The 144,179-nt window shown below is 43.4% G+C and overlaps 7 protein-coding genes, 2 non-coding genes and 1 pseudogene across 15 annotated transcripts; 6 read left to right on the top strand and 4 right to left on the bottom strand.

Moving 5' to 3' along the window:
* The first annotated feature begins 208 nt into the window (after nt 1-208).
* On the top strand, nt 209-282 carry trnae-cuc (transfer RNA glutamic acid (anticodon CUC)). Its single transcript has one exon. It is a non-coding gene; the product is annotated as a tRNA-Glu (tRNA).
* A 4,690-nt stretch (nt 283-4,972) lies between these two features.
* Nucleotides 4,973-53,751, top strand: LOC133398374 (gastrula zinc finger protein XlCGF52.1-like). 2 transcript variants are annotated; one of them, XR_009767799.1, is made up of 3 exons: nt 4,973-5,124; nt 5,920-7,684; nt 53,674-53,751. XR_009767799.1 is itself a non-coding variant. In XM_061669960.1 (2 exons), exons 1-2 carry the CDS (start codon nt 4,998-5,000, stop codon nt 7,119-7,121), a joined length of 1,329 nt encoding a protein of 442 aa, XP_061525944.1. In that variant the 5' UTR covers nt 4,973-4,997; the 3' UTR covers nt 7,122-9,159. The 2 variants fall into 2 exon arrangements, 1 of the variants encoding a protein (XP_061525944.1); XM_061669960.1 differs by lacking the exon at nt 53,674-53,751 and having other exon boundaries at nt 5,920-9,159.
* On the top strand, nt 25,256-51,513 carry LOC133398373 (gastrula zinc finger protein XlCGF57.1-like). Of its 3 annotated transcripts, none has more exons than XM_061669959.1 (6): nt 25,256-25,544; nt 25,929-26,073; nt 28,067-28,152; nt 39,310-39,463; nt 49,264-49,539; nt 50,839-51,513. In XM_061669959.1, exons 2-6 carry the CDS (start codon nt 25,950-25,952, stop codon nt 51,129-51,131), a joined length of 933 nt encoding a protein of 310 aa, XP_061525943.1. In that variant the 5' UTR covers nt 25,256-25,544; nt 25,929-25,949; the 3' UTR covers nt 51,132-51,513. The 3 variants fall into 3 exon arrangements, with proteins under 3 accessions (XP_061525943.1, XP_061525942.1, XP_061525941.1); XM_061669958.1 differs by having other exon boundaries at nt 49,264-49,635; XM_061669957.1 differs by having other exon boundaries at nt 49,264-50,932.
* Nucleotides 32,279-32,350, top strand: trnae-cuc (transfer RNA glutamic acid (anticodon CUC)). The gene has a single exon. It is a non-coding gene; the product is annotated as a tRNA-Glu (tRNA).
* A 17,173-nt stretch (nt 53,752-70,924) lies between the features above and the next one.
* Nucleotides 70,925-72,410, top strand: LOC133398367 (oocyte zinc finger protein XlCOF19-like). Its single transcript, XM_061669948.1, has 3 exons — nt 70,925-70,982; nt 71,024-71,587; nt 72,400-72,410. Exons 1-3 carry the CDS (start codon nt 70,925-70,927, stop codon nt 72,408-72,410), a joined length of 633 nt encoding a protein of 210 aa, XP_061525932.1.
* A 6,075-nt stretch (nt 72,411-78,485) lies between these two features.
* On the bottom strand, nt 78,486-100,229 carry LOC133398372 (uncharacterized). 3 transcript variants are annotated; one of them, XM_061669955.1, is made up of 4 exons: nt 99,656-100,229; nt 88,227-88,580; nt 80,403-80,432; nt 78,486-79,757 (listed from the first exon to the last, which is right to left on the bottom strand). In XM_061669955.1, the coding sequence occupies exons 1-4, from the start codon at nt 99,777-99,779 to the stop codon at nt 79,657-79,659; spliced, it is 609 nt and encodes a 202-aa protein (XP_061525939.1). In that variant the 5' UTR covers nt 99,780-100,229; the 3' UTR covers nt 78,486-79,656. The 3 variants fall into 3 exon arrangements, with proteins under 3 accessions (XP_061525939.1, XP_061525940.1, XP_061525938.1); XM_061669956.1 differs by lacking the exon at nt 80,403-80,432; XM_061669954.1 differs by lacking the exons at nt 78,486-79,757; nt 80,403-80,432 and having other exon boundaries at nt 87,392-88,580.
* Nucleotides 100,230-101,986: 1,757 nt separating this feature from the next.
* Nucleotides 101,987-109,152, bottom strand: LOC133398368 (gastrula zinc finger protein XlCGF57.1-like). Its single transcript, XM_061669949.1, has 2 exons — nt 108,279-109,152; nt 101,987-104,669 (listed from the first exon to the last, which is right to left on the bottom strand). Exons 1-2 carry the CDS (start codon nt 108,403-108,405, stop codon nt 103,168-103,170), a joined length of 1,629 nt encoding a protein of 542 aa, XP_061525933.1. The 5' UTR covers nt 108,406-109,152; the 3' UTR covers nt 101,987-103,167.
* A 5,508-nt stretch (nt 109,153-114,660) lies between these two features.
* On the bottom strand, nt 114,661-123,082 carry LOC133398370 (oocyte zinc finger protein XlCOF8.4-like). The gene is made up of 3 exons (XM_061669952.1): nt 122,797-123,082; nt 122,221-122,368; nt 114,661-118,448 (listed from the first exon to the last, which is right to left on the bottom strand). The coding sequence occupies exons 2-3, from the start codon at nt 122,345-122,347 to the stop codon at nt 117,361-117,363; spliced, it is 1,215 nt and encodes a 404-aa protein (XP_061525936.1). The 5' UTR covers nt 122,348-122,368; nt 122,797-123,082; the 3' UTR covers nt 114,661-117,360.
* A 1,918-nt stretch (nt 123,083-125,000) lies between these two features.
* LOC133398369 (gastrula zinc finger protein XlCGF57.1-like) lies at nt 125,001-141,220 on the bottom strand. 2 transcript variants are annotated; one of them, XM_061669950.1, is made up of 3 exons: nt 140,967-141,220; nt 140,379-140,535; nt 125,001-129,276 (listed from the first exon to the last, which is right to left on the bottom strand). In XM_061669950.1, the coding sequence occupies exons 2-3, from the start codon at nt 140,503-140,505 to the stop codon at nt 127,787-127,789; spliced, it is 1,617 nt and encodes a 538-aa protein (XP_061525934.1). In that variant the 5' UTR covers nt 140,506-140,535; nt 140,967-141,220; the 3' UTR covers nt 125,001-127,786. The 2 variants fall into 2 exon arrangements, with proteins under 2 accessions (XP_061525934.1, XP_061525935.1); XM_061669951.1 differs by having other exon boundaries at nt 140,379-141,220.
* A 1,901-nt stretch (nt 141,221-143,121) lies between these two features.
* The window catches only part of LOC133398371 (zinc-binding protein A33-like), a 2,701-nt pseudogene continuing 1,643 nt past the window's right edge, over nt 143,122-144,179 (top strand).

Genomic DNA, 144,179 nt, shown 5'->3' with positions numbered 1-144,179 from the left:
CATTTGTTCACATGTCAAATAATATGGAAGTATCCTTTAACTGCTTAAAGTGTAATTCACAAAGTCAGGGCACAGAGACAACAAGAATCAACGATGCTTGCAATCCATCCATCCATCCATCCAAAGAAAAGATCTGTCAATCTTTGCACATTTTGGTTCACGTCCGGTGTGGGGGTGTGTCTAGATTAAAAATGGACTATACCAGAAGGCCCTGGTGGTCTAGTGGTTAGGATTCGGCGCTCTCGCCGCCGTTGCACGGGTTCGATTCCCGGTCAGGGAACATTAATCCTGAAACCTATTTGGTCAAGTGTTGCTCAACATTGACTGTTATTTGCATTGACCTGGGTTTGATCCTCTTTCATGCAAGCCAGTGCAAACTGAAGGCTGGTACCAAGACAAGGAACATAGGGTGACCTCGAAGAGCAGAGGTAGAAAGGCATTCAAGAGAATGAAAAATGGAAATGCAGTTGGTCCTGATGACATTCCTGTGGAGGTATGGAAGCATCTAGGAGAGGTGGCTGTGGAGTTTGTGACCAGCTTGTTTCACAGAATTATAGCGGGTGAGAAGATACCTGAGGAATGGGGGAAGAGTGTGCTGGTGCCCAGTTTTAAGAACAAGGGTGATGTGCGGAGCTGTGGGAACTATAGAGGAATAAAATTGATGAGCCACACAATAAAGTTACGGGAAACAGTTGTGGAGGCTAGACTCAGGACAGAAGTGAGCATTTGTGAGCAACACAACATCCATCAACCTTCTCTTTGGTCTTCCTCGAGCTCTCTTGCCTGGCAGCTCCATCCTCATCATCCTTGTACATATATGCTCACTCTCTCTCCACTGGACGTGTCCAAACCATCGACTTCTGCTCTCTCTAACTTTGTCTCCAAAACATCAAATCTTGGCTGTCCCTCTGATGAGCTCTTTTCTAATTTTATCCAACCTGGTCACAATAGCAAACCTCACCATCTTCATTTCCACCATCTCCAGCTCAGCTTCCTGTTGTCGCTTCAGTGCCACTGTCTCTAATCCGTACATCATGGCTGGCCTCACCGCGGTTTTATAAACTTTGCCTTTCATCCTAGCAGAGACTCTTCTGTCACACCTACAGCACACCTCACCGCTGTTCTGCTGCCCTCAAAACCACAGTTCCTCTCTGGTTACTCTGTCATAGGCTTTCTTTAGATCCACAGACACAATGTAGCTCCTTCTGACCTTCTCTGTACTTTTCCATCAACATCCTCAAGGCAAATAATGCATCTGTGGTACTCTTTCTGGGCATGCAACCACACACACACACACACACACACACACCACTGGGACTCTTTCACTGGGTGTGGGGCCACTCACTTATTGCGACAAATAACTCAGGAATATGCAAATCGCTTTTGTATCCCCTCACCTATACTCTCGTCCTGCACTCTTTTATAGTTTACATAATTAATGCAACCACACTTCAGTTGTACAGCCGGGTTCACGACCCTTGTCCTGCATGCTTCTTCTCCTGTCCTTGTCCTGTCCTATCTTGTCCTGTCCTTCCCTCACAGGGAGTAGCGCTACAGCCCCATGCAACTCCGATATTTAATGTTTCATTTCCTCCATTCTGCTTGACCTAACAGCCGAACAGGACAAAAAAAGGAGGATTACATGGAAAAGGATGACTTGCTGTGGCGACCCCTAACGGGACCAGCCCAAAAGAAAAGAAGATTATCTCATTAAAACACAAAAACAAGACAATATAAATACAAATATTCATTTTAAGAATGAGTCATATCAACCATATTTGCCATTCTATTGTTGTAGGATTCTGTAGCAAATATGCAGAAACATTTTCCAAAGGGTTCTTACCCCCCCCCCAGTGGAACTCATTAGCCTTTATTCTAGACTATTGTAATTAGAAGTCTTTATTCTATCTCGGTTTCATTGCAACTCATAGCCTTTATGTTAGGCCTAAAGTGATTGCACATTGCCCATTTAGCTCTGTCAATATATTTTAAAATTTGCTTTCCCAAAATGTATTGAAGCCACACATTATAACTCAACTGATTTGGAGTAAACTGAGAAACAAAACTTATGTATTTATTGAAATATTTAACCTTTAAACATCTTTAAAATTCCAGTTTGAAACTGAGAAACGGCGCAAATAAGCACAATTGTCTGCTACATCACAGGTTACATTGACAGTAATAAAATAAATCTGAAAGAGGTCAGTAGAAAGTCATACAAATTAAATATTAAAAATAAATGATACAATTAAACAAACCGTAGAATCATACAAAAATAAATAATTCCAAAATTAAACTACATCAAACATACTGTCTTAATTTCTACTTAACTCACAAACGGCAACTTCATGTAAAAAATTCAAGAAACATTTAACATTTTTCTGTTGGCAGCACATTTACGACTCCGAGAACAGGAGCGGACTGTTCTTCGGTCCAAGTGCTCTGTTGAGGAGTTTACGCCCATCCATGTCCATAATAATCTTTTGCACGACCTCAAATGTGTCACGGGGGTCACTGGGGTATCTGAGATTTGACACATAAATGAGTCCAAAAATCATAGCAACAGCAAGTGCTACACGGCAGTATGTAAGTTTTGCAAAACCTTGATGACTTCAAGGACAACTCCAGCATGCAGTCATCACTTGAGGCATGTTCTCTTGATGTTCTTCTTTCTTCTTCCTTCTTCATAAATGCCCATTTTTGTGTCTTCAATGGCAAAAAGGAACAAGGTCAAGAAAACCCAACCAAAGCCGAATGAATTCCGCTGACTTTTTTGACGTTCTTCTACATTCATCATTTTCATTCGATTCACACCATTCTAATTTTGACACATTCCAAAAATTCACGCCAAATATGCTTGCATTTTTCTCACTCCAAAAACTTTGTGGAATTTTTGGAAAATTCAGTTTTTCAGCTGGCAGCCCGGATGAATATACGGACACTGTCACATCCTTTATCAGTTTCTGTGAAGAGGTGTACGTACCAACAAAGTCATTTTGCACATTCAACAACAACAAGCCGTGGTACACTGCCAAACTTAAGCAGCTTCGCTAAGCCAAGGAGGACGCATATCAGAGCGGGAACAGGGCCCTGTATAATCGAGCTAGAAACCAGCTGACTAAAGAAATGAACATTACAAAGAGGAACTATGCAGCAAAGTTGGAAAAACAGTTTAGCCCGAACGACTAATTCAGGCTGGCATGCATTCCAATCGCTGACCAATTACAAGCGACGATCCCCCCCAAGCTGAGAACAAAAGCACACTCGCCGACGACTTGAATACCTTCTACTGCAGATTTGAAAAAGAACCTCATCCACACGCAGCATCAGCACTGGGGCTCCCCAAGGTTGGGTCCTCTCTCCGCTGCTCTTCTCTCTCGACACGAACGACTGCACCTCAACGCACCCGACTGTCAAACTACTAAAGTTTGCAGATGACACCATTGACATCGGCCTCATCAAGGACGGTGACGAGTCTGCGTATCGACAGGAAGAGGAGCGGCTGGAGCTGCGGTGCGGTCGACACAACCTTGTGTGTTTTTGACACGACTGTAGAGATGATCGTGGACTTCAGGAGGTATCCTTCGCCACAGCTGCCCCTCACGTTGTCCGGCTGCTTTGTGTCAACCGTCGAGACCTTCAAGTTCCTGGGAATTACAATCTCTCAGGACCTGAAGTGGGCGACCGACATCAACTCCGTCCTCAAAAAGGCCCAGCAGAGGATGTACTTCCTGCGGCTTCTGAGAAAGCGGCTAGAGCGGCTCCAACTACCGGAGACAAATTCCTTGTGTGTTTTGGACATACTTGGCAAATAAAGATGATTCTGATTCTGATAGATCTTTGAGCATGTTCGTGTCCATTCCAAAAACATCCTTTGCCTTAGATGGTTTGAGTGAATGAATTAAATTGATAACTTTGGTCTCAGTAATATTTGTAGTAGTAAAGAACTGCGTTGCAGACAATGCAGGGTATTCCTTCCTTTGTTTTATTGCAAACTTAGCAGAGATTTCTGACCGATTCAATGAAGTAGTTGTTAAAAGCATCAGCCATCACTTGAGGTTCCGTCAGGATGTTTCCATTTCATTGAATTTGCATTCGTTTTGTTTTGTTCTTTTGTGTCTCACCCAATAGTTTTTTAATATAATTCCAGGTTATTTTTGAATTTCCCTTCGCACTATTCAAAGCAGTAATGAAAAAGTCAGCTTTAGATTTTCTTATTTCTTTCACTACCCTATTTCTCAGTGAAATAAAGTGCTGTCAATTGTATCCTGATTTGACCGACAACTTCAAGGAATGATCGCGTTCTTTCATCGGTTTCAGAATAAATGTGTTTAACCAAGGAAGGCCATTCTTTCTTGCTTTTCTTTTTTTTTCTAATTATCCGTGTAAATTGTATAATAATTTCTTGTATTTTGTTGGCAAATTTAGAACAATCCTCATCTAAATTTTTGCCAGCGAGTAATACATCCCAGTTTACTTCTTGGATAGAATCTTGGAAATGTTGTTGTTCATGTTTTGGTATCCTATAGGATTCAGTGGTGGCCAAGGGTTTGAAGCGCTTTTTATTTAATTTTCTTGTGAGCATTATAAGATTGTGATCAGACAATCCTGAGAGCGTATTGTATGGCTTCAAGATCCTTTCTGGCCTATTCGTAAAAGCTAGATCAATCTGAGTTCGGGTGGGGTTTGAAATTCTCGTAGGGCCATTAATTACCTGAGTCATATCCATGTGAATCCATTTGGAGAATCTCGACAGTGTTCAAACACCAATTTTCTCTCCCGATGTCTATTTTCTTTGTCTCATATTTCTTCCAATACATCATTCCGTTCTCCTGTTTCCTCTTGTTGACTTTGGTGCTTTGCCATTTTAACTAACGTAGTGTTTAACCCGCAGTGTCCAAATCGTCATCTCGATGTCATTGTTTCACATCTGATTTGCACTTGCTTTTCTCATCCCTCCAACGTAGAGCGGAAAGTGTTGCGATCGTCGTGTCAAAATGTGTGCAAGGAGGACAGCAGAGTACGAGGAGGAACTTTGTGGCCCAAAAGAGGAGAAGGAGCCACAACGTCAACTACTGGACGCTGTGTTCAATCGGCAACCTCGAATTGTGCTACACAGAGCAGGTGGGTTCACTTCTCTCTCACTGGTTTTATGAATTACATTCTAATTTTCATATTATTCCTGGGTTTTTCTGATGAGCACTGTCTGACGTTACATATCTTTTTTTTATAATATCCAATAAGGTGTAGTCTGATGGCATCCCCTCATGATGATGTGGCTTGAGGGTTGTAGGCCAAATTTCAGAAGATCTGAAAGGCTCGTGGCCATTGTTGCGGGATCAAAGTGTAACAGTGTTACACAACCTACACGACGTGTTTGGAAAATTGCCAGCAAGATTTTTGCCCTTTTTGTGTCTTGTTGGCAAGTTGAGTAAACATTTGTTCATGCCAAGTCAAATCTGTCTTCAATGGTGGGAAGTAACCAAGTACAGTAAACCCTCTGCTATATCGCGGTTCATCTATCGCACTTTTACTACTGTAAACATTATTTTTTTACTGTACCTAAGTACATTTTTAGGTGTCTATACTTTTTTTTCTTCACTGTTAACATTTTACTTTCACTCTTTAAATTTGAAACCTGTAATTTCTCTTCCTTACTTTGTCACAAATAGCATTACTTTTTTCTACTTCTATGGGCGATGACGTGTAAAAAAACAAAAAAACGGTGCATCCGCATTGAAGGGTCGCCCAACTTTGCTGCGTTCCGCTGTTCTACTATTTTGCGTCACCCCATTAGTCCCATTAGGCTCTCTGGTTGAAGGCGCTAACGTGGAAACAGGATCGAGGACCAAGGAGCTTATCAATATTGGAAACAAATTAGATTTGACCCATTTGTGTTTGTCTTCTTTCGTCTTGCAGACGTCAGTAAATATCTTCTTCCTGAGCGGCAGCAGTCAGTGTCCCCTCACATGAAAGAGGAAGCGGAGGATGAAGAGGTTCAACACATCAAAGAGGAGGAGGAAGAGTTCCTTCACATGAAAGAGGAAGAGCAGGAGGACATCATCAAGGTTCCATCGACTGGTGTCCCTTTGAAGAGTGAAGATGAAGGTCGAAGTGAGGAGAGACGAGGGGCGGAGCCACCAAACGGCAACAGCTCAAGTGATGGAGACCACTGTGGAGGATCACAAACAGACGGTGATGATGATGATGATGATGTTGATGAACAGTTGGAAGGTGATATGACATATCACATTTCCAGCAAATGCTGGAAATGTTCTAAATGTAGGAAAACCTTTGCTTCTAAGAGGAATTTCAAACGACACATGAAAATACACACTGGTGAGAAGCCATTTGCCTGCTCAGTTTGTGGTCAAAGATTCTCCCAAAATGAAAGCTTAAAAATACACACAAGAACACACACTGGTGAGAAACCTTTTGCCTGCACAGTTTGTGATCAAAGATTCTCTCAAAGGGGACATTTGACAAGCCACACAAGAATACACACAGGAGAGAAGCCTTTTGCCTGCTCAGTTTGTGGTCAAAGGTTCTCTCGAAAGATACATTTGACAAGTCACACTAGAACACACACAGGAGAGAAGCCTTTTGCATGCTCAGTTTGTGGTCAAAGGTTCTCTCAGAAGGGAACCTTAAAAATGCACAAAAGAACCCACTCTGGTAAGAAGCCTTTTGCATGCTCAGTTTGTGGGCAAAGGTTCTCTCCAAAGGAAAGCTTAAAAATACACGCAAGAACACACACTGGAGAGAAGCCTTTTGCATGCTCAGTTTGTGGTCAAAGATTCTCTCGAAAGGAAAGCTTAAAAGTACACACAAGAACACACACTTGTGAGAAACCTTTTGGATGCTCAGTTTGTGGTCAAAGATTCTCCCAAATGGGAAGCTTAAAAATACACACAAGAACCCACACTGGTGAGAAACCTTTTGCATGCTCAGTTTGTGATAGACGATTCTCTGAAAAGGGACATTTGACACGTCACGCAAGAACACACACTGGAGAGAAACCTTTTTCCTGCTCATGTTGTGGTCAAAGATTCTCTCGTAAGGATCGGGTTAAGACACACAAGTGTCCTGGTGAGACAAGCAGTGATCAAGAAAGCCTTTAATGCAAATGTAAATGTTTAATATAAAAGTAATGACTATGTGACTGACAGAAATCTACATGCTTGTATTCTGTGTACCAGTTTTTATTGCATGTATCTTCTTCTTGTCCATATAGTTTCTCAAAGCCCCGTGAGTGTTGAGAATGAACACTGTTGCCAAAATACTTAAAAGGGACTAGTTAAAGGTGGTGGGAAAGAGGGCGGGTGTGGATCAGTAGAGCGGGTCGTCCAGTGACCGAAGGGTCGCCGGTTCGAACCCCGGCTCCGACGTGTCCTTGGGCAAGACACCGAACCCTAATTTGCTCCCAGTGAGCCTGGTAGCGCCTTGCACGGCAGCAACCGCCCAGTGGTCTCTGAATATGTGTGTGAACGGGTGAATGTGAGGCTTAATAGAGCGCTTTGGGCACCGTGATCGTGAAGATGAAGCGTTACATAAGTGCAGTCCATTTGCCATTTGGCAAAGGTGAGAACATGGACACTTATTCCATGGTGCTGGACTTATAAATGTCTACAGGAAAAAAAGCCCTCCAAAATACACTCGGTCGTAATTTGCTAAAATCATTGAGGTTCATTTTTTCTCCTCCTTAATGTACACACAGCACCCCATATTGGCAGAAAAAAGCGGAATTGTTGAAATGTTTGCAGATTTATTACAAAAGAAGAACTGAAATATCACACAGCCACAAGTATTCCGACTCTTTGCTCAGTATTTAGTAGAAGCGCCCTTTTGAGCTAATACAGCCATGAGTCTTTTTGGGAAGGATGCAACAAGTTTTTCACACCTGGATTTCCTCATCAAGTCCGATCAGCATAATCAAACACAGCTGGACTCCGATGAAGGTGAAGAACCATTTGAAGGATGATCAGAAGAAATGGACAGCACCCGAGTTAAATATAGGAGTGTCACAGCAAAGGGTCGGAATACTTATGGCTGTGTGATATTTCACTTTTTCTTTTTTCATAAATCTGCAAAAATGTCAACAATGATTTTTTTTTTCTGTCAATATGGGGTGCTGTGTGTACAAAAAAAAATTAAGTGATTTTTGCAAATGGCTGCAATATAACACATCATGAAAATTTTCAGGGGGTCCGAATACTTTCCGTACCCACTGTATGTATGTATGTATCGATCCAATATATGTATAGATCACAAATGAGTTTCTGCAGATGGCATTGTGTGACAGATGTGGACTGTCATGATGTCCGACGACCCGTAACGAAGGTCTCCTGTCCCGAAACTGCGGCTGATCTCATTTGATATTATCGGATCCATAAAAGCTCAAATATTGGGCTGATCATTATAATATTATTATTTATAAAAGTTTGAAGCTGTCATGAGTAGAAATGTCTGCATATATTTTGGCGATGATTGTTGACAGTTGTGGGACATGAAGCCACGTTTCTTGGGTTCATGCATGAGGCTTGCAAGGATGTGGTGCTCGCCCGGCGTGTTTGCGTCATTTTAATGATGGCGTTCTCATCCATCCCAAATTTTTAAATTTGTCAAGCACATTAAAGTCGTGATTGAACATCATTTCGGGGTACGAGCTGTTGTTCATGTGATGCAATGATATATGACAGCAATGGAAGATATACAACGTAATACCAGCTTGAACAAGGCGGTGTTTGGAAACTCAAGCAATTTCCTGAAAAGTTGTCATTTTGAAGGTGAGGGGATTCCACCTGACAGCTGCGATATACAAATATGACCAATGACTGCCACTTCATAGTATGGTACATTCCTTTTCCCACACCAGCGATGCCAGTGCTTTTCAATTTTCAATTTTGTTGATGAAAAAGGGGCGTTCGAAAGGGAATTAGTTATTTACCAATTGCTCCAAAATGTATTGATATTATTGGAAATGAGTGCCAGTTTCATTTTCTTGAGCATGCATGCATTTTGTCCAATGTTTTCTTGATGTCAATATCAAATAAATGAATGATTGATTGAAATAGACTGTAAAAAAAAAAACTGACTTTTGGTGCGAAACTGTAACGTGTATTTGTGATCCTGAATAAAGTACACTGCTTAAAACTGTGAGGGTGACTCCATTTACTTTTACACAAAATCCATTTTCCCCATTAAAAAGAATTGAAATGTTTTTATCTTTTGGAAACCCTCCAAAAACAAAATGCTCGCAACTTAAAGCAAAAACTGGCCCAGGCGACAAGGCCCAAGTGCAAAAACTGCTCCGGTGGGGCACTGGTACGTCAAGGTAGCGCTGTACTTGGCTGACTTTGGCTCTTGGGCGGCCTCCGCCCGCTCCTCCCCTGGGACGACGGTGTTCATTTCTTTACTTCAGGACAAGTTTGGGGTCTATACTTCACTGGAATATTTATTTTTCAGCATACTTTTTTACCTCGACCCCTTAGATTTTCAGGCAAATATGTGTACTTTCTGCTCCTAACACAAAAAGCTGCGTTCTTTTCCATTTTGGATTGTGTTGTTTCCGGCTTGTCATTGTTCAAAATTGCATGCAACATAAAAACAATCCGGATAAATTGTGCCAGGATAAAGTGCCTTTGATTGTGGTTGGATGAGAGCTGTCGAATGTTTATGAATCATCTGTATTTTGTGATGGAAATCACCCATTTTCACTCATATTTACTCATTATTATACTGAATAATAATACAGTGTTTATTTGAAAATATTCTTAAATTCCTGAGCATGATAAAGTCCTTACAATCCTTCTTGAGGATTAGGATCTAACAAGCCTTCATCTCAAAACCTTTACTGTAATTGACTCGAACATGAATCAACATTTAATCTTGTTTACCATTTCAACCACTTTTATACTCACCTTTTGGTGATGAAAAGCATCACTCGTGTCACTCTCGTCTTTGTCATCATGTTTTATGTGATAAAGCTTGAAACTAATTTATTCAAGATTATGATTATAGAGTCATCATTATGTTGTCCAAGTTAACAATATGCAGAATTATTTTTATCCTGTACTGCAATAATTGTCCTGCGGTCATGCTATTGACAAAGTTTTAAAAATATGTAAATGCTGACAAATTGGGACAAATTGTTCTGCAAGGGACTTTCTATAGGTTGGCAGCTCTCGATACCATTCCGACACCTTTATTGGTTTGTACGCGATCCATCGCACCTGCGCAGGTAACAAATCAAACAAATCGAAGACAAATGGTCACACGAGGACATCGAGAGCAGATGTGCAGCCGAGGCCTGAAAATGTCCGTGGCAGAGAACTCACACCAAAAGCCCCAACCGAGTCCCAGCAGCAAGGAGGTTGATAGCCAGCCAACACTTGTACATCCGTGGCCGGACCTGGAAGATTGTTTCCAAATGGCTGTATTGCAAAAAGAACTCTTTGAATGCACTGTGCTTCATTTATTTTTTCCCCCCCACACATTACTTGTATTCTTCAAGTCATTTTGAAACTTGTACTTTTACATGTTTACTTGACTAAAAAGCTTGAATTGATACTAGAAATTCTTCTTTAAACCCTAAACTCTACTTCTACTTGAGTAATGAACGTGAATATGTTTGACGCCTCTGGTTGTCAGTTTGTGTCCACTTGTCTCGCTTAATTGCTGCAATCCAAAGTTTACGACACGCTTCGGGTTTTTGGGAGAAAATGCGTTCAAAGCGCAAGGGATCCTTCTTTTCCAAGTCGATAGTACAGCCGATAATGCAACAACAGCCAACGCGTTTGCTTTCGAGACTTTATATCTGGTAAGACACACAACTTGAAATTATTGCTTCATATAAATGCAAGATACAAAAGAGCAGAGGGAGACCCAGAAGAAGAGAGCCGATGCAGCTTCAGCACTTCTTGACATGTCAAACTGTGGGAATGTTTCCTCAGTACCAGGTAAATATTGAATTCATGTTTGACATTTGAAAAGTCTACACTCTTTTTAGGACCCATTTTGAGACTGTGAGTGAATCTTTACAGATGAAAACCAATGACGACATTCACTCTCATGATCTTTGCATGAAAGAATAGCAGAACTGAGTGTTGAAAACCAACAAGTTTAAGAAGAACTTGGTAGACTTCACAAAAAAACGATACATCTCGCATCCCTGCCGAAAGGAGTTTGCAGTTTAGAAGATCACCTCAAGTGACCGCGAGCTGCAATTTTATACTGGGTTACCATCTAGAGCTTTCGACGTGTGGTTGTTCTTCATTCTGTTGTTGTGTGTTGCCAACATGGAAAGTAATGACACCAAAGAGCATCTATCTGTGTCACAAAGATCTAGCATAACGCATCAAAAACAACTATTTCAGACATTCTAAACCAGGGACTTTCAAAATTAGCAGAGAAACTAGCTTTCTTAATTCAGTGGCCAGAAAAGGATTGCTTTCGAAGCAATATGCCAACTGTATTCAAACAATCCTACCCCGAGTGCACCAGCATAATTGACTGTTTTGAAGTATTTACAGTATTCAAAGTCCTGGTCCATAAACAGGATATGAAGAGACGTGGTCTGACTGTAAGCATCACAATACATACACCAACCGGTGATGCTTCATTTGTATCAAAAGCTTTTGGTGGGAGGACATCTGGCAAGGTGGTGACACAACGGAGTGGTTATCTTGAAAAATTCCAGTGGCAATTTTGGGACCTGGGCCTTCAGTGACCTCATCCACCTCTTAATAACACCGTCACGTCCCAAAAATAATGTGCAAAAATACAACACATGTAGAACTATGTGTGGCATAAAAGAAGAGACAGAGGCTTTCCCCATATTTGAGGATGAATGCCATTATTACCGAAGCAAGAAACACAGTTACCTTTGCATTCCAATCCGTCACCTCCAAACCGCCAAGAGGTTGTCGTGTATACAACGCAATATAACAGTTCACAACCAATATTTAGCTAATAACATGACAAAAACATAAAATGTTGTTTTTGTTTTTATTTTTATATTCAGGGCAGGAAGCCGGTTAACGCCAGTTTGCCAAGCCAGTGATTTTTTTTTTTTTTTTTGACTGCGAGAAGCCATTTTCCGCCACTGGGATTACAAAAAAAAGCTAGTGATCTTCCATGTGTTGTGCCAAAGCCACAAGTTGGAAGGAGGCGAGACAGCTTTGCAGTTCTTTACGGAATAGATGATCTTTTTTCCATCTTTTCTCGCTACATTTGCTGCTTGTTCCACCAATAGTAACCAATTGTTATTTTGTCCTGAAACTCCTGTGACTACAAGGAACCAATCATCAGTAGTTCTGTTGTTAACCATAAAAATGTGTCCGCCTTTCTTTGAAGTTTTTAATGGCATTTCTGGTTTAACACGGTTCCCATAACACAATGCTACTCGGAAGTGGGGATCTTTTCCGCCAGAATATGCCCACAACCTCACCATCAAACACATTGGGTGACTCGATTTGTATGTCAATATTAAATTATGGGTCGTTTTGCTTAGGTTAAACTTCTTTCTATGTTCTTTTGCTGTTTTTAGTGACCAACTGGACAAATCATAACCATCCAAAGCCTATAGTTGCATACCAGTCATATCCAAATCCCCAATTCTGCCCATTCTCTTGAGCATCATTGGTGAGAGCCGCATATGGAATTATGATTAAAGCAGTTTGATTTTGGGGGGCACAAAATATTAAACCATGCCCACAGTTCTGTTCATCAGCTGTACTCCTTTTGATACGAGTTAATGATTCACATTTTTTTATTATTGGGTTGGTCATATTGGTCCAGTTGGTAGGTGATTTTCTATCTAAAAAAACGGGTTGTATCATTTAGGGTGGGACGTCCCATGTACCACAAAACAAAATCAACACCATAGTAACCAAAGTTGCTACGTAACAACTTATCGAATCTCGTAACCAACGCGGGTGTGCCATTCTGCTGAGTTCTCACTAAACGGGTCGGTGTCTTTTTTCTTCACTGAGCAGCAAGCGTTTTCAGAATCTCCACATCTGCTCCCGCTCCGTTATCAGACTTTTGCTCACCTTCCCTATTTGAGTACTCAGCTGAAATGACTCTTTTACAGTGTGTTTAATGAACCCACGTGTTTCTTTCTGCTATTTTTAGGGCTGTTGGAGTTGTCAATAACACTTGATACGGTCCTTCCCACTTCGGTGAATGCCAGTGCTTCTTTTTGATGCTTCGAATTAGGACCCAGTCTCCCGGTCCAACCGACTTGGTTTCCTGCTGGGAAACATGTTTACTTTCAGCAGATACTTTGAAATCATTTTGTTTCTCTAACAACTTTCTCATGTAATCAGCTAAGTTTGTTTCGTCATCAAGTTCCCATTTTTGTTTCAACAACGGAAGTCTATAAGGTCTTCCAAACAATGTTTCGTAAGGTGTTAAACCTGTGGTACTTGTAATGTTGATGTACATTTTAACGAGGTCCAGACACTGTGTCCATGACCTTCCTGTCTCTTCCATGAATTGTTTCAGTCTATTTTTTATCGTCCCATTCATTCTTTCCACTCGACCTGCACTCTTACCTGTCTGTCACTTAATGGTTGATCTTTCAAATCACCTCTACATTTTCGCAGTTTGTTCAGCCAGTTCCTGACAATCATGCTGCGTGCCTTCATCAGGCAAGGGTATTAGCGTGGCTGGATTTAAGGTTGTGCATCGCTCAACAGTCAAATGTGGTTGTGACAGCAAGATGGCCATGCAAGATAAATATCATATATTGAGTATCAGATCGAGTGATGAGGCTGAAATTTGTAATTGAGGGTGTTATGTGTAATGTGATTAGTGGCTATGCCCCACAGGTAGGATGTGACCTAGAGGTGAAAGAGAAATTCTGGAAGGAGCTAGATGATGTAGTTCTTAGCATCCCAGTCAGAGAGAGAGTCGTAATTGGTGCAGATTGTAATGGACATGTTGGTGAAGGTAATAGGGGTGATGAAGAAGTGATGGGTAAATACGGCATCCAGGAAAGGAACTTGGAGGGACAGATGGTGGTAGACTTTGCAACAAGGATGCAAATGGCTGTAGTGAACACTTTTTTCCAGAAGAGGCACGAACATAGGGTGACCTATAAGAGCGGAGGTAGAAGCACACAGGTGGATTACATCTTGTGCAGACGATGTAATCTGAAAGAGGTTACCAACTGTAAGGTAGTGGTAGGGGAGAGTGTGGCTAGACAGCATAGGATGGTGGTGTGTAAGATGACTCTGGTGGTGGGGAGGAAAATTAGGAAGACAAAGGCAGAGAAGAGAACCATGTGGTGGAAGCTGAGACAGGACGAGTGTTGTGCAGCTTTTCGGGAAGAGGTGATACAGGCTCTCGGTGGACGGCAGGAGCTTCCAGAAGACTGGACCACTGCAGCCAAGGTGATCAGAGAAGCAGGCAGGAGAGTACTTGGTGTATCTTCTGGCAGGAAAGGAGAGAAGGAGACTTGGTGGTGGAACCTCACAGTACAGGAAATCATACAAGGAAAGAGGTTAGCTAAGAAGAAGTGGGACACTGAGAGGACCGAGGAGAGGCGAAAGGAATACATTGAGATGCGACACAGGGCAAAGGTAGAGGTGGCAAAGGCAAAACAAGAGGCATATGATGACATGTATGGCAGGTTGGACACTAAAGAAGGAGAAAAGGATCTATACAGGCTGGCCAGACAGAGGGATAGAGATGGGAAGGAGGTGCAGCAGGTTAGGGTGATTAAGGATAGAGATGGAAATATGTTGACTGGTGCCAGCAGTGTGCTTGCTAGATGGAAAGAATACTTCGAGGAGTTGATGAATGAGGAAAATGATAGAGAAGGGAGAGTAGAAGAGGTAAGTGTGGTGGACCAGGAAGTGGCAATGATTAGTAAGGGGGAAGTTAGAAAGGCATTAAAGAGGATGAAAAATGGAAAGGCAGTTGGTCCTGATGACATTCCTGTGGAGGTATGGAAGCATCTAGGAGAGGTGGCTGTGAAGTTTTTGACCAGCTTGTTCAATAGAATTCTAGTGCGTGAGAAGATGCCTGAGGAATGGAGGAAAAGTGTACTGGTGCCCATTTTTAAGAACAAAGGTGATGTGCAGAGCTGTGGCAACTATAGAGGAATAAAGTTGATGAGCCACACAATGAAGTTATGGGAAAGAGTAGTGGAGGATAGACTCAGGACAGAAGTGAGTATTTGCGAGCAACAGTATGGTTTCATGCCTAGAAAGAGTACCACAGATGCATTATTTGCCTTGAGGATGTTGATGGAAAAGTACAGAGAAGGTCAGAAGGAGCTACATTGTGTCTTTGTAGATCTAGAGAAAGCCTATGACAGAGTACCCAGAGAAGAACTGTGGTACTGCATGCGGAAGTCTGGAGTGGCAGAGAAGTATGTTAGAATAATACAGGACATGTACGAGGGCAGCAGAACAGCGGTGAGGTGTGCTGTAGGTGTGACAGAAGAATTTAAGGTGGACGTGGGACTGCATCAGGGATCAGCCCTGAGCCCCTTCCTTTTTGCAGTGGTGATGGATAGGCTGACAGATGAGGTTAGACTGGAATCCCCGTGGACCATGATGTTTGCAGATGACATTGTGATCTGCAGTGAAAGCAGGGAGCAGCTGGAGGAACAGTTAGAGAGATGGAGGCATGCACTGGAAAGAAGAGGAATGAAGATTAGCCGAAGTAAAACAGAATATATGTGCATGAATGAGAGGGCTGGTGGGGGAAGAATGAGGCTACAGGGAGAAGCGATAGCAAGGAATATAATATAGGTGATAAAAACGCCATATTAGTTTGCAATAGGAGAGCAGACACGGTATGTGGGACTTTAAGAGTTAATGGATGAAATAACACAATCGTGGAACTGCTCTCTACTGCCATCGAAGCTGCCACAACTGCTCTGACACAATGCAGTAATGCATTGTCCAATTTAGTCGAAAAATAAGCTATTGGTCTTAGCTTATCACCATATTGTTGTGTCAGTACGGAGGTCATGTACTAGTTGTTACAATCTACCATTTGAATGAATGGTTTATCATAATTTGGAAGGGCCAGCGCAGTACTGGACACCAAATGTTGTTTAATGTCACAGAAGGCCTTTTCTGCCTCTGTATTCCACCGAACAGGTGATGTCATTTTAAGGTTGGCTTCATACATTAATTTTGACAATGGTGCAACAATTTCTGCATAGTTTGGAATCCATGCTCTACAATAATTTGCCAGACCTAAAAATGACATCGTATGTTTCTTCGTCTGTGGTTTAGGGGCTTTTAAGACGATAGCTTTTCTGTCTTCTAATATAGTCCTTCCTCCTACACTTAAATTATGGCCTAGATATTTGACTTGCTTTTTACACCATTGCAATTTATTTTTGTTAACTTTATGTCCCTCTTCTGCTAGATGATGCAGTCAGGCCAATGAATCTTTGATGCATGTCTCTCCATCTGGAGATGCCAGGAGCACATCATCTACATATAGTAAAATTTGGCTCCCTCCTGGGGGAGTGAATTTAGACATGCTTGTTCTCATTACTTGTGAATAATAAATGGTTGGACTTTCACAGTAACCTTGTGGTAATCTAGTAAATGTATATTTTTTTTCCCTCAAATGTGAATGCAAACCAAAATTGACTGTTCTTTTCTACTGGTACAGAAAAGAAAGCATTACTTATGTCCACCACTGTAACCACAGTAGCGTCTGGTTTCAATGAATTTAACAATGTGTGTGCCCCTTTAAAAAGGCCTACATCAAATGGTCCTGTGGACCATAATTTCATTTTTTATTTATTTATTTATTTTCTTGGGCAGTCACGTGCAATGTGGCCTTTGTCTCCACAGCACCAACAGACGGTATTATCATAATAATTTTGACCTCCACCATATCTTACTCTCCCACGGCCTCTGCCGCGTCCTCTAAAATTCTCTCTCTCTCTGCCTTGATAGTATATTTTATTTTTACTTCCTTCGTTGAGGAAGACATCTATCATCTTTTTTTTTTTGTCCTAACACTCTTTCTGCGTGGAGGGCATGATTAACATATTCCTCCAGAGGGCCAGTTGCTAGGTTTATCCAATGTTTATCTTCCCATCTGTTAATGTGTTCTTTCGAATTTGCATGTAAAGCATTTTTTAACTGTTGTTGATAAGGGCCTTGAGGATTGGCATCCTCATTCAAGCCGCTGTTTGCTTTAAAACAAGCGGTCATTCTAACCCTATATTCTTCAAAAAGTTCGTCATCCTTTTGTTTCACCCGACTAATTTCCGTGTAATTTGCCCTTTTCCGGAACCTGGCTGTGGTTCTTTCTATCAAAGCCCTAACTCGATGTTGTAATTCTCTGTCATTATGTGGCATTACAACACCATGGTGTTTTGGGTCCCAATCTCCTCGGCAAAGATGCCAATCAGGCCCCATTGCAGTCATCCGAATTTGTTGAGTTTCTGCTCCATTTAAATGATAGGATTGTCTAAGAGTTTCCATTTCCTCAACAAACGGGACAATGTCTACTTTGTAGGGTGTGATGCCGGCTACGGCCTTTTTCACATCCTCATTAGTCCAGGTCCTATAGACCAAAATAGTTTCTTTGTGGTCCTCTTGTACATTTGGATTTGCCACCTCAATCATAGGATATAAATCCATGTCTCCCTCGTCGGAGGTTATATTCGTTATTTTGGGAATGGGAGAAAATGTTTCTCCCATAGTTTTTAGACCAATTCATTTGTACCCCTCCTGATCGTAGTTGGAGGAAGTTCATGAGGTGGCAAAACCGGGTACAAGGGTGCTGATGCTTTTGTTCCCTCATTTTTTTCACACCTTTCTTCTACCATCTTTTTCTCGCTAATTCTTACCATTGGTCCTGTCTCGTCATCTTCCTGTCTTTGAAACAACATATTTTTATCCCTACCTGCCTGCTCTTTTTGTTCGTTTGTTAAGTCCTTCTTTTTCTCCCTTCCTTTTTCTCTTTTAGACGCCATGTTTAGCCAGAAGAGTAAGTCGTCAAATCCATCTTTTTCTATTTGTGATATATAATTTTTGTGTCGACACTTTATTTCGTTTCGAAGTTGAACTAATTTTTGCGAATTTAGCTGGCCAGCGAAACCGTATTTGGTTATCCACGTGTTTAAATGTTTTATTTTGGAAGGGTTTTGGAGTTGAACATATTTCCAATCTTTACACGTTAGGCCTTCTTTTGGATCCGTTTTACTGTTATCTTTTCCCATTTTTGTGAATTTGGAAGTCAGTTTATTTGCACCTAGAGTGAATATATACTGTGTGTGGATATATACTAAATACTGACTTTATTAAAAAATGACAGGGTGACAATGAATGTCTGAGTTTTGGTAACCCTCAAGCTTCTACCCACACGGGGCGGAGGATTCTTGCCTCTGCTTCCAAACACAGTTGTCGCTTACAATCCAGTCTTATACATTCATACTTTTTCATATTCACACGATATTAGTAACGTTTTTACAAACACACGGAAACACGGAATTTAAGTACGTACAGGACTCCGCCGTCCCCGTGTAATTTGTCGGACTCCGCCATCCCTCTTTTACTTTATTAAACACGGAATTTAGGTCCGTACAGGACTCCACCGTCCTCGCTTACTTGCCAGTGACTATTATTACACAAGGTTTATTCTGCCGCAGACTTCTTCGTCGAGCAATTCACTCACTCTTTAATCCTTTTTCCTAAAATTATTTTTAAAATTTAACTCACCAAAGTCGTCTTCAATCCTGTGGATTGTCGTCAACCTTCAGATCCCAGTTGAGAAGAAAAAAGACCAGTCCTGCAAAGGGTCTCAATTGCCGTGGCCACGGTCTCTTAACTGGATGTCGACTCCACAACTGGAATCCTCGGGTGTATTCACATCCGGCTCGAAGGACCAATTTTAATGTTGGATTTATCTCACCCAACACCAATAGAAATGAATGAAGATGCTGGTTTCTCTTTCTCATGAGGAGGGCGTATGGGAGATTGTTCAGTTTACAGCCTCTCAACACGCTCTAAACAATCTCTCCCGTCGCTCCTGCATTTATTGGAAAATAGGAGGGTTTTACAAGACATCACGTTCTAAGCAACAAGACACAACACAAAACATTTGAAAATAGGAGGGTTTTACAAGACATAACATTCTAAGCAGCAAGACACAACACAAAACATGGGACCAACACCTGTCACATCCCCGACCACATCCGATCACGTCCTTGGTCAAGGCGCCCTTCCATCGGATGATGCTGAGTCATCTTCTTGAAGGCGAGACATCTTCCTTTCTAAAAAATCGTCCATAATACTAATGCAAGCTAAGCAAATAAATGATAACTTCTAAAATATATTTAACAATTGTTATACCTCTAATAATAATCTGCGATTGGCTGGTGACCAATTAAGGGCGTACACCACCTCTCGCCCGAAGATGACTTACCAGTGCCCCAGTTTAGCGGTTTTTCCACTGCGGCCTTGTCGCTTGTGCCATCTTTTTTCTTTGTGTTGCCAGCATTTGTTTTGGGAGGGTTTTGAATGGATGAAAGGCATTTCAATTATTTTCAAAGGGGGAAATGGCTTTGACATCCAAGACAATTGAATGAGACTCACTGTTTGAAGAATTGTTTTTTATTAAGGATCCCATTTACACTTTTCAACCGTTTTACCAAAAGTCAAACATCGAATCACAATCTAGTTCGATCAATCATTTGCTCATTTTAAAACATGAGACAAAAGTATTTTGGCACCAGTGATAATTCTCAACATTTGTCCACAGGAGGCTTTTAGAAGATACAAAGAAAATGAAAAGATTGAAAAAATAAAAGATGGTAGACCGAATACTAGATTGTAGATTTTTGTTAATCAGTATGATCGTAATTTCCTTTGATATTAAAAATTTAGTTTTTCATTTCAAGCTTCTTCATCACTGCTGTTCTCACTGCACACTTGTGTGTTTTAGCCCGATACTGACGAGAGAATCTTTGACCGCAAACTGAGCAGGTAAAAGGTTTCTCACCAGTGTGGGTTCTTGTGTGTCTTTTTAAGCTTCCCTTGACAGAGAATCTATGACCACAAACTGAGCAAGCCAAAGCTTTCCCTCCTGTGTGTATTTTCATGTGTCGTTTCAAATTGCTCTGAAAAGCAAATATTTTCCCACACGGAGAACATTTCTGTCGTTTGTTTTCAGTGTGACATGTCAGATCACCTTCACTCTGTCCATCATCATCATCATCAGTGTGAGGAGTTTGTGACGTCATGTCGTCACTATCTGATAGTGGAGCTAAGAGTCCATTTGCTTGTGATCCTCCACAGTGGTCTCCATCAGCTTCTGTTGTCATGTGTTGACTTGAGCTGTTGCTTGGAGGCTCCGTCCCTCTGCTCTCGTCGCTTTGACCTTCATCTTCACTCTTCAAAGGGACACTCTTCGATGGAAACTTGGTGATGTCCTCCTCCACTTCATGTTTGATGTGAGTGTGCTTTTCCTCATCCTCTTTTTTAATGGGAGTGGGCTCCAATTTCTCTTCATCTTTGATGCGGTGGACCTCTTCATCCTCCCCTTCCTCTTTAATGTGAGGGGGCTCAAGCTCCTGGCCTTCAGGATGAACATCTTCACTGATGTCTGCAAGACACAAGAAGACAAACACACATGGTTTGGTCTAATCAATTGTCATGTTTGACTTAAATGTTGTGTCATATGGTTCATATTCATATTTAAGTTTCTTAGGACAGTCAGTTGAGTGAAGGTTTATTGGATATAATAAAAACAGGCAGGTCAACATTAACAATAAAATGTGAACAAGTGTAAAATAATAACATGCATGAAACAACAAGTATCAATAAGGGTAATACAGTAGACCCCTGCATTCTCGCAGTTTGGCATTTCTTTATGGAGGTGCCAATCCTTGGTTACTCATGGAAAGAAGTACCTATTGTAAAGTATGCGACTGTCAAGAGTAAGTTGCAAAAATGCATCCATCCATCCATTTTCTGAGCTGCTTCTCCTCACTAGGGTCGCAGGCGTGCTGGAGCCTATCCCAGCTATCATTGGACAGGAGGCGGGGTACACCCTGAACTGTTTGCCAGCCAATCGCAGGGCACATACAAACAAACAACCAGTCGCACTCAGATTCACACCTATGGGCAATTTAGAGTCTCCAATTAATGCATGTTTTTGGGATGTGGGAGGATACCGGAGCGCCCGGAGAAAACCCACGCAGGCACGGGGAGAACATGCAAACTCCACACAGGCGGGGCCGGGGATTGAACCCCGGGTCCTGAGAACTGTGAGGCTGACGCTCTAACCCAGGCATGCCCAAAGTCCGGCCCACGGGCCAAATCCGGCCCATGTCCAAATTTCCTCTGGCCCGAAGCATCATGTCATAAAATCAATATGTGGTCCACCAGCACAGTTTAGCACAGGAAACAATACAGACATACAAAAAAAATAAAAATATTTTACATTTCACCAGAGGGTGGCAGTAGACCTGTGGCTGCACTCTCGTCGTGTGACCCCTTTGTGAACTTTTACCCCTGTGGTGTGTTTTTAGCCCATTTCTAAAATGGCAACTGAAACTAAAAAGAGGAAAGTTGACAACGAGGGCCGCAGTGTCCAGGACAAGTGGATTTCTTTACTGACATACGAAACAACTGTGTCTGCCTAATTTGCCAAGAGACTGTGGCTGTTTTCAAAGAATTTAATATTAAGAGGCATTACCAGACGAAACATGCTAACTTCGACAAGCTACCGGTGAACAAACGCGCTGAAAAACTGAAGCCACTGGAAGCTGTTTTGAGAGCACAGCAGCGCTTTTTCACAAGAGCCCGTGATTCAAATGAACATTTTACAATGGCGAGCTATGAGTCTCAATGAATTGATTTTTTGTGATGATCAAACCACAGTTTTGTCAAATTTCTGTCATCTGATTTGACTACTATAGTCAAATCAGATGACTATATTATACATAATAATAACAGTATAATCACTATACCAGCTGCATAGTCACAATACTATTCTTTGTCAAAATGCACTGGGATGTGATTTGTTAAAACAAAATCAATAAATACATGTTTCTAAAAAATTTCAGTCAACTTTCATAAAATAGTTCATTTGTATTTAATTTATTATTATTTTAACCTATAACTATCCTGGTAATGCAATTGAAAACAGATTCTCATTTGCAATATCGACCTAGCTGCAGACAGCAAAGTGATATAGTTTCATATTTACATGTGAATTTACAATGGTAATGGTTCGAGGAATGTCAGGCCGAATGGTCGGCCCCCATACATTTTCATCTGACCAAATCTGGCCCTCTTTGCAAAAAGTTTGGACACCCATGCTCTAACCAGTCCTCCACCGTGCTGCTGCACAAATATTTTTATGTCAAAATACTGTCTACTGTGCATATTTATTGTATTGAAGCATCTCTTAAATTGAGACTGGTTATCCACTCAACTTCCATTACAGGAGTCAGAAGGCTGTTTTGTGTGTGTGTGTGTGTGTGTGTGTGTGTGCGCGCGCACGTGCGGATGTATCTGTGTGTATTAGTAAATAAAGTAATAAATAATCAAAGCACAATCTCATCGTATACTGTGCATGACAGCTGCCCCTCTTTTTAGCCTGCTTAGAGCTTTTTATTCACAATATACTATGATCGAATGTCATCCATCCATCCACTTTCCGTCCCGCTTATCCTCACCATGGTCGCGGGCGAGCTGGAGCCTCTCTCAGATGACTCGAAGCGCGAGGCCTGGTCGCCAGCCAATCGCAGGGCACACAAAGACAAACAACCATTCGCACCTACGGGCAATTGAGAATTTTCAATGAACCTCGCATGCATGTTTTTGCAATGTTGGATGAAAGCGAAGTACCCAGAGCATCCAAATGGTGGGAAGCCGTAGTTCCGACCCAGCGGACGAACAACTTTGGCGTATCCGAGGACACTTTTGAAGATCTCAGAGCCAGAAGAACAGCTGAGCATGCATTTGGAAGACTGAAGGGCAGGTGGAGATGCCTGTTGGAACGCAATGACGGCCCCCTGAGCAAAGTCTATGGTCTGAACATGTTGTGTGTGTTGCGTCATCTGTGTAAACCGAATGGGGATAATGTCCCCTTGTGAAAGTGAAAAGAGCTCAATGCACATTCGGTCAAGAGCTGCTGTCGACTACTACTCACGCCAGGCACTCCACACACAGGCTGCCTGACTTGAGCCCACGTTCAAGCTTAAATGTCCCTTTGCTCGGTCATCTTTGCTGACGTCACAACAGCCAATCACCAGGCACGAGCAACTCATGGTCCAGTCTAACATCAGAGGACGTCCATCATCTCAACGCTGCGATAATAAAAGTCAAATGATTATACAATAAATAAGCACCACACATCTTGCTGTATTTATCTACATTGTATTCTTTAGTTTTTTAGTTTCCATCGTCTTCATTTCCCTCGCTGGCCCCGTTGGTGGCGCACCAATGACGAAAAGGAAATGACGACACAGAAATGAGGCATTTGGTGAGCAATGGGTGGTGCGGGGAGCGGTTGCGACAATATTTACTTTATAAATGAATAAAAACAAGACTGTAAAACAAAACTTCTTGAATTGCAAGCAAAAATCAGACATTGGGAGATAATCTAACTCAAACTAAAAAAAATGTTTACAAATAAACTATTGCTTCATCCATCCATCCATTTTCTGAGCCGCTTCTCCTCACGAGGCAAGCAGATGAGCTCATTGGGATGTGTCAGCCTCTCACCCAGCTGGATCATTTGAGTCTGGGGCAATGGACTTCAGAAGTAGGACTGGCACAAACTGAAGTTTGGATCAACTAGGACGACATCAGAATTTGTCAAGTAAACCTAACATTTGTTTGTCCATATATACAAAGATCGTTACAAAAAGAACTCTTCCAACACAAAAATTGAAGTTGAATGAAAGCATCGGCCAATCACCATAACCAGAAGAGATGTTCCCACTTCCTTCCAAGATAATTTCATTGAACAACTGAAGTTTAAACGATGATGTACAACACTGATTGAAAAATATTGCAAATACGATTGATGAGGCGAATTGAACGCAGTCAATTTCATTGCTGCTGATAGCTGATTGACACTTATTAGCTTCTGCCGACTTGCATTCAATGTCTCAATAACGATGACCTTTAGCCCAGTTCAGGTGTTTCCCACATCGTAACGATGTTCATTGCGCTTTTATTGAGATAATGAGAGATACCAATTCTCCAAACATCAATATCTGAATCCTCGGGTTCGGGTTCGGGTTCGAGCGGACCTGGGCAATTCTTTTCACGTGAAAACTCTGAAAATTCAAATCCGGCCTCGCCTGCGTGGAGTTTGCATGTTCTCCCTGTGCCTGTTTGTGTACGGAAGATGAATATTCTATCATCTCAATCAATTAGAATAAATGTATGCTAATTTATACAGTGGTACCTGTATGAAATCAAACACTCTGCCTCAAAGACTCTGCAGCCAGGTTGGCTTTGCAAATGAGGATCAGTTCTCAGTTGCCTCACCTGGATAAATAAAGGGTTAGGTTTTAAAGGTATCAAAAACATTTGAAACTTAGACGAAGATATAAAATAAGCCTAACTTGAAAGCTTGAAATCACAGCATTTTTGTATTGATCCAGTTTGTGTCAGTGATGATCAACATCAGCCTCATTTGCTTCAGCTCCCCTGAACTCATAAGTGCGATGGAAACACAAACCACATGGGCCACAGGAACCTTTTGCTACCGGGAACTCAAAGTTCCTGGGCTGGTTGGTGGAAAAGCCCCCGAGGTCATTTGGGGAGCCGGAGGAGTTAAGATTCATTGCAAATAATCATAATAATAATAAATAAAAAACAGCCAGGTCAACAACAACAATAAAATGTGAAGTGAAAACGTGTACATTAATAAAGTGCAAGTTTCAATGATGGAATTTGCAAAATAACTTATTTATGTTTTTTGGGGGAGGGGGGGTGCGATGGTGCGATGTATGCAGATTACAAATAAACTTGAATTTTTAATGTATCTCAAGATTAGAATGAACCTTGCTGGTTGTAGTCCTGGCATAGTGTACTTTCTCTCATATATATATATATATATATATATATATATATATATATATATTTATAATTATTTTAAATCCGAAGCATTGACGTCCCTGTCGGTCGATTTTATTTTGAAGGTGCCGCTCGTTGGCGGCTTATTACCGTAATGCCGAGTACGAACAAAATTAGGGGCGTCTGGTTTGACTTCATTTGGCTCAAACCGGTGGCCTGCCGTAAAGGATCATGGGTAATACATCTCCTTTCCCTTCTCGCCATGCGGGAGGAGCGACGATCGTGCTTCAGCAAATCTTCCTGAATTTGGACCGAATGTTGCGAATCGTCGACGCTTGACGCCCCTGATCGCGACTTTAGTGGACTAAAACATCATTCGTGCCATCTTCGTGTCCGGTTGGAGTCGCCTCGTGCACGTCGAAGCTTCTCGGCCTAGCTTAGCTTAGCTTAGCTTAGCTTGCTAGCAAAGAGACGCGTTTGGGATCAACACTTCGCTCAGCAGAGATCAAGCGGGAGGTAAAGTGTTCTTCTTTACACCACCTACTAGTGTCTAAAGCTTAAATGGAGTGAAAATAACACACACACACCAACTACAACATTAAATAATATCCTCGAACAATTATTTTCGAAATAGTTATTTGTTGTTATTATCTCCATCTGGATCCTTTTGTGGAATAATGTCTGTCATGTTTCATCACAAATTGTTTCTCCTGAAGTCAAAAATTAGCCGTCTTCTTCATCTGTTACAATACATAATTACGTTTTAATGTTTCATTTTGTTGACTTTGGTGCTTTGCCGTTTGGACTCATCTGCTGTTTGACTCCCAATGTCCAAATCGGAATCTTGAGTTCAATGTTTCACATGTTCGATGATCACTTGCTTTTCTCATCCCTCCAAAGTGTTGCGATCGTCGTGTGAAAATGTGTGCAAGGACAGCAGAGTACGAGGAGGAACTTTGGGGCCCAAAAGAGGAGAAGGAGCCACAACGTCAACTGCTGGACGCTGCGTTCAATCTGCAGCCTCGAATTGTGCTCCGCAGAGCAGGTGGGTTCACTTGTTGCATGCATTCGAATTGTATTGCTGTTCCTGTTCCTGTGTTTCTTTCCAGCCTCCGTTTGATGACTCATTCACTGCCAGACATTTTCACTCCGTTTTCACGCCCCACAGAATATTGTGTACTATGACGATGTCAACACCAAAACCACCGAAAGAAAGATCCGACTCTCTTTCTTTCATCAGAAAAAAAGTTCGTCTCTCCCTTATACCGTTCTTTAGTAATCAGCAGTCAAATATAGGCGACTTTCGGCCAAATCTGTTCGTGGAGGAAAAACAGCCTTTTTGTGAAAGCAGACGCATCAAGCAGAACAATGACTTTGACACCAACATTTTTTTCCTTTCGTGAAAACCTCAAACATCTGAACATAAAACAATACAGAGAAAGTACAGAAAAATAATATATTTAGAATATATTATATATATTACATATATATTACATATATATTACATTATATATATTCCAACAGGCAGTATTGCAGTTACGACCCAGTGCCGTAAAGTGTCGTTGTGTTTTGGTGTGCAATGACTCCTCCGAACCCAACTTTGATGACAAAATTCTTGTTAGCACACAGTTGTTGTCCGCGCATTATTGGACATGATAATCTGCCAACAAAGCCGCCATTCAGGCAGTGATTAGTGACTCAGTGTCACGATGATCAGCGACAGTAACTTCATCACGCAGGCAGCTCCCCTCTGGCATTTCCGCAGCTGCGGATGTCTCATTTACTCCAAGGACGTTCCGTTCTGCCGGTCTTGTGCCAGTGACGAAGCTGGCATGGAGGTGAAGAATAGTAACTTTGTCATGTGATGATTTGTGAGGCTAGCTAGCTGGCTGCGCGACACAGTCTTTTGCCGCACTGCCATTTTGCATGTGTTATTGGATGGAATAATCTGGCCACTAGTGATGTTAGCTAGCTAGCTAGCCTGGCTAATCATAGTGCAGAGCCATGAGGAAGACAGGTGAGCTTTTTCTGTGTCTGTACAGTTAGAAAGTGCATGTTTTTTTTGGGAGGGGGGGATTGTAGTTTCATCTTCTTGGGCGGCCTGCCCAAGTAATGTTCCATCTTCTTGTCAACGTGTTGTGACATCAGCAAAGATGAACGGAAAAAAGGAACATTTCAGCTGGAACGTTGGCTCAAGTTAGTCAATTTGAGTACGGAGTGACTGAGCGTGAGTTAAGTTAGCTAACCCTCCACGTACTTTGCTGTCGTACACAAAACGTTATCCTCACACTTGATCTTTGCTTAAAAATGTTTTGCTGACAAACGTCTCTCTTTGTGTGCGGCTAGCAAGCTAAGCTAGGCTAAACTAGCTTGGGAAGATTCAAAATGCATCGAGACAAGTTTACCCGGACCGAGATTTAATGAATTATGTTTTAGTGTGGTCAAGTAGTGATGGATGTCCTCTGTCAAGACAACAATTCAGTATTAATTTGGAAAGAAGTAGATCTGCAGTAGATGTAATATGGGAACTCGACTTTGACAAACTTTGTTTAACCTCCGTAGACAAACACATTCTGCGTTAACCTGCATTCATAATATCGCCCACCCCCTACAATCTTACTTTTTACTCCAAACGTTTTAAATTGTATCCACGTGGATCGAATGAACCATTTTAATGCACTGTACAATTTGTTTTGCGCATGTCAGGTTAACAATCCTCTGTCATTGGCCAGAATGAGATAACCCCCAGGCACCCCTATAATTGTTTATTTTTGTATTTTTTAAAAAATTTTGCCACCTTTTTCATGCCTTTGGTGTTTGCATGTCAGTTGTGTTAGCCATTGCTCTTGTTCTCTCTCAGTATATTATGTTTTTAGCCTTGTCTGAAAATGCAGCCTTGATCGTACTTTATGCGCCCCTGCTAATTTCTGTGCGTCTGAGATACGTGACACACATGAAAGAGATGCCTGATCCCTGCAAAATACACATTACTCACAACATGAGAACAAGATTTGTGTTTGTCTTCTTGTGTTTTACAGACATCACTAAAGATCTTCGTCCTGACCAGCAGGAGCCAGAGCCCCTTCACATTAAAGAGGAAGTGGAGGACGAAGAACGCACACTGGTGAGAAACCTTTTTCCTGCTTAGTTTGTGGCCAAATGTTCTGTTATACGTATCAGGCTAAGACTCACAAGTGTGCGGGTGAGAAGAGCAGTGATCAAGAAGCTTTTTAATGAAAATGTAAATGTTTCATCTGACAAGTAATTACCTGATTTACAAAAATCTACAGTCTTGTATTCTGTGTACCAGATTTTATTGTATTCTTCTTCTTGTCCATATATTTTCTCAAAGACCCTCAAGTGTAAAGAATTAACATTGGTGCCAAAATACTTTAAAGGGACTAGTTGAAGGTGAGAACACAGGCACGTATGCCATCGTGCTGGACTCAAAAATGTCTACCGAAAAAAGCCCCCCAAAACGCACTCAGTAGTCATTTTAGTCATTTACTGATGAAATATTTAATTTTCAGCGAGATTTTGGCCTGCCCACATTTTGGACATGTCAACCTGTTACAGCCTGACGCAAAATGAGCAGGAGCCGATTACATTTCCTCATTGAACTTGAATTTGTCCCCATATTGAAAGTCTGGGACAATAATGATAATAAGAATGCAATAATAAGACAATAATGAGCAAAAATAGTGATTGTTTAAAAAATAATAATTTTGAATTTTATTTTTTTAATAACTTTTTTTATTTTTAAATTCTTCTTTGAACGTACGTCAGCTCAATTTTGAATTGATTGCACCACAAATGTATTGTATATGTGTGAATGTATGTATAGATCAAATGTATGTATGGATCACAGAGGCGTTTTTGTCGGTGGCATTGTGTGACAGACGTGGACTTTGGCTGTCTGTCATAACGTCGGCTGACCCATGACGGGGGTCTCCCGGCCGAACGCGTTTCGTCGTTTAATATCCTGAAACTGCAGGTGATCTGATTTTATTTCATCTGATCCATATAATCTAAAATATTGGGCTGATTGTGGAAATATTTGTCAGAGGTTGAAGCTGCGATGAGAAGAGATGTCCGCATAAATTTTGGTGATGATTGTTGACAGTTTTTGGGTGTTATTGGGTTAGGTTAGAGACCCTTCGTTATCGATGTTTCTTGGGTTCATGTATGAGGCCTGCAAGGATGTGGCAATCACCCGCCGTGTTTGTATGATTTTACTGATGCAATTTTTGAGCACATCAAATGAGTGATTGAACATAATTCTGGGGTACTGGTTGTCGTTCATGTGATGCAGTGGTGTATGACTGCAATGTAAGATATAATACCAGCTTGAACAAAGTGGTGTTTGGAAACTCAAGCAAGCTGTATATTTTTTTTTTCCTGAAAAAAGTGAGGGGATTCCACGTGACAGCTACGATGTATAAAATATGACCCATTACTGCCACTTAATAGTATAGGACATTCCTTTTCCCACACCAGCGATGGCAAGTGATTTTCCATTTTCGATTTTGCCGATGAAAAGGGGGCGTTCGAAAGGGAATTAGTTATTTACCAATTGCTCCAAAACGTTTTGATGTTATTGGAAATGACTGCAGTTTAATTTTCTTGAGCAAATATACATAAAACAAACTTGTTCGTGAAATGTGGACCATGAAGACATATACTTCCTTTGAGCAATGCATGCATTTTCTCCAACGTTTTAGTGATGTCAATATCAAATAAGTGAATGATTGATTGAAATAAGACTGGAAAGAAACCTTTACTTTTAGTGGTAAAGTGTATTTGTGATCCTTAATAAAATAAACAGTGAGAGCTACTCAATTTGCTTGTACATCAAATCCATTGAAATGTCTTTTAACCACTGGAACCCCTCCAAAAACAAAATGCTCTCAACATAAAGGAAAAAAATGGCCCAAGCGACAAGGCCGAAGTGGAAAAACTGCAACGCTGGGGCACTGCGGAGGATCACAAGCAGACGGCCTCTTAGCTCCACTCTCAGATAGTGACGACATGACGTCACACTCCTCACTCTGATGAAGATGATGATGAAAAGTCCGAAGGTGATACGACATCACGCTGACAACAAACGATGGAAGTGTTCTCAGTGTGGGAAAACGTTTGCTTGTAAGAGCGAACGACGCATGACAAGACACACTGGTGAGAAACCTTTTGCCTCCTCAGTTTGCGGTCAAAGATTCTCTCGTCAGTATCGGGCTAAAACACACAAGTGTGCAGTGAGAACAGCAGTGATGAAGAAGCTTTAAATGAAAAAGTAAATGTTTCATATCAAAGGAAATTACGATCATACTGATTTACAAACATCTACATTCTTGTCTTCTGTCTACCATCTTTTATTTTTTCAATCTTTTCATTTTCTTTGTATCTTCGAAAAGCCTGTGGACAAATGTTGAGAATTATCACTGGTGCCAAAATACTTTTGTCTCATGTTTTAAAATGAGCAATTGATTGATCGAACTAGATTGTGATTCGATGTTTGACTTTTGGTGAAAAGGTTGAAAAGTGTGAATGGGATCCGTCATAAAATACAATTCTTCAAACAGTGAGAGTCACTCCATTGTCTTGTATGTCAAATCCATTTTCCCTGTTGAAAAGAACTGAAATGCCTTTAATCCTTTCAAAACCCTCCAAAACCAAAATGATGGCAACGTAAAACAAAAAAGGCGGGGCCGGGATTTGAACCCCAGTCCTCAGAACTGTGAGGCGGATGTGCTAACCAGTAGAAGGCTGGAGAACTGAGGGATGCTGATCCAGGACGACAGTGAATTCATGTGAAGGGGCATGATAGGCATTAAACTGTCGATCAAGTTAATCTCAACATTTTACTGTATTGATAAGAATATTAATCAACATTTAATACAGATTACCATTTCAACCGCTTTGATGCTCACATCTTGTGTGGTGATGAAATGCGACACTCGTCACGCTCCACTTTATCATATTTTTTTCATTTTATAAAATAATCATTGAAGCCATAATTGATTAACAATTAGACAGAATCATGATGATGTTTTCAATTTAACATTATGCAGAATAATTTTTATCCCATAACATAATAGACTTCAATAACTGTCCCTCATAATGTTCTTGACAACATTTTTAAAATGTAGAAATTCAAACAAATTGGGACAAATTGTTCTGGTAGTGAAGTTTTATAAGTTGGCAGCTTCCGACACCCGATTGGTTTGTATGCGATCCATTCAGGGACTACGAATTTAGATGGCGAGGCCCCCGGTTTGGGGGCCTCGCACACATTTGGTTCCTCCTGCCTTGAAACAAAGCCACGAATACGAACCAATGAGCGGTGACCGTGATTTCATCATTTTTGCTGTTTTCACTGCATGCATCATACAATTGCCTCCCCAGTACGGCAGCCTTACACACGGCATCTCTACCGGTCGGGTTATTGCTGCTTCCTGTTCCATTCTCTTCCTTCTCCCCAATAAGAGCACCACATCCTCCTCCTCCTCCTCCTTGTTCTCCAAGACCAGCACCACCTCTTCACTGCCACCATGGGGTCACCCAGTCCCTCAATAACCCCTCTGCTCGTGACCTCAACCCCTGATGCTGCTGCTAATCACAACAAAACAATAATAATCACAGCAAGAGTTATGTTCTGAATACACAAAGACATTCCATGTAAGAAAATGCCATAAGTTACACACCTACACGGACACACTTTGAGGGTTTACGCTTTCTTATATCAAAGTAAACCCGCTCATTTGTTCACATATCAAATAATATGCAAGTATGCCTCCATCCATCCATCCATCCATTTTCAACACTGCTTATCCTGGTTCGGGTCGCGGGACGCTGGAGCATATCCCAGCTGACTTCGGGCAAAAGGAGGACTACACCCTGAACTGGTCACCAGTCAGTCGCAGGGCACATATCGACACACAACCATGCGCACTCACATTCACACTGTCACTTAGTGGGAACTGAACCCACACTGCCTGCACCAAAGTCAGGCGAGTGTACCACTACACCATCAGAGACTTCAAGTATCCCTTAATTGCTTAAAGTGTAATTCACAAAGTCAGGTCACAGAGACAACAAGAATCAACGATGCTTGCAATCCATCCATCCATGCAGCCAAAGAAAAGCTCTGTCAATCTTTGCACATTTTTGTTCACGTCCGGTGTGGGCGCAGGGGGGCGGAGACGACACTCTTAGTGATTGTCTAGATTAACAATTGTTGACAATAGCAGAAGTCCCTGATGGTCGAGTGGTTAGGATGTGGTGCTCTCACCGCCGTGGCCCAGGTTTGATTCCCGGTCAGGGAACATTCATCCTTAAACCTATTTGGTCATGTGTTGCTCAACATTGACTGTTATTTGCATTGACCTGGGTTTGATCCTCTCATTATGCAGCCCGATGGGGGGCACAAGCCAGTGCAAACTGTTGTGTCACGAAGGGCATCTGGCTTACAACTTTGCCAAACAAATGTGAGTGTTCATCCAAAGAATTCCGTATTGGATCAATTGTGGCTAGGGTAAGGAACGTCCAAAATTCAGCTACTGTGGGTCGAAGATGGGCTTAAATTGGGAACTATAGAGGAATAACTATGGGCTGTGGGAACTATAGAGGAATAAAATTGATGAACCACACAATAAAGTTATGGGAAAAAGTTGTGGAGGCTAGACTCATGACAGAAGTGAGTATTTGTGAGCAACACAACATCCATCCATCCAGTCACGACATCCATCAACCTTCTCTTTGGTCTTCCTCTCGCTCTCTTGCCTGGCAGCTCCATCCTCATCATCCTTCGACAAATATACTCACTCTCTCCCCACTGGATGTGTCCAAACCATCGAAGTCTGCTCTCTCTAACTTTGTCTCCAAAACATCGAATCTTGGCTGTCCCTCTGATGGGCTCTTTTCTGATTTTATCCAACCTGGTCACAATAGCAAACCTCACCATCTTCATTTCCACCATCTCCAGCTCTGCTTCCTGTTGTCTCTTCAGTGGCACTGTCTCTAATCCGTACATCATGGCTGGCCTGACCACGGTTTTATAAACTTTTCCTTTCATCCTAGCAGAGACTCTTCTGTCACACCGACACCACACCTCACCACTGTTCTGTGGTTTTGCTTGTGTGCAAGCAGGGAGTAGCGCTACAGCCCCATGCAACGCCGATATTTAATGTTTCATTTCCTCCATTCTGCTTGACCTAACAGCCGAACAGGACAAAAAGAGGAGGATTACATGGAAAAGGATGACTTGCTGTGGCGACCCCTAACGGGACCAGCCCAAAAGAAAAGAAGATGATTATCGCATTAAAACACAAAAACAAGACAATATAAATACAAATATTCATTTTGAGAATGAGTCATATCAACCATATTTGCCATTCTATTGTTGTAGGATTCTGTAGCAAATATGCAGAAACATTTTCCAAAGGGTTCTACCCCCAGTGGAACTCATTAGCCTTTATTCTAGACTATTGTAATTAGAAGTCTTTTTTCTATCTCGGTTTCATTGCAACTCATAGCCTTTATGTTAGGCCTAAAGTGATTGCACATTGCCCATTTAGCTCTGTCAATATATTTAAAAATTTGCTTTCCCAAAATGTATTGAAGCCACACATTATAACTCAACTGATTTGGAGTAAACTGAGAAACAAAACTTATGTATTTATTGAAATATTTAACCTTTAAACATCTTTAAAATTCCAGTTTGAAACTGAGATAATAATATGTATATATGTATAATCGAGCTAGAAACCAGCTGACGAAAGAAATTAACATTACAAAGAGGAACTATGCAGCAAAGTTGGAAAAACAGTTTAGCGCTAATGACTAATTCAGGCTGGCATGCATTCCAATCGCTGACCAATTACAAGCGACGATCCCCCCAAGCTGAGAACAATAGCACACTAGCCAACGACTTGAATACCTTCTACTGCAGATTTGAAAACCACACTTCACACCCCACACCCACCCAGCCGCACCACTGACCACAATTACACCACCGACTTCTACGGTAACCATCCACGAACAGGATGTGAGACGCATCTTCAAACAACAAAAGATTAATAAAGCGGCAGGCCCAGACCATGTGTCCCCATCCTGCCTCAAAGTCTGCATGGACCAGCTCGCTCCAGTCTTGACACAGAAATTCAATAGATCTCTGGAACTGTGCGAAGTACCATCCTGTTTCAAACGCTCCACCATCATTCCAGTCACCAAGAAACCTACAATCCCGGGTCTAAATGACTACAGGCCTGTCGCCTTGACATCTGTGGTCATGAAGTCCTTTGAACGTTTCATGCTGGACCACCTCAAGAGCGTCACAGGCCCCCTGCAGTTTGCCTACCGAGCAAACAGGTCTGCGGATGATGCAGTCAACATGGGACTGCACTTCATCCTAGAACACCTCGACAGTGCAGGGACCTACGTGAGAATCCTGTTAGTGGACCTCAGCTCAGCGTTGAAGACCATCATCCCTGAACTCCTTTCCTCCAAGCTTCTCCAGCTCAGCGTCTCACCTGCCATCGGCCAGCTCCCTGACGGGCAGGACACAGCAGGTGAGGCTGGGGGAGGCCACCTCGTCCACACGCAACTTCAGCACTGGGGTGCCCCAAGGTTGTGTCCTCTCTCTGCTGCTCTTCTCTCTCTACACGAACGACTGCACCTCAGCTCACCTGGCTGTCAAACTTGGTCATCGACCTCATCAAGGACGGTGACGAGTCTGCATATTGGCAGGAAGCGGAGCGGCTGGAGCTGCGGTGCGGCCGACACAACCTGGAGCTGAACACGCTCAAGACTGTAGAGATGATCGTGGACTTGAGGAAGCATCCTTCACCACAGCTGCCCCTCACGTTGTCCAGCTGCCTTGTGTCAACCGTCGAGACCTTCAATTTCCTCGGAATTATAGTCCCTCAGGACCTGAAATGGGCGATCAACATCAACTCCGTCCTCAAAAAGGCCCAGCAGAGGATGTACTTCCTGCGGCTTCTGAGAAAGGCACGGCCTGCCACCGGAGCTGCTGAGACAGTTCTACACAGCGGTCATCGAATCGGTCCTGTGTTCTTCCATCACAGTCTGGTTTGGTGCTTCTACAAAAAAGGACAAACTCCGACCGCAACGGACAATAAAAACTGCTGAAAGGATTGTTGGTACCCCCCTACCCACCCTTGCGGACTTGCACGCTGCCAGAACTAAGACAAGGGCGTGCAAAATCCTCTCGGACCCTCCGCACCCCGGTCACCAGCTCTTCCGGCTCCTTCCCTCAGGTCGACGCTACCGATCAATGCAAACTAGAACTAGCAGACATTCCAACAGCTTCTTCCCTCTTGCGATCAACTTCTTCAACACCGAATCTACAATTCCATTGCAACATGCTGCCAATGTTTTCTCTTGAGTTTGTTGTCACATTTCTGTGGGGCCAATTATACATTCCTCGTGCACTCACTGTAGTAGTCTCGCCACGCTGCACTATTTGCATATCTGCTGTTGACCAATACTGGCCACTCATGCCAGGGTAGCATCTGCTCCATTTGCACACTGACTGAGGAGTATCTGAAACATTTGCACAATCAACATTGTCCCAGATTATCGCACCACTCGCTTGAAGTCTCGGCGCCCTTTGCACAACGGTCATTGCACCGGACTATTGCAATATTAGTCTTTCGAACTGCTCTAAGTGCTAGAGGACTCTGCATCTTTTTGCACAATTGTCAAAAAAAAAAAAATAGTTGTACCGGCATTACCAGATAACTAGCAACCTTTTATTGCTCAGTGACTGTTTTTCTTAATGTCTTTATGTCTCAGAAGTGTTCTCTGTCAATTGACTGTCTGTTGTCATGAGCGGCTCCAACTACTAAATATCCTTGTGTGTTTTTTGGACATAATTGGCAAAATAAAGATGATTCTGATTCTGGGATTTGGGTGAGACCTCGTTGGCAGTGTCCCCCAGAACTGGACTAGTGTTGCGATACCATTGGGATTGTCTTGGAGCGGCTGTGGTTTAGTAGATAGAGCAGGTCATCCAGTGACCAAAGTGTAGCCCGTTCAAATCCTGGCTACGACTGTGTGCATCTTGAAGGATTCTTGGGCAAGACACGGACCCTAATTTGCTCCCAGTGGCTCTGGCAGTACCTTGTATAGCAGCAGTTGCCCGTTAGGTGTATGAATGTGTGTTTGTGAGTCAGTAAAGTGCTTTGGGCACTGTGATGGTATTGATAAAGCGCTATACAAGTGCAGTCCATTTACCATTTATGTTTTATAATTTTTTCAAAAAAAGGTACACTTGCAGTCATGTATGCAGATATCAAATAAACATTTTTTCATGCATCTCAAGATTGGAATTAACCTTACTGGTTGCATTCCTGGTTGCGTTGTAACAGAGCGCTTATCTATGTACGTAATTATTTTAAATCTGAAGCATTGACGTCCCTATTATTGGCAAGCTTTTATTTTGAAGGTGGCTTTCGCCGCTCGTTGGCGGTTTATTACCGTAATGCCTCGTATGAACAAAATGAGGGGCGGCTGGTTTGACTTCTTCACGAGTGGAGGCTGGCCTCCCAGTCAACTGGAATTGGTCGAGTTTCGTCTTTATTCCACCTGCATGTTCTTTATCTCGGTTTTATCCAGCATATTTGACCATCAACTTAGTTTGAAATGATCGCAACAAACTATCAAATCCAACCTCCTGCGTTTGTGCATGCGCATGCGCTTCCCTCGTTGCCAGCAACTTCCGCTCCAGATCGACTTTCGTGCACTTTTGTTCGAGCAAATGAATTTGCTCCACGAATTAATTCTTTCCGAATTAGTTGCGAACGGATTGAAACCTCGACACAGTGCGTCCTTCACTACTTTCAAGAAGTAAAACATCATTTCAATCTTCGTGTGCGGATAAACTCGTCTTGGTGGTGCACGTCGAAGCTTCTCGGCCTAGTTAGCGTAGCTCGCAAGCCGCTAACAAAGAGACGCGTTTGACAGCAACGCATCGCAAATTAGAGATCGCCTGTGATGATCGTGTGCAAAATCTGTGCGAGAACGACAGCAAAGTATGAGAAGGAACTTTCTGGAACGAAAGAAGAGGACGAGCCACGACGTCAACTTGTGGACGCTGTTCGCATGCAGCCTCGTGTTGTGTTACACAGAGCAGGTTTGGACTCTTCCTACTCTCACTTGTTGAGTTCCGAACTACTTTCTGTATCCAATCGTTTCAGCTTGAGCTCACAAAATGTTTTTTGGTAGACAGCAGAATTATTGGTTCCATTTATCACAGCAAGTCTTTCGGGTCCTGAAGGAGCAAAACAGCCCCAGACCATCACACTACCACCACCATGTTTCCCTTGATGTATGAGGTCCTTTTTCTGAAATGCGGTATTAATTTCACGCCAGATGTCATGGGACGCACACCCTCCAAAAAGTTCAACTATTGTCTCGTCAGACCACAGAGTATTTTCCCAAAAGTCTTGGAGACAATCAAGATGGCTTCTGGCAAAATTGAGACGAGTCTTCATTTTCTTTTTGCTCAGCAGTGCTTTTCGTCTGCCATGCAGGCCATGGGTTTTCATTCACTATTTAGGCTTTTGTCCGAGTCCTCTGGTTTCCTCCCACATTCCAAAAATATGCGTGATTGGTTGACTGAAGACTCTAAATTGTCCGTAGGCGTGAATGTGAGTGCCAATGGTTGTTTGTCTATATGTGCCCTGCGATTGGCCGGCGACCAGTTCAGGGTGTACCCGCCTGCGAGGATAAGCGGTTTAGAAAATGGATGGATGGACCTTCCGACCATAAACCTTTTCCAGATTGTTTCTTTTGTTAGATCGATTGAATTCGGTGAGGGCTAAATTAAGTTACATTGCACATTGTGAATACATCGAAAGAACACCTCAAGATTTGGCTACCGGCTCCATCGAATGAATATTGCAGGACTGTAATTTATTGTAATAAATCCTAGAATCATATTCGCAACTACCAGTGAGGTCTGTGGGTGAGGAAAAAAAGAGTACCAAGCAACATCTGGTGCGCCATTGAGGACCAGACCAAAATTTGTAGGTGCACGCCTGTATATACAGAAGCTGCCTGTCAATGGCAGGAAAGAGGTCAATTGGGAAACTCAACGGAGCAAATTGACGACCGCAACGTGGTTACGTCATCAGTACGAGGGAAGAAGGCAGAAGTGGAGGGTACACATTCGATTTCAGGAGCGCAAAATAAATGCAGACGGCGCGGTGGTTTGCAAGCCGCCGTTAAAAAAAAGAAGAAGAAGAAGATGGCAAGGACTTCGGAGAAGACAAATGCGAAAAAAGAAGGCAAAATGCTGCAAGTTTGGGAGCATTTCAGACGGATAAGGAAGGTGACGCGACACGTCTCTCAAGCAAGACGCACAGAATGCGGTGGAAGAGCCGAAATGAACGTCGCGCAAATCAGTGAGTTTAACGTGAATGCAATTTGCTAACGTAACGAAGGGCTAAGGTTTCTATGAATTATGACTGCCGTCAAATTTGTGGCCAGTTTATTATGAGGTGACAAGTAGAGTGTGTGCGACGACAACATGACTTCATTCTGGGTGCTTGTCATATTCGTCAAGGGACAGTTTTGCTCAGTGATTTAAGCAATGTGAGACAAATGGTCAGTGTACGAGCATCGTATCTGCAAGTGGCGACATTTTGAGTCAAGTGCTGATTGCGAGTTGAATCGAGTCAAGTGCTGATTGCGAGTTGAATCCTCGTCACGGTAAGTCCATCAATACCTCACAGGACTAAAACATCATTCGTGCAATCTTCGTGTCCGGTTGGAGTCGTCTCGTGCACGTTGAAGCCATTCGGCCTCGCTTTGTTTAGCTTAGCTTAGCATGCTAACAAAGAGACACGTTTGGGATCAACATTTCGCTAAGCAGAGAAAAAGCCTGAGCGTAAATTGTTCTTCTTTCCGTCACCTACGAGTTAGGACGTGGACCAGAATATTCATACTAACAATTAAATGAGATGAAAAACAACAAATAGATGATCAGCTGTGTTTGTCTGATGTACTGAAATCACATCCTGTAACACCTATTTTGTGAATCCATTTGTAGAATCTCGACAATGTTTTCTCTCCCTGTCACAAATGAGCGGTTTTCTTTCTGTCTCATATTTCTTGCAATGCATCATTCCGTTCTCCTGTTTCCTCTTGTTGACTTTGGTGCTTTGCCATTTTAACTAACGTAGTGTTTAACCCACAGTGTTCAAATCGTAATCTTGATGTCATCTGATTTGCACTTGCTTTTCTCATCCCTCCAACGTAGAGCGGAAAGTGTTTCGATCGTCATGTGAAAATGTGTGCAAGGACAGCAGAGTACGAGGAGGAACTTTGGGGCCCAAAAGAGGAGAAGGAGCCACAACGTCAACTGCTGGACGCTGTGTTCAATCTGCAGCCTCGAATTGTGCTACACAGAGCAGGTGGGTTCACTTCTCTCTCACTGGTTTTATGAATTACATTTGAAGGAACCTGTGTTTAAAATTACCGATGACTTTCGAGGTTCCATGCGTGTTCGTTTTCGTGGAAGAACTACAATAACAACGCGTTACAAGTCAACCAATTTATTCCTGACAGAGGAGTCTATTCATTTTGCAGATCTCGGGGTTCGTAACTATCCCTATCTTATCCTTAGCAGATAGAGTAGTCGAACAAAACTATCTGATTCTACTCCAGACTTATACAATGTTTCAAAAAGTGAAAGTATGGAATCGCTGTCGTCTGATTGGTCCATGGTCTGATCTGACGTCATCGTTGCTCTGCAGAATGATGACCATTTGCCACTGGCTCCAGATACCGTCTCCAGACGCCGTCCCACATTCCTGAATCTAATGTTTATAGTGGCTCCCCGCAGTCCTTTTCTTCCTTGACCTTTGTTCTTTATTGTCTCCAGATACACCCTGATGGGGGGGGGAGGCTTTCCTGCAATAAACTCCTACCCCCTTATCTGATTATACTGCAATACACATCCTTGCTTACCTTCCAAACCAGTTAAACCCTGAAACTCTATATTATATTATATTACATATAGAATTACATATTAGAATATAAAGTATTCTATATTACCTTCAATCCCCCAAGTTGATCTTCTGATAATCAGAAGATCAACAACCCCTATACCTGCAGCCGACTTCACTACAATACTCAATAAAACCTAATCTAAACACAGCAAATTCAAAAAACTTAAGAAGGGGATACAAAGGCGTCGATCAAGGCAGCGAGCGCACTCATTGTCTCCACGTCCTCTTTCAGCGGCAGCTGCAGATCTTGGCAGTGGGGGTTCTTCCCTTCAAAGGCCTTGAGCGCAAACCTGAGGACAAGACTCCTGAGAAAATGAATAAAACACCCCCCACACCAGTCACTCTCCCAGGTGCAATCCGCCATATGGTTGCTCTCCTGCTGAGAGAGAGGCTTGATCACAGTGGGGGTTATCATAGAAAGCAATGCACAAGTGCCTGTCCATCCACTCCGTAGCAAATGACTGTTTACCGCCCCCTTGACCAAGTCCTTATTCAGGTCATATCCCGTCACTTTAGAGGTTCGAAAAACCACTGATCCTCATTTTTTGATGCTGGTACTTTAGCCACTTTTCTCATTATCGGACAAGATGAAGTTTTTGTCGGTCGTATCCAATTAATAATAATCTGTCCTTGGGGATCGGCCCCTGAGACATCTATACCCAAGGTCAACAGTACGGGATGTCTGTCCCCCGGGGCATACTACCTCTTTCCAATTTGATCCTGTCCTTCCACCGCCAATTTCTCTTCATCGTCAGCTCCCAGTATCCCGGTTTCGAGTGGATAATCACCTGCTTCCAGCTGTAACACAAATCCACCTGCTCGTTCGCTTTGAACCTATGGTTCACCGGATACCGGCTAGCTCCCCCATGTCCTGTACTCAAAGCGCACAAGTAAATATCGTGTCCCGCCGGATTGCCCCAGCGTACACAATTTACCACCTTACACAAATCAAATTGGTATACCATCCTTTCCCCCAATGTGTAGTTTAATTCTAGGGCCCCTGTTGGCTTCACGGCCCTCTTGGTCACTCTTTCTCCTTGTATTGAAGGCATTCCAAAATAGATTCCTGTAACTATAATCAGGGAGATCACCAGAGTCATGATTATAACCTTCTTTGACCAGACATACAGGATGTACATATTTCCCCCTTTGTTAAATGACCAATTTAACACTAAAACACAGTATCCACACACAACACCATACACAAACAAGCAGGTCGTCTCCCCCGTCGGGAGGCCCCTGACAAGACCTGCAAACAAACCCTTATATAAATTAATCACAACTCTGCAAAAGATACACGTGCCAAAGGGATGGACTACATAATTCCTGTATACATACTCCAGAGAAGGGACAAGTCGGCAGTTGTCACCCAACATTGATATTATTCCCCAACCAATTGTTAATTTGTCTCACAAAAGTGTGAATGTCAATAAACCAAGAATCACATAAAATCAGCGTTAAGTCAGCACACCAACATCCTGCAATACAACAATAACACTATCAAGCTCCATCCTCCTGGGCGTCCTGTAAAATAATGTTATTTCAACAAATCAGTCATTCAACAGTCTGTAGACCGTATTCTCTAGTCAGTCACACGGTCCTTGGTAACTAAAGGTCTATAGTCTCTTTCACGTGATCACATCCTTCACTACTCCTGTCAGCCAGCTCAGTAGTGCTCCATTTCTGCTTTTAATTAAGACGACACAAACATTAAACACAAAACATAAACAATTAACATGACATGACAAGCGAGGGCGGCACGGTGGCCGACTGGTTAGAGCGTCAGCCTCACAGTTCTGAGGAGCGGGGTTCAATCCCCGGCCTCGCCTGTGTGGAGTTTGCATGTTCTCCTCGTGCCTGCGTGGGTTTTCTCCGGGCACTCCGGTTTCCTCCCACATCCCAAAAACATGCATGAATTGAAGACTCTAAATTGCCCGTAGGTGTGAATGTGAGTGCGAATGGTTGTTTGTTTGTATGTGCCCTGCGATTGGCTGGCAACCAGTTCAGGGTGTACCCCGCCTCCTGCCCGATGACAGCTGGGATAGGCTCCAGCACGGCCGCGACCCTGGTGAGGAGAAGCGGCTCAGAAAATGGATGGATGGATGACAAGCGAGACTTCACAGACAATAACATTAACCTGGAGCCAGGAGTGAATGTCCGCTCACATATACCACACAGACAAAAGTGAACACAGCACACTTATTGGTTGAACCATAACACCCAACTCCTGCAACTACGCAGCTTGCATTTGAAGGTTGTTAGGTTTGAAATAAAGATCACCATCATTACACTAGGTCTTCCTCCTCAGTAAAGCGATATGATAGTAAAAGCGAGTGACGATTTAAAATAGCTCAGGCTAATAAAAATTACCGTAACCAACTGTTAGCCTAAGTCTCCTAATTCCTAATATTACATCTGCCAAATTATCGAATCAAGTCACCCTCTACCACTACAGACCAGGCTTCTATCCATTGCATTAATTAAACGATCCTGTTGTAAATCTCCCTGGCCTTTGCAATATCATAAACTCTCAAAACTCACACATGCCCCATCGTAAAGCTGCCCCCCCCCCCCCCCAGCTGTGACGCCTGTATCCTGTCATAAACCATTTGGTGCCCATTCCCTGCGAATTTTACAGCTCTGGGTCTCAGAAGGACATCCCAGATTATTCTGTTTGCTATTTCCTCAATAAGCCTTAACTTGTATTTATTAATCTATATATGGTGCTTCACTATTACCCTTTTGCTCAAAAAGTAGTTCCCCGCTTGTCCACAAATTTTTGTAATCAACCTGATTTTGGAGACAGAATGCAAATAAATAAACCTCCTCAAAATTGACTTGCCAGACGGATGGAAAAATCGTCTTTGTCCTCCCTGCTCTCGTGCTGAATCTGGGGAGACAATCAAACAGATTTATCCTCATACCATATTAGCCATTCTCAAAAACATGTACTCCACACATTTCCCTTGTACATGATGCAAATTAGGCACAGTCTCATGACGTATGTAGCGTAAGTAGCAACTCAACTTGACACCTCTGGCATATCCTTCACTTCTGTGAATGAAAAGAGTTGCATTCGCTATGCTCTATTAATAGTCACTATACTGTATCAACTAAATATTGTAAGGATGTCTTTAGTTGACTTGTGTGCCACTCCGTAAAAAAAAACACAAAAAATGACTCCCTCTGACACACAAGTTAACACATCTTTCATTACTTTGCAACCTATGTCAAAGCTCCTCTTCGAGGCACCAACAAGACTAAAGCCATCGTATGCGTTAACGTGCTTCTCACAATCCTCTATCACTTCAAGTGCTCTCGAAGTATCCATCCATTTTCTGAGCCGCTTCTCCTCACTCGGGTCGCAGGCGTGCTGGAGCATATCCCAGCTATCATCGGGCAGGAGGCGTGGTACACCCTGAACTGGTTGCCAGCCAATCACAGGGCACATAGGAACAAACAACCATTCGCACTCACAGTCATGCCTACGGGCAATTTAGAGTCTCCAATTCATCTCCCATGCATGTTTTTGGGATGTGGGAGGAAACCCACGCAGGCACGGGGAGAACATGCAAACTCCACACAGGCGGGGCCGGGGATTGAACCCCGGTCCTCAGAACTGTGAGGCTGACGCCCAAACCAGTCGGCCACCGTGCCGCCACTCTCTAAGCAATATATATCAAATCCCATTCACCAGCTCAGATAGCAACTTGCACGTCATTTATTCAACGCCGAAGCGTTTTCTGACACCAAAAACCTCCCGTACTGTTTTCAGGCTTTTATCCCAGGCACGCAGAGCCGTTCTGGTCTGCTCTGCTGACCCGGAAATAGAAATTCACGATGCCACTCTGGCTTGATCACATCCGCCGGGCACGCCTTAATTTATCTATGATTTAATTTATCTTCCAGAATATCATATGCATGCCTATTTATACATACAATATGTATGCCTTATTTATTAAGTTAATAAATATAATGGGTACCCTTTGAAGTGCTTTATAACTTTTTACATATCTAGTCAGACAATTTTATTCATCAAAGTTCTAAGGTTTACTTTATATTGTGTACACAATTTATAAAACGTATCACACAGAATATTTATCCCATTCACACTTAGTCCACGTTTTTTTTTTTTTTTTTTTTTTTCACAATAGAGGCCTGCGGAGGACATGTTTGGGACAAGTAGAATCACTTTTCCGATCTGATTACTCGTGGAAACTGGGATATAATGGTTAACCAGCGCTTTGTCGACAGACGGCACGTTTTCTTTTGCACAAGGATAGCCTTTGGGCCATCCGGAAAAAGTGTCGACAATCATTAATAAGTACCTTATGCTTTGGACTGGGACCACCGTTGTCGGTTCGGTCCATTACCACCACATCATTCGGGCATCGGCCCATCTCGGCGTGTTGCAATTCCCTCTTCGTTGTAGGGGCAACACTGAAATTCTGAAATATATCACAAGAAACACAAAAATCTTTTACCTTACGCAGAAGATCAAGGTGCCACCAAAAGCGCAGCGTGTACAGCATTGACACATAACTCTTATGTGCCGGGGTATTTGCTTCCTCAACCACTAACCACACGAACTTTCCTGTAGTTAAGACCAGTCTCCTAAAGCCTCTCGTCGGGCCAAATCACAGCTTCTCCTTGTCATCATACTCAGCACCTGTCTTTCGGCACTTACGCTTGTCTTCCTCTGGCGCTCCCTGTTGGAGGTCGCGCACCACATCAACTGTTACTGCAGGTAGAAAGTCAATTAACTGATCCTGTTTAACAACATATTTTCCTTCAGCATCCATTTATGAGCCTGCTACTTTTTCAGCACCATTAATAAATAGTAACACTCTGACTTTCAGATACCTCCAGTGCCCTGCAAATGGCCAGCAGTTCTGCAGCTTGAGCAGAGGGTTTCATAACATCATTTATGGACCAAAGCGTTTAGATTTCAGAATTTGGGTTTCCGCGATATCTTCTACGGCCTCTTGTTTACAAGGATACTACGGCACGTTAACAAAAGCAGTCGGGTCTACCTCGAATGTCACCGGAGTCACGGATGCACACAGACCCCCATCTGCAGGCCCCTCGGACCACAGCGAGTTCAACAGCTGTGCGGCGTCCTCATGGTCCGAGAGCTCTCTGCCATGGAATCGTGCTAAAGTCTAAAGTGCTCCAACATTCCCCGTCTACCATGGCACCCTGAATACAAAAACATTCAGTACTAGGACAGTACAACACATTGTATTTGACCTTGTTGCCAATCATTTGCCAAATGGCATTTTCTTACCATCGGTCCCAGTTCTCAGGCTTCATGACCTAGTGCAAGTGCAAGTGAAAAAGTGTGGAAAAGATGTCAAACTCATCATAAACCACTCACTCTGCTCTGGCGTCAAGGTGGAGGCAGCTGCCACACCTTGCTTCCCTATGTAAATACCTATTGAGCATCCAGTTTTCCTCCTGTATTGACTCAAAAAGCTTCCCTATAAACCAAATCGTCATTTTTATCATAAAACAATGTGAGATGGAGGGGATCGATCGGAGGGCTGTAGGAGGCAAGAGAGTCTATTCAGAGCTTCCACCGCAGGAAGGCCGCGTCGACGCCTCCTCCCTCCTTGGTTGTTTCCGGAAGTTCCTGTTGTACCATGTTCCATGCAGTGGACAATTTTCCACTCTCAGTTCATCACAGTCCCATCGGCCAACCGTATCGTCAGTCCGTCCGGGCTACAAAGGATGGTAACCCTGGTTTTGATAAGCAGATCTCTGCCCATCAGATTCACTGGAGCCCCTCCTTTAATTAGGACAAACTGATGTTCATGTGTCTGTCCAGCAATTTCAGTCTTTAATGGTGTCGTAATTGGCAGACTCATGGGCACCCCTGCACAGCTCATTCAGGTGGTCGTCTTCCCTTAGCGGGGTTAAGAGGCTCTGCCTTTCCTCCGTCCCCTGGCGCCGGGTTCATTGGGCATTCGGACCAGTCCTCATCGCAGTAGTACTTGCTAGATGGCTGTTGTTGCTGTGGAGCCCGCTGCGGATGCTGTTGCCATGGTGCCGGGCTGCGTCCACCTCTGCCGCGTGGAGCTCTGTAGCCTCTTCTTTGAGGTGGGGCCTCGCTGGGTCCCACTGGAGGTCTCTGTTGCATCAGTGGGGGAGCATTATATTGACAATACCAGTGTCCATACTGACCACAATTGAAGCACGCTTGGTCCGTTGGAGGTCGGCGAGCGCTTCCCCTGCCTCCGTTGGTGTATCCCCTGTCACGACTCCCGCCTCGTCTCCTTGTTGACCCCTGCGCCATCCACATCTGCTTTTCTGCTTCCATTTTTATTTTTTATTTATTTATTTTTTAATGGCCACTTTACGGGCCTGGGCCAATTGTAGCTTCAAAAGTTGTTCCTGCATGTCCTTTACCTCATCTGATGATTTGTGTTGTCTGTCGACGAAAAGTTTCAAATGGTGTGACACATGACAATTAAAGTAGCTATCTCCCCCTTTCATGAGGTCAGACGCTTTAAAAGTTCAGTCCTAACTTCAGCTGGCAATGTGTCAAGCAAAGCAATTCTATAAATAACATTTGCCACCCTTAAATGGGAGGGATGTGACCTTGTGTCATCTGTCCAAATACTTATGCAATTTTCTAAGTGAGAACTGGGATCCATGATAGCTTTGTAGTCCGGGTGCCTCGTCCCCGTCGGCTCGGAGAGCGGGAACATGTCACTGATGACCGCAAACATACGTCAGCACATGCCAGGCTCATGCTGTCCGTCAACTTTTTCAGCCGCTGGATCCAAATTACACCAACAACAGCCAGGGCAGCCGTTTCTGTAAAAACTCAAAATCTATTAAAGACAATTTTTGGAATATTAACCCACCTTTTTGAATGCGGGCTCGTGCGGAATTGATAGGAGTTTTATTTCCCCTCTACAATTGGTCTGTCATTTGAGCAGCTCCCTTGACCGGAGATAGGGACGTCACTGGGACCGTTTTCGAGAAGGTCCGCAAATTGTGTTCAGCGGGGGAGTTTGTCGCTCTTTTTTTTTCTTTTCCGCTGAACAGCTGCCATGGCAGTGCACACCAGACAAATCTCATAAATTTTTCATTCTCTTCTATTTTCTGATTCAAATCTCTTTTCTCTCTCCACCCTGCAGCATCCCACTTATCCTTCATCTTTTTTTCCTTTCCGAATAACCTCTCTTTCTTCCTTCTGAAACTCATCTTTTACGTGAAACAACTTACATTCCTTTTTCTTTTCCACTTTGCCCACACACTTCTAAATCCTGCTGGTTTCTTTTTCTGACTTCCTATTTCAATCCACAAATCCTCCAATGACTTCTGGTAATCACTCCGACACATATCACATTCATTACCTCGACACTCGACTGTCCAATTCACAACCCCGAGTTTTGGTGGCACACTCATCTTATTCTAAATCGGTTTTTGGGGGTCCCAAAATCCCCAACGTCTACCGAAACGTTACAATTTGAAACCGTGTCCGATTTCAAGTCAGTCTACGACGGGACAAGTAGGTACATTGTTACCCTACTCTCTCCCAGGATTTTCTATTATCCTGGTTTGTCAGTAACCTTGTTACCCTGACGTCAGGTCCTCTGTTACCCTGACTTCTGATGATGCAATTTTAACAACACAACGTCTTATTAACTATTGACAACAAAACAACTGTACCACAAGTCTCCTAAATTTCGCAATTTCCAATGTGCAGAATTTGTGATGTAATCAAACAGGCTTCTGCTCACCTTTTTTATTTCGGTGCAGCGGGGAGACTTGCAGTCCAACTGAATTCCTGTCCGCTCCTCTGTCTTTTTAGCTAATGCCCTTCCAGGATCACGTCGGGGTCACCATTAGAAGAAACCTGGGTTTAAAATCACCTATTACTTTTGAGGTTCCATGCGTGTTCCTTTTCGTGGAAGAACTTCAATAATAATGCGTTACAAGTCAACCAATTTATTCCTGACAGAGGAGTCTATACATTTTGCAGAGCTCTGGGTTCGTAACTATCCCTATCTTATCCTTAGCAGATAGAGTAGTCGAACAAAAACTATCTGATTCTACCCCAGACTTATACAATGTTTCAAAAAGTGAAAGTATGGAATCGCTGTCGTCTGATTGGTCCATGGTCTGATCTGACGTCATCGTTGCTCTGCAGAATGATGACCATTTGCCGCTGGCTCCAGATGCCGTCTCCAGACGCCGTCCCACATTCCTGAATCTAATGTTTATAGTTTATGTGTTTATCTCCCCGCAGTCCTTTTCTTCCTTGACATGTGTTCTTTATTGTCTACAGATACACCCTGATGGGGGGACTTTCCTGCAATAAACTCCTACCCCCTTATCTGATTATACTGCAATACACATCCTTGCTTACCTTCCAAACCAGTTGCACCATGAAACTCTATATTATATTACATATAGAATGACATATTAGAATATAAAGTATTCTATATTACCTTCACATTCTAATTTTAATATTATTCCCAGGTTTTTCTGATGAGCACTGTCTGACGATACATATCATTTTTTGATAATATCCAATAGCGTGTAGTGTGATGGCATCCCCTCATGATGATGTGGATTGAGGGTTGTAGGCCAAATTTCAGAAGATCTGAAAGGCTTGTGGCCATTGTTGCATGATCAAAGTGTAACAGTGTTACACAACCTACGTCGTGTAGGTCGTGTTTGGAAAATTGCCAGCAAGATGTTTGCCCTTTTTGTGTCTTGAAGGCTAGTTGAGTAAACATTTGTTCATGCCACGTCAAATCACTCTTCAATCGTAGGAAGTAGCCAAGTACAGTAAACCCTCCGCTATCGCGGTTCATCTATCGCAGTTTTATTACTGTACACATTATTCTTTACTGTACTTAAGTACATTTTTAGGTGTCTATACTTTTTTACTTTCACTCTTTAAATTTGAAACCTGTGATTTCTCTTCCTTACTTTGTCACAAATAGCATTACTTTTTTCAACTTCTATGGATGATGACGTGTAAAAAAAACGGTGCATCCACATTGAAGGGTCGCCCAACTTTGCTGCGTTCCGCTGTTCGACTATTTTGCGTCACCCCATTAGTCCCATTAGGCTCTCTGGTTGAAGGCGCTAACGCGTAAACAGGATCGAGGACCAAGGTGGTTGTCAATATTGTAAACAAATTAGATTTGACCCATTTGTGTTTGTCTTCTTTTGTCTTGCAGACGTCAGTGAAAATCTTCATCCAGAGCGGCAGCAGTCAGTGTCCCCTCACATCAAAGAGGAAGAGGAGGATGAAGAGGTTCAACACATCAAAGAGGAGGAGGAAGAGTTCCTTCACATTAAAGAGGAAGAGCCGGAGGACATCATCAAGGGTCCATCAACTGGTGTCCCTTTGAAGAGTGAAGATGAAGGTCGAAGTGAGGAGAGACGAGGGGCGGAGCCACCAAACAGCAACAGCTCAAGTGATGGAGACCACTGTGGAGGATCACAAACAGACGGTGATGATGATGATGATGATGATGATGATGTTGATGAACAGTTGGAAGGTGATATGACATGTCACACTGCCAATAAATGCTGGAAATGTTCTAAATGTAAGAAAACCTTTGCTTCTAACCGCAATTTCATACAACACATGAAAATACACACTGGAGAGAAGCATTTTGGCTGCTCAGTTTGTGGTCAAAGGTTCTCTGTGAAGAGTTACTTACAAATACACACAAGAACACACACTGGTGAGAAGCCTTTTGCATGCTCAGTTTGTGGTCAAAGATTCTCTCACAAGGAAAGCTTAAATAGACACACAAGAACCCACACTGGTGAGAAACCTTTTGCATGCTCAGTTTGTGGTCAAAGTTTCTCCCGAAAGGAGAGCTTAAAAATACACACAAGAACACACACCAGAGAGAAACCTTTTGCATGCCCAGTTTGTGGTCAAAGATTCTCTCACAAGGGATATTTGACAGGCCACGCAAGAACACACACTGGTGAGAAACCTTTTGCATGCTCAGTTTGTGGTCAAAGATTCTCCCTAAAGAAAAGCTTAAAAATCCACACAAGAACACACACTGGTGAGAAACCTTTTGCTTGCTCAGTTTGTGGTCAAAGGTTCTCCCGAAAGGAAAGCTTAAAAATACACACAAGAACACACACCAGAGAGAAACCTTTTGCATGCTTAGTCTGTGGTCAAAGATTCTCTCACAAGGGATATTTGACAGGTCACGCAAGAACACACACTGGAGAGAAGCCTTTTGCATGCCCAGTTTGTGGTCAAAGATTCTCCCTAAAGAAAAGCTTAAAAATACACACAAGAACACACACTGGTGAGAAACCTTTTGCATGCCCAGTTTGTGATCAAAGATTCTCTGTGAAGAGATACTTAACAATACACACAAGAACACACACTGGTGAGAAACCTTTTGCATGCTCAGTTTGTGGTCAAAGATTCTCCCAAAGGGGACATTTGACAAGTCACACAAGAACCCACACTGGTGAGAAGCCTTTTGCCTGCTCAGTTTGTGGTCAAAGATTCTCCCTAAAGGAAAGCTTAAAAATACACGCAAGAACACACACTGGAGAGAAGCCTTTTTCCTGCTCAGGTTGTGGGCAAAGATTCTCTCGTAAGGATCGGGTTAAGACACACAAGTGTCCTGGTGAGACAAGCAGTGATCAAGAAGCTTTTAATGCAAATGTAAATGTTTAATATAAAAGTAATGACTATGTGACTGACAGAAATCTACATGCTTGTATTCAGTGTACCAGCTTTTATTTTATGTATCCTCTTCTTGTCCATATAGTTTCTAAAAGCCCTGTGAGTGTTGAGAATGAACGCCCAGACTTCCCTTTCCCCAGCCACTTCATCCATCTCTTCCAGGGGGATCCCGAGGCGTTCCCAGGCCAGCCGAAGGATGTAATCTCTCCAGCGTGTCCTGGGTCGTCCCCGGGATCTCCTCCCGGTGGGGCGTGCCCAGAACACCTCACCAGGGAGGCGTCCGGGAGGCATCCGAATCAGATGCCCCAGCCACCTCATCTGGCTCCTCTCGATGTGAAGGAGCAACGGCTCTACTTTGAGATCCTCCCGGATGAGTGAGCTTCTCACCCTATCTCTAAGGGGGAGCCTGGACACCCTTCGGAGGAAACTCATTTCGGCCGCTTGTATCCTGGATCTTGTTCTTTCGGTCACGACCCACAGCTCGTGACCATAGTGTAGATCGACCGGTAAATCGAGAGCTTCGCCTTTCGCCTTCTTTACCACAACGGATCGATACAAAGTCTGCAACACTGCAGACGGTGCACCGATCCGCCTGTCGATCTCCCGTTCCGTTCTTCCCTCACTCGTGAACAAGACCCCAAGATACTTGAACTCCTCCACTTGGGGCAGGATCTCATCCCCGACCTGGAGAGGGCACGCCACCCTTTTTCGGCTGAGAACTCCTCCAGTGAGAGTTGGAGGTCACGGCTTGATGAAGCCAACAGAACCACATCATCTGCAAAAAGCAGAGATGCAATACTGAGGCCACCAAACCGGACCCCCTCTACGCTTCGGCTGCGCCTAAAAATTCTGTCCATAAAAGTTATGAACAGAATCAGTGACAAAGGGCAGCCTTGGCGGAGTCCAACCCTCACCGGAAACGAGTCCGACTTACTGCCGGATATGCGGACCAAACTTTGACTCCGGTCGTACAGGGACCGAACAGCCCGTATCAGTATCAGTACCATACTCCCGAAGCACCCCCCACAGGACCACCCGAGGGACACGGTCGAACGCCTTCTCCAAGTCCACAAAACAAATGTAGACTGGTTGGGCGAACTCCCATGCACCCTCGAGGACCCTGCAGAGGGTGTAGAGCTGGTCCACTGTTCCACGGACAGGACGAAAAACACACTCCTCCTCCTGAATCTGGGATTCAACTTCCCGACGGACCCTCCTCTCCAGCACCCCTAAATAGACCTTACCAGGGAGGCTGAGGAGTGTGATCCCCCTGTAGTTGGAACACACCCTCCAGTCCCCCTTCTTAAAAAGGGGGACCACCACCCCAGTCTGCCAATCCAGAGACACTGTCCCCGATGTCCATGCGATGTTGCAGAGGCGTGTCAACCAGGACAGCCCAAGAACATCCAGAGCCTTGAGGAACTCCGGGCGAATCTCATCCACCCCCGGTGCCCTGCCACCGAGGAGCTTTTTAACCACCTCGGTGACCTCAACCCCAGAGATAGGAGAGCCCACCTCAGAGAACCCAGACTCTGCTCCCTCATGGGAATGCGTGTCGGTGGAATTGAGGAGGTCTTCGAAGTATTCTCTCCACCGGCTCACAACGTCCCGAGTCGAGGTCAGCAGCGCCCCATCCCCACTATACACAGTGTTGATGGTGCACTGCTTTCCCCTCCTGAGACGTCGGATGGTGGACCAGAATTTCCTCGAAGCCGTCCGGAAGTCTTTTTCCATGGCCTCACCGAACTCCTCCCATGCCCGAGTTTTTGCTTCAGCGACCACCAAAGCTGCATTCCGCTTGGCCAGCCATCTGCTGCCTCAGGAGTCCCACAGGCCAAAAAGGCCCGACAGGACTCCTTCTTAAGCTTGACGGCATTCCTCACCATTGGTGTCCACCAACGGGTTCGGGGATTGCCGCCACGACAGCCACCGACCACCTTACGGCCCCAGCTCCGGTCGGCCACCTCAGCAATGGAGGCGCGGAACATGGTCCACTCGGACTCGATGTCCCCAGCCTCCCCTGGAACATGAGCAAAGTTCTGTCGGTGGTGGGAGTTGAAACTACTTTTGACAGGGGATTCCGCTAGACGTTCCCAGCAGACCCTCACAATATGTTTGGGCCTGCCACATCGGACTGGCATCTTCCCCCACCATCAGAGCCAACTCACCACCAGGTGGTGATCAGTTGACAGCTCCGCCCCTCTTTTTACCCGAGTGTCCAAGACATGGAGCCGCAAGTCCGATGACACGACCACAAAGTCGATCATCGAACTGCGACCCACAAAGTCGATCATCGAACTACGACCTAGGGTGTCCTGGTGCCAAGTGCACGTGTGGACACCCTTATGCTTGAACATGGTGTTCGTTATGGACAATCCGTGACGAGCACACAAGTCCAATAACAGAACACCGCTCGGGTTCTGATCGGGAGGGCCGTTCCTCCCAATTACGTCCTTCCAGGTCTCACTGTCATTGCCCACTTGAGCATTGAAGTCCCCCAGCAGAACGATGGAGTCCCCAGCGGTAGCGCTCTCCAGCACCCCCTCCAAGGACTCCAAAAAGGGTGGGTACTCTGAACTGGTGTTTGGTTCATAGGCACAAACAACAGTCAGGACCCGTCCCCCCACCCGAAGGCCTTCGAGCCCCACCTCCAGGCCTTGCTCCAGAAGGGGGCCCCGGTGACCCGCGTCCGGGCAAGGGAAATCTGTGTCCATAATTTGTCTTCTTCATAAGGGGTCTTTGAGCCGTACTTCGTCTGGTCCCTCAGCGAGGACCTGTTTGCCATGGGTGACCCTGCCAGGGGCGTGAAGCCCCAGACGACTTAGCTCCTAGGATCATTGGGACACACAAACCCCTCCACCACGATAAGGTGACGGCTCAAGGAGGGGAAACTCGGTCGTAATTTGCTAAAATCATTGAGGTTCATTGTTTTCTCCTCCTTAATGGACACACAGCACCCCATATTGGCAGAAAAAAGCGGAATTGTTGAAATGTTTGCAGATTTATTTCAAAAGAAGAACTGAAATATCACACAGCCACAAGTATTCCAACCCTTTGCTCAGTATTGAGTAGAAGCGCCCTTTTGAGCTTTTTGGGAATGATGCAACAAGTTTTTCACACCTGGAATTCCTAATCAAGTCCGATCAGCATAATCAAACACAGCTGGACTCCAATGAAGGTGAAGAACCATTTGAAGGATGATCAGAAGAAATGGACACCACCCGAGTTAAATATAGGAGTGTCACAGCAAAGGGTCGGAATACTTATGGCTGTGTGATATTTCAGTTCTTCTTTTTTCATAAATCTGCAAATATTTCAACCATTATTTTTTTTTCTGTCAATATGGGGTGCTGTGTGTACATTCATGAGGTGAAAAATTATGTGATTTTAGCAAATGGTTGCAATATAACACATATAAAGTTTAAGGGGGGTCCGAATACTTTCCGTACCCACTGTATGTATGTATGTATCGATCCAATATATGTATAGATCACAAATGAGTTTCTGCAGATGGCATTGTGTGACAGATGTGGACTGTCATAATGTCCGACGACCCGTAACGAAGGTCTCCTGTCCCGAAACTGCGGCTGATCTCATTTGATATTATCTGATCCATAAAAGCTCAAATATTGGGCTGATCATTATAATATTATTATTTATGATAGTTTGAAGCTGTCATGAATAGAAATGTCTGCATATATTTTGGCGATGATTGTTGACAGTTGTGGGACATGAAGCCACGTTTCTTGGGTTCATGCATGAGGCTTGCAAGGATGTGGTGCTCGCCCGGCGTGTTTGCGTCATTTTAATGATGTCGTTCTCATCCATCCCAAATTTTTAAATTTGTCAAGCACATTAAAGTCGTGATTGAACATCATTTCGGGGTACGAGCTGTTGTTCATGTGATGCAATGATATATGACAGCAATGGAAGATATACAACGTAATACCAGCTTGAACAAGGCGGTGTTTGGAAACTCAAGCAATTTCCTGAAAAGTTGTCATTTTGAAGGTGAGGGGATTCCACCTGACAGCTGCGATATACAAATATGACCAATGACTGCCACTTCATAGTATGGTACATTCCTTTTCCCACACCAGCGATGCCAGTGCTTTTCAATTTTGTTGATGAAAAAGGGGCGTTCAAAAGGGAATTAGTTATTTACCAATTGCTCCAAAATGTATTGATATTATTGGAAATGAGTGCCAGTTTCATTTTCTTGAGCATGCATGCATTTTGTCCAAACTGACTTTTGGTGCGAAACTGTAACGTGTATTTGTGATCCTGAATAAAGTACACTGCTTAAAACAGTGAGGGTGACTCCATTTACTTGTCCATCAAATCCATTTTCCCCATTAAAAAGTATTGAAATGTTTTTATCTTTTGGAAAGCCTCCAAAAACAAAATGCTCGCAACTTCAAGCAAAAACTGGCCCAAGAGATGAGGCGGAAGTGAAAAAACTGCAAAGCGGGCATTGCGGAAGATCACAAGCAGACGGCCTCTTAGCTCCACGATCAGATCGTGGCGACATGACGTCACACTCTCCTCACACTGATGATGATGATGATAAACAGTCGGAAGGCGATCTGACATGTCACACTGACAACAAACGATGGAAATGTTCTCAGTGTGGGAAAACGTTTGTTTGTAAGAGCAAACGACGCATTGCAAGACACAATTGGAGAGAAAACTTTTGCCTGCTCAGTTTGTGGCCAGAGATTGTGCTGGTGAGAATCGCAGGGGTCAAGAAGCTTTCATTTGAAAATGTCAATGTTTAATTGCAAAAGTCAGAATGCAGCTTAATTTGTTCGGGAGGTTTTGGCAACTGGGTCAAAGTCATTACAATGCTAAACAAAAAACAGTCTGCAGTGTGCAAGATACAAAAGACAAGAGCAGAGACAAGAGTCCCACAAGGAGTGTTGATTGAGGGTCCGTAGACCATCGATGGCTCTGGTCCAGCTGCCATCTGAAGCAGTATTGGTTGTTCTCCAAACATACCGCAAACACCTCCCTCTCTTGCGAGGAGCGTGTCGACGGCTATGCGGTTTTGGAACGTCCTTGAGCTGCTCGTGCACAGCTTCCAACCCGCTCGGAGTCCAATTTCCTAATCTCCTTACATTGAAGTGGATATAGTTTATCCCATCAACATTTTTATTCATCGTACACCACCAGCATATGAAAGACTCAAATCCTCCTGCAACTTGGTCAGCCAATTTGTATTGATTAGGAACCCCACGAGGAACACCGATGGCATCGATGTATGTTTTATGTTGGATAATTTTGCCTCTGCCAGGATAAATCTCTTTTTTGTCTATGTTCTAGATTGGACAAAAACATTGGTGCCCTTTCCATTAAATCTTGAACAGGCATCGGGTATACTGACACAGGCAATATCAAAGTGATAATAGCGCACAATCCAGATTTATCTTTAGGTCATCTATCAAACAGTCTATCATTTCCGCACCACCACCAGATATCAATCCGTGATACTGGCATAAAATTTGGTCCGACTTTCAAGGTTAGTTTACACTGTGTCGTTCTGTGGTCCTAATTTTGTATTTTATTTTTTTCCTTTACTAATCATGTTTATACAAGTAAAATTATTCGGTGCTACTAAAACAGAAAACATTGGTTTGTGTTTATCTGCTTCTGTATATAGGATCCCATGATTTACACCTCTCAGTTGGTACACTAGCGTTCATGAATGGAATTATACAATCTTGTGATAATTGTGCCGGAACTATGCGCAACAAAGGCCTGGGACCCATGCAAACCACACAATCTTTTTTCGCTACATTTGCTGCTTGTTCCACCAATAGTAACCAATTGTTATTTTGTCCTGAAACTCCTGTGACAACAAGGAACCAACCATCAGTGGTTCTGTTGTTAACCATTAAAATTTGTCCACAGTGTGATTTGAAGGAAGGAAACAAGGAAATATATCCAATACAGCACTCTTAATTGGGTTTAACACCATATGCAAAGCTGTATATGAGCAAGCCAGGAGTTGAACCTAGAATCTTCTGATCCGTAGTCATATGCGTTATCCATTGCGCCACTAGCCCCACAAAGGTATTGGGCCCCCTGCAAGTTCCTGTGGAGGAGTTTCACTGTCCCAACAGCACTTGGCGCAAAAAGCAACTGCAGTTCACTCTTGCCGTGACCCGGATTTGAACCGGTCTTGTTGCGGCCACAATGTACTAACCACTCTACGATCACGGCTTGGGTTGGTGGAACCTATCTCTCAAAGTATTTTCTGTCAATTTGATTAGTAATGGGGACCAATGCGCTAAACCAGGTGAATAATCCAACACAGCTACAAATTGAAAATGTACTCTAATGTGAGGATCATTTGAGTGTTTGCACCTCCTTCAGCTGTTAAATGTGGAACTACAGAATTTGTGCAGACGACCTCCAGTTTCTTCCTTCCTCCTGCTTTGTTGGGGCTGCCACGTGGGAGATAGAACAAGTGGCCAAAAGGGCTCAGAGAACCCAACCGTATCCCAAGACTGGACCTCCAGACCGGATTTTCGTGCCCAGTTTCACACGCTCTGAAGTACTTCAGTGGGCCCACAACTCCAACGACATTTGAAGGACGTCAGGGCTGCCCTGGCTCGGTCAGTCGAAAGAAACAAGCGGTTGGCGGATCTTCATCGCTCCCCTACGCCTGTATACAAGGTGGGTCAGATGGTTTGGCTTTCCTCCCGTGACCTTTCTCTCCAGACCGAATCACGGAAGCTCACGCCACGCTTCCTTCGTCCTTTTCCGATCACTAAAGTCTTAAATCCCACCTCTGTTCAGTTGAAGCTCCCTCATTCTCTCAAAATCCACCCGACATTTCATGCGTCTCTGCTCAAGCTTGTCTCCACCAGTACCCTTAGCCCTTAACCATGCATGGTAGGTTAATTGAAAAAAACTCTAAATTGCCCGTAGGTGTGAATGTGAGTGCGAATGTTGTTTGTTTGTATGTGCCCTGCGATTGGCTGGCAACCAGTTCAGGGTGTACCCCGCCTCCTGCCCGATGATACCTGGGATAGGCTCCGGCACGCCCGCGACCCTTGTGAGGATATGCGGCTCAGAAAATGGATGGATGGATGGAGTTCCGGGCCTGACGGTGGAGGTTGAGGTCCCTAGGATGGTAAATGATTATTGTTAATTTGTTCCTTTTGTCCTTCTGTTTTTTTTGTGTGTGTTTTAGGTTATTGATCATGGTTTACGGTCCAAAACGTCAAATGCAATTTTTTTCCGATTGGCTGGCAGCTCTACTTAGTGCATGGTGGACCAGTCATGGATAACAAGACCCAGCAGTTTCCATCGTGTAGTGGTTATCATGTTTGCCTCACATGTGAAAGGTCCCTGGTTTGAAACTGGGTGGAAACAATACTTGTTATTTTTTCATCTGCCATGATTAACTATGGGTAGAGATTTGTCTCAAAATGATTTCCACAGATATATCCATGATTTACACGTTTCTTAAATGTTGTGTGTGCATTTATCATGAGCTGATGTGATGATGATGATGAATGTTGACATGATTTTTCAATGTTCATTTCTGCTTGTCGAATGTTGAAGGTGCGTTTGTGGATCAGCGGGCACGCGCGTTTATTTTTTAAACAAACGTAACGCAGTTTTCATGATATTCACACACACACACACACACCTGCACACACAGACACACACACACAAACATACACACACACGATAAAATAGATGATTGATGAATAGACTTGCCACATTTAAACACTGTAATAATAAGATGGATTTTGTATCTTGCTGACAGATGAGGAAGGCGATTTCTTTTAATTTTTCTTACTAATGACGGGGCTGCCGGTTTTCCACCTGGTTCAGCCACGGTCGGCTTACCGGGGATTTCCGCAGGGTCGGACCACCGACTGTTGACTCGCAGTCAAGTCATCATCCTGATAGGAAACTGCAGCACTGTGGCATCAGAGGATGTCAATATTGATTGGATCAAATGCTTTTGACAAGTCCAAAACAGGTGGGCTGCCATAGGTTTCCAGGTGGTGGGTCACTTCGTGGAGGGTCTCTCCTCTTTGTCTCATTTGCATGTTTAGGTTGCTGTATATTTTACCCTGTGTCCCTTTTCATTTTGTAGTGTGTGTGACCTGTCCTCCCGCGCACCTCGCACCCTCGGACCTTTTCCTTATTCTCTCAGTCGGTAAGCTTCCCTGAATGAATCTGTGAAAGTGGGTATTGTCTGGCTGGAGCTGTCGGCCTTGTCAAAACAAATATTGTAAATCATTGGCAATAACAATTACGTTTTACTTTTCAAATAAACAGCTTGACGCAAGCACGCTTTGACTCTTATTTGGAAAACTATGCAAGCTCGTTAGGAAAGGTGGTAACGAGCGTCAAAAAGTGTGTGAGGAATTGTCTAGATCAACATTTGTTGGCTACACCGGAAGTCCCTGGTGGTCTAGTGGTTAGGATTCGGTGCTCTCACTTCTGTGGCCTGGGTTTGATTCCTGGAAAGTGAAAATTCATTATGAACCCTGTTTGGCCAAGTGTTGTTCAACATTGACGATGATTTGCATTGACCTGGGTTTGATTATCTCTTAATGGAGCCCAATGGGGGGCACATGCCAGTGCAAACTGTAGGCTGGTCCCAAGGCCAGATAAATGCAGTGGACATGGAGTTATTGACAGAACGGCCAACCGAGCAATTTAATATTTTCAAATGATAAGTCATGACAAATGCACACACAACACAATTAAAAGGGAAAAAAACAAGTAAATCGCAGATACATTTGTGGATCTGACAAATGTAAATCGCAGATATATTTGCGTAAATAATTTTGAGACAAATATCTCCCCTTAGTTTTTTATGTCAGATTAAAAAAAAAAAAAATCAGCTTTGTTTGTATCCATGGACTTTTTCATATGAAGGGAACATGATAGCCACGCCACTACAAAACTGCTACTTATGCCGCATTCACACAGGATGCGACAACGACTTGTCGCTTTGCGTCACTCGTGGGCGTTTGATCGCGGGTGGTCATCGCGCATGTAGCCTACCAGAGAAGAGGGGGAGGAGCCTTACCTGTTGGAGGCGTAAACAACTGAAGAACAACCACACATGCTCATTATGCAATCGTGATGGGCACGTATATACATTTATAATTAATTTACATTTATTTTAAATATGTGTGCTTGTTTTCATGTGCACTCATCGTACGAGTACATCGCTCCTTAGCGGATCACAAATGAAGTTTCAACGAGTGAATCGCGAATGAATCACTCGTGTCTTACGGATCGCGAACGAATATCAACGGACGAATCACTCATCAGTTCTTCAGTCCAGCAGTCTATTCAGTTGACTTAAGTCCCTCCCCCGCCTGCACGCCGCTGCCTGACGCTGGCCCGGCCGTCCAACATTTTTGGTGCATCCATCTGTAGCCGTGTTGCTTGCCAGACGTTTGCAACTGATGGTCGATGAAGCCTGCCACTTGAGCGTCATCCATCTTGTTTCATCTCCTCCACAACTGATTCTTCTGTAGCTTTCTTTCCCAGGTCCGGGGGCTGACTTGGATACCATGAGAGTCCTCCAGAAAAACTGTTTCTCTCATATTTCACAGTTTGTGAATCCACGCCTGAAGTAGTCTTCAATAATGACATCTATTCCGTAAAGAACTGCAAAGCTGTCTCGCCTCCTTCCAACTTGTGGCTTTGGCACAACACATGGAAGATCACTAGCTTTTTTTTGTAATCCCAGTGGCGGAAAATGGCTTCTCGCAGTCAAAAAATAAATAAAATAAATCACTGGCGAGGCTAACTGGCAGAAACCGGCTTCCTGCCCTGATTATAAAACTAAAAACAAAAACAACATTTAACGTTTTTGTCATGTTATGAGATAAATATTGATTGTGAGCCGTTATATTGCGTTGTATACACGACAACCTCTATGGCGGTTTGGAGGTGACGGATTGGAATGTAAAGGTAACTGTGTTTCTTGCTTCGGTAATAATGGCATTCATCCTCCAATATGGGGAAAGCCTCTGTCTCTTCTTTTATGCCACACATAGTTCTAAATGTGTTGCGTTTTTGTTCATTATTTTTGCGACATGACGGTGTTATTAAGAGGTGGATTAGGCCCAGGTCCCAAACTCACAACCCGCCACTGGAATTTTGTGATACCGTAAAGATGGCGCCTACCAGTGTGGTCGCCTCGGTAACACGCTCTCTAGCATTGTCTTTGTTTTTGTGTTTTTCGTCCGTCTTTGAAGACCTTACACGACTCACTTACACAAGGGGAGACCTGCTAACCATCAAGGAGGCTACTCCGGACTTTCTGTCACCAACTTTCGAAAATCCGCTCAGTTTTTTCCCCGAGTTACTCACCGGAGCGGCGTCCGCGGTTTTCGGCGCATGGATGCGGAAGCGGCGCCACAGAGGAAAACGAGCCGGCATTCAGGTGAAACTCCGCAAGAGAGGACACAGATTGGCGTTCCCGTCGATCCACCTCGCGAATGTACGCTCCCTACCCAACAAAATGGACGAGCTTCATCTTCTGTTAAAGACCAGTAAAGACTTCGGACGTTCCGCGGCCATGTGCTTCACGGAGACCTGGCTTTGCGACGCCGTACCCGATGGCGCCGTCACGCTTCCCGGCTTCAACATTCATCGAGCGGACCGCGACATGGAATCATCGGGAAAAACGAAGGGCGGCGGGATATGCCTCCATATAAACGAAAAATGGTGTACGGACGTCACGGTGCTCAGCACACACTGCAGCCCGCATTTGGAGTCGCTGTTTCTGAACTGTAAACCATTTTACTCGCCACGTAAGTTTGCATCGTTTATACTGGCTGGAGTCTATATTACACCGCAAGCTAACACGAACGCCGCATTGCTAACGCTCGCCGAACAAGTCAACGAAATAGAAAAAAAACACCCGGACTCACCCCTCATTATTCTCGGGGACTTTAACAAAGCTAAATTCAACCACGAACTCCCTAAATACAAGCAGCACATCGACTGTCCTACCAGGGAAAATAATACTTTAGACCACTGCTACACTACGGTAAAAAACGCATACCGTGCTATACCTCGTGCAGCCCTGGGCTCGTCCGATCACTGCTTAATTCACTTAATACCGACGTACAACCAAGAACTTAAATGTGCGAAGCCTACAGTGAAAACAGTCGAAAAGTGGACCAATGAAGCCAAGATGGAACTTCAAAGCTGTTTAGACTGCACAGACTGGAGTGTCTTTGAAAATTCAGCTGGCAGCCTGGATGAATATACGGACACTGTCACATCCTATATCAGTTTCTGTGAAGAGGTTTGTGTACCAACAAAATCATTTCGGACATTCAGCAACAACAAGCCGTGGTTCACTGCTAAACTTAAGCAGTTTCGCCAAGCTAAGGAAGATGCATATCAGAGCGGGGACAGGGCCCTGTATAATCGAGCTAGAAACCAGCTTACTAAAGAAATTAACATTGCAAAGAGGATCTATGCAGCAAAGTTGGAAAAACAGTTTATCGCGAACGACTCTAAATCAGTCTGGCGTGCATTCCAATCGCTGACTAATTACAAGCGACGATCCCCCCAAGCTGAGAACAATAGCACACTAGCCAACAACTTGAATACCTTCTACTGCAGATTTGAAAAGGACAGTTTCACTCCACACACCCACCCGGCCGCACCCGCGACCTCAACCACACCTCTGACTTCTGCGTTAACCATCCATGAACAGGATGTGAGACGCATCTTCAGACAACAGAAGATTAACAAAGCGGCAGGCCCGGACCATGTGTCCCCATCCTGCCTCAAAGTCTGCGCGGACCAGCTCGCTCCAGTCTTCACTCAGATCTTCAACAGATCTTTGGAAATGTGCGACGTTCCATCCTGTTTCAAACGCTCCACCATCATTCCAGTCCCCAAGAAACCTGCAATCTCTGGTCTGAATGACTACAGGCCTGTCGCTTTGACATCTGTGGTCATGAAGTCCTTTGAACGTCTCGTGCTGGACCACCTCAAGAGTGTCACAGGTCCCCTGCTGGACCCCCTGCAGTTTGCCTACCAAGCGAACAGGTCTGCGGATGATGCAGTGAACATGGGACTGCTCTTCATCCAAGAACACCTCGACAGTCCAGGGACCTACGCGAGGATCCTGTTCGTGGACTTCAGCTCAGCGTTCAACACCATCATCCCTGAACTCCTTTCAACCAAGCTTCTCCAGCTCAGCGTCTCACCTGCCATCTGCCAGTGGATTTACAGCTTTCTGACGGGCAGGACACAGCAGGTCAGGCTGGGGGAGGCCACCTCATCCACACGCAGCATCAGCACTGGGGCGCCCCAAGGTTGTGTCCTCTCTCCGCTGCTCTTCTCTCTCTACACGAACGACTGCACCTCAGCGAACCCGACTGTCAAGCTCCTGAATTTTCCAGATGACACCACTGTCATCGGCCTCATCAAGGACGGTGACGAGTCTGCATATCGACAGGAAGCGGAGCGGCCGGAGCTGTGGTGCGGCCGACACAACCTGGAGCTGAACACGCTCAAGACTGTAGAGATGATGGTGGACTTCAGGAGGCATCCTTCGCCACAGCTGCCCCTCACGTTGTCCAGCTGCCCTGTGTCAACCATCGAGACCTTCAAGTTCCTGGGAATTACAATCTCTCAGGAGCTGAAGTGAGCGACCAACATCAACTCCGTCCTCAAAAAGGCCCAGCAGAGGATGTACTTCCTGCGGCTTCTGAGAAAGCACGGCCTGCCACCCGAGCTGCTGAGACAGTTCTACACAGCGGTCATCGAATCGGTCCTGTGTTCTTCCATCACAGTCTGGTTTGGTGCTGCTACAAAAAAGGACAAACTCCGACCGCAACGGACAATAAAACCTGCTGAAAGGATTGTTGGTACCCCCCTACCCACCCTTGCGGACTTGCACGCTGCCAGAACTCAGACAAAATCCTCTCGGACCCTCCGCACCCCGGCTCTTCCAGCTCCTTCCCTCAGGTAGGCGCTACCGATCAATGCAAACTAGAACTAGTAGACATTCCAACAGCTTCTTCCCTCTTGCGATCAACTTCTTAAACACCTAACCTATAATTCCATTCCAACAAGCTGGCAATTTTTTGACTTGAGTTCGTTGTCACATTTCTGTGGGGCCAATTATGTATTACTCGTGCACTCACTGTAGTTGTCTCGCCATGCTGCACTATTTGCATATACTGGCCACTCATGGCAGAGTAGCATCTGCTCCATTTGCACACTGACTGAGGAGTATCTGCAACATTTGCACAACCAACATTGTCCCACATTATCGCACTACTCGTCACTTTAAACCGCATACAATCCATGAGGTCTCAGCGTCCTTTGCACAATGGTCATTGCACCGGACTATTGCAATATGAGTCATTCGAACTGCTCTAAGTGCTAGAGGACTCTGCATCTTTTTGCACAATTATTTGTCAATGTCTTTATGTCTCCAAATTGTTCTGTAAATTGACTGTCTGTTGTACTAGAGCGGCTCCAACTAGCGGAGACAAATTCCTTGTGTGTTTTGGACATACTTGGCAAATAAAGATGATTCTGATTCTGAACTTAGTATGAGCAAGACCTGGTTAATATTTTTAAATTTTTTAAAAATTAATCTGCCTTGGAAAACAGCTTCGACAAGAACCTTCTCCCCGTCAGGAATCAAATCTTGAGCTCCTGCTCGGACATCGTGAATAGTTCTGCCAGTGAAGTGGGAATCAGGATCATCCTTTTTTGGGCAAAAACTGTGATTTTATTCACAATAATGTATAATAATGTACAATAAACCTGTGATTTCTCTTCCTTACTTTGTCACAAATAGCATTACTTTTATCAACTTCTATGAATGATGACGTGTCAAAAAAAAAAAAAACGGTGCATCCGCATTGAAGGGTCACCCAACTTTGCTGCGTTCCGCTGTTCTACTATTTTGCGTCACCCCATTAGTCCCATTAGGCTCTCTGGTTGAAGGCGCTAACGTGTAAACAGGATCGAGGACCAAGGTGGTTGTCAATATTGTCAACAAATTAGATTTGAACCATTTGTGTTTGTCTTCTTTTGTCTTGCAGACGTCAGTGAAAATCTTCATCCTGAGCGGCAGCAGTCAGTGTCCCCTCACATCAAAGAGGAAGAGGAGGATGAAGAGGTTCAACACATCAAAGAGGAGGAGGAAGAGTTCCTTCACATTAAAGAGGAAGAGCCGGAGGAAATCATCAAGGTTCCATCGACTGGTGTCCCTTTGAAGAGTGATGATGAAGGTCGAAGTGAGGAGAGACGAGGGGCGGAGCCACCAAACACCAACAGCTCAAGTGATGGAGACCACTGTGGAGGATCACCAACAGACGGTGATGATGATGATGATGATGATGAACAGTTGGAAGGTGATATGACATATCACACTTCCAGTAAATGCTGGAAATGTTCTAAATGTAGGAAAACCTTTGCTTCTAAGAGCAATTTCAAACAACGCATGAAAATACACACTGGAGAAAAGCCATTTGCCTGCTCAGTTTGTGGTCAAAGATTCTCCCTAAAGCAAAGCTTGAAAATACACACAAGAACACACACTGGTGAGAAACCTTTTGCATGCTCAGTTTGTTGTAAACGATTCTCTGAAAAGGGACATTCGACAAGTCATACAAGAACACACACCGGTGAAAAACCTTTTGCATGCTCAGGTTGTGGTCAAAGGTTCTCTCGTAAGGCTCCGGTTAAGACACACAAGTGTCCTGGTGAGACAAGCAGTGATCAAGAGGCTTTTAATGCAAATGTAAATGTTTAATATAAAAGTAATGACTATGTTATTGACATAAATCTCCATGCTTGTATTCTGTGTACCAGCTTTTATTGTATGTATCTTCTTCTTGTCCATATAGGGTAACTCCGAATAAAAATGTTGATTTCATAAATTACCACCATTACCAAATTCAAAGATTGGTGAATTTCACCTCCCAACTAGCGGAGGGCATCCATGAGCAACTATCAGCTACATCTCTCATGGCATTCCAAAATAGGTTGGTCCTTGATAGTATGTTAGCGGAAGAAGGGGGTGCCTGCTCTCGAATTAAAGGACATTGTTGTACAATTATCCCCAATAACACGGCGCCGAACAGAAAGATCACCAGAGCCATGAAAGGTTTGCAAGCCATTTTCTGTTAAACTTAAATCAATGTCTGGAGTGGAGGACAACCCATTCTATAGCCTGCTTAATAGGATGTTTGGTAAATGGAGAGGTCTCATACTGACTTTGGCAACTACCATCATAATTGTCATGGCTGTGCTTGCTATTTGTGGATGTTGTATTATCCCTTGTCTCAGGAACCTGGTTCTCAGAATTGTCCTCAAGGCCTTTGTGGGTAAGGACCCCTACGGCCAATATCAGCTGCTGTCCCTGGACGAGGACAGGGTGGCCATGGAATCGCTCGCTCCATTGAACGATACCGGTATATCCTCTCTTTAAATGGTTTAGTTTTGATGTGCTTAGAATAGAATAATGAGTATTGTAGTGAAATGGTTAGTAGGTATAGGGGTTGTTGATCTTCAGATTATCAGAAGATCAATTTGGGGGATTGAAGGGAATATAGTATACTTTATATTCTAATATGTAATTCTAACTAGTTTGGAAGAGAATGTGTATTGGAGTATAGGAGTATATTGCAGGAAGGCCCCCATCGGGGGGTATGTGGCCCCCATCAGGGGGTATTTGGAGACAGACGGCAAAGAAGAAAGGAACTGCGGGGAGCCACTATAAACATTGAATGCAGGAGACATCGGCAGGCGACGTCTGGACCCAGATCAGATAGTCATCATTTGGCCGAACAACGATGACGTCAGATTACGGACCAATCGGACGACAGCGATTCCACACCGGCCTGTTTGAAACATTGTATAAGTCTGGGGTAGAGTTAGATAGTTTTTGTTCTACTACTTTATCTGCTAAGGATAAGTTAGGGTAGTTACGAACCCAGAGCTCTGCAAAATGTATAGACTCCTCTGTCAGGAATAAATTGGTTGCTTTTTATACATTGTTGTGAACGAAGTTCTTTCACGAAAACGAACACGCTTGGAACCACGGAAATTAGGGGATTTTAAAAAACAGGTTCCTTCAATGGCTAGATCTATCTGCGGTGGTTGTAGTACAGGAACTCGACTCAGACAAACTTTCTTTGGTCTATGTCGACAAACGTATTCTGTGTCGACCTGCATTAATTTGGCCTCACATCATATCAAATACTTAGGGGTATTTTTTGGTATATAGTTTTTGACATTTGAGTCATTTTGCTAATATTTTTGGAACAACAGATATTTATCTTTGTACAAGATAAACAGATGCCACTATAAGGAAAATAAAAAGTTTATCTTTCTACAAGATAAACAAATTCAGTTGCAAGTATTCTAGTGTACGTTTTCCTATTTCTTTTCTCTTTTACCAGATGCCACTATCAGGAAAATAAAAAGCCCCATATCGCCCAGCCCTACAATCTTACGTCTTACCCTAAAATATTTTGAGTTTTATCCACTTACAAACCCAATTCCAATGAAGTTGGGACGTTGTGTTAAACATAAATGAAAACCGAATACAATGATTTGCAAATCATGGTCAACCTATATTGAATTGAATACACTACAAAGACAAGATATTTAATGTTCAAACTGCTAAAGTTGATTATTTTTAGCAAATAATCATTAACTTAGAATTTTATGGCTGCAACATGTTGCAAAAAAGCTGGGACAGGTGGCAAAAAAGATTGAGAAAGTTGAGGAATGCTCCTCAAACACCTTTTGTTTGGAACATCCCACAGGTGAACAGGCTAATTGGGAACATGTGGGTGCCATGATTGGGTAGAAAAGGAGCTTCCCTGAATTGGTCAGTCAATCACAAAGGAAGATGGGGCGAGGTTCACCTCTTTGTGAACAAGTGCGTGAAAAAAATAGTGGAGCAGTTTAAGGACAAATGTTCCTCAACATAAAATTGCAAGGAATTTAGGGATTTCATCATCTACGGTCCATAATGTCATCAAACGGTTCAGAGAATCTGGAGAAATCACTGCATGTAAGCGGCAAGGCCGAAAACCAACATTGAATGCTCGTGACCTTCGATCCCTCAGGCGGCACTGCGTCAAAAACCAACATCAATGTGTAAAGGATATCACCGCATGGGCTGAGGAATACTTCAGAAAACCAATGTCAGTAAATACAGTTCGCGCTACATCCGTAAGTGCAACTTAAAACTCTACTATGGCAAGCAAAAGCCATTTATCAACAACACCCAGAAACGCCACCGGCTTCTCTGGGCCTGAGCTCATCTAAGATGGACTACTGGAAAGTGGAAAAGTGTTCTGTGGTCCGACGAGTCCACATTTAAAATTGTTTTAGGAAATTGTGGACGTCGTGTCCTTCAGGCCAAAGAGGAAAAGAACCTCCGGATTGTTATGGACGCAAAGTTCAAAAGCCAGCATCTGTGATGGTATGGGGCTGTGTTAGTGCCAATGGCATGGGTAACCTACACATCTGTGAAGGCACCATTAATGCTGAAAGGTACATACAGGTTTTGGTGAAACATATGCTGTCATCCAAGCAACGTCTTTTTCATGGACGCAGCTGCTTATTTCAGTAAGACAATGCCAAACCATATTCTGCACGTGTTACAACAGCGTGGCTTCGTAGTAAAAGAGTGTGGGTACTAGACTGGCCTGCCTGCAGTCCAGACCTGCCTCCCATTGAAAATGGGTGGCACATTATGAAGCGTAAAATATGACAACGGAGACCCCGGACTGTTGCACAGTTCTTCTACAGCTGAAGGTGTACATCAAGCAAGAATGGGAATGAATATCCACCTATAAAGCTTTAACAATTAGTGTCCTCAGTTCCCAAACATTTATTGAATGTTGTTAAAAGAAAAGGTGATGTAACACAGTGGTAAACATGACCCCGTCCCAGCTTTTTTGGGAACGTGTTGCAGCCATAAAATTCTAAGTTAATGATTATTTGCTAAAAAACAATAAGGTTTATAAGTTTGAACATGAAATATCTTGTCTTAGTAGTGTATTCAATTAAATATAGTTTGAACATGATTTGCAAATAATTGTATTCTGTTTTGACACAATTCTGTGTCAATTCTGTGTCCCAACTTCGGAGGCACGGTGGCCGACTGGTTAGAGCGTCAGCCTCACAGTTCTGAGGACCCGGGTTCAATCCCCGGCCCCGCCTGTGTGGAGTTTGTATGTTCTCCCCATGCCTGTGTGGGTTTTCTCCGGGCACTCCGGTTTCCTCCCACATCCCAAAAACATGCATTAATTGGAGACTCTAAATTGCCCAGATGGATGGACAATGTCCCAACTTCATTGGAATTGGGTTTGTAGATCAGGGGTGGGCAAACCTTTTTGGCTCAGGGGCCACATTGACTTTTAAAATTTGACAGGCGGGCCAAGCCAGGACCAGATGCTTACATATTATTAAAAAAAAGGCATTGTGGTGTTAATACTTTGATTTAATTTTAATGGGAACAGTGTTGTTTTGTAGATCATCTTTTTTGTTGCCAGTGCATCAGTCTGGTTTTAGATTTGTTGTGGCAATTCTCAGAACACATCTGAAGTGTTCATCAGTCAGCTGGGATCTGTAGGATGTTTTGTTGGACACACACTAAAAGTCTGTTCACACACGTATATCGGCACCAGCATCCTCTGTGCCATCTTCTGGATTTGGGGAAATTTGTGTGTGCTTAAGGAAGCATACAACTCATCCAGTTTGAGAGTTGAAGTTCTCTTTTAAGACAGTGTCACATTGGAGATCAATCAGTTCCATCTGCAGCTCCCGTGGTGCTGTTTCGGGGTCTTGTATGACTGAATCTTGGATGGCAGTTTGATAAAGGTGTTTTGCTGAGCCTGCAAGCTTGATTTTAACCACCGAGCCGGAGCCATCAGTTCCTGCATTGATTGTCTGTCAGCGTGCTTGGTAGAAAAGTGAAAATAAATGCAAATACAACCAAAGTACACTGTACAATGTGATATAGTTACATTGTTATGATATTCCATCATAGCACGTTGAATACAGGGTTCGACAACAAGTTCAAGAAGCTATCATAACATAACAAGCTATAAACAAATCCAGTGATCATGTACAGTATCCCTCACAAACATTTTAAACGATGTTGGGATGAATGCAGTGAGGCTTTGTAAAATTATTTTTCACTGTATATGTTACTTCTTGTGATTCAATAAACTTTATTACTTTAGACTTTCACTGTGTTTTTGTGGACCTGCCCAATTTTATTATTTCCAACATATCAAACTTTCATATTAACCGTAATTAGAACTATAAACCATTTTACACTTGAGACTATGTGAGTCCCAGGATGCACATATCATGGAAACAATGACTCCTTGGAAGTCATCACGGAATACAGATACAGTAATCCTAGGCTATATCACTGTTCTTGCTTCGTGGTCCCACTATATTGCAGAGTTTTATAACGGGTATTACCCTATTTTTTATACTGTTTGTCCAATATTTTGTGTTATCCATTGCTCTTGTTTTCTCTCACTATATTAAATGTGTTTAGGCCTGTCTGAAGGCACAGATCATACTTTATTTGCCACTGCGAATTTTTGTGTGTCTCAGACGCGGTACGCACATCAAACGAGATCCCTCCATAATACACAACATTAGTCCCAACATGAGAAAAGATTTACCAAACCATGTATGTTTGTCTTCTTGTCTCTTGCAGACATTGCTGAAGATCTTCGTCCTGAGCGGCAGGAGCCAGAGCCCCCTCACATTAAAGAGGAAGTGGAGGACGAAGAGGTCCACCACATCAAAGAGGATAAGGAGCCCATTTCAATGAAAAAAGAGGAGGGAGAAGCGTGCCCCCACATCGAACAGGAAGAGGAGGATATGACCAAGTTTCTATCGTCTGTTGTCCCTTTGAAGAGGGTAGACGAAGGTCAAATTGAGGAGAGCAGAGGCGCAGAGCCTCCAAGCAGCTGCTCAAGTCAACACATGACAACAGAAGGTGATAGAGACCACTGTGGAGGATCACAGGCAGACGGTCTCTTGGCTCCATTGTCAGATAGTGACGACATGATGACACACTCTCCTCACACTGATGATGATGATGATGTTGATGAAAAGTCTGAAGGTGATATGCTATGTCACGCTGACAACAAACGATGGAAATGTTCTCAGTGTGGGAAAACGTTTTCTTATCAGAGGAGTTTGAAACGACACGTGAGAACACACACTGGAAAAAAAAACGTTTTCCTGCACAGTTTGTGGTAAAAGGTTCACTCAGAAGACCGATTTTAAAAAACACACAAGAACCCACACTAGTGAGAAACCATTTCCCTGCTCAGATTGTGGTCAAAGATACACTCGGAAGGGACACTTAAAAAAACACACAAGAACACACACTGGTGAGAAACCTTTTTCCTGCACAGTTTGTGGTCAAAGATTCTCTGTGAATGGAAGCTTAAAATTCCACACAAGAATACACACTGGTGAGAAACCTTTTTTCTGCTCAGATTGTGGCCAAAGATTCTCTATGAAGCGACACTTAACTAGACACACAAGAACCCACACTGGTGAGAAACCTTTTTCCTGCTCTTATTGTGACCAAAGATTCTCTCACCAGGGACACTTGACAAGCCACACAAGAACACACAGTGGTGAGAAACCTTTTTCCTGCTCAGTTTGTGGTCAAAGATTCACTCGGAAGGGACACTTAAAAATCCACACAAGAACACACACTGGTGAGAAACCTTTTTCCTGCTCAATTTGTGGCCAAAGATTTTCTGAAAAGGGAAGTTTAATAAAACACACGAGAACCCACAGTGGTGAGAAACCTTTTTCCTGCTCAGTTTGTGGCCAAAGATTCTCTTATAAGGCTCGGGTTATGACACACAAGTGTGGTGGTAAGAATAGCAGTGATCAAGAAGCTTTTAATCCAAATGTAAATGTTTAAAAAAAAAAGTTATAACTATGTTACTGACTTACAAAAATCTACATTCTTGTATTCTGTGCACCAGCTTTTATTGTATCTTCTTGTCCATATATTTTCTACAAGCCTCCTGCAGGCAAATGTTGAGAATTAGCACTGGTGCCACAATACTTTAAAGGGACTAGTTAAAGGTAGTGATGGGATGATGATACCTCAAGGAGTGTTCTGTCACACTACACAAACTGTGACGGCACTGTATTGACACTGTGTTGGTCACTCAATAGTGACTCCTGCAGTAGTTCTAAAATCATTGCAGGTAAACAAAATGAAACCAAGATAGAAAAGCTTACATGTTGCAATCCCAACATCAGCCTGTGAAATTTGTAATCGCTGGTCCTTTCCTTAAAATATGATCTCATCATTGTATAATTTCATTTGCTCAATTTGTTACCTGAGTTATTTATGAAAATAATTTAAAATTTGCTTATAACCTTGTTATGCTAAAATGAGTTGGTATGTAAATGATAGCAAATTTGTAATAAAATTCTGTTAAAATGTTTAACTTACGTATGGAATTTTGTTAAGTGTGCAATCATACGAAATAAAAGCCTAAAAATGGATTCATTGATGCATTTTTGAGTTTGCTCAAAGGCGATTTCTCCTCTTAGACACCTGTTCCCCTGCCTTTGAAAAAAAACTCTTTCACAGGGTACAGATGAAGATTGTGAGCATAAAAATTTAAGTGCAAGTTAATAAGCTTCAGGAGCTCCCTGAAGCCATCCTTTTCAACAATGGTGAGTGGCTGACAGTCTTTGATGAACATGTTGACCGCAGCTTCATCCACTGCTTGCTTGTGCGGAACTGGAAGCCAAAAGGAAATATTTGGTTAAAAGCTTATTAAATGACCTTTTACAAACAATATTACAGAGTCAAACAGCCTTTTGTGTGTAATAAACTATTTTTGAAAATACAATTTTTTTGTGTGTGAATTTCAACATACCCGGTACTCACACGAGTATCTGCCAATTCTTCATTGGCATGCCGAGCTCTATAATGCCTCAGCATTGATGAAGTGCTCTTATTGATGTAAGATAGCTCTGTGGACCAGAGTTGACGCTTCACCGACAATAAAATAAAAAGTTAATTTATCTCAAAGCAATTAAAACATCTTACCAGAAAAGAGTACAACATTTAATGAAACAACTAACAGTAAACAATGCCCAAAGGAGAAAAATATTTATCTTATTTGGCGTCAAAAGATCAAAATTATTCCAGAATGGGGACAATTTCTTGGAACAATCCATGAAGTCAGTGGAATAAGGTGAAGGCAAGCAAAAATCCATCCAACAAATCTGCAACGTTGACACAGTTTGTTTCTTACAAACACAATTTGCCGCGGTACATCCAAACGACACACTTCCTGTATCGGTCACATTTTTTTTTTCTTTAAACGATACACACACCAATACAGGGTTTCATACTTGTGTGCTCGGCACAGTGCTGATGCACTAGTGTTGTTCGTCCCATCACTAGTACAGTGATATCCTGGGCGAAAACCTTCTCCAGAGTGCTCAGGACCTCAGACTGGGCCGAAGGTTCACCTTCCAACAAGACAATGGCCCGAAGCACACAGCTAAAATAACGAAGGAGTGGCTTCAGAACAACTCCGTGACTGTTCTCGAATGGCCCAGCCAGAGCCCTGACTTAAACCCAATTGAGCATCGCTGCAGAGTCCCGAAAATGGCTGCCCACCAACGTTCACCATCCAACCTGACAGAACTGGAGAGGATCTGCAAGGAGGAACGGCGGATGATCCCCAAATCCAGGTGTGAAAAACTTGTTTCATCATTCCCAAAGACTCATGGCTGTTAGCTCAAAAGGGTGCTTCTACTAAATACTGAACAAAGGGTCTGAATACTTATGGCTGTGTGATATTTCAGTCTTTCTTTTTGAATAAATCTGCAAAAAAGTCAACAATTCATTTTTTTTCTGTCAATATGGGGTGCTGTGTGTACATTGGGGGGTGAACTTAAATGATTTTAGCAAATGGCTGCAATATAACAAAGAGTGAAAAATTGAAGGGGGTCTCAATACTTTCCATACCCACGGTAAATAGAAATTTGCTCATAAATTTTGGTGAAGATTGCGTAACGCATGTTATGTGGCACGAAGTGGCTTTATCTTCTTGCCTCAAGGGAAGCATTTCAACGGTCGATTATTTATTTTTTTCAAACAACAACTCTAACCCTATTTTCACTCAGTATTGTAGAAAAATGCCCATCCAGACTTTCAATCTAGGCAACAATTACACCACAGAATACGTCGACGTTCAACAGGGAAATGTTCTTGCCTTACGCCATCTACTGTCAGGCTGTGACAGGATGACATGTCCAAAATGTGGGCGGGCCATTTAAGGTCCTTTAAGGAGTAAGAAGTCTAGATCATAAGTTGTAATGATCTCATTAATCAAAACATTGATTAACGGGAGACAATGATTTATTTGAGTGGACATTTTATACTCAATAAGCTTGTAACTCTGTTTTCTTTATGCCTCATTTCTTTAACCACCTAGTGTCGAGCACGCGTCAATTCACTTGAACGCATGGGCAATGCCAGCTAGGACGGTGGTTTGCTGGTCCTGCTTATGGATAGCACGAGAGCAACATTTTCAGTCGTGTAGTGGTTATGTTTGCCAAAAACGAGTAAGGTCCCTGCTTGGAAACGAGGCTGATGGGCTTTTTTGTTTTCCCACAAAGAAGCAGCAGGTTAGGGTGATTCAGGATAGAGATGGCAATATGTTGACTGGTGCCAGCAGTGTGCTAGATAGATGGAAAGAATACATCGAGGAGTTGATGAATGAGGAAAATGAGAGAGAAGGGAGAGTAGAAGAGGCAAGTGTGGTGGACCAGGAAGTGGCAATGATTAGTAAGGGGGAAGTTAGAAAGGCATTAAAGAGGATGAAAAATGGAAAGGCAGTTGGTCCTGATGACATTCCTGTGGAGGTATGGAAGCATTTAGGAGAGGTGGCAGTGGAGTTTTTGACCAGCTTGTTCAATAGAATTCTAGCGCGTGAGAAGATGCCTGAGGAATGGAGGAAAAGTGTACTGGTGCCCATTTTTAAGAACAAGGGTGATGTGCAGAGCTGTGGGAACTATAGAGGAATAAAGTTGATGAGCCACCCAATGAAGTTATGGGAAAGAGTAGTGGAGGCTAGACTCAGGACAGAAGTGAGTATTTGCGAGCTTCATGCCTAGAAAGAGTACCAGATGCATTATTTGCCTTGAGGATGTTGATGGAAAAGTACAGAGAAGGTCAGAAGGAGCTACGTTGTGTATTTGTGAATCAAGAGAAAGCCTATGACAGAGTACCCGGAGAGGAACTGTGGTACTGCATGCGGAAGTCTGGAGTGGCAGAGAAGTATGTTAGAATAATACAGGACATGTACGAGGGCAGCAGAACAGCGGTGAGGTGTGCTGTAAGTGTGACAGAGGAATTTAAGGTGGAGGTGGGACTGCATCAGGGATCAGCCCTGAGTCCGTTCCTGGTTGCAGTGGTGATGGATAGACTGACAGATGAGGTTAGACTGGAATCCCCGTGGACCATGATGTTTGCAGATGATATGCAGTGAAAGCAGGGAGCAGGTGTAGGAACAGTTAGAAAGATGGAGGCATGCACTAGAAAGCAGAGGAATGAAGATTAGCCTAAATAAGACAGAGGGTATGGTGGGGGAAGAGTGAGGCTACAGGGTGAAGAGATGGCAAGGGTTGTCGACTTATAATTTAATAAATATTTGGAGTCAACAGTCCAGAGCAATGTTGAGTGTGGTAAGGAAGTGAAGAAACGGGTCCAAGCAGGTTGGAACAGCTAGCGGAAGGTGTCAGGTGTGTTATGTGACTGAAGAGTCTCTGCTAGGACGAAGGGCAAAGTTTATAAGACAGGGGTGAGGCCAGCCATGATGTATGGACGAGAGACAGTGGCACTGAAGAGACAACAGGAAGCAGAGCTGGAGGTGGCGGAAATTAAGATGTTGAGGTTCTCTCTAGGAGTGAGCAGGTTGGATAGGATTAGAAATGAGCTCATCAGAGGGATGGTCAAGGTTGGCTGTTTTGGAGACAAAGTTAGAGAGAGCAGACTTTGATGGTTTGGACATGTTCAGAGAAGAGAGAGTGAGTATATTGGTAGAAGGATGATGAGGATGGAGCTGCCAGGCAAAAGAGCGAGAGGAAGATCAAAGAGAAGGTTGATGATGTCATGAGGGAAGACATGAGTGCAGTTGGTGTTAGAGAGGAGGATGCAGGAGATGAGCTTACATGGAAAAAGATGATGCGCTGTGGCGACCCCTAACCGAACAAGCCGAAAGGAAAAGAAGAAGTCACATTTATTTAATCTTCGGTCGTGAATCACAGTGTGAATGTGAAATAAATTCGTGCAAACTGGACAGTCCTGGTGAAATTTCCTAAATTTTTTGGAAAGGTATCAGATAAAAATAATTATGGATATGATTAACAAACAATAAAAAAAACATTATGGCAAATAACAATGATGACAAAGGCATCCACACTTTATTTGAATCAAGTGGAAATCACGTTTTTAGGTTTGATGAAGAGTAGGCTTACCTGCTACTTCTGATTGTCACGGTTGTAATCATACGATGTTGGACTGGACCCAAAACATACGGAGGCGAAGGAAGTAGATGAGAATGGTTTATTAATTAATCGCTCAGCGGGTAGGACATCCGAGGGGCGATGGTGGAAGGTGTCGGAAGCGGAAGCATGGGCAGGTGGAAGAGCTTGGCGGCGTGGCTGGACAGCGAGGCGGGAGTCACGGGAGGAGGAGTCATGAAACTTGGCCTGTGTACCACAGATGAACGTCAATACTCTGGTGCTGGCTTCCTGGATCTGGCAGGCTTAAATGCAAGCAGTGGTGAGTGCTGATTGGGAACAGGTGTGCGGATGAGGTGCTGATTGCAGGGGGGAGAGAGAGGGAAGGAAAGGCGAGGCAAAAAGCGCCACCCGAGTTCCAAAAAAGGAACTGCAGGGACAGACCATGACACTGATTTCTTTTTCGACATCAAAATAATAAAAAATCTTGTTGTAGTTGAACACAAAACACAGAATGCTCAAATGTTCTAATTATATTTTTTACTAGGCACTCGCTAGTCACAATGCGTGACGTCGTGGTTCCGTAGCTCTGAGTAGCTTGTGATGTCCAAGTTCCCATCTGTCCAGGTTTACACACTTTCCAGTCTGCCTCCTCGATGCTCTCTTTGACTACTTTGGTCTTTGTCTCTTAGTAAAGTGTCGGTGTAAGCGTTTTACTGAAGTACAGTATGTCCGTGATGGAATTTTGTACCGCGGCTCAAATGCGTTTCCCAACCTTTTAGCTCTCGATCGATGAAGAAAGAATCATGAAGAAAACCTGGTTGAAATGTCTCACGAATTGATGTTTGGCCTCGGCTTGATTCTTGCTTCGGGTGATTGTGGCTTTTCATATTACTTATAATTCCACGACTTCTCGACAGCGGCGGCGTTCAGCAAACAATTTATTGCGTGGCCGTCATGTTTTTTCCTCAATCATTTTTTAATACTGCAAATACAAAAATGTCCATACTTCTGATTTCAACTTTGGTGGACGTTCTCTAACATCTTCAACAAACAAGAACAGTCCAGTTGCCTTGATTCAACCTTTGCATTCCACTCGTGAAGTTTTGCATCCTGCTCAGTGGCTGAGCCACCGTCCTATTTCCTGCACTGCGCATGGGAGATTTGGTTTGCTTCTCAGACTGGCCCACTCAAGAGCGCCAGAAAAAAAACTAGTTCGATACTCCCATGATCACTTCTGCCGTCACAGAGTTAATCGAGTAACGCTGACCATCTTTTTTTTATGAAAAGTGGTTAAAAAAAACATATTCACCCATATCAAGTCTGCCGTACGTAAATCCAAAATGCGTTATTTCCTAGTATCAATACAGTCAATTTGTTATCTTCTAAAATGATCTAAATCTATTTGTTTTAGCTGAGGACAGACTGATCCAATTGGATCGTAGAAATATAAATCGATACATCAATATAATTGTTACACCCCTAATAACAATAATAATAAAAATGATTTCTCCCTGCCTGGCCATATCAGTACACGACCAGCATTAATCACTGTGTGCTTGTGTATGGGTGTGTTTTTTTTAATATATGTGGGGAAGGGATGGATTATTGAATATTTTTTTGCAGTTTTAATTGTCGGTTTTTAAATTTGTTTTCATCCATCCATCATCTGAGCCGCTTCTCCTCACTCGGGTCGCGGGCGTGCCGCAGCCTATCCCAGCTGTCATCGGGCAGGAGGCGGGGTACACCCTGAACTGGTTGGCAGCCAATCGCAGGGCACATACAAACACACAACCATTCGCACTCACATTCACACCTACGGGCAATTTTTAGAGTCTCCAACTCATGCATGTTTTTGGGATGTGGGAGCAAACCGGAGTGACCGGAGAAAACCCACGCAGGCACGGGGAGAACATGCAAACTCCATACCAGGCGGGGCCTGGGATTTGTTTTCATATATATTTATATTGAGATTACATTTCCTCATTTGTCGAGGTCATTTGTTTGCATTTGTTTTTTATTTCGTTTATGCGGTGACATTGTTTCAGTTCCACATTCCATCTGTTCCAAAGTCTCACTCCATTATTTGATATGCAGATTTCAGTTCTTATTCAACAGGGAAAATGGATTTGACATACAAGACAATTGAGTGACTCACACTGTTTGAATAATTCTATTTTATTAAGGATCCCATTTACACTGTTACACCTATTCACTAAAAGTCAAATGTCTCTTCACAATTGAGTTCTGTCAATCATTTGCTCATTTTAAAACATTGGACAAAAGTATTTTGGCACAAGTGATAATTCTCAACATTTGTCCACAGGAGGCTTTTAGAAGATACAAAGAAAATAAAAAGATTGAAAAAATAAAATATGGTAGACAGAATGCCAGAATGTAGATTTTTGTAAATCAGTACGATCGTAATTTCCTTTGATACTAACCATTTATTTTTTCATTTAAAGCTTCTTCGTCACTGCTGTTCTCAACAGCACACTTGTGTGTCTTAGCCTGATAATTATGAGAGAACCTTTGACCGCAAACTGAGCAGGAAAAAGGTTTCTCACCAGTGTGGGTTCTTGTGTGTATTTTTAAGTCTCCCTTCTTGGAGAATCTTTGACCGCAAACTGAGCAGGCAAAAGGTTTCTCACCAGTGTGGGTTCTTGTGTGTATTTTTAAGTTACCCTTCTTGGAGAATCTTTGACTGCAAACTGAGCAGGCAAAAGGTTTCTCACCAGTGTGGATTCTTGTGTGTATTTTTAAGTCTCCCTTCTTGGTGAATCGTTTACCACAAACTGAGCAGGCAAACGGTTTCTCACCAGTGTGGATTCTTGTGTGTTTGCTCAAGTTTCCGTTAACAGAAAATCTTTGACCACAAACCAAGCAGGCAAAGGGTTTCTCACCAGTGTGGGTTCTTGTGTGTGTTTTTAAATTTCCCTTTACAGAGAATCTTTGACCACAAACTGAGCAGGCAAAATCTTTCTCTCCTGTGTGTATTTTCATGTGTTGTTTCAAATTGCTCTGAAAAGCAAATATTTTCCCACACGGAGAACATTTCCATCGATTATTTTCAGTGTGACACATCATATCACCTTCACACTGTCCATCATCATCATCAGTATGAGGGGCGTGTGATGTGTCATCACGATCTGACAGTGGAGCTAAGAGGCCCTCTGCTTGTGATCCTCCACAGTAGTCTCCATCACCTTCTGTTGTCATGTGCTGACTTGAGCTGCTGGTTGGAGGCTCCGCCCCTCTGTTCTCCTCACTTTGACCTTGATCTTCACTCTTCAAAGGGACACCAGTCGATGGAAACTTGGTGATGTCCTCCTCCACTTCATGTTTGATGTGAGTGTGCTCTTCCTCATCGTCTTTTTTCAATGGGAGTAGGCTCCAATTTCTCCTCCTCTTTAATGTGAGGGGGCACTAGCTCCTGCCGCGCAGGATGACGATCTTCACTGATGTCTGCAAGACACAAGAAGACAAATACACATGGTTTGGTCACGTCAATTCTCATGCTTGACTTAAATGTTGCGTAATCTGTCTTAGGTTCATATTTAAGGTTATTAGGAGAGTCGGTTGAGACTAGAGAGAGGCTACAGGGAGAAGAGATAGCAAGGGTGGAGGACTTTAAATACTTGGGGTCAACAGTCCAGAGAAATGGTGTGTGGTCAGGAAGTGAAGAAACAGGTCCAAGCAGGTTGGAACGGGTGGAGGAAGGTGTCAGGTGTGTTATGTTGAGGCCAGCCATGAGGTAAGAATTAGAGACAGTGGCACTGAAGAGACAACAGGAAGCAGAGCTGGAGATGGCGGAAATGAAGATGTTGAGGTTCGCTCTCGCAGTGACCAGGTTGGATAAAATCAGAATTGAGCTCATCAGAGGGACAGCCAAGGTTTGAGGTTTTGGAGACAAAGTTAGACAGAGCAGACTTCGATGGTTTGGACACGTCCAGAGGAGAAATAGTGAGTATATTTGTAGAAGGATGACGAGGATGGAGCTGCCAGGCAAGAGAGCGAGAGGAAGACCAAAGAGAAGCTTGATGGATGTCGTGAGGGAAGACATGATGGCAGTTGGTGTTCGAGAGGAGGATGCAGGAGATGGAGGCTTACATGGAAAAGGATGACGCGCTGTGGCGACCACTAAAGGGACAAGCCGAAAGGAAAGGAAGTGAGTCGGTTGAGTTAAGGTTTATTGGAAATAAAAAAAATAGGCAGGTCAACATTAACAATAACATGTAAACAAGTGTAAAATAATAACATGCATGAAACAACAAGTATCAATAATAGTAATACAGTGGACCCCTGCAGTCTCGCGGTTTGGCATTTGCAAATTCATCTATTTATGGAGGTGCCAATCCTTGGTTAAGCATGAAAATAAGTACCTATTGTAAAGTTTGTGACTGTAACAGTATGTTGTAAAAATGTGAGTTTGAAAAAATATTTTCATCTCAAAATACTGTCTACTGTGTGCATTATTTATTGTATTGTAGCATCTCTTAAATTGAGACGAGTTACCCACTCAACTCAGAAGGCCGTTTTTGTGTGTGTGTACGCCGATGTATAATACAGCAATAAATAATCAAAGTACAATCTCATCGTATACTGTACATGATCGCTGCCACTGTTTTTAGCCTGGTAAGAGCTTTTTATTCACGATATACTGTGATTGAATGTCATCCATCCATCCATTTTCGATGACGCTTATCCTCACTTGGGTCACGGACGAGCTGGCGCCTATCCCAGCTGACTCTGGGTGAGAGGCCGGTTACACCTTGAACTGGTTGCTTATACAGTGTTCCCTCGTTTTTCACGGTTAATGGGGACCAGAACCCCCCGCGAAAGGTGAAAAACCGTGAAGTAGGATTTACAACAGTACACGTATTTACTGAAATCCTTAATTATAAAACCTTATACAGTTATTAACATTTACTTTGTCCTGATAATATTAGTGTCCAAACTCAGTGTCTTTTCCCTGCAATCAGCAATCCACAATGCCAATGCAGCTTCCGTTTTCACAATTCTCTTATTACGCGTAGTTACCACACGTTTCTCTTCCTTATTGAAGGTTATTGAAGCAGTTTTGCAAATGTTTGCTTCCTCTTTCTTTGTGTACCGCACTGTAGATTCATTCACGCCATAATGGAGTCCCACAGATGCATAACGTCTGCCCTTTTTGATCAAATCGAAAAGTTGGTCATCATCTTCTTCTTCCTCTTGGGCGCCTTGGAGGCAGCTTTTGCAGGGGCACAGCGCTTCGGCTCATCTCTTTGTTTGGCATGCAGGGAAAACGTTCTCTCGCGCACATCAACATGAAACAACGCAATATGGCTGCTGATATGGCTGTATTTTATTTTTTTATGAATATTTTGGAAAACCCCGCGAAGCACTGAAGGCGCAAACCGTGAAGCACGAAGTGGCGAGGGAACACTGTATATCCTTTTATTTTGCTTTATTTTACTTATTTCAATAAGCTCCTCTTTGAATAGCTTCGATTGACAAAGTACTTACAGTTGAAATTTTCTTTACCGTTTTGTGTTTTTTCGATACGCACTTACGCCTCTTCAGCATTAGAATGGCGGGAAGCAGTAATTCCGACCCAGCGGATGAACAATTTCGGCGTATCCGAGGACACATTTGATGATCTCCGCTCTCAACTGGCTGCAGAAACCTTGGACTGACAACGGCAGGCTGGCCACCCAGCAGTTCGTGTGCAATAACAAATCAAGCAGGGCCAGAAGAACAGCTGAGCATGGATTTGGAAGACTGAAGGGCAGGTGGAGATGCCTGTTGGAACGCAATGACGGCCCCCTGAGCAAAGTGAAGTCTATGGTGTTCCATCATCTGTGTGAACTGAATGGGGATGACTTCCCGATTCAATGGGGAGGCCCCCTCCGAATCTTGCACACAATTTTCTAACCACGTCATGTAAGTTGAATAAAACTGTTCATTTTTGAGAATGCAGCACTGATAACGCAAGTAAAATAATCATATATTAAATACATTCCAGAATGGTCTGGCAGAACCCATTCCTCATCTTATTAACCTTTCAATCCGACCAAAAGAATTCCCACAAATGTCGAAAATGGTAAGGGTCCCACCCATCCACAAATGTGGGGATAGGGACACAGCCAGCAATTACAGGCCATCCATTGCCATCCTTACACTCGTCTCCAAAGTGCTTGAAAAGATTATTGCTGAGCAACTATTTAACCTGCCATGACAATGATTTAAAAAAAAAAACAAGACTAGTTCATTTGTCTTACCCTATCTACCCCCTTGTATTTTATCTTCCTTCTAAAAGAACCTCCTGTGGACAAGTGTGGATAATTAGCACTCATGCTAAAACACTTTAAGCAATGCATCCGGTTGAGTTTTTATTTTAGTTTTTGTGACATAAATCCCATTTGTAATGAATTCTACTCTATTCTCAGCCAACCCCTGCTCTCAGCACAAAGCAAAACAATTGGACCGAACGCTAATTACAAAATCTCTTAACTTGTGACCTATTTCTCATTCCCAGTGCCCCTTCTAAACTAACATCCCTCACCCCTATTTTCCTTAATCTGCCCTCACCACCTCTCTCTCTCTGTCCCCTATTTTCGACACCGCATGAGGACGTGTTCCACAGACCCCTCTCCCTGGCACTCCTCACCTAAACCGGTTTCATGTTTCCCTCTCAACTTTAGTGTTTTGTTTAAACTGCAACGTGATCAACCTTAACGTTGATCACGTTGCCTTCTTTCTCCTCCGCCCACTCTCTCACCTATTAACTTTAATATTCTTTGTAATTGTATACAAATGTCTTCATTTTCATTCTCTATCCCATATTTCCTGCCCCATTTGACTGATTTCACACCATATAAACCTTTTTATCTCCGATTTACTTATACGGACTCTCATTTCTGCTTCCTTTTTCTCCAAATGAAGCCCCCTTTGCCAATTTCGTCTTTCTCTTGAATGAATGTGCTTTCTGTTTCCGCTCATGGAAAGTGTTGGGAAAATGTGTGCAAGGACAGCAGAGTACGAGGAGGAACTTTGAGGACTTTGAGGAAAACCAGCTGCACACTTACTGTCACAGTTCTCATTGCCCTATTAATATCTCTAAACTTCCACACTCAAGACTTTCAACAGTCAATCCGAATCAAAGCACCTTCTCTGTGAAATCAAACTGGCCAACAGAACAACCCAAAGCTAACAGATGTCCAGACACTACATCAGTCATTGTGGATGTTATCAGATCAAAACCTTGATCAGTGATGCCATTAATGTCCCATTAGCAAGTCCAAAAGTATACAGATTAAACTGTTTCAGAGTCAATGTTATTTTAAGTGTTCGAAAAATGACACAAGTCCCCAACACCTGCGTTATGAGTTGGCAGCGAACCTGTTTTAAAAATAATTCACCAGCTTCTTAATTTTTTTTGTGTTCCTTGTCTAAAAAACACTTTCCCCTATGTCCAATTGGGGAGCAACTACAATGGGTAGAAGAATGTCGGCTATGTCTGGGAACTTGGCCAATCAACTGGATTGGGATTTGCCAGTGAAACCGAACTGTTTGAACTGGGAGCTCCAAGGCAAAGGTAAGACTTGCTGATATGATAAGTGCTCTAAATGCATTTAAAGCTCAGATGAATATTATCTCTGTGAATTTACAGAGAAAAAAGGTGCTGAACTTTCCTTCTGTCCTTTGTCAAGTCCAAGTCAATCACATCAAAGATTATTTCAGTTGTTGATTTTCACCTCCCTTCTCAAAAAGATGCAAAAATAAATCAATTGAGTTGTTAAATGTTTTTGAGGGTCACATTCATGGTGAAAAAAGTTTTTAAATTATTTATCTTGGTCTCAATTCTTTTATATCACAACACTTTGGCATTTGAACGGAACACGAGTGTGTAGACTTTTTCTATCCACTGCAGTCTTGTTCCTGTTTTTTTTGCAATCTCTCTGGTGATCCTATTGTACTTTGAACAAATGGAAACAAAATCGTATGAGATTATTTCTTGGAGCTGAATTTGCCTGAATTGAATTTAACTTCTTCATTTTCACTTTCTCTCTCTGCATTGAGACTGCCTCCAATTACGACACGCCTCATTTTACCATTGCACCGCCTCCACCAAAAGATGGCGGTTGCGCTATCTGCGCTATGTCGCGGTTATCATGTTCGCCACACAGGCGAAAGGTCCCCCATTCGAAATTGGGTACAAACAAGGCCTGTTTTTTTTTTTGTTTTTTTTGCCATTAAAAACGGCTTCATCAAAGGGTGAAGCTGACATACCTTTTCCCCAATGGAAAATCAAATCCAAGTCTGCGGGGACAGTGTGAATAGTTGAGTGAAATAGCCCATAACCAAATCCCATTCATTCTCTATGGTAGTGCTAAACCACTGCCGATGCGATACTTTGTCTGGGCCACGACGTCCCGTTGTGGCGCTGCAACTGCAAACTTCGGACAGGAAGAGGAAGTTTGGAAAAAAGCCCCAAAAACATTATCGCTCTCTTACATTGCGATGCCGCTTCTTGCGAGCACTGCTGCAGTCGTTGGAGTTTGGGTTAAAAAAAAAAAACTTTGAAAAAGATTGCAAGCGGTGAGATCACAATCGTTTTTGGTTCCCATCGAGCATGAGCTATTTTCAACACGGAAACTTTGATGCAATCGGCCAATTCCCTACAAGCTGATTTGAATGAAAATATTGCATATTTGCGTTGTACTTGTGTACTTAAATGTTCATATCTTTTATGTCTTTTGATGCAATTTGTTTTATGTCTATTTATAGTTGTATGCTTTTGCTTATTTTGGCATTTATGTGGCGATTTTGTTCAGATGAGCGTTAAACATGTGAATGAATGGGGAAGCTGGCTTGAACCCGTGTGCTTAAATGCGCATATCCTTTACAAAACAAATGTGTTTTACTTCAACTTATAATAGTATGCTTTGAATTTCATGTGTGTTTTAGGGAGGAAGTTTTAAAAAAGCTACCGTCTCTTCATTTGAATGAGTGGGAGCGGTTAACAGTTGAACGCGTAGCAGTTGAATGGAACAATTTGTCAAAGGAAATTCAAACAAGTGATTCTTCGACCAAGTTAAAGTAGACAAAACGTCACTTAATTTACACAATATTAGCCATGTCTTTATTTCTATGATCCAATTTTACCTCAGGCTTTATTGTGTTTTTATCCTCGGTGATGACGTTTGACCGTATGTTAGAAAGTGTTAATGTGCTCTTTTTTGTGCTATAAACCAAATAAAATAAAATCAGAGCGGGCAGTGAAGAGGAATCAAGACAGAGAGGCTTTAAGACTAAAAGTGAACACATTATTATTCTCCAAAAATTGTTCAGGCGCTTGTACAAATTGTACATCGCTGCGTTTAACCATCAGTGTCATGTCACATTGCTGTTACAAGTATAAATCGTCTTGTGTTTTTCTTGTGTTTCTTGTGTTTTGTCCACTCCATCTCCTCAGACAAGGCATTCAACCCTGTTCCTTTACCTGCACCTGACCATGACACCAAGAGATGGACCTGCTCTCAACACCAGGAGACGTGGAGGAAGACAGAGCTGCAGGATCTGGGGCTGTGGCCGGGATGTCGCCCGGCGCGCAGAGCGGGCAATGCCGCCGCTCGACAAGCAGCTCTTGTGGCACTCTCTGACTGAGGGCAGCCGGACGGCCAGCGTTCCAGCGGTGAAGATGGAGCCGGCCGTTACGTGCTGAAACAACTTTCACACGGCCTTTCCGGGGGTAAGCGAGCAAGTACGTTTATTGCCCAACCAACGTTGACACTCTGTGTATAAGGGCATGGACAAGGCGATGACCTGGTTCCAATTTCAGGCCATCCCCCTTCTATGACATGGCAGCAGCGATGGATGGACAGTCGTAAATGACCGTGTGCTTGTGTACAATTTGTTTATGTACATTGTGTGTGTGTGTGATTCTGTAAATTCTGCATGGGTGTAATGTTTTTTTTTTTTTTTTTACTGTATGTTCATTGGAGTATCTTTTGTTATGTTGATTATTATTAAAGTGGCACTAAGCAGGTATCCGTGTTTTGTTTCTAAATACAGTATGTTTGAAGATAAGTGCTGAAAACATAAGCAAAGATTTATAACAATATACAGCTGAATTTTTGAGATATAGCTTATGCATTTTTTTCACCATTTGAATTTTCTAATTTTGTGGACGGGGCTAAAACAGGCTGGAAAATTTCTAGCGCGAGTTTCCACCCCCACTATATAATGACAAAGTGACTTTGTTTTGTTTGGTTATGCTGTTCAGTTGTGAGTTAGCTGTGCTTAGTTAGCTTCAATAACAAGGCCCATTTACCACTCCAGCGTCCAGTTAGCAAGCTAACGATGGCTACACCCTGATGATGTGTCTTTGCTGGATGCCTCAATTTTACAGAAGAGCTCGGTGATGTTATTTAAGCTCCCAAATAATTAGGAAATGAAAAAACGATGCATTGACTTTTGGAAGACATGCAGATGGCAACATCAACACCACCAACCGACTCTGCAGTGCTAATTGTACGACGGATACTTTTGTAAACTTTCACCAGAGACAACATGGCTTCATGGGTAACTTGATACTAGTGAATGGGGCAGTGCCAACTGTCTAACTACCCGGGCTTCCTCCTACCGTTCCGCTGCCGTATTCGGCTGTGAGATTATGTCACCGACATCGAGGGTAAGTTGACTCGTGTGCTTATTTTTATGATTATAGTCCACAATAAGCGTTCCTTTTTTGAAGTTGAGCCTCCGAACGTGATTTTTAGATCATTGAAGCTATCACACCCTCAGTATGTTTGATTCCTATTGGCGCATACATTCAACACGCCCACAGCGTCTGAGAGCTGAGAGGTGGCGCTTATTATTCAAGTTCTGAAACCTGATTTTATAAACTTAGCGATTTGTTTAATTTCTTTAAAATTTGGCAGCCTTGTTAACATTAGCGAGTAATGTTAACAAGCCTGCCAAAAATGTGGTGTGTCGAATTTACATGCCATTTTTTTGGGCCCGCTTAGTGCCACTTTCAAGGCATTTCTATTCTTTTCACTGAGCAGAATGGATTAGAGATACAAATAAAGTGAGTTTCTCTCACTGTTTGAAGAAGCATATTTTATTATGGGTCACATATACTGTACACTTTACAGTTTTACACAAAACGTCAATGCTTCTTTTACAGTCTAGTTCAATCAATCATTAATTTATTTTATATGGACATCACTAAATTATTGGACAACAAGGCATGCAGTACTTTGTGTATTTTGGCACCAGTGCTAATTCTAAACATTTGTCCACAGGAGACTTTTAGAAACGACAAAGCCAACATGAAGATAAACGTGGTAGATAAAATACACGAATATAGACTTTGTAAATCCGTCTAACAGTCATTAATTTTGATATTAAAAATTTACATTTTCAATTAAAGCTTCTTGATCCCTCTGATTCTCACTAGCACACTTGTGTTTCTTTGCCAAATACTTAGTAGAGAATCCTTGACTACAAACTGAGCAGGAAAAAGCTTTCTCACCGGTGTGTGTTCTTGTGTGTTTTATTAAGTTTTCCTGAAGAGAGAACCTTTGACCGCAAACTGAGCAGGAAAAGGGTTTCTCACCAGTGTGTGCTCGTGTGTTTCTTTATGTTTCCCTTCTGAGTGAATCTTTGACCGCAATCTGAGCAGGCAAAAGGTTTCTCACCAGTGTGTGTTCTTGTGTGTTTTGTCAAGTGTTCCTTATCAGAGAATCTTTGACTACAAACTGAGCAGGAAAAGGGTTTTCCTCCAGTGTGTATTATCATGTTTTTTCAAACCTTTCTGATCAGCTAAGGTTTTCCCACACGGAGAACATTTCCATCGTTTGTTTTCAGTCTGACATGAGTTATCACATTCAGACTTTTTATCATCATCATCAGTGTAAGGATAGTGTGATGTTGTGTCGTCACCATCTAATCGTGGAGCTAAGAGGCCATCTGGTTTTGATCCTCCACAGTCGTCTCCATCATCTTCTCTTGTCGTGTCTTGACTTGAGCTGCAGCTTGGAGGCTCCACCCCTCTGCTCTCCTCACTTTGACCTTCATCCTCACTCTTCAAAGGGACACCAGTCGATGGAAACTTGGTGATATCGTCCTCATCTTCCCGTTTGATGTGTGGGCGTTCTGGCTTCTCCTCTTCTTTAATGGAAATGGGCTCAAATTCCTCTTCCTGTTTGATGTGGGGGACCTCTTCAACCTCCACTTCCTCTTTAATGTGAGGGGGCTGTGGCTCCCAGCACCCAGGACAAAGATCTTCACCGATGTCTGAAAGACAAGAAGACAAACACACGTTTTGGTAAAATTAAGTCTCATGTTGTGATTTTAACGTTGTGTATTATGGTTTATGCCCTGCGATTGGCTGGCAACCAGTTCAGGGTGTAGCCGCCTCCTGCCCGATGATAGCTGGGATAGGCTCCAGCACGCCCGCGACCTTAGTGAGGAGAAGCGGTTCAGAAAATGGATGGATGGATATTATGGTTTATATTTACAGTATATTGAAGGTTATTGGGAGAGGCACGAGTTTGATCGATTGGAATAAAATTGGGCAAGTCAACAACAAAATGTGAAAAAGTTGAAAATGATAAAGACAGACACAAAGACAATAAAATCAAGTATGAATAATGGTAATACAGTGGACCCCCCTGCATACTCCTGGTTTGGCATTTGCTAATTTTTCTGTTTCCGTTTTTTTAGGTAACAGTGGCCTTTTGTCAACAATTTCGGCAGCTGTAGCCCAGAGGTCAAGCTTGACAGAGCTTGAGAGGAGGCGGCAACCACCCCCAACATTCCCTGCACCCATGGCTGTGGTGTCCTTGAGCAAGACACCAATACTCCGACCTCAAGTTGTCCCCTGCTCCAGTGTGTGCCACTAACAGGTGTGCGTTTGCTCTGTCTACTGCTACTGTGATAAAAATTGTGATGATGAATGAAGATGATTTTGATTCTGATAATGGATTTTGTTGGAAACTCATCCTTAATTACTCACAGAAAGACGTGCCTAGTTCCAATTGTTATGTGGCAAAAAATGCAAAATGTTTTTTTATTATAGTTTCCTGTCAAAATACTGTAGACAGTATGCATGATCAGAATCAGAAACAGAATCAGAATCATCTTTATTTGCCAAGTATGTCCAAAACACACAAGGAATTTGTCTCCGGTAGTTGGAGCCGCTCTAGTACAACAGACAGTCAATTTACAGAACACTTTGGGGACATAAAGACATTGACAAAAAATATTTATTCTATTATTCTAGAATAAATATATTCATTCTATTGTAGCGTCTATTGTAGACTAGTTCTCGGCAAAATTATAGTAAATGAAAACGAACGAAATACGTTAAAACTAAAATTAAAAAAACATTTTCGTAAACAAAATAAAACATGTTTTTTTTAAAAGCTACCTAAAATGACATTTTATGTTTGCAAAACTAACTAAAAGGGGGTATAATTATAGCGAAAATGTCCTTTGTTTTTTTCGTCTTTGTCAATTTCATACATGAGCTCAGTCAACTTTGGACTCACTGGCTGCACCTTTAACTAAAACAAATATAAAACCTACACCACCGTGTATAAATGACAAAATAATTTTTAAAAAATTAAATTGCAGGTGTGCAGAATGGTGGAGGAAAAAATAAGTTAACAGGTCACCATGAAATACTCATTAAACAACTCAAAACTTACAATAATGCAGCAGAACAGGCAAGAATTTCACGTTTCAAAACTCATCACAGACAACAAAAACATCCCAAGGTTCCTTTTCTCCACCACCAACCTTTTAACCAATACTAGATTATAAAAGCTCCCATGACAACATCTGGGGCCACCTGCAAGTAATTTGAATGCCAATTCAGAAGCAAAACCGATGGTATCTAATCCAGTCTTTTATCTCAGAATGTGATTTTTAATGCCTTGCTCAGACTGCAGGATTTGAGCCCTGATATTTGACCGATTGGCTATCGCCGTCCACTTCCCAGATCGGGCCCAACATATTTTGTCGGGAACGACAAAACCTCTTGTTGTGTGATAATCCATGACCAACAATTTGGCCCTACAACGCAAAATGAAAAGTCTAGCATGTTTGAATTTTGGGATATCTTCCGTGGAGTGTAACATATCAACAACAACTCTCCGACAGCGCACCTTGACCTTGACCAATAGGATTGCAGACTGTGACTGGTGCTTCACCTCCCGTGCTTGCTGTTGTCAACATACTGTCCTTGGTCACCTTTGTCAACATTTATTCACGCGCACATACCAGTTTACTGAAGAGAGCTTGAGAGCATGGCTTGACGGAACACCGGCATATTTACGTACAACCGTTAGTGCTAGCGCTAGCTTGCTAGGGTCCATAACATTTTGTTGCCTGCTTGCGAGCCGTATCGTATTAAAAGCACGTGAACATACTGTACCTCAAACAATCCTTGAATGAACTTCCTCTCCTGAGCACCAGTGACAACCACCACGTTTTTCCTCATTTTGCTCTTCCCTCCCCATACAATACATTGGTGCGATCCATTGGGGACTGTCTTTGCCATGGCAACGTGTATACAGTCGCATTGACCGGTGACACGTTTTGCGGTTCACCCTCTCTGACAGTGTTTGATTTGACAAGATATAGCCCTGTGATTGTAAAAGACGGGATACGGTGGAATCGGAATACATGTCGTGTCATGTTGCAAGATTTTATGGCAGTAGTCTGACATTGGTCTTGACCAAATTGTCTTGTCGTCTGATCCAGGCATAACTCAACTTTATCGTCACTTTTATCTGAGTAAACACTGGAGAGTTTTGACCCGGTTGATGCAAGGACACTTGATTGAACTTTTTCCCCAAGTAAAACCCGCAACCTGCTTTTTAGATCCAATTCCCACATCACTCTCCAAAACATTTTATGGCTTCTTTGAGGAACATATTTTAAATGTAAATTACTCTCTTCAGACAGGTGTCTTCCCCACTGCTTACAAAATGGCAGTGGTGAAGCTCCTTCTGAAGAAAGGTAATTTAGACCCCAACATTTTAAATAATTACCGATCTGTAGCCAACCTACGGTTTCAAAGTAAAATCTGAGAAAAAATAAATAAAAAAAACACAACCGTGAGTCCGGGGGATGTTGGCGGATGGTCCAGTCGGGGTCTTGAACCTAGGCCCCCCACGGTGGTAGGCGATGATCTGCCCTGGTCAGCCTCTCTGGTACAGTTTTTAATTGGTATATTTTACGTCATGGATGGCAGTGAATTTCCTACAGCCCAACTAGGACAAAACTGAGGTTTTAGTTATCGGTCCTAAAGGCAGGAGATAATAACTTTTACCAAATCTACAAGATTTTAAACAATCACAGTGTGTAAAGAACCCGGGTGTTATTTTTTACTCTTAGCTTGATTTTATTCCACACACAAAAAAATTTGACCAAAGTTTTTAGCATGTTAAAAATATAGCCAGAGTCAACCCGTTTCTCTCAGGCTAATACAGAGATAGTGCTGATGGATGCTTTTATCTCCTGTCGTTTAGAATATTGCAATGCCCTGCTCTCTGGTCTTGAAAAAAAGATCTCTTAAAAAAATAATAAATAAAACTAGCAGGTGCAATTCCTCGAGAAATTGTGTGTGAATGCTGCAATGCTGATTGAAATCATGCGCTTGCATGAACGGTGGGAATTGGTTGAGAAATAAGGAAACTGTAGCTAAAAATGTAGAATTTGTCTTATTGTGGCTAAAATGTGGGTATTTAGTGTTGCACAGTGCAGTGTGTGGGTAATGTGGGAATGTGGAAAACATAGTAAGTGGAATGGTTTGAATTGGTGAAGAAATGTGGAAGCAGGGGGGAATAGGGTAGAAGAAGGAATGGTGCAAATCCATTGAGAAATGAGGAAGTTATAGCAAAATTCCGGGCTTTTATTTTGAAATTTAGTGAAATTTGGGGAATTGGAATGGTTGGTTTGAATGAGCTGAACACGTAGAAGTTGGAACCGTGCGAATCGGTTGAGAAATAAGTAATAAACTGTAGCTAAAAATGTAGAATTTGTCTTATTGTGGCTAAAATGCAGGTATTTCAGTGATGCACAGAGTAGAATGTGGGTAATGTGGGTAATGTGGAAACCATTCTGGAGTTGGAATTGTGTGACTGGACCAAGATATGTGGAAGCAGGAGGAAACAAGGTAGAATTGAGTGGAATGCGGGAAAATGTGGGTATTTTAAACATTAATAGGTGAAACGTGTTTTGAAGTTTTGAATGACTGAATGTTTGCAACGTGAAATGGGAATTGTGTGAAAACATTTTGTTGAATGTCTCAATAGAAATGAACGGGAAATGTTTGGGTGGGAAATGTGGGTAATATTTCAGCATTCACACAATAAAGGTAAAAATAAAGGTAGAATAACATAACATATTATATAGCATATTTTCTTGTAGTCTTTTTAAGTTTAGGTTGGGGGGAATCTCTGCACAATGTGGGGTGTTTATCCCGGTCTCCCCGGGTCTTTGCGGCGACATCCCCTGTGGCTGCGGGCTGCGGCACCTCTCGGTGTATGGCGTAAGATATTTTTCAAAAAGGTGTGTGCCGGATTTTAACAATTCCTATTCATATAATGTTGCTGTATACATGACCTAAAAATGATTGGATCTCAAACTTTTTTATGAGAGTATGACTTTGGGTTAGAACGTTTTTTTCACGTGAGTATGTAAATCAACATTTTGGGAGTTAGAACTTTATGGGAGTATGAATCAAAAAGTTTTGGATTGCAACATTTTTGCCAGTGTGACTCTAAAAGTCTTGTGAACACAACTATAATTTCTACGACTACGAATCTTCGTTGTGGACACCGATCCACTTCTGTGGGTGCGAATCAAAAACTGTTTAAATTACGTCACAGGCAGATCACGGAGGTCAACAGGGGAAGTAATCAAATGCACATGCACAAAAGACCAAGATGTTTGCAATCAACAGTGGCTGTGTGGGAGCTCCCATCTCATATGAAGCATCACAGGTATAGTCAGTAACGTGTATATGCAATATTTATTTCTTAAAATTTGTACATTTTAAATTATATATACCCTTTGGACGACTTACACACTTCAATTAGGCTTCCAAGCTAACAAAATATGCCTCAGTGCTCATCGGTCCACTCCACTCGGTGATATGTACATTTGTTTAGAACGAAGTTCGTGGGAATCCGTGGAGCGGAGTATTATCATATATTATCGTATTATCATATAGGCGTGCATGCTTGCGTAATCTTCTCTGTCATAAACAAGATGCTACGGCCAGGAACCGGGTGTGTTTGAGTCGCGGTGCCGCAGAGATGAGAGCTGGGAGTTGGAGTGGGACACCAGGCCTGATCCTTTTTTTTTTAAAGGTAGCTTTTCATCCAAGAGACGCTAAGTGGAAGGCAAACAGTACCGTATACACATTTTTATTTTCTGGTTAAATGTTTTCTGTTGTCACGTCACTGTGCCTTTGTGTTTCGGTACTTTATGATATTTCTGAATCATTAGCCTCATAGCTTGATTGCCCAAGACATATTTTGGCTAATTTGTGATATCGACCTTCTACTCTCCTAACACTGTGCATTAGCGAGCTAAAACCTTAAAATACGACTCGGGCAGTTATTCTATGAGGCTAACATTCAAAACATAAATAATGATTCTTCACCCCCCTCAGAACATGGAGCTATTTGGAACTGATTGGGAGAAGTATGATGCTGTGCATAAAGATCCATATGGCGTTCAAGTCCAAGTTCAAGAAACTGAGTGCACTTATGGAAACTGTACAGTCCATATTCAATCCGTTGGCAGTTGACATCACGAGAATCATTGGGCAGAGACATTTTATGATTGAAACTCTTAGGGCAACACAAAACAAATGCCTGCGAGAGATGTTCAAAGACCTTCCAAAATATTCAACAGTATAAAAGTAAAAGCATTTCTAGTCTATCCATCCATCCATCCATTTTCTGAGCCGCTTATCCTCACTAGGGTCGCGGGAGTGCTTGAGCCTATCCCAGCTAACTTCGGGCAGGAGGCGGGGTACACCCTGAAATGGTTGCCAGCCAATCGCAGGGCACACATAAACATACAAACCAGTCGCACTCACATTCACACCTTCGGGCAATTTAGAGTCCTCAATCAACCTACCCCGCATGTTTTGGGAATGTGGGAGGAAAGCGGAGTGCCCGGAGAAAACCCACGCAGGCACGGGGAGAACATGCAAACCCCACACAGGCGGGGCCGGGGATTGAACCCCGGTCCTCAGAACTGTGAGGCAGACTCTCTAACCAGTCAGGCACCGTGCCTCTTGCTCTGACATCTGTTTACTTGAATGTGAGACAGGAGTCCCAAGCATTTTTATTGAAAATTTATTCAAACTTTTCCATGAAATTTCCATGAAAGTTACAGGTATCTCGTTTGATTTGCGTCCTGCATCTATGACGCACAAAAAATTAGCAGGGACGCATGAAGCATATTCATTCTGCGTCCATAGACTCATAGTTTAAGACCCGCCCTTTGTATGTCTGTGGCTGTGTGTCGATGAAGAGCTTCCACACACAGCGAATCAAAAGTATGAATCCTTGGTGCTAGCCGATAAGAGGCAGAGTGGGACGGGTTATCGTTCCATATAATGGACATGGGAGTTTTTTTCTGGACTCGATAAATTGTCATTGTTGCGGTAACATCCGCTGCGCCGCTCATGATGCAGCAAGCAGAATGGTCTTTGCTCCAAAGATGCAAACAAGTGGGACAAAGTGGGGAAAGTTAACCGTTTATTCCATTTCAGCTAGCAAGCTAAGGGCTGGAGCTAAAAAGCTCACTCGACTGCGGCACTGTCATCAAAACGTCAGCGCTCGGAGTTGTATGTCTGTGTTTCCCCACATAACACACACACACACATATGGGACAGTTAACCGTTTCTAAACTATAAGTTTAACGAATATGCGGCACACATCAATAGTCAGGTGGTAGTCGTAGGAGTAGACCAGCTAACCCATTTTCAGCATAATTTGATTGACAGGTGAAGGTCTCACATTTACAGGCCAGCAGGTCGAGGCCAGGCCTTATTTGATCAGATATGCAAACACCAAAGGCATGAAAAAGGTGGTGAAGAAAAAAAAATACATTGTAGGGAGTCTGGGGAGATTCCCAAGGACCCCTCGCAAATAACTTTTTTTTTTTTTACCATAAATTAAGCAATCTGGAAGACTGCAGCGCACAATAAGGCAAAATAAATTTTCTTAACCCAGAAAAACATTTATTTACACCGCTCAAGTACTGTTATTTCTCGTGTATAATCCGCGCACCCCCCCCCCCCCCAAAAAAAATTTCAAAAGTCAATAGTGCGCATTATACATTGATACAGGGGGAAATGAAAAAGCTTTCACATTTTATAAATGTATGCGCCCACCTAGAGCTTATGAAAAAGATGTAGCCTACACTTTCATTCCAATATGGCAGGGGTACGTATGACTGCATATACTGTATGTACAGTTGTGCTCATAAGTTTACATACCCTGGCAGAATTTGTGAAAGTTTTTTTTTTTTTTTTAGATAAATATGACTGAACAACAACCATCATTCATTTCTTTATGGTTATGTCTTGTTTAATGAGAATGCTTTTCGGAAATGCCGGACGGTTTAATTTGAATCCCATTAAAATTAAATTAAATGTGTTTCGCCTAGCCCTTCGTGTTTTCTTTAAAGAATTGTACCCGTCTTACAAATTCTGCCTGGGTAATCAAACATATGAGCACAATTGTGTGTTTTGTCATTTACTAAATAAAAGTAAGGCCGTGAATTTCAAAATAAGAGCAAGTAAATAAAAAGTATTACATGTTCAAATAAAGTGTTTAACTTCAGAATAATACTTTGAAAAAATACTTCAAGTTTTGATCATATCGGTAGAAGCAAAATCATGCATTGTAAAAATGCATTATACATAGGTATAAGGTTTTTCCAGAATTTTGAGGTCAACTTTGGGGGTGCGCCTTATACATTGGTGCGCATTACACACACAAACATTACGGTACATATAAATATACAAATTTAAGATTCAAATTAAATTTGCCTCATTTCTTTGCTTTTTTTCTTTTGACTTCCAACTCGAGCCAGGCCCATCTCTCGCTGCAACCAATGCCTGCTTTAAGCTGTGCCACATGCATCCTCCTCTTTAAGCATTCTCCTTCTGGACAAGAACTGACTAAAATCATTGGCTGTTTCACTTCATTTGTCACTATTACCAATTTCAAAGGCTAATCCCAAATGCATCCACCAGGAAACTGTTAAGTCCAGTATTTTTCAGTTTTTATTGGCCATTTCTGAATTTTAAGTTAGTTGATTCTGCGTTGTGACATAATACCTACCATTGCTGCGTCACTGAATACCTTTAACATTAACATCCGTAAACTAATTTGATAATCGTACGCGTATTTCCTAATTAATACAAGATGTACTTGCGGATCAGCTCTTGTTGCCGATGTTACGTGTGCTCCGCGGTTCCGCTGGGACCACAACCAGGGCCACGACCCGCAGCACCTCAACCCGAAGCCTATGATGACAGCGCTGTCCCCCCGCCCAGGAAGAACTCATCAGATCTTTTCGATTCACTTAAATGGCCTGCAGTGAGTTCAAAATGGCAAATTTCGCCGAAAGGCGACTGATTTGCATGTTAAATATTAGCCAAAGACAAGTAAACGCAAAATGAAGTTTTAAATGTTTTTTATTAAGGGAGAAAATAAGCCAAACCTACATGGCCCTGTGTGAAAAATAATTGCCCCCATACCCCCGTTAAAAAAATAACGTAACTGTGACTTATCATACATACTCGAGTTCAATTTCTCCAGCCACACCTGTTCTCAATCAATAAATCACTTCAATAGCACCTGCCTGACGAAGTGAAGTAGACCAAAAGATCCTGAAAAGCTAAACATCATGCCGCGATCCAAAGAAATTCAGGAACAACTGAGAAAAAAATGACGGAGATCAATCCGTGTGGAAAAGGTAATAAGGCCATTTCTAAAGCTTTGGGACTCCAGCGAACCACAGAGAGAGCCACTGATCAATCCGAGAGGATTTTGCAGTTCATTAAAAAGAGTTGTTCACCGAATCGTTCAGTTCTTTTTCACAAAATCATTCAATTGCGTCCTCATACATTTAATGATCCAGCCCCGAGGTTCATGTGCACTCAACACATTCACCGAAGTACTACGCGTTGTTGTCATGTATTGTAAACTAAGAAAGGTGGGGAGATTATTAAAAATATATATAAATAATTCATTACTTTAAATTTTTTTTTAAAACTTCAGCTAAAGGATCACCTCTCTCTCCGCAAACGAATCACTCGTGTCTAACGGATCGCGAACTGATAAGTTCCACGAACTAATCACTCTTGAGTTCTTTCGTACACCAGTTCACTGAACGAATCACTCAGTTCACTTCGGTCCCTCCCTTGCTTGCACGGCGGTGCCTGCTCATTGGTCATTCGCCGAAGTGAGTGACAACGCTGGCGAATCACAAATCACATGGCAGTACGTTGAATGAAGTCCCGCCCCCCGCCTGCACGCTGGCTGCTCATTGCTCATTGGCTGAATATTCAGAAGTGAGTGACAGAACGCTTCAGCGATTCCGTTTCCGCTCCCGGCCGACTCGCTTGCCTGGCGGCGGTGGGTGGCGGCCAAGATAAAACAACGAGTCATTTCATAAACCGATTCGGTTCATTTTGTTCACTAAAAAGATTCGCTCTTCTGAACGAAACAACGCTACAGTTCAGGTCAGTGTTCGTGACTCCACCATAAGAAAGAGACTGGGGACAAATGGCCCGCGTGGCAGAGTTCCAAGACAAACACCACTGCTGAGCAAAAACAACATCAAGGCCCAAGTCTCAATTTTGCCAGAAGTCATCTTGTTTATACCCAAGACTTTTGGGAAAATACTTTGTAGTCTGACGAGACAATAGTTGAACTTTTTGGAAGGTGTGTGTCCCATTACAACTGGAGTAAAAGTAACACTGCATTTCCGAAAAAGGACCTCATACCAAAAGCAAAATATGGTGGCGGTAGTGTAACGGTCTGGGGCTGTTTTGCTGCTTCGGGACCTGAAAGACTTGCCGCGATAAAAGGAACCAATAATTCCGCTGTCTCCCAAAAAGTCTTGAATGAAAATGTTTCTGACCTCAAACTGAAACCAACTTGGCTTCTGCAGCAGGGCAATGACCCAAAACATGCCAGCAAGTCCACCTCTGAATGGCGCACCACACACCAGCAAATAGCCGAGTGCATTTTGAAAGCACGACGTCTGCGCAGCTGCTAACGAGTCGTTAGCTGTTGTCACAGACACGCTTCCGACCTCCCGATTGGCTCAAACGTGGAGGGTCTGACGACAAGTCTAGTGCTGCGTATATAAATCCTCAGCCCGCTGGTATTCCAAATTGTAGCTCCACGTTCAGAGCAAATCCTCAATAAAACCACATTTTTTTGACAATTGATATGACAAAACACTAACAATCCAAATAGGACTTTTAACCGACCATCGGAAAGAAAATCATTGCACTCTGACCATAGCTTAATAAAAGTTGTTTAAAAAAGCAATTATTCAAGATTAAACGCAAATGTATGGTACCAAAAAAATGTAACTAAAACTTTACTTAAGCAGTGATAGTTTGGCATACCGCGAGAGGAGCCCACGTACCGCACTTTGAGAATCACTGCCGTGAAGCAGTTCTTCGGTTATGGGGGCAATCGCTTTTTCCACACAGGGCCATGTCGGTTTGGATTTTTTTTTCTCCCTTAATAAAAAAAACTAGATTTTAAAAAAACTGCGTGTTGTGTTTACTTGTGTAGTTTTTGACTAATATTTAAATTTGTTTACTGATGGGAAACATTGATGTGCGACAAACCTGCAAAAAAAAAAAAGAAACAAAAATCAGGACGGAACCAAGCACTTTTCACACCGCTGAAGGTCACGTGCATTCTCCAAATTGTCCTTGGGTGTGAATGTGAGGAAACGAATGGGTGTTTGTCGACATGTGCCCTGCGATTGGCTGGCGACCAGTCCAGGGTGTGCCCCGCCTCTTGCCACAAGTCAGCCGGGTTAGGCTCCAGCACACCCGCGACCCTCATATGGATAAGCGCTGGAGAAAACGAATGGATGGTTTGTGTGCTCGTGAAACCTCAACAAAGGAACCTTTTGAAAGAACCAGTTGGATGGAAATCGTCAACGCTTTCGTGAGGCTTCGTTTGGCCGTCACGATGACATATATAGATATGAGGATTCCGTTCAGATATGAGCGCAGGAATATTTGTGAACACAAGAAGGTAGTTCGGAACTCAACAAGCGAGAGGAGGAAGAGTCCAAACCTGCTGCGTGTAACACAACACGAGGCCGCATGCGAACAGCGTCCACAAGTTGACGTCGTGGCTCGTCCTCCTCTTTCGTTCCAGAAAGTTCCTTCTCGTACTTTGCTGTCGTTCTCGCACACATTTTGCACACGATGATCGCAGGCGATCTCGAATTTGCGATGCGTTGCTGACAAACGCGTCTCCTTTGTTAGCGGCTAGCGAGCTAAGCTAAGCTAACTGGGCCGAGAAGCTTCGACGTGCACCACCGAGACGAGTTTATCCGCACACGGAGATTGGAATGATGTTTTACTTCTTGAAAGTGGTGAAGGACGCACTGTGTCGAGGTTTCAATCCGTTCGCAACTCATTCGGGAAGAATTAATTCGTGGAGCAAATTCATTTGCTCGAACAAAAGTGCACGAAATTCGATCAAGCGGAAGTTGCTGGCAACGACGTAAGCGCATGCGCGAACGCAGGAGGTCGGATTTGATAGTTTGATGCGATCATTTCAAACGAAGTTTATGTATCAAATATACTGGATAAAACCGAGATAAAGAACATGCAGGTGGAATAAAGACGAAACTCGACCAATTCCAGTTGACTGGGAGGCCAGCCTCCACTCGTGAAGAAGTCAAGCCAGCCGCCCCTCATTTTGTTCATACGAGGCATTACGGTAATAAACCGCCAACGACCTTCAAAATAAAAGCCTTCCAATAACAGGGACGTCAACGCTTCGGATTTCAAATCCATCCGTCCGTCCATCCATTTTCTGAGCCGCTTCTCCTCACGCGGGTCGCGGGCGTGCCGGAGCCTATCCCAGCCGTCATCGGGCAGGAGGCGGGGTACACCCTGCACCGGTCGCCAGCCAATCGCAGGGCACATAGGAACACACAACCATTCGCACGGGTAATTTAGAGTCATCAATCAACCTACCATGCATGTTTTTGGGATGTGGGAGGAAACCGGAGTGCCCGGAGAAAAGCCACGCAGGCACGGGGAGAACACGCAAACTCCACACAGGCGGATTTAAAATAATTATATGAAATCAGCGCTCTTAGCCATCTTCAAAATAGCCTACCAATAATAGGGACGTCAATGCTTCATATTTAAAATAATTATATAATTAATTATATGACTATAATTACTATTATAACGCAACCAGCAAGGTTAATTCGAATCTTGAGATGCATTCAAAAGTAGACTTGATATCTGCATAGATGACTGCAAATATATCTTTTTTCAAAAAATTATAAAAAATAAATGAAGTGCACTAATATAGCACTTTATCTTCATCACAGTGCCCAAAGCCTCTCTCACACACACACACACACACACACACAAACCAACGGGCACTGTTGCCATGCAAGGCACTGCCAGGGCCACTGGGAGCAAATTAGGGTTCTGTGTCTTGCCCAAGGACCCTTGGAGATGCAGGCAGTCAGGGATTTGAACCACTTACCCTTCGGTCACTGGATGACCTGCTGTACACACTGAGCCACAGACACCCCAAAATAATCCCATTGGTATCGCAAGACCAGTCCATTGCTGGGGGGACACTACCCCAGGTCTTCGACAAAAGAGGTCCCGCCCAAATCTGAGGTGGCATTTCAAAATAAAACCTCAATTCTGCATATTACACTGTCACGACCACTGATTTTCAAACAAAATATATGAGGTATTGCACATTCCAAAAACATGCATGGTAGGTTGATTGAAGACTGTAAATTGCCCGTAGGTGTGACTGTGTGTGCGAATGGTTGTTTGTGTGCCCTGCGATTGGCTGGCGACCGGTTCAGGGCGTGCCCCGCCTCCTGCCCGATGACAGCCGGGATAGGCTCCGGCACGCCCGCGACCCGCGTGAGGAGAAGCGGCTCAGAAAACGGACGGATGGACCTACCGAACATTAACCTTTTCCAGATCGTGTTTAGTTTGTTAGATCTGTTTAAATAAGTGGTGGTTTCAATTAAGTTACGGTACACAATGTGAATACATCTAAAGAAAAACGTTTCAAGATTTTGCTATAAGCTACACCTGTTAATAGAGCAGACCTGTAATTATTTGTAGTGACAGAGATGCAAACACCAAAGGCATGAAAACGGTGACAAAACAAAAAAAAAACCCAAAACATTGTAGAGGGGTCTGGGGGATCCCGGCCTGAGAATGGGTTTGATTTTGACATCAATGAAACAATCTGGAACACCCTGAAGAGTTCAATAAGGCAAAATGCACCATTGTCTTCAAGCACAAAATCATTTATTTACACGACATAGAAATTTAAGAATGAAATGACACTTGCCTTATTCCGTGACTTTGTTTACGGCCTGGACAAGCCTCTCAAAAGCCAGCCTTCTTTGTTGATTCCTGTGCCTTTTACAAGGCAGCCTTTCTTTTTCCCCCCGCTGCACTGGTGGATGTTTGGCAGTGGAAAGCACTCCTCCTCTCCACCGCTTCCAGCATCGTCTGCTGTCTCTAGGCTTTGTCCCTGATCTCATGTTTTCACACAGCCTCTTGTCCACTGCCCCAAACTTCCCATCCTCCGACCCGAACGCGTCTCTATCCCTGCTTTCTGCACATCGATGCATATTCGGTGTTTGAACGGCACCGGTGCGACCATTAAGAAAACCTGGTTGAAATGTCTCACAAAATTGATGAGAGGAGAGGCGATACCAACGGGGATTGCCGCCACGACAGCTCCGGCGGTCCGCTAGGACTCGATGTCCCCCGCCAAATCTATTAGGGTGTCATCATTAAAATTATACAAACACTGCAGGTGAGTACCACATTATTGTAGGCCTCATGCATGAACCCAATAAAAGCAGATGAATATTCAAAAACTGTCAACAATCATCACCACAATTTATGCAGACATCTCTAACTCATGGCAGCTTCATCCTCTGAAAATATTTCAACAACCCGCCCAATATTTTAGATTATATGGCTCAGATAATATCAAATCAGAACAGCTCAGCTGCAGTTTCGGGACATTAAGAGACATAACGCGCTCGGCCGTGAGACCCTCGTCATGGGTCATCCGACGTTATGACAGCCAGCCAGCCAAAGTACGTCCGTCGCACGATGCCACCTACAGAAACGCATTCGTGATCTATACATGCATACACACATATTCTATACATTTGCGGTGCAATCAATTCAAAATTGAACTGACGTACGTTCAGAGAGGAAATGTAATCAGCTCCTGCTCGTTATGCGTCAGGCTGACATATCCGAAATGTGGGCGGGCCAAAATCTGGCTGAAAATTGAATCAGTAAATGATTCTAAAATGACAACTGAGTGTGTTCTGGAGGGCTTTTCTTCTGGAGACATTTATTAGTCCACCGCTATTGAATAAGTGTCGACGCTCTCACCTTTAACCGGTTCCTTTAAAGCATTTTGGCAACAATGTTAATTCTTAACACTCGCGGGGCTTTCAGAAATATATGGACAACAAAAAGATCGATACAATAAAAGCTGGGACGCAGAATACAAGAATGGAGAATTTTTGTAAGTCAGTAGCATAGTAATTACTTAGATCAAACATTTACATTTTCATTAAAAGCTTCTTGATCACTGCTTGTCTCCCCAGCACACTTGTGTGTCTTAACCTGATACTTATAAGAGAATCTTTGGCCACAAACTGAGCAGGCAAAAGGTTTCTCACCAGTGTGTCTTCTTGTGTGTATTTTTAAGGTTCCCTTTCGAGAGAATCTTTGACCACATACTGAGCAGGAAAAAGGTTTCTCACCAGTGTGTGTTCTTATGTGTAATTCTAAATTTATCTTCTGAGTGAATCTTTGACCGCAAACTGAGCAGGAAAAAGGTTTCTCACCAGTGTGTGCTCTTGTGTGTCTTTTTAAGTTTTCCATCACAGAGAATCTTTGGCCACAATCCAAGCAGGCAAAAGGTTTCTTACCAGTGTGCGTTCTTGTGTGGTCTTTTAAGCTTCCCTTCAGAGCGAATCTTTGGCCACAATCTAAGCAGGAAAAAGGTTTTTCGCCAGTGTGCGTTCTTGTGTGTATTGTTAAGCTTCCCTTTTGAGAGAATCTTTGACCACAAACTAAGCAGGTAAAAGGTTTCTCACCAGTGTGCGTTCTTGTGTGTTTTTTTAACTTTCCCTTTTCAGAGAATCTTCGGCCACAATCTGAGCAGGAAAACGGTTTGTCACCAGTGTGAATTCTTGTGTGTATTTTTAACTTTCCCTTTTCAGAGAATCTTTGGCTACAATCTGAGCAGGAAAACGGTTTCTCACCAGTGTGCATTCTTGTGTGTATTTTTAAGTATCCCTTCACAGAGAATCTTTGGCCACAATCTAAGCATCCAAAAGGTTTCTCACCAGTGTGTGATCTTGTGTGTTTTTTTAAGCTTCCCTTTTCAGAGAATCTTTGGCCACAATCTGAGCAGGAAAAAGGTTTCTCGCCAGTGTGCGTTCTTGTGTGTATTTTTAAGTTTCCCTTCACAGAGAATCTTTGGCCACAATCTAAGCATCCAAAAGGTTTCTCACCAGTGTGTGATCTGGTGTGTTTTTTTAAGTTTCCCTTTTCAGAGAATCGTTGACCGCAATTTGAGCAGGAAAAAGGTTTCTCTCCAGTGTGTGTTCTTATGTGTCGTTTCAAATGACCCTTACGAGCAAAAGTTTTCTCACATTGAGAACATTTCAATCGTTTGTTGTCAGTGTGACATGTCATATCACCTTCAAACTGTCCATCATCATCATTAGTGTAAGGAGAGTCCGATGTCATGTCATCACGATCTGACAGTGGAGCTAAGAGGCCCTCTGCTTGTGATCCTCCACAGTAGTCTCCATCACCTTCTGTTGTCATGGGTTGGTTTGAGATGCTGCTTGGAGGCTCCGCCCCTCTGCTCTCCTCACGTTGACCTTCATCTTCATTCTTCAAAGGGACACCAGTCGATGGAAAGTTGGTGACATCCTCCTCCGCTTCCTCTTTGATGTGGTGGACCTCTTCGTCCTCCACTTCCTCTTTAATGTGAGGGGGCTCGGGCTCCTGCAGCTCAATATGAAGATCTTCAGTGATGTCTGCAAGTTGACATATTGCGAATAAAACTGGACAGTTCAACAACAACAATAAAACGTGAGAAAGTGTAAATTAATAAAGTCCATAAAAACAAGGATCAATCAAGGTACTACAGCGGACCCATGCATAGTCCCGGTTTGGCATTTGCAATTTTTTTGGAATTACTTTTTGTGACAGTGGCTTCTTGGAAAAAAAATTTCAGCAGCCATGGCACAGAGGTTAAGCTTGACAGACCTTGAGAGGCTGTGGCAACGGACCCCAACACCTTCCAGACCCACGGCCGCGGTGTCCTTGAGCAAGACAATAATACTCCAAACTATTGGAATTACTAGCTAATTCTTGGTCACTCACGGAAAGACTTGACAATTCCCATTTTTCTGTTACGTGGCAAGACATTTTCAGTGTTTTTAAAATATATTTTCGTGTCAAAATACTTTGTACAATAGGGTAGTGTGTCTTAAATTAAGACTAGTTCTCCGCTCAACCAAACTTTCGCTGAAAGTCAGAAGGCTCTTTTGTGCGTGTGTGTGTTTATGGCGGGAGGCAGAAGTAAAGCCATAAATATATCGTTAAAAATAATTGTACAAAGCCTCATCCCATTCATCTCAACATCGTCGTTTAAAGCTTTTGTGGGGGACAATGTACATGATCACTGAACCTGTTGTTTGCTTGCTTTGAGCCCTGTATTCAACATGTTCTATTATGGAATGTCATTATGTAATAATGTAACTGTCACATTGTAAAGTTTGCTTTGTTTAACGCACTTTCAATCAGCAACTGAATCATTTCAAGTGACAAAATATTGCCAACGTGTTCCTTTTTATTTCAGTTTTGATGTTTTATTTATTCAATACCATGTCTTGGTTCAATATCGCCATTCAAAGATACAATAAGCTGTTGACAGTTATATTTCGAAAATGACACATCCGAAGAAATATCAAGTTTAATAATATTTCGAGCGAGTTACTCGAGTGGAGGCGTTCAAGTATATTGGGGTTTGTTCACGAGCGAGGGAAGAACGGAACGGGAGATCGACAGACGGATCGGTGCGGCGTCTGCAGTGATGCGGACTTTGTATCGGTCCGTTGCGGTAAAGAAGGAGCCGAGCCGAAAGGCGACGCTCTCGATTTACCGGTCGATCTTCGTTCCTACCCTCACATATGGTCACGAGCTGTGGGTCGTGACCGAAAGAACGAGTGTTGGAATGTGGAAAAACGTGTGTTGTGGTCGCCGATGCTCAGGACAGGACATTCTTTTAAGGCTTACTTGAGGTATGTTCACGTACTTTGAATACGATACGGCACGCAAGCAGGCAACAAAACGTTATGTAGCCAAGCGAGCTAGTGGTACCACGAACGGTTGGACGTAAACATGAAGTAATTGAATTACAAATAAAGTCATTTCATTACAGTAAGTTAGCACCCATTATTTCTGTCATGTAACCTGACTGATTAGAATACACGATCTGACTTGACCCGTGATTTCCAACCTTGATGGAGCCAAGGAAAATATTTTACAATTGAAAAGTCTCACGGAACACCAACAAACAAAAATGTCACAAAAAGTGGATACATTAATTACTGTATGTACTTCCATCTATCATTTGTTCTGTCTGTCACTATGCCTCACTGGCATAAATAGATGAACAAAGATACATTATTTATTGTCAATATAATTTTTTGACCAATTAAGTCCACAAGTATATACAGTAAATGAACGTGTCATTTAAATAGACACATTCCTCTATCTTGTGATCGGATCGGTAATCGGTTATCGTTTTTTTTCAACTCGCTGATCGGCCCCAAAAATCCTGATCATGTAAACCATAAAAAATATAGTCCAAATAGTACCAAAAAAGCATTTGATATGATGTGAGACCACAGAACATGTTTGGCCTCTGCAGACAAACAAAGTTCACCTACGTCGGGTTCCCGTACTACATCCACTGCGGAGCTAACTTCTTTCCAAATTAGAACTGCATTGAAGCCTCGACAGAGTACATCCATCACCACTTTCCTGCACTGAAACATCATTCATCGAATCTTTATATCCGGTCAAACTTGTCTCAATGCATTTCAAATCTTCTCAAGCTAGTTTAGCCTGGCTTAGCTTCTTCTTTTCCTTTGGGCTTGTCCCGTTAGGGGTCGCCACAGCGCGTCATCCTTTTCCACGTACGCCTCTCTCCTGCATCCTCCTCTCGAACACCAACTGCCCTCTGGTCTTCCCTCACGACATCCATCAACCTTCTCTTTGGTCTTCCTCTCGCTCGCTTGCCTGGCAGCTCCATCCTCATCGTCCTTCTACCAATATACTCACTCTCTCTCCTTTGAAAGTGTCCAAATCATCAAAGTCTGCTCTCTCTAACTCTGCCTCCAAAACATCTAACCTCGGCCGTCCCTCTGATGAGCTCTTTTCTAATTTGATCCGATCTGCTCACTCCTAGAGCGAACCCCAACATCTTCATTTCTGCCACCTCCTGCTTCCTGTTGTCTCTTCAGTGCCACTGTCTCTACTCCATCCATCATGGCTGTCTTATAAACTCTGCCCTTCATCCTCTTCTGTCACATAACACACCTGACACCTTCCTCCACCCGTTCCAACCTGCTTGGACCCGTTTCTTCACTTCCTGACCACACTCCCCATTGCTCTGGACTGTTGACCTCAAATATTTCAAGTCCTCCGCCCTTGCTATCTCTTCTCCCTGTAGCCTCACTCTCCCCCCACCACCCCTCTCATTCATGCACATATATTCTGTCTTACTTCAGCTAATCTTCATTCCTCTCCTTTCCAGTCCATGCCTCCACCTTTCTAACTGTTCCTCCACCTGCTCCCTGCTTTCACTGCAGATCACAATGTCATCTGCAAACATCATGGTCCAAGGGGATTCCAATCTAACCTCATCTGTCAGCCTATCCATCACCACTGCAAACAGGAAGGGGCTCAGGGTTGATCCCTGATGCAGTCCCACCTCCACCTTAAATTCATCTGTCACACCTACAAGCACACCTCACCGCTGTTCTGCTGCCCTCGTACATGTCCTGTATTATTCTAACATACTTCTCTGCCACTCCAGACTTCCGCATGCAGTACCACAGTTCCTCTCTGGGTACTCTGTCATAGGCTTTCTCTAGATCCACAAGACACAATGTAGCTCCTTCTGACCTTCTCCTGTACATTTCCATCAACATCCTCAAGGCAAATCATGCATCTGGTACAATTTCGACACACTGAAGGTCAAATGCATTCTCCAAATTGTCCTTGGGTGTGAATGTGAGGAAACGAATGGGTGTTTGTCGACATGTGCCCTGCGACTGACTGGCGACCAGTCCAGGGTGTACCCCGCCTCTTGCCACAAATCAGCTGGGTTAGGCTCCAGCACACCCGCGACCCGAAAAGGATTAACGCTAAAGAAAATTAATGGATGGTTTGTATGCTCATGAAATCTCAAGAAATTAACCTTTTTAAAGAACCAATTGGATGGGAATCGTCTTCATTTGGCCGTCACTGTGAGATTTAGTTGTGAAGATTCCATTCAAATATAAACACAGGAATATTTTTAACAACAGAAAATAGTTACAAACTAGACAAGTGAGAGGAGGAAGAGTCCAAACCTGCTGCGTGTAACACAACACGAGGCCGCATGCGAACAGCGTCCACAAGTTGACGTCGTGGCTCGTCCTCCTCCTCTTTCGTTCCAGAAAGTTCCTTCTCGCACTTTGCTGTCGTTCTCGCACACATTTTGCACACGATAATCACAACACCTTCACAGGCGAGCTCTCATTTGCAATGTGTTGCTTACAAGCGCTGCGATTGGCTTGCGACCGGTTCTGGGTGTACCCCACCTCCCGCCCGAAGATAGCTGGGATAGGCCCCAGCAGCCCGCGACCCGAGTGAGTATCAGCGGTAAAGAAAGTGGAAGGCTGGGATGGATACTTACAAAGGCGTCTCTTTGCTAGCGGCTAGCGAGCTAAGCTAAGCTAACTAGGCCGAGAAACCTGAACGTGCACCACCAAAACGAGTTTATCCGCACACGAAGATTGAAATGATGTTTTACTTCTTGAAAGTGGTGAAGGGCGCACTGTGTCGCGGTTTCTATCCGTTCGCAACTCATTCGGGAAGAATTAATTCGTGGAGCAAATTCATTTGCTCGAACAAAAGTGCACGAAAGTCGATCTGGAGCGGAAGTTGCTGGCAACGAGGGAAGCGCATGCGCGGACGCAGGAGGTTGGATTTGTTGCGATCATTTCAAACGAAGTTTATGGTCAAATATACTGGATAAAACCGAGATAAAGAACATGCAAGTGGAATAAAAACGAAACTCGACCAATTCCAGTTGACTGGGAGGCCAGCCTCCACTCGTGAAGAAGTCAAGCCAGCAGCGCCTCATTTTGTTCATACTCTGCATTACGGTAATACACCGCCAACTCGTGGCGAAAGCCACCTTCAAAATAAAAGACCGTCCATAATAGGGACGTCAATGCTTCGGATTTAAAATAATTATATAAATAAGCGCTCTTATAACGCAACCAGAAATGCAACCAGCGAGGTTAATTTGAATCTTGAGATGCATAAAAAAATGTTTATTTGATATCTGCATACACTTCTGTAGGGCCAATTCTACATTACTTGTGCACTCACTGTAGTCGTCTCGCCACGCTGCACTATTTGCATATCTGTTGTTGACCAATACTGGCCACTCATGCCAGAGTAGCATCTGCCCCACTTGTGCACTGACGGAGGAGTATCTGCGACATTTGCACAATCGACATTGTCCCAGATGATCGTGCTACTCGTCACTTTAAACCACATACGCACAAGTCTCGGCACCCTTTGCACAACGGTCATTGCACCGGACTATTCAAACTGCTCTAAGTGCTAGAGGACTCCGCATCTTTTTGCACAATTGTCAAAAAATAAAAATAAAAAATTGTACCGGCATTACCAGATAGCTAGCAAGCCTTTATTGCTCGGTGACTGTTTTTCTCAATGTCTTTATGTCTCCAAAGTGTTCTCTGTCAATTGACTGTCGTAGTAGAGCGGCTCCGACTACCGGAGACAAATCCCTTGTGTGTTTTTGGACATACTTGGCAAATAAAGATGATTCTGATTCTGATGACTGCAAGTATATCTTTTTTTCAAAAAAATATCAAAAATAAATGGACTGCACGTATATAGTGCGTTATCTACACCCTCACAGTGCCCAAACCGCTTTACAAAGGCGCACATTCACCTACTCACACACACATTCGTACACCAAAAGGTGACTGCTGCCATGTAAGGCACTGCCAGGGCCACTAGGAGCAAATTAGGTTTCAGTGTCTTGCCCGAGGACACTTCGAGATGCAGACAGTCATAGCTGGGATTTGAATCACTTAGCCTTTGGTCACTGGATGACATTGCTCTACCTACTGAGCCACAATCAAAGGTGGGAGGTGGCAAAGGCCAAACAAGAGGCATATGATGACGTATGCCAGGTTGGACACTAAAGAAGGAGAAAAACATAACGAAAAACAGAGTAAAACCGACAAAAACACCGAAAGCACTGCTAAACTGCTATTGCAATTACAACTAAAAGAGGCACAAACGCAAGCCTCCAAACCAAAAGTACCACAAGCTGCCGGAAATGTGCAAACCCCTCAGGCTCCACCGACTGTTCCACCCCCTCAACCTTATTATCCCGCCATGATGCCAGGGATTCCGGTCATGGCATATCAGGGACAAGGAAATGACTACCCCCCAGCATACCCGCAGGCTCAGGGAAGCCAAGGCAGGGGACAGGGCAGGGCCAGGTCAGAAGTGGAACACAGGATGTTTCAACTGTGGACAAAGTGGGCATTGGGCCAGAGACTGTCACCACCCGCCGATGTCGTCCTACTCTAACCCACCACCTCAATAACTGACCTACCAGCCGTACCCACCACCAGCACAGTCATCCTGGGGGCCAGCGCAAGCACCTCCGCAAGCGCCCGTCGCACAAGGACCATGTTGCTCCAGCTGCGACGATGGCTCCACAACAGCATCCACCCCCACAATAGGGGTGCCCAGGGACCCCGGTGGCAGAAGCACAGTTGTTTTACGAGGTGAGAGGAAAGACTGTACACGGGCTCGTGGACGCAGGGGCTACACACTCAACGTTGCCCACGTCCCATGCCCCACTTCTTTCTGGTGAAACGGTAACTGTGGTAGGGGTGTCAGGACAAAAACAGACACTGCCATTCTCAAAAGACACTGTGGTACAGTGTGCTGGCCAAAAACTATCGCACTCCTTTCTCGTCACTGACGTTGGTCCCAAGCCACTTTGCGGAAGAGACTTGTTACAAAAAATGAATGCCACCATCTATTGCTCCGCTGATGGTGTCAGAGTGGTTTTTCCCGATGGGACAGAAGTACATTCCACGGCTGATGACTCCACAGGACTGTTTCCCATGTCTCAAGAGTGGGCAGTGGAAGGAACTCCAGCGCACATTTTCTGGTTACTGCTGAACCCGGAAACAACTGACAAGACTGGTGTGCTGAGTTTTTATTACCGGTGGAAGAAATGGATTGACCGGCTTGGTGACCCACCACATATGACTCTATACTATACCCGGGAACCTGATGAGGTCTACCAGGAGATGTGGGATGCTAGATCAGGTACCATTGATACCACCCTAAAAACAACAGTCATATACGTGGGACCGGAGGGCGTTGCCGCGGGAACCCAATTAACGGAACAACAATTTCTGTGGTATAAAATGTCTGACACAGCCATTCCTCATTGTTCCTTAGCAGAGCAGGTGAAAGGGCAAGCAATCTCAAAAACAGCACATGTAGTAATGCACCACCCGCTTGTAATACTCACATCACATGGCGTACAAGCATATTTGGACTCAGTTGCGTTCTCCATGTCTGCATTGAGAAAACAACGTCTGTGTAAAATACTTCTCCAACCACACATCACTTGTCAGGCACCCGAGGAGTTGACAATAGACGGATTAAAAACTTTTCCGGCTCATGAGTGTGCACCAGTGGTAAAGCAAGAGGTAGAACACAGGCAGGATTTGCAGACCGACCCATTGAATGGTGAGGAAAAGAGGTATGTAGTTGTATGTAGATGGCTGTTGCTTCCGTGATAGGGAAACGTTGAGTCTGAAGGCAGGAATCGACTATACTGACATGGGAAGGGACCAGAGGGTAAAACAGAACAGGTACGTGCTGGTAATGGTGGACGCGTTTTCTGGATGGGTAAGTGCTTATCCCACGAAACATGAAACAGCAGAAGAAGTCATCAAAGTTTTGGTGAAGGAACATGTACCAATACATGGCCTACCAAAAGTGATCCGATCAGATAATGGATCACACTACCAAAACACGCATTTGAGAAAGGTGGGAGAACATTTTGGTATCAAACATAAATTTGGAGCAGCTTACCACCCACAAAGTCAAGGGCTGGTCGAACCGACGAACGGGGTGTTGAAGCAAGAATTGGCTAAAGTTATGACAGGCACCAAAATTACTTGGGTAGACACTCTACGCATTGTCCTTCATGACATGAGCAACACACCCCAGAGTGGGAGAGATGGGTTAACTCCTTTCCAACTCCACACAGGGAGGGGGCACACGCATCCGGCCAGGGCGGTACCAACTCCCGAGGGAGACAATGAAATGCCAGTGTTCTCTCAAGAGTATTGGTCCGGACTCACCGATTCTCTAGATTTTGTTGCAGCGCACAGGAAGGGACCAACCCCTCCTCCCCCAGCGGACAGCTCGAAGGCACTGACGTGGGTGTTCATGAAAAGGTTCAAGACCAGGTGGTGGAGTCCACAGTGTTACGGCCCCTATCGAGTGACCCAGCAAACTGACCACGCGGTGAAGGTGGAAGGTCACTCCAGGTGGTTTCATCTCAACCACTGCACAGCGGCTTCTCCACCCGACAGAGACCACGACCAGTGCGGGATCGACTGGGACTCGGGCGTCTCGGAGCTCGAGGACGAGGAGGAAAAGGGAACCCCAGAGAGGGCATCACTCACCCCTCCTGAGGTTTGAAGAGAAACATCGTTAGGAGTTCCTCAGAGTGAGCTCAAGACGGTCAGACAAGTGTACACCTATGTATCGATCGCGTAACACCGCACACATGGAAGACACGTCGAGGGAACTGATATAGTACATATAACCCTCACCCTGAAGAGGCAAGGCACAAGATTGACCTTCTTGGGAAAAACTGAACGCACATTGAACTTTTAAACCTTTGAAAAAGTATCTTAGATTAATAGACATGGCTCCCTGGCCCCCCTTTAGGCTGCCAGGACTTTGCGGCCCGTATGTAACGCTTTGTGTATTGCTTTTTATTTCTGTTATTCTTACGTTCCCTATTATCTGGCACAAAGCCCAGGTGAGTGATACTACTGGTAATAACACCCTACTTTTTAACCTTACCGCCACCACTCGTGCGCCGAAGTTAGAGCCAGTGTTGCAGCAACAAAAACGCATGATAGGTTCAGAACACCTCTCTGCTGACGCGTGTTTGAAGGGATATGGGGAACGTAGAAATAAATTATACTAGGGGAACAAACGTGACCTTTGTACTCGATCTCTGTGATGTGATTTCGTGCGGCACATATCCCTTGGGGTGGGTGGGATACGTCCACTTGTGTGTTTTTTCACAACCTATTTGGATGGTGTAGTAACTGGAGCTTGGCGTTTGCTTGGTCGGGCCCCCCTTGGTCCCCCTTGCTTGGTGTCCAGACGTGTCCAGCTGGCCATTTCTGTTTGAGAAACAAAATGACCATAGCCAGGTATCCATATGTGTGTCGTGTCCAACCCGTCAATAAGGTAGTATTAACTATCAACTCCCTCAATCAAACATTTGGGTATAAAACGAACCACGACCCCTGTATGTCCACATCCCCGACGGCCTCCTACCTGATACTAGGAGTAGATATAAGTGGGACGGACCCGGAGGGACTAATACGTGTTCATCTAATTGATCCTCCCCAACTAATTAATTCCCCTGCAGCAACTTGTCAGGAAAGCAGGGTTAAAGCATTATCAGGAGAAGAGATTGCTCACACACCAAAGGGAATGGCTAGGCTAATGAGGACCGAAAGAGGGTTTGATGCGGCTCTCTATGTTTGGCTCTCTATGCGCCAAGAAATGACCAATCAAACGTCAAACTCTGATTGTGTTGCATGTGCCAAAGCAAGACCAACGCTTCAAATGGTGGTCACAGACTTCACCCGATGCATTAATGGTAGTAGGGAAACATGTGGCAACATTAGCATTCTCAATAATAATTGCTTACATCAAGCTATGGAAAAAGATCATCATCTGAGGTGCAGGGCTCGCTTAAATGTGATTTGCGTTTTCAAAATTGGGCGTGGACAGGGACGAGTCGGCTGCTCCAATTTCGCGGGCTCATTTCCACGTTGATTGGAACGTACGAAGGAAATGTGCTTGGATTCATGAGCGCGCACTCTCATACATCTGGATATTTTTGTGCGTACGACGTTTTCTGGATTTGAGCGTACCCCGTGTTCCATTAGGAAATCCATGCAAGTCTTTGTACACGAGGCCCCAGGTCCCCACCAAAAGAGGACCCACCCGAAAGTCCTCTGAAATCTGCATATTTCACTGTCATTACCATTGATATGAAAGAACTATTTTCAGGATCACTCCAGTCCATCTCTGGGTGACACTCCACCACCACAGTGTCATTCTCTGTGCCCTGCGGTTCTTCCGCGGACACCGCGTACACCAAAACACAACGGCAACAAATGTGCAATAATCACAGGGTAACCCGCTCACACACGAGCAATTCACTCACACTCTCTCTGTCCACCTTAGCGTAACCTGACTTGCTTCTGAAGTGATATATCTTGTACCCGTCTTTTCATTTCTCAACGGACCATATATATATATATAAAGAGCAGTTTAATGATGATCTGATAAAGATCAGATATTGATGACATGAGCTCACACACCCCTGGCACGGATGATGATGATGATGATGTCGAGTTTGAAGGTGACAGGAACATTTATCATGTCATACTGAAGACAAACCAAGGAAAAGTTCTCAGTGTGGGAAAATATTTGCTTTTCAGAGCATTTTGAGACGACACATGAAAATACTTTTGTCCAATGTTTGAAAATGAGCCAATGATTGATCGAACTAGATAGCGAAGAGACGTTTGGGCTTTCGGTGAAAAGTGGAAATATGACGGTTCTGCTCAGCCGCTGAGCAGAACGCAAAACTTGATGAGTGGAATCTGCAAATGTTGAGTCAACTGAACTGCTCTTGTTTTTTTCGATGTCAGAGAGCGTCCGGCTAAGTTTAAATCAGAACTACGGAAGCATTTGTGTTTTGCAGTGATAAAAAAAACTATCAAGGGAAAAAAACAGGACTGGCATTTCATGAAACTGTTTCCTGACCGCCGCCGTCATCGACACATCATGAAATGTAAGTAATATGAAAAGCCACAATCGCCCGAAGCAAGAAGAGGCCAAACATCAATTCGTGAGACATTTCAGCCACGTTTTCTTCATCGGAACACGATCGAGACCTAAAAGGTTAGGAAACATTTGAGCCGCGGTACAAAATTCCATCACGGACATACTGTACTTCGGCAAAACACTAACACAGACACTTTACTTTGAGACAGACCAAAGTACTCAAAGGGAGCATCGAGCAGGCAGGGTTAGGGTTAACCCAACCTGAAGAGATGTCATGTACACTTTATTCAAATAAAGTGTGATCGTATGTGCCATCATTGGCATTTGCCGTAATGGTTCTTTATAGTTTATTTTCTTCCCCTAAACAATTTGACCTGATACCTCTACAAGAAACAAAAGCAATTTAGGAAATTTCACCTGCGCGGTCCAGAATCGAGGTCTTTATTTCACAGTCACGCAGGTTAAATGTTTGGGCTAGAAATTTGCTTAATTGATTTCCAAACACTGATTTCGGATCGTATCGTTGCACAGAATCAGCAACCACGAATCATACGAATCGAATTACTGCCGAACGGAATAGCTACGCTCCCAGTGGTTAGTACGATGCGTCGCGGCCTCAGCTCCAAAGCGGAGTTTCACGCTGGAGTCGAATTCACTCTTTGCCAAACACGAAATAACATGTTCGGCAAAAGTCGAGGAAAGGTGGCATGAAGGTTAAGAGCCGCTTTGGAGATTGTGTTCACAGTCAGGCCAGTCACAATCTTCTTTGCTCAAAAAACAAAAAAAGGGGCACTGTTGCCATAGCTAATTGGAAATTTAATTTAGAGAACTGAATTTCAATTTTGAGCACTGAATGTGAACATATATCGAGTTGAATTTACAGCGAGGATCAAATGTCATCTCGGAGAAACGGAATTACATTTCGTTCATTGGACTTCAGCTCCAAATTAACATTTGCTTTTTTTCCCCAAATGTAACTAGTCACCATTTTTTTTTTTTTTTTTAAATGCAATTATTCAAGTTGAGTAACTGACATGTAAAATGATGAAAATTCCGTTTCAGCACATATTTCAGCTCGGACCAGGGCACCGGTGAATACCCCCCCGACATCACAAATCCGATGCAAATTAGAACTGGCTCGAAACGTTGCCTTTAAAATGCGCTTTTGACATTTTTCTTGTCGTGACGTTTGCGCCGCACGCACCAGCTTCGCTACAGGAAAGTGGACGGCAGTGAAAACCGTACGTGCTTGTACTCTGAGGTTAGGGTCAGGTCAGGTGCCAGAAAAAAAAAAAGGATTATTTTGTGGTTTAAAACCAGTGGGATAAAATACTCATTGTCGGATTTGGGATAACGAGACCAATTTCCAGCATTGCATTGTCACGCACACATCCTCTTTAATCCCTCTAAGGAATGTTTCAATTGTATGTGGTTGTTGAGAAGACTAATATTTGCAATGCGGCATATTTGTGTTGCGTGGGGTGAAACGTCTCACCCAGTTCAGTTGACAAAAAGATTTAACATCAGGCATTCAAATTTGCAGAAATACAATCACCGGTGGTGCTATTGCGATGTTAACACTAAGGCGTTCTTTAATTCTCATATAACATTCAAATCCAGTGAAGATTGCGAGTCGTTCCTCCGGAGTTGCAGTAAGTTTTCCGCCACCTGTGGGTTTCGCCAGTGTTCCATCCATTGTCCCAGACAGAAGGAACAAATGTCACCGTTGCGTAATCAAAAGCCACCAAACAGCGGGTTCCTCACCTGCTCGGTCATCAAGCCAGTGTCCCCAGCCCAAAAAAAGAAGTCTTTGCTGGTGAGACTCTTCAGGCTGGCTGCGGGTGAAAGTGAATTAACTTCGCGTCCGAGTGAAAAACCAGTTGTCAGCGTCTCAGCTTTGATGAGCTACTTCGGACCGGCTGGTAATTCATTTGGCGTCTGTGTGCCGAGTTAAAGCGCATGCTTCTCCTTTGATAGGTACAAACAGGCTTTCTGTCGATGTCTTGTCAGGCACCCAAAAGGGGCGGGTATGCAGAATAGCACGAGACTGGGGGTTACTGGGTGTCATCTTTAATGGCGTGTCCGTTCCATAGCTCTCTTCTCTTTTGCGATCTCTCTACATGCGCTTTACATTTTTATTATTAGTCTTAGTCTGGGCCAGTTCACAGCTAGTACTAGGACCGCAGCAATCCGCTGAAAAGATGAAAGGCTAACTCATCTACTAGCTGCTGAAGATTTACAACTTTGCTCTCCCGACGCCCATATTCAAGTCCTCTCCTCCACTGACAAGAAGCTATCACTTCTCGATCTATTACACCAGGAGATTAAGGAGTTCAAAACCAGCTTGGAGCAGGAAAAAGGTTTCTCACCAGTGTGGGATCTTGTGTGCTTTTTTAAGTTTCCCTTCCGAGTGAATCTTTGACCACAAACTGTGCAGGAAAAAGGTTTCTCACCAGTGTGGGTTCTTGTGTGAATCTTTAAGTTTTCCTTCACAGAGAATCTTTGACCACAAACTGTGCAGGAAAAAGGTTCCGCACCGGTGTGGGTTCCTGCGTGTATTTTGAAACTCGTCTTTTTAGAGAATCTTTGACCGCAAACTAAGCAGGAAAAAGGTTTCTCACCAGTGTGTGTTGTTGTGTGTTTTTTTAAGTTTGTCTTCTGAGTGAATCTTTGACCACAATCTGGGCAGGAAAAAAGTTTCTCCCCAGTGTGAGTTCTTGTGTGTCTTTTCAAGTGTCCCTTCCGAGTGAATCTTTGACCACAAACTGAGCAGGAAAAAGGTTTTTCCCCAGTGTGTGTTCTCACGTGTTCTTTGAACTTGCTCTTTTTAGAAAATGTTTTCCCACAATGAGAACATTTCCATTGCTTGTTGTCAGTGTGATACGTCATGTCACCTTCGGACTTCCGGTTATAAACATCAGTGTGAAGAGAGTGTGACGTCATGCCAACAATATCTGAAAGTGGAGCTAAGAGGCAGTCTGCTTGTAATCGTCCACAGTGGTCTCCATCAGCTTCTGTTGTCACGTGTTGGCCTGAGCTGCGGCTTGGAGGCTTCGCCCCTCTGCTCTCCTCACTCTGACCTTCATCTTCGCTCTTCAAAGGGACATCAGTCGATAGAAACTTGCTGATATCCTCTTCCTCTTTGATGTGGGGGCACACTTCTTCCTCTTCTTTTTTAATCGCAATAGGCTCCTCCTCTTCTTTGATGTGGGGGCATGCTTCTCCCTTCTCCTTTTTAATCCAAATGTGCTCCTCTTCCTCTTTGATGTGGTGGACCTCTTCGTCCTCCACGTCCTCTTTAATGTGAGGGGGCCCTGGCTCCTGCCCCCCAGTACGAAGATCTTCAGTGATGTCTGAAAGACAAGAAGACAAACACAAATATTTTAATGTTCTGCATTATGGTTTATATTTAAGGTTAATGAGAAAGCCAGATGAGTTTTATGTACAAATAAAAGAGTAAAGGACTCTTTTTACGTGCTCAACATTTTATAATTAGTCGTCTTGTCCAGTTCACAGCTAGTGCAGGAAATAGCCTGTACATACATACCTGTAGAAATACATTTATTTATAGACGCATTATTTCATAACTTGCATATATACACGTATGTAATAATAGACTGACTTTAATCATAATTAATTCATTATAGATACATATTTTATCACCCCACGAGAAAATTGTCATGTTATTTATTTGTCATTACTGGCAAAATGCTGCGATTGGCTGGTGACCAGTTCAGGGTGTACGCCGCCTCTTGCCCGAAGATGGCTGGGATAGGCAGGCTCCAGCACGCCCGCGACCCCTTGTGAGGATAAAGCGGTACGGGAAACGGATGCATGGATGAATAATGGCAAAAGGGAAGGACCGTGGTTGTGCCAGCCTTAGTTATGGGCAAATGATCCCGAGGCTTTGGGGCTTATGTCACTCTTCCTGAAGAGGAGCGATTCGAAACACTTGTGTTGGAGCTTGTATCAAAACACCATTGTCACGTGACCGATGACGTTCGAAGCTTCATTCCTTCAAAATGTTTTGAAGCTTTTCATTGGCTCGTCGTCTTTCAGTGTGTGTCACTGGCTAATGGCGTCTCAACGCATTCTGAGCCAACGACAACCAAACAACATTTAACCCTTAAATGTAATTTGCATTTATTCTTTGGGTTAATTTGGAATGCGTTTTAGAGTGTGGGGGAGAGCATCTCCATATTTTATTGTAATGACGATATAATCAGTGCTTCATGAGGCTTGACTTTCCCACCACTAGCCAGCCTATAGTACGTTATTAGCATTGATGAGGAGGAGAAAGATGATTGGGGAGGGGGCATCGAGGGATCTTGCACAGGGTGCCATTTAAGGTAGCACCGCCCCTGACTTGCAGAATGGGACACTGCGGTCAGCTGATTTTGCACACTTTACTTGGACCGTGAACCCAAATCTTTTTTTGCACCACGGTCCGTCCGGTTTCATGTGAGAACATTTTGATGTAGCGTCATAGCTGCTGTTCAGCAAAATATAGACACCGCAACGCCCCATGAAGCCCCCGACACGGTTGTCGGCTTCTGCGAATGTGGTGCCGTTTTGCGGGCGACTTTTGTGCTGGCCACAGGCTCGCGGCTGTGCTCAACTAAAGTGAGCAAGGAACGGATCAATTCATGAAGTGGTTCTTCAGTACGTTCACTCAAAAGACTGGATTGTTTGGACGGATCCAGAGGTGACGTGCGACATGCTCCGACACCGTGAGAGACTGCGAGATTTCCCAGGCGAAATTTTGACGGCTACGCTGCAAAATCAGATTAGCGACTGTAATTAGCAACTTCATTTCCTCCTCATCCATTGTTTTTTTCTCTTATTAGGAGGCTGATTATTATTGATTACTTTTTTTTCTTCTTTCGATCGCTTCGTCATGCAAGCTAGCGGAGCCCACCATGACGATCGCAGCAATCCGCTGAAAAAATGAAAAGCTAACTTGTCTACTAGCAGCTGACGATTTACAACTTTGCTCTCCCGACGCCCATATTCAAGTCCTCTCCTCCATTGACAATTAAGCGATCACTTCTCGCTCTATTACACCAGGGGATTAAGGAGCTCAAAACCAGCTTGGAGTTCCCACACCAACAAGCCAGAGAGCTAAAATAAGACAATGCTGAACTTCAGTCAGCCATGAAAGCGATGACAAAAGTCACCCCTTCGGCTCTTCTCATAGAGTATTCTTTTCAAATATGCTCTAGTTGGTATATAGTGTAGAAAAAACGTTTAGTAATTTGTTTAGGGGAAAAAAAGGGAATTGCGCACATCCTATTGCACCCTCCACTCACTGACATGGGTCATTTCCCTTGTTTCTCTTTGGTACTTTCCCCCCCCCCCCCCCTTCTTTATGTCCCCTCCCCCCGTACGCAAATGTAGTTCGAATGCTACTTGTGCTTCCATTCTTCACTCGTGATATATTACCTTGTCTTCCCTTTTCATGTTTTTTTTCCCATGCTGAACTCATAAAACGCATTCAATACATATCTCCCAAACACAACTTCATATTACCAGCTACACAGTAAGAAAGTCCACAGACAATATTTCCGAGAGTTATCAACCTTTCCCACATACATATAGATGATAACACATCCCACATTCACTTAAAAAAAATTCTCTTCTTCATACAAGAAACCATTTGTCAAAATTTCCAATCAGATTTAAATTTCAGTCAGTCCTTTTCAGCTAGCTATAACAGAAGCCGAGGAGTCGTAATACAAATCCATAATGGACTACTTTTGACTAAATAGCACAATAATTGACCCAGAGGGGCGATACATAATTGTTCATTCAACTATATTTAACAAATTATACACAGTTAATTTATACACCCCTAATATTGATGATCGAACTTTTATTCACACAATTTTTTTTTAATTTTTTTTTTTACATCTGACCAATTTGTCAACTAATTTAACAATTATTATCGGTGGTGACTTTAATATAGTATTATCCAACCATAGACCGCTCCCCCCCAAAAACTTTAATCCAAACAACCAGTATTCCCAAATATTAGATGAATATATGCACGAATGCGGACTCGCTGACATACGGAGCAAAAATAAAATAAAATAAAATAAAATAAATCATACAAAAAGGGAAGCCACGTTAGTTCACCGCTCCTTCTCTAGAATTTACTACGTTCTCAGAAATAACTACATTTCTTAAAACGGCACTTCCAAAACACATTCAATAATAATTATCGATCATGCTCCAATTTCTCTCCGTCTCAAACTTGAATCCAACGCGATACCTTCTCCGCTTTAATACTTTTCAACTGAAAGATCCAGAATTCAATACATTTGTAAAGGAAGGAATGGGAAGATTCTCTAGATATGAATGATTCCACAACTGTATCCCCATCCTTAATTTGGGGAAACAGGGAAGGCTGTAATTAAGAGTCCAAATAATTTCGTACTCTACAAGAAAAAAAACTAACAAAAATTATAAAGCCAATTGGAGGTGAACATCAAACAACTCACGGAGGAATACGCAATGAAGCCGACAGACCTACTGAGGAACCAACCTTATAATGCTAAACAACAACTTGATTGCATATTATCAAAAAGAACGGAGTTCCTATTACAACAGCCAAGAAGGTACACTCCTTTTGCCCACAATAACAAATCAGGAAAATTTCTTGCAAACCAACTTCAACGTAACAAAGAAAAAAACCCTAATTACATATGCGCAAGATTCAAATGGTATACAGTTCAGGGTGTACCCCGCCTCCCACCTGAATATGGCGGGGCACACCCGCGACCCTTGTGAGGATAAAGCGGTATTGAAAATGGATGGATGAATGGTTTAGATCCTGAATACAATAAATAAATGCTAATGAAATATAAAACCAGTAGGGCTCCAAGATCGACAGACTCGGGTCGCCGTACGCGCGAGTATCAAGAAGACTTTCTGCTAACGGTTGTTTGATTTGGGGGTGGCCAGCCCCATCTCGGGTGGCAGCGGTACTACGTAGCTCCGCCCCTGCCCACATGGTAAACATTATTGGATGTCAACAATGTTATGTTAAATGTATCATCGAGCGGGGCCCATAAATAAACACAGATAGATCATTCAAATTCGAATGCATGCAACAAGTGACCCAACCTGCTCTGCGTAGCACAATTCGAGGCTGCAGATTGAACGCAGCGTCCAGCAGTTGACGTTGCGGCTCCTTCTCCTCTTTTGGGCCCCAAAGTTCCTCCTCGTACTCTGCTGTCCTTCTTGCACACATTTTCACACGACGATCGCAACACTTCGGAGGGATGACAAAAGCAAGTGCAAATCGGACATGCGAAACAATTAAAGATTAAGATTTGGACAATGTGGGTTAAACAGTGCGATAGTTAAAATGGCAAAGCACATGAAAGTCAACAACAAGAAAACGGTAGAACGTGCAATTAATTAAGCATTGTTAAGAAACATCAGACAGAAGGGAGAGGGCTAATTTGGGGGGGGGGGGGGGATTGTGTTCAAACATTATAGACACTATTCTTCAAAAGGATTCAGAATTCAGATTAAGATAATAATTGTTACAGGATATTATTTCAGTATCTCAGACAAACAAAGCTGATAGCATGTAATTGTTGGTGTTTTGTTTTTTTAAACCTAATTTTAGTGTTAGTATTACATATTGTGGTCCCCACTCCTTACTAGTAGGTGGCGGAGAGAAGAGCAGTTTACCTGACGCTTGATCTCAGTGTCGATCCCAAACGTGTCTCTTGGTTAGCAAGCTAAGCTAAGCGAAACGAAACTGAGCTAAGCTAAGCTAAGCTAAGCTAAGCTCGGCCGAGAAGCTTCCGCGTGCACGAGGCGACTCCAACCGGACCCGAAGATGGCACGAATGATGCTTTAGTCCACTAAAGTCGCGATCAGGGGCGTCACGCGTCGACGATTCGCAGCATTCGGTCCAAATTCAGCAAGATTTGCTGAAGCACGATCGTCGCTCCTCCCGCATGGCGAGAAGGGAAAGGAGATGCATTACCCAGCATCCTTTACGGCAGAAATATTTAAGACGACAGGCCACCGACTCGAGCCGAGTGAGGGCTGTCAACTGCGGTCAAGCCAGCCTCCACTCGGAAAGAAGAAATCTAGAAATCTGCACTCATGACTCCAAGTATATGTTTTTTCAAAAAATAAAAAAATACAAAAAAAATAGTAATAATCCTATTAGTATCGCAAGACCAGTCCAGATCTGTGGGACATTAGAGCAACCAAGAACATCTGATTCCCTGAAAGTCCCCTGAAATCTGCATATTTCGCTGTCATTATCACTGATTTAAAAAAAAATAAAAAAAATCTGGCTGTCAAATTTAAAGCATTCACTTTGGCGATAAATTTACCTTATTTAAAGCGTTAAAAAAAAAAAAATTCCACTCACTTAACGCGGTTGTATTTACTTCCTGTGGTGGCTTACATAACCTCTGCTCACGTGTGCAGCCACATTTCGAGGAGTCACTGGTGCGAAGATGGACAAACACGGACTACAAGTAGTTTTTCAATTTTACTTCACTTCACTTAACTATATAAGAAATATCCCTGTGACGATCGATGAGTCAGTTTTGATTGTGTTCAACAGTTGTATTTTACAGAAGAAGAATTGTATTCAAGGATCAAAGAACGCTATTCAAACAGTCTTTGAATCTAAATATAAAATACATCAATTAAATAAATACAGTCATAAATAATCAAAGTGCAATCTCATCATATACTGTACATGACCACTGGCTGTGTTTTTAGCCTGCTAGGAACTTTTTATTCACTTTATACTACGACGGAATGTCATCCATCCATCCATTTGCCGTTCCGCTTATCCTCGCTATGGTCACGTGCGAGCCGGAGAGGCGGGACACACCCTGATCTGGTCGCCAGCCAATCGCAGGGCACATAAACAAATAGCCATTTGCACTCACATTCACAACGACAGACAATTGAGGGTTTTTTTTTTTTTTTTTTTTAACAAAATATCCCAAAGACAAAAATATGCACCGTGCCGCTGGAATGTCTTGCATTATGTAAATATGTAACTCTCTCACATTGCACAGATTTGTCCATGCTTTTAATTCGCTTAAGCTCCTCTTTGAATGGTTTCAATTTCGTTTAGTAACTTTTGGTTCCCAAAGTTCCCTCTTCATACTCTGCTGTCCTTGCAGACATTTTGATCTATCTTCTCATACAACTCAGTTACGTATCTGGTTGATTCAGTTTTTGGCACAAGTCAAATAAATGAATTCTACTGTATTCGAAGTCAAATTTCTGCTCCCGACACAAAGCAAAACAAATCAACCTGCTGACGAGCACTGCAGTTTTTAATTCTGAATTTCACCCCGACAACTTTGGTTGTGTTCGTCTTTTGCGCTAGTGGTGTTAACGTGAAACATTATGACAATCGTGGAATCGTTTAATAAAGCTGGGGGGGGGGGGGGGGGGGTGAGGAGAGTGTGACGTCATGTCGTCACCATCTGACAGTGGAGCTAAGAGGCCGTCTGCTTGTGATCCTCCGCAGTACCCTAATTTGCGGTTTTTCCACTTAGGCCTTGTTGCTTCGGCAATTTTTTTGCTTTAAGATGCGAGCATTTTGTTTTTGGCGGGTTTCCGATGGATAAAGACATTTCAATTCTTTTTAATGGGGAAAATGGATTTGATAGACAAGTAAATGGAGTCACCCTCACGGTTTTAAGCAGTGCACTTTATTAAGGATCACATATATATATATATATATATATATACACACTTTACAGTTTAGCACCAAAAGTCAAAGTATTTTTTTACAGTCTATTTCAATCAATCATTTACTTATTTGATGTTGACATCACTAAAACATTTGACAAAATGCATGCATTGCTCAAAGGAAGTATGGGTCTTCGTGGTCCATATTTCACTAACAAGGTAATTTCATGTCTTTTTTTTTTTGCTCTCGAAAATTAAACGGGCAGTCATTTCCACTAATATCAAAACGTTTTGAAGCAATTGGTAAATAACTCATTCCTTTTTGAACGCCCCTTTTTCATTGCCATAATAGACATATTTTATATAAACATAGCTGTCAGCTGGAATCCCGCCACCTTCAAAATTCTTTTCAGGAAATATATCTATATTATTTTAAATACAGCTTGCTTGAGTTTCCAAACACCGCTATGTTCGAGTTCGTATTATATCTTACATTGCGAACAACTCTACCCGTGGCAGCTTAAACCTCTGAAAATATTACAACAATCAGCCCAATATTTTTTGTTTTGATGGATCAGATAAGCTTAAATCAGATCAGCCACGGTTTCGGGACAGGAGACCTTCGTTATGGGTCGTCCGATGCTACGACAGCCAACCGAAGTCCACATCTGTCACACAATTTCGTCTACAGAAACGCCTTTGTGATCTATACATACATATACTATACATTAGTGTTGCAATGAATTCAAAATGTTGCTGATTTGTGAGGAAATAAATCTGCAACAATTATTTCATGTGGGATGACGTGGCTGTCGTCTTTCCTCAACAGTCCATCCATCCATTTTCTGTACCGCTTATCCTCAACTAGGGTCATGGCCGCCCGTGCTGGAGACTATCCCAGCTATCTTCGGGCCAGAGGCGGCGCACCCAATCGCAGGGCACATATAAACAAATAACCATTCACGCTCACATTCACACCTACGGGCAGTTTAGAGTCTTCAATCGACCTACCGTGCACGTTTTAGTGAGGAAACCGTTGTACCCGGACAAAAACCCATACAGGCACGGGGAAAACATCCAAACTCCACACAGGCGGGACCGGGATTTAAACCCGGTCCTCGGAACTGTGAGGCAGATATGCTAACCACAGTCGTCCACCGTGTGGCCCCATTTCAACGGGCGATGTTTTAAAACAAGCCTTCTAACATATTACACACTTTTCACTCATTGTATAAAAAAAATACACCCAGGATTTCAATCGGGGCAAAAATGGGAAGCAGAAGTTCAATAAGGAACTGCAATTGGCTCCTGCTTGTTATGTGTCAGGCTGAAGTGTCCAAAATGCGGGTGGGCCAAAATATGGTTGAAAATTAGGGTTGCGAGTGTGAGCGAATATCCGTTCAAGCCGAGAGATACGGCCGTATCGGTAGCAGACTCCGTTGTCGATACAAAACCGGGCAGTAATTCGATGCGTACGTTGGACGGCTGCGTCGCCGATATATCGCAAGGCGACGATTCGGTAGCCTGAGGATTTATGGTTTTCATCTCATAAAACAAGTGCGAGAGGTCTCGCAATGTGCTCCGGAGGTAATGTTACGTTTACAACCAAACACAGCAGTGCTGGATACTAGCGACACTACTACCTTAACTACATTTCTCCGTAGCGTCACTATTATAATAGCAAATCGTTTTTCAGTAGTTAAGCTACTTCCGTAGTCATGGCGAGAGCAAAGTGGCGTTCCCCCCCAGCAGTTGTAAACATTGAACGCGACGTCACGTTACGGGCCTTATCTCAAGTCGGCAGTCGACAACGGAGCCGGCGGCGATATGTGCGACACAGATTGCAAACAATATGGCAAAGCGAGGTACACCTCGGCAATTTCCTTGGGCTGTAACTCAGCAAACTAATGCTTCTTCTCAAGTTGGTACTGTGTGACCCTAAAAAGAAACCACACAGCCAGGTATGTCCGAAACCGAGACAACAATCGCCAGTTGAACTAGGCCTGTAATCACGACTGAAATACTCAAGGCTCTTTAAATGTCGCTTGTGCAGACTTTGTGGGGAGAAAATCTTCCACATTTATTGTTGTGGTCTATTTAAATGATTACATATTTAAATAAAAGAATATGTCATTATTTTTTTTTTTTTTTACAGTGCCATAAAGCTACAATGCTCAGGGTTAAGTGGTCTTTTACTGTAGATTTGAAAATAAGGTTAGACAAATATTTTAGAGAATTGGTATTAGAATTGAGAATTAGTACATTTGCAAATGTTAGCCATCACATTTTTTTCTGCACCAAATCCGCACCGAATCGAGAATTGTATCGCTCCCATACTGAATCGAATCGAATCGAATTATTCTGCCCGTAAAGATTGTTTTTTTCATCGAATCACTACGCGTGCCTCTCGATACGTATCGAATCGGCCTCGTGCCAGAGAATCCCAAACCCACTGAAAATCAAATATTTCATTCGTAAATGATACTAAAAGTTTATTTTGGAGGTTTTCTTTTTCCTGTAGACATCATTTATAAGTCCAGGACTATGGAATAAGTGTTCATGTTCTCACCTTTGGTAAATGTCAAATGGACTGCACCTATATAGCGCTTTATCTACACCATTACAGTGCCCGAAGCGCTCGACAAAGCCTCACATTCGCCCATTCACACACACATTCGTAGACCACTGGGCGGCTGCTGCCGTGCAAGGCGCTGCCAGGCTCACTGGGAGCAAATTAGGGTTCGGTGTCTTGCCCGAGGACACTTCCACATACGGACAGTCGGAGCCGGGGTTCGAACCGGCGAGCCTTCGGTCACTGGACGACCCGCTCAACTCAGCGATAGCCACCCGCTTTCCCACCCCCTTTCGCTTGTCCCTTTAATGTATTTTGGCACCAGCGTTCATTCTCAACACTCACGGAGCTTTTAGAAAATACATGGACAAGAAGATAGAAAGATAGATACAATAAAAGCTGCTGCACAGATTAAAAGAATGTCGATTTTTGTCAGTCAGTAACACAGTAATGACTTGTATATTCAACATTTACACTTGCATGAAAAGCTTCTTGATCACTGCTTTTCTCACCAGCACACTTGTGTGTCTTAACTTGATACTTATAATAGAATCTTTGGCCACAAACTGAGCAGGAAAAAGGTTTCGCACCAGTGTGGGTTCTTGTGTGAATTTTTAAGGTTCTGTTCTCAGAGAAGGTTTGACTACAAACTGAGCAGGAAAAAGGTTTCTCCCCTGTGTGGGTTAGTGTGTGTATTTTTAAGTTTGCCTTCACAGAGAATCTTTGACCACAAACTGAGCAGGAAAAAGGTTTCTCACCAGTGTGTGTTCTTGTGTGTACTTTTAAGCTTTCCTTTACGGAGAATCTTTGACCGCAAACTGAGCAGGAAAAAGGTTTCTCACTAGTGTGGGTTATTGTGTGAAGCTTTAAGGTTCTGTTCTCAGAGAAAGTTTGACTACAAACTGAGCAGGAAAAAGGTTTCTCACCAGTGTGGGTTCTTGTGTGTATTTTTAGGTTTCCCTTCACAGAGAATCGTTGACCACAAACTGAGCACGAAAATGGTTTCTCACCAGTGTGGGTTCTTGTGTGTATTTTTAAGCTTTCCTTCACGGAGAATCTTTGACCACAAACTGAGCAGGAAAAAGGTTTTTCACCAGTGTGGGTTCTTGTGTGTATTTTTAAATCACCCTTCTGATTGAATCTTTTACCACAAACTGAGCAGGAAAAAGGTTTCTCACCAGTGTGTGTTCTTGTGTGTATTTTTATATCTCCCTTCTGATTGAATCTTTTACCACACACTGAGCAGGAAAAAGGTTTCTCACCAGTGTGGATTCTTGTGTGTATTTTTAAGTGTGCCTTCTGAGTGAATCTTTGACCACAAACTGAGCAGGAAAAAGGTTTCTCACCAGTGTGGGTTCTTGTGTGTATTTTTAAGTTTCCCTTTGCAGAGAATCTTTGGCCACAAACTGAGCAGGAAAACGGTTTCTCACCAGTGTGGGTTCTTGCGTGTGTTTTTAAGTTTCCCTTGACCGAGAATCTTTGACCACAAACTGAGCAGGAATTTGTTTTCTTTCCTGTGTGTATTTTCATGTGTTGTTTGAAATTGCTCTCAGAAGCAAACGTTTTCCTACACTGGGAACATTTCCAGCATTTGTTGGCAGTGTGACATGTCGTATCACCTTCCGACTGTTCATCAACATCATCACCGTCTGTTGGTGATCCTCCACAGTGGTCTCCATCACTTGAGCAGTTCCTGCTCGGAGGCTCCGCCCCTCGTCTCTCCTCACTTCGACCTTCATCTTCACTCTTCAAAGGGACACCAGTGGATGGAACTTTGATGATTTCCTCCTGCTCTTCCTCTTTAACGAGTAGGAACACTTCCTCCTCCTCTTTGATGTGTTGAACCTCTTCATCCTCCTCTTCCTGTTTGATGTGAGGGGACACTGACTGCTGCCGCTCTGGATGAAGATCTTCACTGACGTCTGCAAGACAAAAGAAGTCAAATCTCATTTGCTTACAATATTTAACTGCAACTGCACATTGTTGTAGAAGAAATGGGCTGTTATTATTACTAAGTAGCTCACAATTGCGGCAGATAGCCACTGATAGAATGACTTATCTAGTGTGGGAGGACCAACGTTCAGTATGGAAGAAAGTCCAAGTGGGCCTGGTTTTAGCCACGAGTAAAAAAATCCAGAGAATTGAAATGGGGAAGGAGTTTACATGGTCCAAAACCCACAAAGGCACAGCGAGAACATGCAAACTCCACACAGTCGGAGCCGGGATTTGAATCCCGGTCCTCAGAGCTGTGAGGCGGAAGTGCTAACCAGTCGCCCACCGTGCCGGCCTCATTCCTTACCCTCCCACCAAATTATGTAGTTTTCTTTTGTCTCCGGTAGTTGGAGCCGAGCTGGAGCTTTTGAGACAAAGATATTTTAAAAAGTCACTGAGCAATAAAAGGCTGGCAGTAACTTGGTAATGCCTTTACAATTTATTTACTGATTGACAATTGTGCAAAAAAGGTGTAGAGTCCTCTAGCAATTAGAGCAGTTTGAAATGACGAACAGAACAATAGCAATGACCATTGTGCAAAGGGCGCCGAGACTTTGAGAAACGTATGCAGTTTAAAGTGACTCGTAGTGCGATAATCTGGGACAATGTCGATTGTGCGCATATTGCAGATGCTACTCAGGCACATGAGTGGCCAGTATGAGTTGAGATCACTCAATTTTAGTCCTTAAACAGGTTTACTTCATCTCCTAGAGACTGGCGAATAATCCTGGAATCCAGCAGCCATTTGCTCTGGTTTCATTGCAGCCGAAACCTTGACCTTGATGATTAACTCTTTTGCGGCAGTGTGCAACAGTCAGGTTTATGAGATGATCTGTTGACGATGAGGAGATCTGTTGTTCCCCTCGATGCGCTTGTCTGCAGGATTTTCACGAGTTGATACACGAAGGCACTGCTGGGGTGATTCGCTGTTGCACATTCTTTGCACCGTTTGCCACAAATGTGTGAAAACATCTTGCGTCTTTATTTATATAGCCCAGCACAACTTCCGAATCGGTCCAGCGTAGCGGATACGCCTAAGAACTGCGAGACTTTTGCATTCCTGCTTCCTGAACCAACCAGCCAGCTTGTTGTCACAAGACACGGGAAACCTGGTTATATCATCTGATGCCATAAAGCTGTAAATATTGGCATGACTCTCACTGCATGTGGTGGTGGGTGGTTATGGATGACCGTTGAACAATGGAACACGATCACAGTGGTGGTTAGAGACACTGCCTGTGGCCATTAAAATGGCATTGGAAAAAAAACCAACCACATTTGTAACAAACAAACCTTCAGGAATATTCCAAATGTAGTGCCTTGATGTCTGTGTCATTAATTTGTCAGCTTGGATGGATATTTTTTCAGGTTTGTTGAAATGTTTTGAATTCATAAAAATAAATAAAAGGTATATTAAGTTGTTTTTTTCAGTTTTTATTCCGCTGGTTTTACTGATGTTACAGATGTTTGCCATGGTATCGCTTCAATATTGGTATGGAGGTACTCTAAGCAGGTACAGTATCAAAGTCAGAATTTTGGTACTGTGACACCACCAGACTGTGCATTTATGAGCTAAGATAATCTGATATCCTTTACACAGTCGATGTCGGTTTTTGACGCAGCGCCGCCTGAGGGATCGAAGGTCACGAGCATTCAACGTCGGTTTTCGGCCTTGCCGCTTACATGCAATGATTTCTCCAGATTCTCTGAACCTTTTGATGACGTTTTGGACCGTAGATGATGAAATCCCTAAATTCCTTGCAATTGTACGTTGAGGAAGATTGTCCTTAAACTGTTGGACTATTTTCTCACACGCTTGTTCACAAAGAGGTGAGGCTCGCCCCATCTGGGCTTGTGAACGACTGAGCCATTCAGGGAAGCTCCTTTTCTACCCAATCATGGCGCCCACATGTTCCCAATTAGCCTGTTCACCTGTGGGATCTTCCAAACACGTGTTTGATGAGCAGTCCTCAACATTCTCAGGCTTTTCTGCAACCTGTCCAAGCTTTTTTGGAATCTGTTGCAGCCATAAAATTTTAAGTTAAACTTTTTGAGCAAATAATCATTTATCAGTTTGAACATTAAATATCTTGTCTTTGTAGTGTATTAAATTAAATGTAGGTTGAACATGATTTGCAAATCATTGTATTCTGTTTAACACAATGTCCCAACTTCATTGGAATTGGGTTTGTATTTTATTTGATGTTAGACAAATGATGGAAAAATTGTAAATAAGTTATCATGTGTTGTGCTTTTCTGCTTACTTCTAGTTCGAGAAATGTTTTATCACTGCGTGCAAAGTTTTCTCCCACAGGATGAGTCATGTGCTTGCAGGTGCAAGGACAAATTTGAGCTGGAGTCTTCCTGTGTCTTGATAAGAAGTATATCATTCTTCTACTGTCTCAACCACAACGAAGAGTGTTATGTGCTGATCAACAAGCATGTATGCCCCCACCTTTTTGACGTCGTAACTCATATGTAACAAGGGAACTGCCCTAAAGTAATAAAAAGAGAGAATCCGGCAGAGTGAACTCAGAAAAATGGTTGGAGACTGTAACTCAGTACACTCTTGGCCGTTTTCTCCTTGCAAGTCTGGAAACTGAACGACCTCTGTGTCTGTCTTGATTTAGGTGTCTTGAACCTGACATTAACTTGGTCCTTCGAGCCGGATGCCAACATACCCGACGAATCCAGCGGGCGGGTGGATTGCAGTATAAAGACCATGGCCGTGGCGGACTCCATTTAAAATGAGTCCAAAAAACCCTTTCCGGGACTGAAATCGGCCCGCCAGCTGGAATCCAAAGGTTGACGGTACTCTGAGAAGACAGACAGGGGTGAGTTGAGTTTTCATTTAAAAAGGTATGACTGAATAAGGAAAAGGTTTGCGAAACCTGAGACAAAAACCCTGTGAATACGAGTCAATGGCGGGTAAAATAAAGAAACTAGGAAAGTTTCGTGGCGTCGCAGTTAAATTCCGTATAGGACGGCGGAGTCCTCTGACGAGCCAGTGTGAATGAAAACCGTTTGAATGAGAGTGTAAACGGGAAATGGGAAACCACTAGGTTTAACACTGCAGTGTAAAGGTTGGAAGTTCATTAAATTAAATTAAAAACAAAATAAACGAAAAAAAACAGGATCCTGATAAAATTTTATATTTAGAGACATGGATAACTGAACACGGCTTTAATGGTTGGTTAAATAGACAAAAAATAGCCGCGTTGCAGGAATCAATTATATATAAAAAAGAGACAAAAGAAAAACCTTAAAAAATGAAGGAAAATGATTTTGAGGAAACAGAATACTGAAAGAGAATTTGAGAGGGAGATAGAGAACAGAAAGAGAATGTCGACCAAATAAGAAAGGAAAGGGAATGTGAAAAGAAAGAGAGAATGTGTAGAGAAGGAAAAAGAACAATTAATGTTCCATAGAAAGGAGGATGATGAGACAGGCTCAGTGTCAAGGAGAAGAGAAAGAATTGTTGAAATAAGTGAAAACGGGGGAGTTGTAACTGCCCCCCCTTTATCCTAAATTACCACCGCCTCCACATTAGAAGGACTGAAAGCAGACATAAACCAGTTTGTTGAGGAACTGGAAAATTGAAGCCGATCATATAACTTAAATGATGCAAAAGTCCAACAAGTGTGGCTGACGGCCATGGGTCCAGATTGGCATAATATTAGAGGACCATGGAATCCAAGCGATGCAAATGGGATTTTGGCCCATGATAGTCGCAAATTGGGACACCGGGTGGAAGGGTTAATTAACAGAGCAACCCAGCGTTTCTGACAGAACAGAATGGAATGTTGCTGTTGTGGAAAGGAAGGACACATCAAGAGATTGTCCAGACAGAAAAACTACAGATGCATGACTAGACCGAGACGAAGGGGAAACGGAACGGACTTTAAAATATGACGGGACTGAAGAAATTCTAAAATCTTCAGGAAATACTGACGATGCAAACAGACAGACCAGAAGTGAAAGCCCAACTATCTATTCACAGGTTATGAGTGCCAGTATGACAAAATTCCAAACCCCTGGGGAAAGTCAAATCCTACTCTACGTAGATGACACATTACTGGCCTCCCCAGACAAACGTACCTGTGAAAGTGATACTTTGGCTCGCCTAAAACACTTGGCAGACGAGGGACATAAAGTGAGCAAAATTAAGCTCCAATTCTGCAAAGAACAAGTTATATATTTAGGCCATAATTTGAGTAAAGGAGGAAGGACAATAACAGAAGATAGAAAGACAGCTATCTTACAAGCTCCCAAACCATAAACAAAAACAAAAAAAAAACAGATGATGTCATTTTTGGGACTAACAAATTACTGTCGGACACGGGTGCCCAATTATGCAGAAAAAACTGCACCTTTAAACAAACTCATGTACAGTGAAGACCTAAAGATGACATCACCATTACAGTGGAATGAGGAAGCAGAAAAAGCGTTGATAAAAATAAAACAAAAACTAGCAATATGCAAACGCACTGCGCATACAGCCGGTACAGACAGTATCTCTTTGCAGCACAAGGGGAAGAGCAAATACTAAATCTAGAAAATAATAAGAAACTAGAAAATGAAGTTGAAAGAAAAAAAAAAAAAACAATGGTTAAAAAATAATGTAAAAATTGTCCTAAAGGTAAACCTGTCTGACCAAAAAAACTTATATAAATGGGCAGCAGTATTGAGCCATGGTTCAACACGTCTCAACTGGAGGGATGGTAAGACAGATAAATCAATATTATACCACTTATGATTTTAATTCTTATTTAAAAAAAAAAAAAAAAAACAGATAAATCAATATTATACAACCTATGGCTTTAATTCTTATTCAAAAAAAAAAAAAAAACACAAAACATCCCGACGCACTAACAGTAGCGAAGGCGTTAAGTAAAGCCATTACACCGCATGGCCCTTGACATGATCCTTGCCGAAAAGAATGGTGTTTGTGCAATGGTTGCGCCACAATGTTGTGCTTTTATTCCCAACAACACAGCCCCGGATGGAAAAGTAACGAGAGCCCTACACGGGTTACAAACTTTGGCTGCTGTAATGGCAGATTCAACGGGCGTTTCCAACCCCCTGGAAGATTGGGCTACGATGTGGTTTGGAAGATGAAAACACCTTGTAATTACATTTATAATTGCTATTGTTACTGCGGTTACTTTGTTATTGCTTTTCGGGTGCTGTATTATTCCATGTACGAGGACACTGTGTGTGTCAAGATTGTCGCGGGAGTGGTGGGAAAGAATATCATCCAGCCGGAAATCACAGATGTTGATGACCTCTGAGGAAGCTCCTACTCCTGAAGTTCTGGACACACAAGACGACGTCGTGTCCAGGTGGATGAATTATTGATTAAGAATATACAGTGTCTTTTCTCTTAGCATGTTACGGGACTTGTCTTTTTCCCTCCTCAGATCAATATATGGGGAGGTTTTTGGCCTGTCTCAAGAGTAGTACTGCTTTGTGAAGAATGCTTGGCTCATGACTAAATTGTTTATATATCCTCTTATAAGCCTTCCACATAAGAGTAGTACTGCTGAGGGTATGTTACATCGTTCCACTATGTAAACAGGGGAATTGTTGGATTGTTCTATTTGTACTCCTTTCTTTAACAAACAAGTCCCATTTCCAAAACATCCAAGGCCAGACGACCTCTGTGTCTGTCTTGTGTTTTAGGTGTCTTGAACCTGACAACCAACTTAATGCAGGTTGACACAGAATGCGTTTGTCTTCAGAGGCCAAACAAAGTGTCGAAGTCGAGTCCCTGCACTACATCCTCTGCAGATCCATCCATCCATTTTCTGTAGCACTTATCCTCACTAGGGTCACAGGCGTGCTGGAGCCTATCCCAGCTATCTTCGGGCGATAGGCAGGGTACACCCTGAACTGGTCGCCAGCGAATCGCAGAGCACATGGAAACAAACAACCATTCACACGTACGAGCAATTTAGAGCCTTCAATCAACGTACCACGCGTGTTTTTGGGATGTGGGAGGAAACCGGAGTGCCAGGAGGAAACCCACGCAGGCGCTCGGAGAACACGCAAACTCCACACAGGCGAGTCTTTGATTTGAACCTCAAACCTCAGAACTGTGAGACAGATGTGCTAACCAGTCGTCCACGATGCCACCCACTGTAGATATACTTTTTTCCAAATTTGCTCGGCATTGAAGGTTCGACAGACATCCATCACTATTTTACCGTACTAAAACATCATTCATCAAATATTGGTGTCCAGGTAAACTTGTCTCGATGCATTTCAAATCTTCAAGATAGTTTATCCTAGCTTAGCTTGATAGCTGGTAACAAAGAGACATTTGGTCGCCAGACTATTACGTTTAATAACACATACAAAACTGGAGCACAGCATATATATTATACATATTATTATTATATATATAGATAAATGGAATATTATACATATTCCATTTATCCATTTATAATAACTAAATGTTAGTACCCACTATTATTTGTTGCGGACACCAAAAATGATAGAACCTTTTCATTGTACAAGTGGGTGTTTGCAATGAAATGTTGCGTAACTCATTCCCTGCCAATGCCGTCCAAAGCCGTAATTCAGAATCCGTCTGTTCCCTGCCAATGCTGTCTAAAGACGTCAATGGCGTGTTTTTTTTAAATTTTTTTAACAGGGATGAGCGGTGGAGGGTCTCGTGTAGTTTGTGTGTGTTCGACAAGGCTCTGGATAACTGCACTGAGGAATTGCACCCTGTAGAGGGCACCAATGCCTTGAGGTGAACGTGCCTTCCTCAGAGGAAAAAAAAGAAGGGGGTGGGGTAAAAGAGACAATGAGAAGACAGTGTATAGTGCAAAGATAATGGCGGAAAAGAGAGAAGACAAAATAAAAAAGCTTTCGGTACTACAAGTTTATTGCGCCAAGGCAAAACAAATATTCCTGCAACCGACAGGAATGAGGCCGCAGATCATGCAAGAGAATAAAGGATGACGCTGCGAGCCGATCACTTTGTTCCAAAGCTATCGCCCAAAATGCCTTGTCATACATATGGCGAGATGCTCTCGGGGCGCTTGGCAGCTGATTGTCTGTCGACCAGGATTTGAGTAAACGAGATCAGCAATCATCACACAGTCAACTCCCTCTGGATAGCAAGCCGAGCTTCATCCCGAGCTCCCTCCAATGAAGACCGACGAAGGTAACTCATTTGCAGCTTGCGTTTAATACATTTAGCGAGCAAACAGGCTCCTTCAATCCTTGTTACATAAAAACATAATTTAGTCCCACTCGTTGACATTACAGGCCTGACTTTGGTGCGGGCAGCGTGGGTTCAGTTCCCACTCAGTGACAGCGTGAACGTGAGCGCAAATGGTTGTCCGTGTCTATATTTGCCCTGCGACTGACTGGCGACCAGTTCAGGGTATAGTCCGCCTTTCGCCCGAAGTCAGCTGGGATAAGCCCCAGTGCCCCGCGATCCCAACCAGGATAAGCGGTGTTGAAAATGGACGGCTGGATGGATAGTTCACATTACAATGTAACATCTGTTGCCAGTACTGATTTGAATTTTCCAATTTCAGCTCGTCCATCTTGGAGGAATTCAAGACCCGCGAGTCAAACGTCTTTACGGATTGTGACTGAAATGTTTTGTTTATTTTTTTACCCTTGCAAAACACCGATCCATCCATCAATCCATCCCTTTTCTGAGCCGCTTATCCTCACAAGGGTCGCGGGAGTGCTGGAGCCTAACCCAGCTATCAACGGGGACGAGGGGTACACCCAGAACTGGTTAACAGCCAATCGCAAGGCACATATAAACAAACAACCATTCGCACTCACATTCACACCTACGGGTAATTTAGAGTCTTCAATGAACCGGAGAAAAACCACGCAGGCACGGGGAGAACATGCAAACTCCACACAGGCGGGGCCGGGAATCGAACCCCGGTCGTCAGAACTGTGAGGCAGACGCTCTAACCAGTCGTTCACCATGCCTCCCCTTGCAAAACACGTCATCGATAAAAAGGATTCTCTAGTAATCGTATGTATTTTTTTTAAACTTACAGGTTATCCATCCCCCCCTCCTTGAGCAGTCACCTTGTCATGGTGGAGGGGTTTGTGTGTCCCAGTGATCCTAGGAGCTAAGTTGTCTGGGGCTTTATGCCCCTGGCAGGGTCACCCATGACAAACAGGTCCTAGGTGAGGGACCAGACAAAGCACGGCTCAAAGACCCCTAATGATGACGACAACCAATGGACTTCGTTTTCCCTTGCCCGGACGCGGGTCACCGGGGCCCCCCCCACTGGAGCCAGGCCTGGTGGTGGGGCACGAAGGCGAGCGCCTGGTGGCCGGGCCTGCACCCATGGGGCCCGGCAGGGCACAGCCCGAAAGGGTAACGTGGGTCCCCCTTCCCATGGGCTCACCACCTGTGGGAGGGGCCATTGGGGTCGGGTGCAGTGTGAGCTGGGCGGTGGCCGAAGGCGGGGACCTTGGCGATCCGATCCCCGGCTACAGAAGCTGGCTCTAGGGACGTGGAATGTCACCTCTCTGGCAGGGAAGGAGCCCGAGCTGGTGTGTGAGGTCGAGAAGTTCCGACTAGATATAGTCGGACTCGCCTCCACACAGCTTGGGCTCTGGTACCAGTCCTCTCGAGAGGGGTTGGACTCTCTTCAACTCTGGAGTTGACCACGGTGAGAGGCGCCGAGCAGGTGTGGGTATACTTATTGCCCCCCGGCTCGGCGCCTGTACGTTGGGGTTCACCCCGGTGGACGAGAGGGTAGCCTCCCTCCGCCTTCGGGTGGGGGGACGGGAGGAACGGCCCCCCCGACAGAACCCGAGCGGTGTTCTGTTATTGGACTCTGTGCTCGTCATGGATTGTCCATAACGAACACCATGTTCAAGCATAAGGGTGTCCACACGTGCACTTGGCACCAGGACACCCTAGGTCGCAGTTCGATGATCGACTTTGTGGTCGTGCCATCGGACTTGCGGCCGCATGTCTTGGACACTCGGGTGAAGAGAGGGGCGGAGCTGTCAACTGATCACCCACCTGGTGGCGAGTTGGCTCCGATGGTGGGGGAAGATGCCGGTCCGACGTGGCAGGCCCAAACGTATTGTGAGGGTCTGCTGGGAACGTCTGGCAGAATCCCCTGTCAGAAGGAGTTTCAACTCCCACCTCCGACAGAACTTTGCTCATGTTCCGGGGGAGGCTGGGGACATCGAGTCCGAGTGGACCATGTTCCATGCCTCCATTGCTGAGGCGGCCGACCGGAGCTGTGGCCGTAAGGTGGTCGGTGCCTGTCGTGGCGGCAATCCCCGAACCCGTTGGTGGACACCAACGGTGAGGGATGCCGTCAAGCTGAAGAAGGAGTCCTATTGGGCCTTTTTGGCCTGTGGGACTCCTGAGGCAGCTGATGGGTACCGGCTGGCCAAGCGGTATGCAGCTCTGGTGGTCGCTGAAGCAAAAACTCGGGTATGGGAGGAGTTCGGTGTGGCAATGGAGAAAGACTTCCGGACGGCTCCGAGGAAATTCTGGTCCATCATCCGACGTCTCAGGAGAGGAAAGCAGTGCACCACCAACACTGTGTATAGTGGGGATGGGGAGCTGCTGACCTCTGCTGCTGACCTCGACTCGGGACGTTGTGAGTCGGTGGGGAGAATACTTCGAAGACCTCCTCAATTCCACCGACACACCTTCCCATGAGGAAGCAGAGTCTGGGTTCTCTGAGGCGGGCTCTCTTATCTCTGGGTTTGAGGTCACCGAGGTAGTTAAAAAGCTCCTCGGTGGCAGGGCCCCGGGGGTGGATGAGATTCGCCCGGAGTTCCTAAAGGCTCTGGATGTTGTGAGGCTGTCCTGGTTGACACACCTCTGCAACATCGCGTGGACATCGGGGACAGTGCCTCTGGATTGGCAGACTGGGGTGGTGGTCCCCCTTTTAAAGAAGGGGGACCGGAGGGTGTGTTCCAACTACAGGGGGATCACACTGCTCAGCCTCCCTGGTAAGGTCTATTCAGGGGTGCTGGAGAGGAGGGTCCGTCGGGAAGTCGAATCTCAGATTCAGGAGGAGCAGTGTGGTTTTCGTCCTGGCCGTGGAACAGTGGACCAGCTCTACACCCTCGGCAGGGTCCTCGAGGGTGCATGGGAGTTCGCCCAACCAGTCTACATGTGTTTTGTGGACTTGGAGAAGGCGTTCGACCGTGTCCCTCGGGTGGTCCTGTGGGGGGTGCTTCGGGAGTATGGTACTGATACTGATACGGGCTGTTCGGTCCCTGTACGACCGGAGTCAGAGTTGGGTCCGCATATCCGGTAGTAAGTCGGACTCGTTCCCGGTGAGGGTTGGACTCCGCCAAGGCTGCCCTTTGTCGCCGATTCTGTTCATAACTTTTATGGACAGAGTTTCTAGGCGCAGCCAAGGCGTAGAGGGGGTCCGGTTTGGTGGCCTCAGTATTGCATCTCTGCTTTTTGCTGATGATGTGTGTGTTCACGAGTGAGGGAAGAACGGAACGGGAGATCGACAGATGGATCGGTGCGGCGTCTGCAGTGATGCGGACTTTGTATCGGTCCGTTGTGGTAAAGAAGGAGCTAAGCCGAAAGGCGAAGCTCTCGATTTACCGGTCGATCTTCGTTCCTCCCCTCGCCTATGGTCACGAGCTGCGGGTCGTGACCGAAAGAACGAGATCCCGGATACGAGCGGCCGAAATGAGTTTCCTCCGCAGGGTGTCCGTTTTTCTGTACTTTCTTTGTGTTGTTTTATGTTCATATGTGCGAGGTTTTCACAAAAGAAAAAAAATATTGGTGTCAAAGTCATTGTTCTGCTTGATGTGTCTGCTTTCACAAAAAGGCTGTTTTCTTTGTTTTTTTTCCTCCAGAAAGAGATTTGACTGCTGATTACTCAAGAACGGTATAAGGTAGCGATTGACTTTTTTACTGATGAAAGAAGAGAGTCTGATCTTTCTTTTGGTGATTTTGGTGTTGACATCGTCATCGTACACAATAGTCTGTGGGGCTTGAAAAAAATAAATAAAAAATTATTAGAATGCATGCAACAAGTGACTCAACCTGCTCTGCGTTGCACAGTTTGAGGTTGCAGATTGAACGCAGCGTCCAGCAGTTGACGTTGTGGCTCCTTCTCCTCTTTTGGGCCCCAAAGTTCCTCCTCGTACTCTGCTGTCCTTCTTGCACACATTTTCACACGACGATCGCAACACTTTCCGCTCTACGTTGGCGGGATGAGAAAAGCAAGTGCAAATCGAACATGCGAAACAATTAAAGATTAAGATTTGGACAATGTGGGTTAAACAGTGCGATAGTTAAAATGGCAAAGCACCAAAGTCAACAAAAGGAAACGGTAAAACGTAATTATGCACTGTAAGAGATAACAGATGAAGACAACAGCAACATTTTTACTTCAGGAGAGACAATTTGTGATGAAACATTGTAGACATTATTCAACAAAAGGATTCAGAAATCAGATTAAGATAATAACAATGATGCAGAATATCATTGTTACAGAATATTATTTCAGTATCTCAGACAAACAAAGCTAGAACGTAATTGTTGGTGTTTTTAAACCTAATTTTAGTGTTAGTCTCAGATATTGAGGTCCCCACTGCTTACTCGTAGGTGGCGGAAAGAAGAACATTTTACCTTATGCTTGCTGTTGATCGCAAACCCGTCTCTTCGTGAGCAAGCTAAGCTAAGCTAAGCTAGGCCGAGAAGCTTCGACGTGCACGAGACGACTCCAACCGGACACGAAGACTGCACCAATGATGTTTTAGTCCACTAAAGTCGCGATCAGGGGCGTTTTCACAACATTCGGTCAAAACTCAGGAAGATTTGCTGAAGTACGATGGTCCCTCATCCCGCAGAGCGAGAAGGGAAATTATATTTATTACCCATGATCCTTTACGGCAGAACTATTTAAAGCGACAGGCCACAGACTCGAGCCAACTGAAGTCAAGCCAGCCGCCCCTTCAAAATAAAAGGCCTACAGGGACGTCAATGCTTTGGATTTAAAATAATTATATTGAATAAGCCCTCTGCTATAACCCAACCGGTCCACTTCTGAGAGAAAGTAAACTATGCCAGGATTGCAACCAGCAAGGTTAATTCGAATCTCGTGATGCATTCAAAATTATTGTTTATTTGAAATAAGTAGTAGTGTCCCCCAGAACTGGGCGATATCTCATTAAAAATATTGAACAGATTTTTTCAGTCAGGGGTAATGACAGCAAAATATGCAGTTTTCAGAGACTTTTATTTTGAAATACAATATCATATCTTCATCAAACCTCTTTTCGTGGAGTCCTTGGTGGTCTGTCACACAGATCTGGACTTGACCTTGCGATACCAATGGGATTATGTTGGGGTGGCTTTGGCTCTGGAGGTAGAACAGGTTCGAATCCCTGCTACGACTGTCCGCACGTCGAAGTGTCCTTGGGCAAGACGCTGAACCCTAATTGGCTCCCAGTGGGCCTGGCAGCAGTCGCCCATTGGTTTAGGAATGTGTGTGTGAATGTGAGGCTTTGGGCACTGTGATGGCTTGACTGCTACTTTACGAGTGGAGGCTGGCTTGACCGCAGTAAAAAAAAATCACCTCACATAATAAATGCAAACAACATAAAAAAAATAAAAAAAAAAACACGTAAATCAAGGATATATTTGTGTAAATAATTTGAAAACAAATCTCTCACCGTAGTTTTTCATGTGAGATTAAAAAAAAAAAAAAAAAAACACGAGCCTTGCTCCCACCCGTGGGTCTTTCGTGTATGAAGAGAACGTGGTAAACACTACACGATGGAAATTGCTACTTAGTTTCGTACAGGGGCGGCCTTGGAGTCCTTGACGGACTCGCCCACCATACGCACTAAGGGGAGCTACCAGACCGCAACACAAGTGTCACGTAAACCCATGAAAAAAAACTTCATTTGACGTTTTGGACAATCATGGAGTCATCAATAACCGACGTATTTAAAGAAAACTCATCTGAAGCTTACATGAAAATGAATAACAGGAACATCAAAACCAGAGTTCACTATAGTTCCATCACGGTTAATTAGCAACCGAAAGATCTGCAATCCCTCATGAAGTCTATTATACTTTCATAATTGTGAAAGTTATTCTTCGACTGTGCAGCCTTCTGAGCAGAAATGTTTGTTTTTTATTTCAGCAATCAGACATACAAATGAAGTAATGTCTTCTCTCTGGTGCATCGTAGAACATTATGAAAACTTTTTTTTTAGTATTTACTTACCTTTTGAAACTTCAATTGATGAATGTAGGGTCAAATTTTTCAATTCACTCAAGAATGTTTAAATTCAGTACTATCTGCTCCAAGTAAATAAAAAGGTGATTTATTTCAAACAGTCATAACACAACCTCAAAAGTTATAAACGTGCAAAAGTGCATTTTACAGAGATTTCTACAAGCACTACATAAGTTCACAAATATAATATACACGTTTAACATCCAGTATGTGGGGTCAAATTGTGGAATGGGTTGGGAATAAAGCTTAAGCAGTGTCCAGATATTAATTTGTTCAATTTCGGGTTCAAACAAATGATAATGTGACAATACAAGACTGAGGCTTTGGTTTGACTTTGGTGTTTCCAGGAATCATTATTGATCTTCTTCTTTTCCTTTCGGCTTGTCCCGTTAGGGGTCGCCACAGCGCGTCATCCTTTTCCATCCATCCATCCATCCATCCATCCATCCATTTTCTGAGCCGCTTCTCCTCACTGGGGTCGCGGACGTGCTGGAGCCTACCCAGCTGTCATCGGGCAGGAGGCGGGGTACACCCTGAACTGGTTGCCAGCCAATCGCATCATCCTTTTCCATGTAAGCCTATCTCCTGCATCCTCCTCTCGAACACCAACTGCCCTCTGGTCTTCCCTCACGACATCCATCAACCTTCTCTTCGGTCTTCCTCGAGCTCTCTTGCCTGGCAGCTCCATCCTCATCGTCCTTCTTCCAATATACTCACTATTTCTCCTCTGGACGTGTCCAAACCATCCAAGTCTGCTCTCTCTAACTTTGTCTCCAAAACATCGAACCTCGGCCGTCCCTCCGATGAGCTCATTTCTAATTTTATCCAACCTAGTCACTCCGAGAGCGAACCTCAACATCTTCATTTCCGCCACCTCCAGCTCTGCTTCCTGTTGTCTCTTCAGTGCCACTGTCTCTAATCCGTCCATCGTGGCCGGCCTCACCACGGTCTTATAAACTTTGCCCTTCATCCTAGCAGAGACTCTTCTGTCACATAACACATCTGACACCTTCCTCCACCCGTTCCAACCTGCTTGGACCGGTTTCTTCACTTCCTGACCCCACTCCCCATTGCTCTGGACGGTTGACCCCAAGTATTTATAGTCCTCCACCCTTGCTATCTCTTCTCCTTGTAGCCTCACTCTTCCCCCTCCACCCATCTCATTCATGCAGATAGATTCTGTCTTACTTCGGCTAATCTTCATTCCTCTTCTTTCCAGTGCATGCCTCCATCTTTCTAACTGTTCCTCCAGCTGCTCCCTGCTTTCACTGCAGATCACAATGTCATCTGCAAACATCATGGTCCACGGGGATTCCAGTCTAACCTCATCTGTCAGCCTATCCATCACCACTGCAAAAAGGAAGGGGCTCAGGGCTGATCCCTGATGCAGTCCCACCTCCACCTTAAATTCCTCTGTCACACGTACAGCACACCTCACCGCTGTTCTGCTGCCCTCGTACATGTCCTGTATTATTCTAACATACTTCTCTGCCACTCCAGACTTCCGCATGCAGTACCACAGTTCCTCTCTGGGTACTCTGTCATAGGCTTTCTCTAGATCCACAAAGACACAATGTAGCTCCTTCTGACCTTCT

The sequence above is a fragment of the Phycodurus eques genome, unplaced genomic scaffold (genome assembly GCF_024500275.1).
Source record: "Phycodurus eques isolate BA_2022a unplaced genomic scaffold, UOR_Pequ_1.1 contig_90, whole genome shotgun sequence".
Taxonomy (NCBI): domain Eukaryota; kingdom Metazoa; phylum Chordata; class Actinopteri; order Syngnathiformes; family Syngnathidae; genus Phycodurus; species Phycodurus eques.
Note: the sequence above shows the minus strand (reverse complement) of the source record. Positions and strands in the feature narration are given on the sequence as shown.

Coding starts and splice junctions, on each gene's coding strand:
- LOC133398368 (XM_061669949.1), bottom strand. CDS start 108,405: ATGTGTGCGAGAACGACAGCAAAGTGCGAGAAGGAACTTTCTGGAACG. Junction 104,670..108,278: donor TGTTGTGTTACACGCAGCAG/GTTTGGACTCTT, acceptor GTCAACTTGCAG/ACATCACTGAAGATCTTCAT.
- LOC133398367 (XM_061669948.1), top strand. CDS start 70,925: ATGGAAATGTTCTCAGTGTGGGAAAACGTTTTCTTATCAGAGGAGTTT. Junction 70,983..71,023: donor AGAGGAGTTTGAAACGACAC/GTGAGAACACAC, acceptor TTTCCTGCACAG/TTTGTGGTAAAAGGTTCACT.
- LOC133398373 (XM_061669957.1), top strand. CDS start 25,950: ATGTGTGCAAGGACAGCAGAGTACGAGGAGGAACTTTGGGGCCCAAAA. Junction 26,074..28,066: donor AATTGTGCTCCGCAGAGCAG/GTGGGTTCACTT, acceptor TGTGTTTTACAG/ACATCACTAAAGATCTTCGT. Junction 28,153..39,309: donor AGGACGAAGAACGCACACTG/GTGAGAAACCTT, acceptor CCTCCAACGTAG/AGCGGAAAGTGTTTCGATCG.
- LOC133398372 (XM_061669954.1), bottom strand. CDS start 99,779: ATGTGTGCGAGAACGACAGCAAAGTACGAGAAGGAACTTTCTGGAACG. Junction 88,581..99,655: donor TGTTGTGTTACACGCAGCAG/GTTTGGACTCTT, acceptor CTTGTCTTTCAG/ACATCGGTGAAGATCTTTGT.
- LOC133398370 (XM_061669952.1), bottom strand. CDS start 122,347: ATGTGTGCAAGAAGGACAGCAGAGTACGAGGAGGAACTTTGGGGCCCA. Junction 118,449..122,220: donor AATTGTGCTACGCAGAGCAG/GTTGGGTCACTT, acceptor CTTGTCTTTCAG/ACATCACTGAAGATCTTCGT.
- LOC133398374 (XM_061669960.1), top strand. CDS start 4,998: ATGTGTGCAAGGAGGACAGCAGAGTACGAGGAGGAACTTTGTGGCCCA. Junction 5,125..5,919: donor AATTGTGCTACACAGAGCAG/GTGGGTTCACTT, acceptor TTCGTCTTGCAG/ACGTCAGTAAATATCTTCTT.
- LOC133398369 (XM_061669951.1), bottom strand. CDS start 140,505: ATGTGTGCAAGAAGGACAGCAGAGTACGAGGAGGAACTTTGGGGCCCA. Junction 129,277..140,378: donor AACTGTGCAACGCAGAGCAG/GTTGAGTCACTT, acceptor TTTGTCTTGCAG/ACGTCAGTGAAGATCTTCAT.